At 41.2% G+C, this 120,942-nt stretch overlaps 7 protein-coding genes, 2 non-coding genes and 1 pseudogene across 14 annotated transcripts; 4 read left to right on the top strand and 6 right to left on the bottom strand.

The window, feature by feature from the left end:
• The first annotated feature begins 7,337 nt into the window (after window positions 1-7,337).
• Window positions 7,338-12,355, top strand: LOC134465193 (endothelial zinc finger protein induced by tumor necrosis factor alpha-like). Of its 4 annotated transcripts, none has more exons than XR_010038118.1 (5): window positions 7,338-7,776; window positions 8,607-8,707; window positions 9,146-9,242; window positions 9,873-10,688; window positions 11,265-11,361. XR_010038118.1 is itself a non-coding variant. In XM_063218730.1 (5 exons), exons 1-5 carry the CDS (start codon window positions 7,503-7,505, stop codon window positions 11,727-11,729), a joined length of 1,053 nt encoding a protein of 350 aa, XP_063074800.1. In that variant the 5' UTR covers window positions 7,338-7,502; the 3' UTR covers window positions 11,730-12,355. The 4 variants fall into 4 exon arrangements, 2 of the variants coding, with proteins under 2 accessions (XP_063074800.1, XP_063074799.1); XR_010038117.1 differs by having other exon boundaries at window positions 9,873-10,692; XM_063218730.1 differs by having other exon boundaries at window positions 9,873-9,988; window positions 11,265-12,355.
• A 6,113-nt stretch (window positions 12,356-18,468) lies between these two features.
• On the top strand, window positions 18,469-25,832 carry si:ch211-89o9.6 (sal-like protein 3). The gene is made up of 8 exons (XM_063218715.1): window positions 18,469-18,964; window positions 19,070-19,176; window positions 19,263-19,356; window positions 20,465-20,580; window positions 22,611-22,713; window positions 22,911-22,999; window positions 23,142-23,235; window positions 24,065-25,832. Exons 1-8 carry the CDS (start codon window positions 18,664-18,666, stop codon window positions 25,111-25,113), a joined length of 1,953 nt encoding a protein of 650 aa, XP_063074785.1. The 5' UTR covers window positions 18,469-18,663; the 3' UTR covers window positions 25,114-25,832.
• A 1,060-nt stretch (window positions 25,833-26,892) lies between these two features.
• Window positions 26,893-26,965, bottom strand: trnak-cuu (transfer RNA lysine (anticodon CUU)). Its single transcript has one exon. It is a non-coding gene; the product is annotated as a tRNA-Lys (tRNA).
• A 711-nt stretch (window positions 26,966-27,676) lies between these two features.
• On the bottom strand, window positions 27,677-27,748 carry trnae-cuc (transfer RNA glutamic acid (anticodon CUC)). Its single transcript has one exon. It is a non-coding gene; the product is annotated as a tRNA-Glu (tRNA).
• Window positions 27,749-30,152: 2,404 nt separating this feature from the next.
• On the bottom strand, window positions 30,153-31,465 carry LOC134466308 (uncharacterized). Its single transcript, XM_063220206.1, has 4 exons — window positions 31,389-31,465; window positions 30,916-31,257; window positions 30,756-30,821; window positions 30,153-30,554 (listed from the first exon to the last, which is right to left on the bottom strand). Exons 1-4 carry the CDS (start codon window positions 31,414-31,416, stop codon window positions 30,415-30,417), a joined length of 576 nt encoding a protein of 191 aa, XP_063076276.1. The 5' UTR covers window positions 31,417-31,465; the 3' UTR covers window positions 30,153-30,414.
• Window positions 31,466-37,297: 5,832 nt separating this feature from the next.
• LOC134465185 (ribosomal protein S6 kinase beta-2-like) lies at window positions 37,298-48,445 on the top strand. Of its 2 annotated transcripts, none has more exons than XM_063218713.1 (16): window positions 37,298-37,388; window positions 38,162-38,216; window positions 38,319-38,356; window positions 38,434-38,548; window positions 38,904-38,972; window positions 39,087-39,234; window positions 39,634-39,691; window positions 40,509-40,609; window positions 41,659-41,749; window positions 43,036-43,126; window positions 43,534-43,641; window positions 44,092-44,154; window positions 44,789-44,866; window positions 44,978-45,085; window positions 46,164-46,276; window positions 46,937-48,445. In XM_063218713.1, exons 2-16 carry the CDS (start codon window positions 38,163-38,165, stop codon window positions 47,088-47,090), a joined length of 1,389 nt encoding a protein of 462 aa, XP_063074783.1. In that variant the 5' UTR covers window positions 37,298-37,388; window position 38,162; the 3' UTR covers window positions 47,091-48,445. The 2 variants fall into 2 exon arrangements, with proteins under 2 accessions (XP_063074783.1, XP_063074782.1); XM_063218712.1 differs by having other exon boundaries at window positions 37,304-37,472.
• Window positions 48,446-48,509: 64 nt separating this feature from the next.
• On the bottom strand, window positions 48,510-51,991 carry LOC134465186 (uncharacterized). The gene is made up of 2 exons (XM_063218714.1): window positions 51,888-51,991; window positions 48,510-49,593 (listed from the first exon to the last, which is right to left on the bottom strand). The coding sequence occupies exon 2, from the start codon at window positions 49,586-49,588 to the stop codon at window positions 48,641-48,643; it is 948 nt and encodes a 315-aa protein (XP_063074784.1). The 5' UTR covers window positions 49,589-49,593; window positions 51,888-51,991; the 3' UTR covers window positions 48,510-48,640.
• A 2,697-nt stretch (window positions 51,992-54,688) lies between these two features.
• On the bottom strand, window positions 54,689-56,723 carry LOC134466307 (uncharacterized). 2 transcript variants are annotated; one of them, XM_063220204.1, is made up of 6 exons: window positions 56,636-56,723; window positions 56,104-56,187; window positions 55,582-55,854; window positions 55,270-55,380; window positions 55,090-55,157; window positions 54,689-54,869 (listed from the first exon to the last, which is right to left on the bottom strand). In XM_063220204.1, exons 1-6 carry the CDS (start codon window positions 56,679-56,681, stop codon window positions 54,777-54,779), a joined length of 675 nt encoding a protein of 224 aa, XP_063076274.1. In that variant the 5' UTR covers window positions 56,682-56,723; the 3' UTR covers window positions 54,689-54,776. The 2 variants fall into 2 exon arrangements, with proteins under 2 accessions (XP_063076274.1, XP_063076275.1); XM_063220205.1 differs by lacking the exons at window positions 56,104-56,187; window positions 56,636-56,723 and adding an exon at window positions 56,025-56,102.
• Window positions 56,724-63,265: 6,542 nt separating this feature from the next.
• LOC134466306 (L-amino-acid oxidase-like) lies at window positions 63,266-68,993 on the top strand (annotated as a pseudogene).
• A 10,941-nt stretch (window positions 68,994-79,934) lies between these two features.
• Window positions 79,935-113,002, bottom strand: LOC134465989 (natural killer cell receptor 2B4-like). The gene is made up of 6 exons (XM_063219888.1): window positions 112,873-113,002; window positions 95,202-95,543; window positions 81,540-81,851; window positions 81,151-81,261; window positions 80,571-80,635; window positions 79,935-80,465 (listed from the first exon to the last, which is right to left on the bottom strand). Exons 1-6 carry the CDS (start codon window positions 113,000-113,002, stop codon window positions 80,406-80,408), a joined length of 1,020 nt encoding a protein of 339 aa, XP_063075958.1. The 3' UTR covers window positions 79,935-80,405.
• Between the last annotated feature and the right edge of the window lie 7,940 nt (window positions 113,003-120,942).

The following is a 120,942-nucleotide window of genomic DNA, read 5'->3' as shown; positions in this document are numbered from 1 at the left end:
TAGAAGAAAATATAATATAAATCATGTTTTAAATTATATGACAACAAAGACCCTTTGCAGAAATCTTCCAAATATAGGCACGAACACTACTGGTGCTTGACCAGGATGTTTGGTGTATGTAAATGATACAAAAGTGGAAGTTTTTGTTTTTGTTCATTAGGATTTAGTAAGATGAATATATACATGTGTTATATTAAAACTGACTACTGTATATTTTCAAAAACAACTTATCATTAATGTCTACATCCCCATGACATGTACAGAGTGCCATATACAAACGGCAATAGCTATAGCTGCCAGTAACAGGCAGTAACAACAAAACTAACACAAATATGTCTGTACAATTAGCTCGGCAAGACCAGGACACTGATAACTTCTCATCAAGACTATCTTTGCTCACAACGTTCGTTGTCAAGTATGGTGGTCTGGCTTTGAAACTTTGGAAAAACCATGTCATTGGTTGAAATCGCATGCATAGTGACTAAGGTGCTCTCCAGCCATAGGTTTGCCATTACAGAGAGAATGGCAGCGGCCCCCTCATTAAAAACTGCCATGGCCATGCATGCCACTGCCACAACCCTGCCCCTACCCACAAACACAGTTTTTGGACAGCAGGCCCATATGACTGAATTCAAACACTTGTTTTAGTTTTCAGTGCCTCCACATTGCATTCATCGCAGGCTGTAACTGGACTTCCTGTGGCACACAGGAATTAGTTTTGCCCCACCTCCAGAGACAAGTTCATCACATGTCTCATGTTGCTCATGGTGTTACGGCCCTCTCCGATGGACCCCACCCCCAGCCATATCTTCATAAATCGGACTGTTTGTGGGGCCCCTCTATATATATGGGTCCCTGGTGACTCAGTCACACTTTACCCCCCTGAACGACAGCCCCTGGAGACACAAATGACAATGGGGGGATACTGGCTTAAAAGAAACATAACCATTTTTTGAAAACGTGCTAATTTTACACCTCCCTTCAACTTAAATGATTGAGTTTTATGTTTCTCAAGTGCTCACAGCCATTCTTTGAGTCTGGTAATATTACTTCTTACCATGTATCATGGCAAGGACAGCTGTCCTCAACTCATACCCTCTCCACAGGGATACCCCAAGGGTCAGTGCTTGGGCCCCTTCTATATGCCATATATACCAACACACTGAGCCATGTAATCTGTTCTCATGGGTTCTCATACCACTGTTAGATTGATGATACAGTTATACCTGTCATGCCATTTGAGCCAAATGACTACACGGTCTGTTCCATTTGCCTTTCCGAACTATCCACATGGATGAAGGAATGCCACCCTCAGCTGAACCTCGCTAAAACGGAATCCTGGTGATCCCAGCCAAGGATTAACGGTGCCGCAAGTGCGACACGTCCACTTAACGTGTCCGGTATCAGTCCGAAACGGTTAGAATACATGAAAACAGATCATGCCTTTCACACAGGAGCACGTGTAAGCACGGCTTATGTCCGGCCCCGCGAGTGGCAGACCGGCCCCGCGAGTGGCAGACCGGACATGTCCGCGATGCTCCTTGAAAATAGAACTCGAGTCTATTTTCCTGCATGGATGTCCGCATTCAATGAGCGGGTTCCATTATTGAAAATGAAAGGCTGCTGCCCGCAGATAGAACGTGGACGCTGACTCTGCAGTGTGAAAGGCAGCCCGCGAACCTCGTAATGCTCCCGGACACATTAAGCGAACGCAAATATCTTGGTGTGTATCCACGTGCTGCCATGACGTAAATCAATATGGGCCCTGCCACTGTCGCCCCAAAAATAAGGTCACAGGAAACTTGGGTGTCATGATTGATGACCATCTATCGTTCTCTGACCACATCACCTCAGTTGCTCGGTCATGCTGCTTCTGGCTGTTCAATAGGCCTATACAAAACATCAGACTGTAGGTCTATCTGACCCAATATGCCACTCAGCTTCTGGCTCACTTCGACTTCTCCAACTCCCCCCTGACTGGTCTTCCAGCGTTTGTCTTCATGAGGTGAATAGCATATAAGAATAAGATATTACCAGAATTAGTTGCCCATTGTTGATGCTATCATGGACACTGTTTTGAACAAATGAAATTGTCAGCTAAGTGAAATGTAATGTTTTGAAAATGACACTTTTTATGTCAGTAAGGACACCTAGATGTATCAAAAGTAAAAAAAAAAAATTAAAAAAAAAAAATGTAGAGGTTGGATGTTTTTCTTCATAGATTTGTCCAACTATGTGTGCCGACCCAATTTGCCGACCCAACTCACCCCAATGCACTGAGCATGCATGCTGTTCTCTGAAAGAAAGTCAGTGGGCTCGTTTTTGATGGAGCAGTGATGCTTTTGCTATGCAGCACGCATACACACTTTGCCAGTTTGATGCATTCTGGTTATTTATTATCTAAATTTGGCTTTTTAACATTTTTTTATGTATCTTATTAATCCATGCTACATCTTTTACTATGTGTTGGACAATGTTGTCGGAGTTGCAACATAGGCCTACACTGTGCCTAAATTATGTCTTTGTTTATCATTTAAATGTTGCTACTACTTATTTGTACTCTGTACCTACTTGAATTTCCCCCTTTCAATTCTCTTTGGTCAAAGGTGTCTGCTAAATGGCATGTAGTATAATGTAAAATGTTTAAAATTTCTAACCAGAATGAATCAAACTGGCAAAGTGCGCATGCGCGATACATAGCAAAAGCAGCAGTGCTTCATCACGAACAAGCCCACCGTTACGTCCACTGAACTGTATTCGGTGGTCACATCTGATTCGACCATTGAGAGTAAATAGAATGGAGGCCAAAATTCTATTTCATTGTTGAAGCCAAGTTGAAGCCAAGTTGGAGCCAAGGTTGGACCCAAAAAGACCAAAAAATGGCCAAATCCCATTCATTCCTATGAGAGACATAAAACCCTGTATCTCCCTTAAATGCCACTCCAGGGGGATCATTTATCGCTCAACTAGTAGGTCCCCTTGCTCTCCAACTTACCAGGGTGGTCTTTTTTTGTGGTGAAGTTTTATTTTAGAGAGATATTAAAAGTTAAATTGACCAATGAGCATCAGAAGATGGTTTGATTGACAGTTGGGATTCTTTTCAGTCAGGCGCACGCTGAGCAAGAGGGCCGTCGTCATGACTACTACTTGGCTGTGCGTGCCTGGGCTGGGACTGGGAAATCTTGTCTATCTGTGTGTTGCTCCTGATATTATACTTTCATAAACTTTGAACATCAACTCGATCGATTGATCTACTGTTGCCATTGTTTGGCCATCTCCTTGTGAAGTCGGGTGTACTTATCGGTACTCTGAGCTGGAGCGCTGATGTTTAGGTAAGTAAAATGAAACATTTTATTATTGTTTGACCAACATGACTGACAAACTTGTTTGCATAGCAAATGACATTGACTTAAATAACACTGTGGTCATAGTAATAGCCATAATATGGCGGGCAAATACATTGTGGCATGTGCCTCAAGTTTTGTTTTTTGTTTTTTAAGCGCTGTCAGCGAGACATGTTGAGTGTAATGATGCTAAGACTAGCTCTATTATTGCATCGTGTCTCCATCAAACATGCCATTAAAGTGACTTGGCATCTGTCGGTCTGTAAGTAACTTCTAACATGAATGTATGTAAGTATATAAGCAAACTGTGTTTCTTTGACGTACATTGGGTTTAGTGTAGACTTAATCAGTTCTACTGCAGAGTAGCAGGTGCAAATCTGTTTTATTTAGACATCCTTGGTTCGTGTCTATGCTAACTAATTCACCTCAGCATGCTACATGCACCTCAGACTTTACACAAAAGTTGGTGAAGGTAAATTTCAAGCTCATTTAGTAATCCAGGGCATTGGTGGTGGTGGATTGTTTGCTGACATACTATTTGTTTGTAGAAGTTGTGGTGGCATAACATAATTTCCAATCAGGACTTCGGCGTCAGGTGACTTGCCTGACTGACTGGGTTTGTTTATTTCACATCCCAAGCCTAGCTAGAAGTTAAATAGCAAAACCGTAACATTGCACAGGTGACAGGTTAGATAGTTTTGCTTGTCATCATTTCACTATAATTTCATTTCAGCGGATAGTCTGAGCACAGTTCTAGGTTTGTGGCGTACACCTGCAAAATGCATCATTCCTCAGTTATTGTTCATATTGTAGGGTGACTCAGTTAGCAGAATTTATGTTGAGACATTGCTTAATATAATTCGCGGAGGTCATTTTCATACCGCGAAATTTTGCGCGAGCAACCGGGAGATTATAGTTTAATGTTTTATCTGTCGTCTTAATATTGTGCATATTCATCCTTAGGCTGTTGACATGTGAAAGTTCAATGTTTGATACCCACATGCTGAAGTTAGATGTTACATGCCATCGTTCCTCTTAGGAGTAATGTTCTCCCTTGTGTTGTTTTCTGTCATTGCAGATGCGATGTCCCAACAAGAATCACAGCACATTTCTCCTTGGGAACTCAAGAGCCTAGGAGGTACTGTAAATTGCCTTGTGAATGTGGTCTTTAGTAATTTTTCAAATACTACCTTTACAATATGCTTCCTGACCCTAGACCTGAGATCCAATTCCTCTGTACAGCTATTATTGTTATAATTAATAAAATACAAGACTATTGTCCATATCCATGGCTGTAGCATACAGGTCGAGTGCCATTCAATGAAATATACCTCATACAGTATCTATTTACTGGATATTCATACCATGCTGACATGTTTTTTAACCCCAAAACCTGCCACTAATATACAAGTTATTAAAGTTGTTTGTATACAAAATGGATATTGTTCTCATTACCCTCCATGTGCCTTTTTTTGTTCCTGTCTGAACAGTACACCTCAGCAGGCACACCAGAGAAGGACCACTCTTGGATAAGGATTTGAGCCACTGCCACGACTGCCATCTCTACACTATATTACACACGTGAGTCATTATCACAAGCCTGGTTCTAGCAATCCATAGCCTTGCGCTATGTGGCTCTTATGAGGCGAAGATAAACAAAATGTAACCAAGTGATTTGTATGATGTCCCAAGCATAACAAACCTAACACATCAGCAAGTGAGACTGAAATTAGGCCTACACTTAGATGTTAGTTTTTAAAAAAAAGTTTTTTACATTATGCTTCCTGATTCTATACCTAAGACCTATTTCCCGAGTAAAGCGATCACCCTCATATGTTTGTGTACAGTAATAAAATATAACTGGTACTATATCCACTGCTGTGTGTTTCAGGCCAGCAGATGTGGGAGGTGGTGATCAACGTGACCCGTCAGCAGGTGGAGGACTTCCACGGCCCCGCGGACTACTGATTACTGTGTGTGGCCTAGAGCCACCTGAGGACCTCCAAGAGCTGGCAAGGACACCATCCGCGTCGCCCGTAAGTTTCATCTGTCTTTCACGGCTTTTGGTCCATAACATCATATTACAATTAGCTACAACAGGCAGAACTAAGCCTCTTATTCAGAGGCCACTGGGCCTTTGTTCAGACACCTGACTATCTGAACTGTCTAAAATAATTTGTCAACCCTTTCTCTTGCTCTTTTCAGAACATGGACAAACCAAATCTGACAGTGCCCATCATCAGCTGCTGTGACAGGCCTTCCATGGTGTTGCTGTGGTTATTGCAAGGACAAACAAAAACTGTTTTGTTTGGTTTATACAAACCAAAACAATATGTAAATAAACTACACAATTTGTACTGCTAAATCCTGAAATTGTAAGTAGTTATTAAGTAATGCCTGTGTGCGTTTGTATTAAGCACTATATAAAAATACATTACACATACGAAAAACCTGTTCTGGCCTTTTCTGTTCAGCATTATGAGAAGTCAAATGGTAAAAGCATGTTAATATACAGGTCTCAAGCACAATAAATATTGGGATGATAATAGTAACTGTTTATTTAAAAAAGAAACAAGTTAAACGTCAACACGACGCATGACGTACATGTATATAGGGGTTCTTCTTGTGTTGTTGGTCACCACATTGCTTCAGGGATTGAAAGCAGTACTATGTATTACTTAAGTCATATTGGTTGAGACATGAGGTACGTTTAATGAAATGTAAATGACTTATTAAATGGAGGATAAAGGGCTGGAGCTGGAGCTCGCTGGCAGGTTCCATCTTCATGATCGCCACACACCCATCTGAATGAACAAATATGAAGAAAATAAACCAGGAAGTTTTAATCAGGAAGCTTTGGTACCATGGTGTATGAAAATAGCTGGATAGCTGTTTTGTCTGTGGGATGTTCAAGCATATACAAACACACCACATCATTTAAAAAATGTCATACATGCTTTAACAACCGTTGCACATAAAGGTAATTCACTCCAATGTCACTTCATGTTCTACTTCAGTAATTCTAGTGACAAATATCTTTGTAATAGCTGTACATTGGCATTTTCTGACACCGATTTAGGAGTAGTGTGTGTTGACCTTTCATATCTGTTTAGCTACTATACACCACCGTCAGGATACTGTGTGTGGTGGGCTAGAAATTAAATACAGGGCACATCAAGATTTCTGGTGGCACTTCAAATTGGCCTATACAAAGCCTACACATCTGATGATGAATTACTGGAGTCTATGCTGTGGATAGCTGGTAAATGCATTAAGTACGTGGGGGTCAATTAATCTGATCTTGAACATATTTTGAAGAACATGCCCACAGACATGGCAGCACAAGAACGTAGGCTATTGCTTTCAATCAAAACACAACGTCGACGTTATGTCCTGCTTTGAGTGATCACCAGCCTACTTGTTTTACTAACTATAGTCGCAGATTGCATTGTAAGACTGTCCAACGTGTATGCAATAGTCATTTTTTCCCTGTCATAACGTATCAATTACAACGTGATGAAGTGGGTGACATGAGGATGGGACTCGCTAGCTAAGCTAATATTACTCAAGTGCTATTGTAAACTACCCTTCAAGATTTCATTACCGTTATGTATTGATATTCGCCACACTTATTGATCAGCAGGTTTTTAATGGGTTATGTTTCAGTGAAAATCAAGGTTTCTTTATTGACACTTACCAGTCGCACAGCCGAAAAGTGGGTTGGTTCAGTAGCACCCTCGCAGCGTGATATTAATTTTTCACCCTTGTGGGAGGGGCGGGACATGACTTGAACTGAGCATTCTCTGATTGGGTGTTTTGTTGTCCAATCAGCACCTGCGTTGGCGTTGCTAAGGTGGAATGTAAGGTGGAATGTTCCCAAATCTGGCTTCAAAGCGTTGAATGGCAAATAGCGTTGATTTGGCGTCCATTCTATTTACTGTCAATGGATTCGACAAAACCTCTGTAGTGTTTGCGTAGTGTCGTCACCAACGCGGAAGTTAATTGGACATCGATAATTGCTGCTAGCTCAAGTTGTCGTGAGAAGCTTGGCTTTCTGCCTGGCCGGCGTGCTTTATTGTATTTCCAGAATAGGTTACTGCGCGAAACAAGTTGTTACATTGTAATTACACTAAATCTGCAAACGAACGGTGCAAGAAGATGTCGAACCGTCTGGCGTTTCAGAGGCAGCTAGCTTCCATAATGGAGGTCATGGCTAATACAGCGGTGGCCGAGATTTGTAAGCTTGTAGACGACGATTTCGCCGTGATAAATTTGCAAATGTCTCAATATCAAAGAGAAAACAGAGTACTGAAAAGGAAGCTGCATTTGCTGGAATTGAAAAGTGCTCGCGGCCATACTGAGAATACACGCGAGGGCGAGGTGAACAATCGCCCAAATAAGAATCATGCAAGTGACGAGAAGTTCATGGGTGGTAGGTTTTTCTTTCATTCTACATGCACATTACGTTTATTTAACAATAGCAAGAAACCAGTTTAATGTTTGAAATCAAAACCATGAAAAGTCATTGCATTTATTTAGCAAGCGAATTCGACGAATTCTTCAATTCATGTCTCATGTTTCAAGTTGTAAACAAGAGAAACCTCGAACTATTCTCATCCCCGACCAGTCTCATCCCCACCCCCAAGCGTTCCCATCACACTCAAAACACTCATTCTAGCGAAATCTCGCAGGCGTGCACAAAGGCCTACCAGTATGAGTGTTGTTTGTATTGCTAAAATAAAACATTCGTTTTAGTAATCTTTAACAAACCTATTGCTAAAAAGTCCTTACTTCTATGTTTAGCTGGGTTGAGGGTGTGGGCGCGCGTAGAGTGGAATAGACTCTACTTTTATTAATCCCGAGGAAAATGGTGTGTATGCCTGTGTGTGTAAAAGAGGGTATGCGGACTGTTTCTGTCAAAAATGTGTTAAATGTGTTCTGAATTAAGCTTATGTGGTGGAATAATGTGGTGACGAGTGAATGCAGGTTCATATATTTGATTTGCATTGTATGCCTTACCATTTCTCTTTGATGGTGCACCAATTACTTTATTCAGTTAGCCTGAGTCTGTTTCTCCCTTAATATTAGTGTCAGATTCAAACCAATGCAGTTCTGGGGTGCTACCTTGCTACTAAAAAGGCACACCAAGTGTTATTGAAATCCAGGTCGGCCGGGTCCCAAAGTGTCTGATTTCACGTGAAAGCTAAATGATGGTCTTAAGAAATCATTCATCATTTCATTTTTTTATTATTATTATTACAGATCACATGTCACCTGATGGAAGTCAGATCAATATCGGCCTGTGGGGAGACGAGTTGGACCCCGAAGGAGATGACAGTGATCATCGTCTATCAGCAAATGAAGTATGACATAGACCGTCATTGGCTGTGTTGTTTAATTTGAAGAGAAATTGCGAGAAACAGGATGTTTTATTCAACGAATACTAGGGCTGTAACGATATTGTCGAACCGAGAATCGTGATACACAGAGTCATGATACTGTATGGCGATGCAAGGAGGCAGTATGTGATACGCCCTTTCAAAGTTTTGTTACCTTTGAGTCCAGAAAACAACCACATGATATGATGTGATAGTGCTTCAAATCCTCATCATTAGTATTTCTAAAAGTGTTTTATATTATTAGCAGCCTCTTGTAACCTATTCTACTTACTAACTACCATAGTGGTCATAGATTTAAAAAATCGTGGGGTGTATCGAACTGTATGTGAAAAATCGTGATATGAATCGAATCATCAGTTGAGTGTATAGTTACAGCCCTAACGAATATCCTTTCTCTTGCAGCATGTGCGCGGAGAGATGACGAAGGCAGACCTGGCACGCGTCAAACAAGAGAGATCAGAAGACGGCTCACAAGGGAGTGCACACGGCAGTGAAGGCGGTAAGAGCAAGGGTTTCCCCCAGCACTTTATTGCTATGGCGGGCCACCTTGACAAGAAACACCTACCACCTTGACTAGGTCCCCTGAAGAGATAAAGATTTCATGTTGTGAATGTAATTTCTAAAGTTGCTTAGCCAAAAAAAATATATGTTTAACGCCCCATCACCTTGACTATCAAAGATTCTGTGGGAAACACTAAAGTGGGACTTGTTGAAGTCAGTGTCACACCGAGTGCCAACCTTCCGATCAAAGTAACAAAGCCTTTTTTTTGTTCGTTATGGCTGGAGCTGGCTACGGAATCAGACATTCAGGGCCCGGAAGTTTGAAAATTCCATAGACTTTAATAGTAGCCTGGCAATTTTCACACTTCAAATAAACATACTTATAGCCTTGTTCGTCTATCAATTGTATTGATTTCCTGATGACAGAAGCTATGTGATGTCATACTTAAATCTATTGACAATACTAATTCAAACAAATGTATATATTTTCGTGATTCATCTCAGGAATTAAGCGTTAATGCAATAATACAGTTTTTTTATTTCAGAAGTTGGTGTTTAATACTGTTCATATGCAAGACTGTCGTGTGGAAAAATAAATAAGATATCTTTTGCATTGCTTCATGCACAGGCTCTATTGAGGCCAAACAGAAGAGGTCAGACTTTGAAGACAGCCGAATCCCACCACCCAGAACGTCAGAAGGGCATCCATCGAATAGTAGCAGGAACGACCAAGGAAACGTGGAGGTCAGTCGAACCGCTAGCTTTGAGTCTGAGGTCAATGAGAGAGATTCGCACAACTCCTCCAGAGGAAAGGATGAGTTTTGCACAGACACCAGGGTGGGTCCGCTGGAGGACTTCTTTCTGCCTGATGGTAAAGACATGGTAGAATCACGGCAGCCGTCATGCTCCTATGGGCACACGAGCAAAGATGCAAACAGATTTCAGATGAGCCGCGAGCTGAACACGTGGAGCAGTGATGATCCACTACCAGAACCGTATCAGAGACCGCACAGGGGCGACTCCATGGAGAAGCAGAACTCAATGTGTCCAGATAATTACAACATGCCCCCTCATGTCATGGTGACGGGGCCATCTGGTTTTAAGGACTCGAACGGATGGGAGAGAACGGGCAATACCGGTTTCATGCCACCACCAAGGTCCAGCAGAGCAGCTAAAGGTGGTCAGGAGAAGCTGTTCATCTGCACATACTGTGGAAAGGCCTTTAATCGGCCCAAGAAAGTTGAGATCCATCAGCGCATACACACTGGAGAGAAGCCTTTCCGATGTAGCACGTGTGGGAAGATGTTCTCAGAGGCCGGCAACCTAAGGAAGCATCAGCGCATTCACTCTGGAGACCAATATAGGCCTAATTATTCCAGGAGATGACCTGTCAAAGATGATTTCAGAGGCTATCAACGTAAGGAGACATCTGCGGCTCAAAACAGTAGGTAATTGTTCATAAGTAATTGTTCCACTGTAGCTGGAACGTGGAGCGTTCTACCTTCCAAAGAGGTAAAAGAAACCCCACAATCATCTTGCGGATATCTTACCTACGTTTTTTTTTCTTTTTTTTTCTCAAAAGTTGGAAAAGTTGAAAACTAGAACATTTAACATAAAGTGGTGCATGAAATAATAGTGAGTTTACAAATGTGAGTAGAACTACAAATCGTTAAATAATATTATGTCCATCCATTGGGTGCACTACTGCACATGATACTGCATAATTAAAATGGAAAAGTTTGTCCATTCTTACAAAAAAGAGAGAAAAAAATGTAGGGCTTAAAAAGTGACAGCAGTGTTCTTTACAAATTCAAAAGCAGTATAAGCAATGCATTCTTCCAAATGTGTTGATGCGGTTAATTCACGTCATGACATTCCATAGTGATGCTTTAAACATCACCAAATACCTTAAATCCTAACTTTGAATGGCTGTGTGACTTCCTAAATCGTGCTCTAAGCTCCGAATTGAATGTTTTGTTTCACTCTCTTGAGGACATATTTTGTGTGTCTATTTTCACAGTTCATAATGGATGAAGATTGGGGCGAGATGAATCCTGCAGATCCAACACCCGTCACAAGCTCCATACAGAAACCTCGTCCAAAAAAGCGTGTGAGGAAAAAACACGTCACCTGTACCGTCTGTGGTCTCCAAATGCGGTGTTCTTCAGACCTGGTGATCCACCAGCGCGTCCACACAGGAGAAAGGCCGTACTGTTGTACAGTGTGCCCTGCTCGCTTCACACAGAAAGGATACCTCAATGTGCACCTGAGAGCACACACAGGCGAGAAACCATATAAATGTACTTATTGTGGAAGAGGCTTCTCGATGTCCTCATCTCTCAATACGCACATGCGAAGGCATACAGGAGAGAAGCCATTCAGTTGTTCCTACTGCGACAAGAGCTTTGCATCATCGAAATATCTCAAAAATCATGAGCGGGCAGTTCATTCAGAAATCATACAGAACCTGCCACCTAATGTATAGTTTCATATCAAACCTCCACTCCACAGTTGTCTTTATATTGCACGTGATGGGCACATTTTGTTTTAAAGATCTTTGATGGTTATGATGGACTAAATGTTTTACATATTCTTCCAAATCTCTCTACCTTCCTCTGATTTTATGAACGAACTCATTGATGGACTTTGAAAAATAATTATTTTCTTTTCTAAGAGCAATTGTATATTTAAGTATTTAGGGCTGCTATTTTGCCCCCAAACTATGCTACATTTTTTATCTATGGGAGAACAATTTTGTCCAAGTTATTGTCTACTCTTATAATAAAATGATGGGTAGGTACATTGACGATATACTTCTTATTTGGACAGTTTCCTTTGAAGAATTATTAGTGTATATAATTTCAATGATGGCAGAATTTTTACATTTTAAACCTACAAGAAACTCTAAACCTAAACATTTCTGAAGGTCATGAGTGTGTCACAATACTGTGTCAAGTGAACCATTTTCATCTACTTTGGCCTAATGAACAGTACACCTCTTGGACAATTCCAACATGTTAGAAATATTTTATTTAGACATACAAGCCAGCAACATGACAAGTCAAGCATGTCAAGTAATTGTATACTGAGTGGTGATTAAACATACTGTACGTGAGTGATTCTACGATTCCCCTACGCTTTTGGCAAAAGCAAAAGTCAATTATCAGTATTTTTTTTCAACTAAATGACCTAGATGTTTACATAGTGTATATATTTAAGTTTCCAAACAAACAAATTGCCAAGCTTAATCTTAAATCATTTGATAAATACTGTAATGAAAGCAAACATTTGCTTAATTATTTTGTCAACAGTGTTATGGACAAATACTATGTCATTTCAAACATATATAAAAATACTACAGAGTTGAAACAATATATGTTTGAAAGTGCTTATGTCCCTTAGCAGTAATGTTGTCATTAATCTGTTCAACTGATATAGAAAATGTGATTGTTGAGCTTCATAAGTAGGATTTTATGAGTCACTGTGATACAGACTGACACATTTTTCATCATAAATCCCTGTAACGTCTGATTTGAATATAGTCACCCTCCTTACACAAGACTTCCTTCTCCAGAGATAATCCCTAGTGTATGTTCATAGGATTTTTCCAACACATAAGGGATCAATAGCGCAAAAACACTTTCAAAACAGTCAACCGTGTTACTCAACTGTGTTACGGTCAACAGTGCAGGGGAACAAGTCGGCACTTTTTTAGGAGAAAAAACAGAGCAGACAAACCCATCACCCTAGAACACAAATTATTTTGTTTCTTTGTCTGTCAATATGTATATACATTGGCAAAAACATACTCCTCCTCAACTGTCATCAGTGTTGCCAGATTGGGCTGGTTCCCGCCCAATTGGGCTGCTTAGGATGGCCGTGTGCGGGTAAAAATGGCATCTATCAGAAAAACCTGCCCACTCCCATATAAATCAATAGAATTGGGCGGGTTTTTAGGGCGGATTTTGAACATTTTTTGGGCTGGAAATCATCAGCCTCATCTGGCAACCCTGACTGTCATACTTAATTGTAACACCATTGACGGTAACACCGTTGACATTTCAGCCATTTTTATGGTGTTGTGCTAACTGAGGACCTCAGAAGTTCCACCACAACACCTTAATCAATTCATGTATCTGTATGCTTTATCTGTGTTTTTCTACATGTGATTTCTAATTCAGATTCTTATGAATATGTTGATAACACAGTTGACAGGCAATTTTCCCGCTATGAGAACATGAAAAAGAATGGATTAAATTATGGAAGGATGGAGCTCAAAATTGACCAAAAAGTCTTCCCGTATCCTGCCAAAGAGGTTATGACATCACGTGATGTTATTCGTATGGCCTAAGACCAAACCATTACTGATTTATGGAGGAGGTTTCAGACCGTGACACGGTTAACACAGTTTTCGTGGACACACACAAAATGGCAAATTTCATGTATAATGGAAAGGACAGTGGTCTTTCTGACAGTTTTGTCATATTGTGATGATTACTGTAAATCAACATTTGCAATCGTCTTGGGCAAAACAAGTTTCTTTACATGCTAATATGAAGACTGAATCTGACATTTGGAAAACAGGACGGCATGAAAACGCCCAAAACCAGTATTAAATATTAATTCTTGCTGAGGGAAATAATGCTATGTCTACACTTTCTGTATTATATGAAAGATAAATGTTCTCTAATGTCCAAAACATCATTGGATGCAGTTAATAGTTAGTGGAATTGCCAAATAAAATCCACGGACTTAAAAGTGTAGCCGAATTAGAGAATCACTCCCATACCCTATGTCTCAAATCATGCACTTGTGCACTTCGGGCACTATGTTTCAGTGCGTAGGGCGCTCACACTGGAAATTTCGGTTGAGTCAGTGCACTGAAAGCGCCAGGATGATCCCCTAACAATGTCGAAAAACGCAGTGCTTGACCGATGGACACTGCACGCACTAAGCGGTCGCCATGTTTACAATGAAACGGAAGAAAAGTGGCGTTCAATTCAGTAGAAGAGTTTGGTCAACAGTCTCCAACAATTCTGTAAGTAATGTTGCTGAGCAAACCTTTTCATGCCAAGCCAAGTATTGTATGCGTGATAGTTGCCCTTTGGGGTGAAGGAAATGTAAATACTACAAGTATGAGACGCTGTGCAATGCAAACATTAGCCAACTTTTATTTTGGCAAGCTAATCCTATGCTCACCTGTCACTTCCAGCGAGGGCACATTGCAACCATCAGTGCACTGACACAAGTGCGTGATATGACACACAGGGATATAGACTGCTAACAAAAATGGCCACACTTTTTATTATGTTCACAGTAAAGAGCATGTCCATTTTGTTACTGTATTTAGAAGTCTGGTCACTCCTTTGAAGACATTGCTGTTAAATTGGAATCTATTTAACATGAACCCTATTCTTTAAAAAAAAACCCTACTGCATCCACTTTTGTCACCTGATGGCTACGGCAGGAGATTTACTGTACAGTAGTGCACATGCACAGGGACAGCATGCATGTTTCTTCATGTATAGCAAGTATAGCCATAGTAACAGCTGAGTGTGCCATTGCCGACAAGTGGACATGTGCCTTTTTCACACACGCCTTGACTTGCCGTCGTTGTGCTTGTGTACACATTTGAGCGTCATCATCATGAACCCTGTTGTAGCCTAGGGAGTTTTAGTTTGGTAATGGCACATTACATGCATCAAAACGAAAATGCATCAATTCGGTAGAATTAGATCCAGTTGTTAGAACAGAGCTGACACTTCTCGCTTGAAATAGGTGCTCAGTTACAGCTCCAGGCCACTTTATTAGAATAGTGTGAAAAAGTTGGTTATTTCCATAATGTTAAACTGTCATGTATTATAGATTCATGGCCCAGTTTTTTTTAACTATTCCAATCATTCAATTGTTTGTTTTTACATATTTTGGCCTTCCAGCTCAAAATACTCATGAATTGGTGAATTCGCAACATTAGAATATTGTAATAAAATCACAATTTTCCTCAGCAAAATTCAGGTTACATCAAATCAGTTGAAATTTGGCACTTTCTACATAACATGCAATGTTCAATAATGGGTTAGGACTCTCTCTGCCTTAATAACTGCCATGATGCGTTTAACATTGAAGTCAATAGCAGAAACAGTGCATTGGAGTTATAGAAGCCCAGATAACCTTGATGCTTTACTGTCAGCTGTTCTTGTTTGTTGACCTGGTGACCCACTGTTCACTCTTCAATATACCCTGAATTTTGCTGAAGAAAATTGTGATTTTATCACAATATTCTAATGATACGAATTCCCCAATTCATGGTTTTTTTTTAGCTGGAAGCCCAAAATATGCAAAAATAAACAATTGAATGATTGGAATAGTTAAAAAACTGGACCATGAATCTATAATCCATGACAGTTTAACATTATTGATGGAATTATGGAAATAAATCAACTTTTTCACACTATTTTAATAAAGTGGCCTGGAGCTGTATACCGAGATTGTGCTAGGGTATATGTTAAGATCAGGCTAGTAAACTGAATCTGTTAAATAAATAAAATGCAAATAAATTGTTAACTATTTTTAACCTAACCCCATTGTCATGTCATGTCATTTGATTTATTCAGTGGTGGTATGACATCTGTACCTTAATCTTTGTTCTAAAACCACTGACTGTAGTAATTCTTAAAGAGGTTATATACTACAAATATGTACCATAATGACCCCTTATGATGTCATTAAATCCACCCAAAATCTTGCAATTATGCAAATACCATTTCAAATCAAGTAAAAAACTATTGTCACTATATAGCAGGCCTATTTTTATATTTTATACATGTGCCAGTCACTGCCACTGACAATACAGAAGACAAAAAATAATTTCAGCAAGAAATAAAAAATGCATTCATGAAACATATGTGATGTATTGTGAAGTGATAAAGTGATCTTTGACATGCTTACCCCAGTATTACTAATCCCAGGGTTGCAGGTTCAATCCCCACCCTGACCAATCCCTTCCATAAATGCTTATCACAGTGGGGCACTGACTCACAAACCTAAAGCACGAATGTGATAGCGGCTGCGGTGCACAGAAAAAAAGAGTGTGGCACGACCCACATCAAGGGTGGGCTTGGCTGCTATAGGGGTCCTAGTCATGGTGTTTGGTAACCCCTGGCCTGGGTCAGCTCTATGTTCCCACAGCCCATTGGTCACAGGGGTTAACATGGAGCGTCAGGAATAAGCTGTGGGACCATAGAGCCGACCCCCATGGGGGAAATGTCTAATTCAGAACACATTTAGCACAATTTTGACAGACAACACCATCCACATACCCTCTCTCTTACACACGCGCGCACACACACACACACACACACACACACACACACACACACACACACACACACACAGGCATACATAGTACACACACAATTTCCCTTGGGATTAATAAAAGTACTCTACTGTACACTTAAAATGTGCGCGCACTCAACCCAGCTAAACATAGAAACAACGATTTTAGCGGGGTCAGCTCTCTTAAGTTCCCACAGCCCATTGGTCCAACAGCTTATTCCTGCTACTCCATGTTCCCACATTTTCAAGAAATTAATCAATATAGGCCCTATGTTCTACAACTCTGTGTTCCCATCTCCAAGTAAACCAAGAGAATATGCCTTTGAAACATGGTGCCTAAATTGTAATAAATTCTTTGGAGTGCAGTGGGACCAATGGGCTGTGGGACCAATGGGCCTAAAAAGATAATTCTAAACATCTTAGTGATGTGGGACCAATGGGCTGTGGGAACATAGACACGCATCATCATAATACAACAAAATCAATCAGAGGCTGCATCATTGAGCCTGTTAATATGTGCATCAATAAACAGTTAATAATCTGTTTTTTTGAGTAACCAGTTTATTGAAGTGCTCATATTCTGAATAAACAGTTTAATCGGATTATTGCAATAATCGGTTTACGAGAAATCGATTCACAAAGGTAGTTTTTTTGTCTAATAAACTGGTTTCTCAAGACATGGAAACACATTTAACTGGTTAGTATTGAGTTATTGACACTTTAGAATAGTAAGTAGCCAATCACAAGCTTTGAATTTCTGGTTAGCCTCACACACTTGAGTGGAAAACATGTAGTCGACAGACTGCATGTTAACGACAATAAACAGTTTACTCCAATGACCCGTTTATTCCAATAACCTGATTATCATGGTAATGTAGACAGGCTCAGTGATGACTAATGAACACCTGTGCCAAGTTTCACGCTTATCACCTTCTGAGCGATGAGTTGACAGTTTCTGTTTATGTTGCCAGTTTGCCAATATATTGCTCTCTGATGTTCAGGCTATAGGACGGAGTATTGAATGAGCATAATGTTGCCTAGGTTAAGTAAACAAACAAATCACATTATTGTGTGCCCTCCTATAAATTTGCTTCCCCCAGTCCAAGATGATGTAAAAACAGCATCTTCCCCTGAAGATTTTAGGGCTGCCGGGGAATGCCCTCCATAACAGATTGCCAATGCCTGACATGTACCCCCCAGACCACCACTTGCACTAATAGCTGGCCTAGGTTTCTAATGAAAGTGAAAAAAGTGAAAGCCCAACTGGGAAACTCCAACTCCCATTGTCATTGTGACACAGCACTTCACAGCACACAAGTGTTCATTGCACACTGCACACAACGAAATAGCATTTATGCCTCACCCGTGCAAGGGGACAGCCCCCAATGGCGCACCAAGGGAGCAGTGCAGCGCGACGGTAGCCTACCATGCTCAGGGTACCTCAGTCATGGAGGAGGATGGAAGAGAGCACTGGTGGGTTGGGAGTCGAACGAACAACCTTTGGGCTACAAGTCTGACGCCCTAACCACTTACCCATGACTGCCCCATCTAATACCATTAAAGGAATGGTCACTTTGTGATCCCACACTTAGCACATTAAGAAAAGAAAAAAAACACATTTCGAACACCTTTTGTAAAACTGTGACATGGTGAGCAAACTAAACCAAATGAGGCCTCACTTTGAAAACATTGAGCTCAAATCAGTCAACCTAATATGAAAATACAAAATGTGACAAACTTTTGTTGTGCAACATTGGTGGGGCCAGAGAATTTTGCCTCTGTAGTTGGTGGACAAGTGTTTTGCTCCAAGGGTCCTCCTCTAAAGAAAGTCGCTCATCTGATTCGACAAAGGGTTCCAGTGTTTGCCTCGTCATAACAGACCAGCGGAAGTGGTGGGTACGGTTTCAACAACTGGTAGGAGGCTAATGTTGGCCTGAGAAGCTGCTGTCTGCCCTCTTGATGTAGTGCATTATTACATTGCCAGTGTAGGTTACTGCATGCAACCTTTCGAAAACAATTTGCTACGTTTTTATTTTGGCATTGTCCGCAAACGACCAGCACTGGTCCCATAGAGCAGCAGGACAATGTCGAACCGCCTGGCGTTTCAGACGCAGCTAGCCTCCATTATGGAGGTCTTGGCTAATGCAGCGGTGGCAGAGATTTGTAAGCTTGTAGACGACGATTTCGCCGTAATTAACTTGCAAATGTCCCAGTGCCAAAGAGAAAACAAAACTCTTAAAAGGAAGCTGCATTTACTAGAATTGAAAATGGCGCGGGGTTATGCCGAGAGGAGAATACGTGAAAGCGCGATGAACCATCGCTCGAACAAGATTCACATAAATGCAAACATAAACATCACGGATAAGTACAGAGAACCTATGGGTGGTAGGTTTGTCTTTTCATTCTTAACATGATGCACATATAACCCAGTGTAATATTGCATAAATCGAAGTAATGAAAATTAATTGCCTCGTTTGTTATTATTTACAGACCACCTTACGCCCGGTGGAAGTCATGGAAGACAGATTAATATCGGCCTGTGGGGAGATGGCTTGACCCCTGAAGGAGATGAAAGTCGCCATCGTTTATCAGCTGAAGTAAGCCATACAAAGTCATAATCCGAGTATTTTGAAACAATTGTGAATAAGAACGCTTTACTCAACGAATATCCCTCCTCTTACAGCATGTGCGTGAAGAGATGACTAAGGCAGACCTGGTACATGTCAAACAAGAGAGGTTAGAAAGCGACTCACGGAGTCTACATATCAGAGAAGACGGTAAGTGGGACTTGGCCAGAGTTGAATTCAGTCATAACATTCCAGAACATCCCAGACCAGTTCTTTCACATCACCTGTTTCAAACACTGACACAGTTACAAAGTAACCAAAGATGCATTTAAAAGGTGGTTAAATGATACATTTTGTACTCTTAGGGGTTCTTTACATCGTGTATTTTCACTTGCTCAACTTTCTTTTGTTGTCACTGTATGGTTTATTACTGCATGGCCTTCAGGGGTGTCGTTCAGGGTAGTAAAGTGTGGCTGAGTCACCGGGGCCCTGTGACTAGGGCCCCAGATATATGGTTGGAGCTGATTGTACACATGATGCATGTTGTAGTATCTACTGAAGGCACGACCACCTCAACCTTTGCCTAATCTTGTGACTCGCAATGATGGGAAAAGTTGTCAGTGGCACACGTACATATGAAACCAGCATGATCCATGCCTGGTTTTATTGTATTTGAAACAGCTTCATGCTGAAAGGTCCACAATGTGTTGGTGTTGTCATTTGCTGAGCAGTTCTGTGTAGGCATGCAGATAATAAACATAGATTTTTTTTTTCATCATGCTCAGGGAGTTCATTTGATCATGATCATCCATTTAATATTAGAAATCATAATAAAAAGCAACATTTCCATTGTTGGTGTATTGGTGTCATGCAGTACAATAAAATGCCAAAATACCCCTCTGATAGGGTGGTTAGGCATGTGTCCACATACCATTTTTTCCATTTTCATCCTTTCGGGCTAATGATTTGGTGACCTCTTCATCTCGTCATTGTCTCACCCTTGGAGGAACCATAAGGCGGCAGTGTGTCTTATCACCCAATGAAGTTCATTATTACTTGTACTTCTAGTTTGTACCTGTTGCTTGTCAGATTTGCATTACAGCAGATGAAATGAATTAAAATCAGTGTTACTTCTGTAACTGGACAGGCTGACTTCACAGAAATGATAGACTTGGAATTACACTGTGTTCTTCGTGTATATTGATTTTTCAAAGTCATTAAGAATGTTATCTTGATTTGCTGATATTTAGACTGTGTGTTGAACAGTCATTTTTAAAATCACAAAAACTTAAAATTGGAATTGTGTTTTCGTTCATAGGCTCTGTCGTGGCTGGCCGGGCGTCATCAGATTTTGAAGAAAGCCGGATTCCACCATCCAGGACCTCAGAAGGGCATCCACCGAATAGCAGCAGGAGCGAACAAGGCAACGTGGAGGTCAGTGGAACCACTGCTACCCTTAAGTCTGAGCCACAGGTTGTGGTCACGGAGGGGGGATTCGACCCCTCCAAAGCAAAGGATGAGTTTTGCACGGACACCAGTGTGGGTCCACTGGAGGATTTCTTTCTGCCCGACGGGAAAGACATGGTAGAATCGCGGCAGCCATCATGCTCTTATGCGCATGCAAGCAAAGATGCAGACAGTTATCAGATGAGCGGAGAGCGCTCGGATTCGGATGAGCAGGAGGGTGAGCTAAGCACGTGGAGCAGTGATGATCCACTACCAGAACAGTATCAGAGACCACACAGAGGTGACTCCATGGAGAAGCAGAACTCAATGTGTTTAGATAATTACAACATGCCCCCCCATGCCATGGTCACAGGACGACACATGTCTGGGCCGTCTAGTTTTAAGGACCTGAACGGATGGGAGAGAACGGGCAATACCAGTTTCATGCCACCACCAAAGTCCAGCAGAGCAGCTAAAGGTGGTCAGGAGAAGCTGTTCATCTGCACATACTGTGGAAAGGCCTTTAATCGGCCCAAGAAAGTTGAGATCCATCAGCGCATACACACTGGAGAGAAGCCTTTCCGATGTGCCACGTGTGGGAAGATGTTCTCAGAGGCGGGCAACCTGAAGAAGCATCAGCGCGTTCACACAGGAGAACAGCCCTACGGTTGCACAATGTGTGGGAAACGCTTTGCCTGGATCCGCAACCTGAAGACACACCAGCAACGAAACCACCCAGGCGTATTCACAGGAGTCGATTTTATGATTCCAGGGCCAGGGCCTACTTAATCAAAATCTTTGTGGGTTGCAATATGCTGACTCCCTCCTCGGTCTGCGCTTGTGGCCTCGCATTTCGCTGATGCCTCGCCTCCTTGGAGAAAACGATTACGTTTCCCGCTGCCTAGCCACATAATTTTTTGGGGGGACTATTCTTCATTCACCATCCAGTTTGCAAATGAGAAAATGACATTAGAATTGAGCTTTTGCGAGGTACTGAAATTTCAACGCTGTTGTTGGTGACGTCATCACGAGGCCAGGAGGAGGCAAGGGAGGACGGGAGTCCGCATATTGGAATGCACTCTTTGTGGGTTCTCTCGGGGGTAGTGATGCTGTGTTCTAATGGACATGTACATTTCTCTTGTTCACACTCTTTTACCCCTTCTTTTGAAGAGGTCTGGGTCATGTCAGTTATTGATGATGGACATGTCTGGCTGAATCATTTTGTAACTGTTTAAAAAGTGAAAAGAATTACCATTTATAAATAAAAGAAATTCAGGTTATTACAACAATGCCATTCGGTTTTGTTTTGTATGCTTTTTCTGTGTATGACTTGTTAGTTTTTTTTGGAATAATAAATATTTTGTCACGGCCGTCTGGATTGCCTTCCAGTATGAAACTGTTAATTATTAATAAAAGATATTTTATCTGCTATACCTGAACCCTGTGTTCAATATGGGATGAAAATGAAGCCTTACACACTCACTAATACATGCAGCACACAATGTGTGAGGTATACTGAAAATATCAAGCTCAGCGATGTTTTATATAGAACTGACTGAATGCTAAGAATGTAGGGGGAAAAAATGGATTGATATAGGTGTGCACATACAGATGCTCTCATCAGAGATGCCCAACTTTTTGCATTATATTCATATCTCATCTCCATTGACGGCTCATTCATCTGTTTTTTTTTTTTGATTGGCTGCATAGACCTGCTCATACATATATGTGTGCCAGTACCTATTCTTATATGACAAGTGTTTTTTTATACAAGAGTTTCACTTGCTCTGTAATTCGAGGGGAGGCTCAATCCATTCAATTGGAACACGGTATATTACCTGGCAAGGTATTGGTATAGTGCAGGTACATTCGGTACTTGCACAGGTACAGCCTGATGCCTTGAACACACATGAGTTTTGACCCCGGGCATCCTAGCACAGTGAAAGCCAATCGAAGTGATGATCAATTTTATACGTGTTCTTTTTATGATGGTTGCATGCCTGTGTTCTCTGTTTCAGGCGGAAGATTTGGAGGAAGGAGAGCCGGATGTGCTCTTTATTAAAGAAGAGAGCCCAGAAGATGACCAGGAGGGTAATAGGAGAGGGCTTAGTGTACAAGAGGGTGAGAACTAAACTCAGTCAAGCCACAACAGGCTGTCTTTTTGTATTCGATTCATAAATGTGTCCAGCAATGGTTAAATGGCTTGATGTCACTATACAAGATACAACCAACATAACCAACTACTATACCCTTGTTGTGTGAAATCCTACCTCTTCCAAGTCTAGTCATTAATGATCTGGCCCCTTATATGCCCTCAGGAGTGGTGGAGTCCAGCACTGGGGACTCGGGAGCAGAGCACGCCTCAATGGAGTCACAAGTGTCACCGGCCGAGATCAGTTCATTGGAGGTGTGGTACTTTGTACTTTGTGTGGTACAACAATTTGTTTTCAAGTATCGATTCTGAGATCCTATTGCTATACTTTCCCAACAGAGGGGAGTGATGATATAAAGATTGTGAATTAAATTGTGGCTTTCTGCATCTAATACAGTCTGGGAAGCGGGAGCTGCCCAAAGAAGAGGAAAAACTTGGGGTAGAGGCTGCTAACATTGCCCCACCAGCAGGAGCGCAAGTCAGAGCAGAAGGTAGTACTCATATTATTAGCCTCAAAGGTAGTGTGTAATTTTTTTTAGTCATTAACTTCAGGAGTTATGCTGTTATCTTTTTCACAAGTATTTACCTCCGCCATCAGTTTCTAAGAATTTATTATAGCTGAGAAAATGAAACATTTCATACATAGAAAGGTGGATCTTCTCAGTGTCTGTCATGTTGAACATCTTTACCTGCAACACTTACTAAACTACTTTGGTCAGACCAGTAAATCATTGTTTATTACCTGGTCAATATTCATGAAAAGAGCAAATCTGGCAATGGGTAGCATAGTTGCAATGCCAATTCTGGCCACAACCCTGACTTTAAACTTTAAACTACAACGGGCAACACTCTGATTCTTCCACTGATCCCTCAAAAGTGTTGGCTCCCAAAAGCCATTCAGGTCATGTACCCATCATAGATTATTAACACGCGCGATTTGATCAGCCACTTGCAATGGCTTTATTGGCATGACTATCGGTAACAGTGTTGCCAAAGCTTACAGATAAAATAAAAGTGGGTAACAGAACATTATGGTCAATTAAGAACATTAAGCATATGTGTTAAGAATATTAAACACACACATACACACACTTGCATCAAGAACGTTAAACACACACACACACACACAAACCTGAAATAATTAATTGTATACTCTCACTGTCCCTCAGGGTATGGCATGCTGCAACATATTTTGCTACTATTTTTCCGCTAAGAATATCTCTTGCAGGAGTGCTGTCTTTAAGATACTGGTGCTATCTGGTACTGCATGCAGACCTCATGAACAACTTCTACAAACGCTTTTCTTATTTTTCTTCTAAGGCTTTGAGGACTCTGTAGTGTTCAGAGAAACCGGAGGAACACAAGCGCAGCAGAAACAGCTGCCCCCAAAATGTACCACAGCGGTCTCGTCTGGCACTATCTGGGACCTGACGGGCGCCGATGACATGCCAGATGGGGACAACATTCAGAGTCATGCAGCAGCCCAGGGCTTGGAGAGAGACGGCAGCGGTGCAGAGGTGGAGTCTGACTATGCTCTGTACGACAGGCCCATGGAGCTGGACAGTCTGTTCTCCTGCTGGGCCACAGAGGACCAAGCTGAGCCGGGTCAGCCCTCTTGTTCCTACTCCTCCACCGAGCCAGACCCGGACCAAGACCAGGACCAGGACTGCCTTCTGGTTCATTCAGGGCCTCAGTCAAGAGCTGTGGCTGCTGTTGGTGGGGGCTCATCAAGGGGAACTGGCAACAATCACAATGTATCTTCCACAGGCGGTTCACAGAGGACCCTAAGGCCAGAGAAAGGGATCGCAGCAGTGGGCAACAATGCCAGACTCCCCGCATGGCACTCGCTGGCTATGGCGCGTGGAGAGCAGCTGCTGGCCCGACGTAGGCTTCACGCTGGCGCCGTGCGCCTGGAGACCGCCACAAGCACGTGCCCGCCTCCTTCCCAACTACAACAACAACGGGTCAGCTTAAATCCAGTAACACCTTTTCCTAGGTTCAGCCCCTCCGCCATAGCGGCAGCACAGGCTAGCAGCAAGTCCTTGGTTGGCCCGTCGCAGCCAGCAGCAGCACAGATTTTATTTCCACCCATGGAACGGATGAAGAGCAAAAGGTACGTGTGCCGATTCTGTGGGAAGGCGTTCGCCGGACAGTCCAACCTGGAGGCGCACCAGCGCGTGCACACTGGAGAGAAGCCATTTCGCTGTGCCACGTGTGGGAAGATGTTTTCGGAGGCCGGCAACCTGAAGAAGCATCAGCGCGTACACACAGGAGAGAAACCATACACGTGTGGCCGCTGTGGAAAACGCTTCGCATGGATCTGCAACCTGCGCACTCATCAGCAGTCCTCTGCATGTGGAGGAGTGTAGCAATATCTATTAGAGGGACACTGCCCATACGGAGAAACTAACCCCTCAAGGACAAGTTACAGTAATCAAGACTGCTTTTAGCTATGAAGCCTGCTGTGGAAGATGTGGGGAAGATGCCAAACATGGGTTCTGTTGATCCCATGAGATGGTAAAAGTTCCCATACTGATAAAAAAATTACCCAGGAGAGAGACCTTACATGTGTAAGGGCGGACTCCTTTTTCAAAGACGGAGTGTAGCAGTTCCCATCAATCCCAGGGAAAATGGGGATACTGATAAAAATAACCCCTCAAGGACCAGTTACAGTAATCAAGACTGCTATTAGCTATGAAAGCCCAACTGGGAAACTCAAACGCCCGTTGTCATTGTGACACAGCACTCCACAGCACACAAGTGCACACTGCACTCAAGAAAATTGCATTTATGCCCTCGCCCGTGCACCCGCCCCCAATGCCGCACGAATGGGAGCAGTACGGCGGGACGGTACCATGCTCGGGGTACCTCAATCATGGTGGAGGATGGGGGAGAGCACTGGTTAATTACTCCCCCCACCAACCTGGCGGGTCGGGAGTCGAACCGCCAACCGGCTTTGGGATAAATGAAATAACCCCTCAAGGACAAGGTACAGTAATCAAGACTGCTTTTAGCTATGAAGCCTGCTGTGGAAGATGTAAGGAAGATGACAAATATGGGTTCTGTTTATCACCTATAAATAAAAGCGGTCCTGAAACTAGTGTGTTAGATTTTCAGGGTATTCCGCAGCAAAACAAGGTTATGTCAAAATTGCTCTTTAGTTTGACGAGTGATCAGATACAGTTGTTAATCGCATTACTACAAATTCATGTACTACCTCAGCAATAGATAAACAACGTATCAGTTAATACAATTACCTGTCAATTGACACAGACCATTGTTACGGGTATAATTATTTTTATTATTATTATTATTATTATTATTATTATTATTATTACTAAAACATTTATTTTTCGTAGCAAAATGGTAAGAATATAACTGAACACTAATGGTAACTTGTATCATTCTATAACATACAAGTTGGACACATATTTTTTATAAACAGATGTTAAGTTATGTTTTCAAGTGCTTCTCTCTCACATTTACTGTTTTCAATTTCGGAATGGTGCTCCACCCTGTAAGAATAAACGAGTCCTATTGCTGAAACACAACTGTCCATGTTCTTATTTTATGAAATTGTGAGGGGTTTTTTTTATTATGAATCTCATCGAACAGCCATATTTTGTCAATGAAAATTGTGAAGTTTTGTTATTCTTATTCCGTTTCCCAATGTACACTTGGTTGTTCCAAAGGAATGAACCGCATACATCATTTCGCTTTGAACATCTCTTGGACTTCCTAATATATGTATTTGAAATTGAAATTGTTTAACCCAATTAATGCAGTGGAGATGGTATATTGTGTTGTACCAGAAGTGAGGAACAGTTCTGGCCAATGTGCAGTTAAACTTACTTGTGGGTAGGTATGGTTCCCTATCTTGCCAAGATTATTTCCAAACTACCTCTATTCCTTTCATACCCTGTGCTATCCTTGTCATAGAGTGTGCCAAAGGATCCTTATCACTCCCAAATCCAGTCCTTAAGGAGCTTCAATGCTATAATGAACATTGTTTTCAACTATTATGCATGCAAGTGTATGTGTACAACGTATATGTACAAAGACCTGTAGGAATCTCGTAGACCGGCTGGTTGGTATGGGACAAGCAACACTGTACTATGACTAACAACTTCGCAGAGATTAAAAGTATTCGCCCAACGTGGGGCTCGAACCCACGACCCTGAGATTAAGAGTCTCATGCTCTACCGACTGAGCTAGCCGGGCATGCGCATGAAAGAATTTCACATCAATTTGATTGTAATGGTCGTATGTACATACCATAAGACTATACATACCATGTAATTATCACCATGTAGTGCTTCACAAACAGACAAGCTGTTGAGTTTTATCAGCAGAGTGGTCCTGCTGACGATACGTAAGCAAGGAGGCTGACGACTTCTCTCATATTGAAGATTTATTACAGAGAACAAAGGAACTTGACTATCTGCCAGTTGGGTTGAGCCACAGCGGACTGTGCATGTGAAAACCTCACGCATAAAAATGTCTCAAGTGCGGCTGGTCAAAATACTATACAATTCTTGAACATACCGGTACGCATCTCATTTTGCCTTCTCTTGCGCCCTCTTGTGTTACCAAAAGAACATAGCAATTATTTACAAGTCATGTAACCCGAGGACACATTTCGTGGGCTTACATTGAACACACAAGCAAGATTTTTTATAAGAGAAACAGAAAAATGAAAACATTTTTTTAAATAGTAGTTTTAAAGATGGCCATGACGATAGACAAATTGACTACTTGGTCCCTACAGAGACGAAACTACTGGCAGAACTCAATAATTGTAAAGAATGTGTATGCTACTACTTAAAACTGACTATCTCGCTATGAGCGCGTCGATGTTTGCTTTTTCTCTCCCCGGTCATTTTGAGAAGTTCGTGAGATGAACAGCTTCTTTCTTGAACAAAAAACATTCCCTTCCCTGACCGGGAATCGAACCCGGGCCGCGGCGGTGAGAGCGCCGAATCCTAACCACTAGACCACCAGGGATTGGCTGCTAATGTCCCGGAAGTAAAAAATAATATTTTTTAAAATTCTAGAATAGGCTTAATGCATTTATCTCTAGGGCTAAATACTGCATGCTATGAAATCTGCTTTTGCACTGATTAGCTGCTAATCTGCATTGTGTATCCTTAGGACTATATGATTGCAATTAAAGGTGCACTGTGTAGAATGTGTCCAGAATGGGTAGGCCTACTGCTATTATGCTGATCATTGAAACTGGGTTGCCTATTGCCAAATTTGATCTTTTCATGAATGCTTACAAAGTAATAAACTAATAGGCCCCTATTTACTAGTATGGCCAAAGTACTGTAGTTTTAGCAGTTAAAATTTCTATTTCTGGAAATTCAAAATGGCGGACTATGGAGAAGAGACCCCTTTTCATTTATGAAAAGTGCAATTTTCCCAGTCATAGGCCTAACAAATACTTAGAATTTGCTGCTGGTGGTAAGTATATGAAAAATGTAACTTCAGTGAATGGGTAGCATGAATTCAGGAAATAAACAACCAAAATTCTTGGTAACACTTCATAACAACCTTCCGCTAATTGGTTAACTAATGTTAACTAATGGTAGGCCTAAAGTATTATTATGTCGCCCCGGAAATTGAGGTAGGGGGCAGTGGCGGAACAATTGCACACCGGGCCCCAGGGCAAGGCACTTATCGGGCCCCCTATACAGCTCTACCAAGCTCACAAGGGCCCCCGCCACCAATACGGGAGGGCCCTGGGCCCAGGGGCAAGTGCCCTGCTCGCCCTCCCTACAGCTCCGCCCCTGGTGGGGGGCATAAGCTCTGCTGCATAATCGCGATTAATAATCATGATCGTGATTTTGATCTAAATAATCGTGATTATAGTTTGTTCCATATCATGCAGCACTAGTATATTATTGGCATCAGCAAATGTTTAGTAAGTGTTAATTGATTTAATAATGATATATCGACGCTTGTAATATTATTGTAGATGCACAACAAACCATTAGCTAACCATTAGTTAACCATTTATGCGGAAGGTTATTGTGTTGTTACCAAAATCTTACACACCTTTAAGATGAATCCAATCCGTATAGGGGTCTGAAAAAGACCACAGTTCGAAATCGTATGTCTCCACTCCAGTGTACGCCTATCAGATTTTTAAAGAAAGACAGCCTCCTTCTGTGTTAGGACTGTATGGGACTTGGGTCATGGAATGTCCTATACCTTCATCCATAGCTGAAGCGTCTGTGTGGCACCCACATTGACCCACATTACTCAGGTAGGCCTACTGTAAGCCTATCCATGTAGCCTAACTGTAAGACATTTTGGATAACAGAGCACTTGGGCTACTCTAGGCAAGGCCGTAGCCAGGATTTTGAAATTAGGGAGGTCCATGATGTGCACGTTGACATTAGTTGACATTGGTTGTAGTTTTTATGTGCTTCTGAGGTATTTTAGGTTTTTATAGGCTCAGGGCAACTTTTAAAAGCTAAGACTTGAATTGGAATGTGCTTCTCCAGCTCTAAAACGTTTAATAAAAAAATCTCAAATGATCCTGAACCTGAGTGGTGCTCCAGGCACCTTGGACAATGTTGCCAGTATCCAGCATCAATGGGTTAAAAAAATATATATATTTTCCCTGAAAAATTAGGGAGGTCCGGACCTCCCTGACCTCATAGCTGGCTACGGCCATGACTGTAGGCCTATCATCATTAGATGTGTTTTGCTCAGCCATAGGCCTACATCGGAAACACAGACAGGAACAGTGCTTGTATCAAATAAGATAATTTTAAAAGTGCAATATGTTTGCAAAAATTGTTAATGAGTGAGGGGCGGACCAGTGTGCATAGATACGTACAAGTCCCAATACTTAAAAACTACAGAGAAAATGTCTGTGTGACCTACTGTCAGCTGACTCGGCATCCATTCCTTTATTGGAACACTTGTATCATCACCCTCGATGAATGTGCATGGCCAACATGACATGAGAACAACAGAGCAAAAATGCACAGCCAGAAAAGTTTCCTAGTGTAAATCTGAGTTTTTGTTGTCGTCGATTTCATTGAGTTTCTATTGATGATGTCTCTTCTTCATGCTATTCTGAAGGCATTGGCCAGGCTAGGATGGCATGGCATGGCATGGCATGTTGGAGTCCCGCCAAAACTCCAAGACAATTCATATAGGGACATAAAGTTGCAAATAAAATTTGTATCCAAATCTGAAGTCCCTTTCACCTTTATACAATTCCATCATTACACCTATTATGACATTGAATACAAGAGCCTGGATAATGCCAAATCTGAACAGAAACAAGTCTGCATAAAAAGTACACTTTTATTTGAAAGAAATAACATTACATAACAAATTACATAATTTGGGATATCAGTAAAGGAATTGTTTTTTTGTTTTTTTTTTACAAAATGTCCCATCATATAATAATTTTAACATTAACATATATCACATTTATGTCTCATGAATTAGAACATACAGTATTTTCCATTATTACAGTGATGAGACTTGAATGATGTCATACAATAAGTGAAAAAAGAATTTGGCTACTAAAACATAAAAAAGATAAATGTTACTCATAAAATATCTCAACCAATTGGAAAATCGTGTGAGTAGATTCAAATACAGTCATAGTTGCAAATTGCACAACATGATTTGTAGACATGTCCGTTTTATTGCCTTCTCTTTTTCCTGCTGAGGATGTGAACAATGGCAGTGGCGCCAGCCATGATGAGCACAGCGCATGCGTACACCGCCACATAGACTCGTCTGGCCAGGGGCAGAGAGCTGCCAGTGGAGGGCAGTGCAAGTCCTGACAGCATTAGACATTGAATTAATTTTGCTATACCGTACAAACTGAATCCAAAACCAATGTAAGCATTTACTTAACATATGTGGAACAGCAACACTAGAGGATTCATTTACATTTAACAATACATTAGTGATTACATAATTGTGAATACATAGCAATTGTTGATGTGAAAAATGTTTAAAAAGCCAGAGAGGAACCTACCTTTATCACAATCTTTAGGTGGCTCATCAACTTCATGTACATTTCGTGAATTTTCATCTCCAGACACTACAAGAGAAATGTTTGAATGGGATACGGCTATGAAGCCACTTTTAATTTTACGTCAATAAATCCTAAGCAAAGCATTTGAAATTATTCTTACCGTATAGAAGGACTCCTGTACCAAATATTAGCACTTTGTCTTTTGTTGTTGCACAGAGGTACAGACCCAGGTGATCGGCAGTAATATTTTTGACAGTCAGTGCCACAATTCTGTTCTTGACACTAACATCCCCCCAGAGATGTTGCTGGTCTGGAGAGATGATGGTTACATTTCCATTATGAAAGTTAAAACCAGTCACCAATACGTTGGGTAATTGGCCATCTGTCAACTTTAACCAAGTAATGTCACTGTAGAAGGATCTGTTGCACTCGATTTTAACTGTATCCCCCAGAGACACAAGTCTTCTCTCAAATGCCCCATGCGACATCCTCACACTGTAGCCTGCATAAAATAAAAATGGATTTGTGTTTTAGAGGCAACAATTCCTCTTTCAATAAAATATGATGAAAAAGAAGGTTTAGAAGGATCATAATAGGCAATAATTGACAACACAAGTGTAATAGTGAGCTTACCTAAAATAGTGATTAAAAACCACATCATCTTCAGGGCTGTCGTTGTTTCAGGGAAATGAAAGAAGTGTTAAGTTGTAGGTGTGCAAAGCGGAACAAATGACCACTAACCTATGGTTGTCATAAACAGGGGCGTAGCAGCAAATTGTGGGCCCTATGTACAATCAGCTCAAATGGAGCCCCCGCCCCCAACCATATATCTACATAAATCACACACTGTGTGGGCCCCCTATGTACATGGGGCCCTAGTGACTCAGTCACACTTTACCCCCCTGTACGGCACCCCTGGTCATAAACAGGAAAATACCCCTAGTGGTCTGATGTGTTCTCTGGAAAAAAATGTGTGGTTGTTTTGTTTCCTGAATGCTCAATTGCCTCAGCTCCATGCGAAGTTAACAGTATATTTAAAGATTTAAGAAGGCCAGTTGTGAAGTGAGTTTCAATTCAGCAGCTTTTGGAAAGACTTTACCGATATAGGTAGTTAGTAAAACAAGTTCACCCATTGTTTGAAAAATGGCAGAATCACAACTCAAATCAAGCAGCTGGTCTGCACTAAAGGCCAGAAGGACTGTTGTGGTCAACATCTGTAGTTACTTTATTCAGCTTTCATGGCTTGGTGAGACCTGTTTATTATACATTAAACATTGACTCAGCAACTTGTCAAAGTGCATTTATTATGGCTGTAGCCAGGATATGTTTTCATGCTTGATCGGATATGTTGGTTTCAGACCAGCTTTTTACTATTATTCCTGTGCCATGCTCATGTAATTTGAATGTCCATTGCACCTAATGTTGCAGTTATGACTTGGCTGTAAATACTCACATTCTTGTATGCACGTCATACGTCTTTGGCACTTTCTTTTTTCACCATACACCATAACTAGACCTAATACTGGGAGACTGCAAGACTGGCAGACGGGCAGACTGGCAAGCAGAACTAGCCTAGTAAACCAGCGCTACCTGCTGGACGCCATTTTTTTTTGGCTGCGAGTGGTCTGGCCTCGCATCCTTTGAGTGGTCTGCCAGGCTTGCCAAGAATCTGGTAAACCATTCACAACGCAGAGATTTGTTTTGAATCAAAGAGGGCGGGCGGGGTTTTGAGGGAGTGACGACGAAGCTCGCAACGTTGAGAAAGCGCTGGCCTATAGGCACAGGCACGGTTTGAAAGACAACGGGTTGTTCTCATCAATAATCTTCGGATGTACTATTCATCGGGGCCAGACTAAATTACAAATCCAATCTCACATTTAGGCTGGTTTATCAGGCTAAAGCAGAATGCTCTTCACTGATATCCAGTCGTCATCCACTGTGTAGCCTGACTACAATGTGAATGTGTGTGTGTGTGTCAACTTTGTGGACAATATTCCATCCACAAATGAAAGGAAGAGTAAAATGAACATGCCCTCATACTATACAGATCAAAACCTGTGGTTTCCAGAGATGTTTTCCCCCACATCATAACTAAAGTTAGTCAACCCTAAGTTGGAAATATCTCATGATATCTTTACAACAACAATAACAAAATGCTGGGATAATCCTCATTGCCCTTCAAACAATTGGGGAAGTTAAAAAATAGTAATTCTGCAACATTTTCCCACCTGGTAGTCAGGAGGATATAGGCTACCTAGCACATGGCATAGCACGTTACCATAATCCAGAATTGTGACACCCTTGTCAGTAGCCTAACCCCTTCTTTAGTCAACGTAGGTATGAGTTATAAGTTAATTTGCAATATGCCACTCTATCTGACCACGGTGATGACCTAAATCGTTGAACTGTTCTGTAAGCGTTGACTGCTGAACCCATGTTCTCAGCTTCACAAACAGTTAAATGTAGGCTACTACAATGATTCCATTAACATACGTAAGGCATTGTTTGGTTAATATCGGGATGCACATTGGAACCCAATAAGCACACTTTCTTATAGTGAAGCGGCTAACCAAAACAATGGTTTAGTTTGTGATACAAGCATGAAAATTGATACACATGTAGCCAAAGGCATTCTAAAAAGAACTGGATATGGAGCCATCGTGAATTTTCAACATGGTGGCTATAGCAGCCATTTTTCAAAATGTCCGCCAGCAACAACAGTTTTCTTACTAATAATGGATATAATATGACATTTTAGACATATTTACCATTCATACTACTTGGTAAATGTCTTATGGATACTTTAAAAGTTGTCATGAATATTCAAGATGGCCGCCATTATCAAAAAAAGGCCATTACCGTTACGGAGCTGAAAAAAGCTTGACATTTAGAATGTTACTTCCTTACGACCCATAACTGTACTGGACCGTACTATACTATACTCTACTATACTGTACTGTAATGTGAAATACCGTACTGTACTGTACTGCACTATACTGTAAGCTACTGTACTGTACTGTACTATACTCTACTAGACTGTACTGTACTGTAATGTGAAATACTGTACTGTACCGTACTTTGCTATACTGCACCGTACTGTATGCTACTGTACTGTACTACACTGTACTACTGCACCATACCAGAGACGGTTTAGATCGAGACGGGACAGATGGCGGCCATCTTGTTGAAGCCTTCGGGGTGCTATTTCGCGATTATGCAGACCAGATCTGAGAGTCAATGGGAAAAATGAACAGGGAAACTGAGTATAGGACAGGGAAGAACCCAGCAGTTGTGAAAACCATATGGTTGAAACCACCGTGAAAAACTCATCAATCTAGACTGCTTGGTTGTGTTATACGAGTCAAAACAAAGCTTTTTAAGCCACTTTTCTCATGTTTTTTTTGACAGAGCGCAGGCGCAGTAGTTCCGTAACGGCACGAGAGCAACGGCTTTTCACAACTGAGCATGCGCATCATTTCGCGTGCGCCGATGCAGCCAGATGATTGGATCACTGGCACCGCAGCTCAGCAGGCACATTGGCTCGTTACCAGAAAGGCGGGAGATGTGCGGGTAGACGCCATATTTGCATTACGAATCTTCACCGTTAATTTCTATGTACGATTACATGGCTGTCCCATCTCACCTTCCTATCAAAATCTCTGACCATACTGAATGCTACTGTACTGTACTGTACTATACTGTACTGTACTTTTCTATACTGCACCGTACTGTATACTATTGTACTATACTGTACTGCACCGTACTGTGTGCTACTGTACTGTACTCTACTGTACTTTTCTATACTGCACCGTACTGTATGCTACGGTACTGTGCTGCACTGTACTGTACTGTAGGCCTACTGTACTGTACTGTACAATTATAGAACTGAAACATGTAGAGCATTCTGAGGTCATGTACAATAGAAAGCAAAGTGTAGTGGGAATGAGTTATGTTACTGTTGCCAAACAAAATCTTGAAGGTTAACAAAAGTCATGTGGCATTTTGTTTGGGGGGGGGGTTATGGTAGACTATCTTTCCTCCCAGACTATTTGTGTGCCTTGCATATCAAGAAAATGAGTACTGGTGGTAATGATTTACTTTTATAATACCATATGAGAATTGTTGTGTTATACAGATATTTCTCCTGTGGGTAAGGGTGGCGACCTACGGTACATGTTGTCCATCAGCTGTCAGTTTTGAAGTAGCAATTGAATTACCGGTACTCAATGATTACTGAGCTAACTGTAATGCAACTCGTGACACAATTACTAGATGAGGACTTGTTTGCAAATTCAGGAAAAAACAATTGACCTCTGCCTACTTACTCAACACCTACTTAGAAAACATTTCCATTTAATTTGAACTGAAGACATACTGTAGCCTACATGTATATTGAGTAATCTGTAATGCCATTCTAAAGATGGCTGAAATGCACTCAATATGTGCACAATGCTACTTGTGAGAATGTAGAATTAGGTGATCTTATGGGTTCTTCATACATATGGAGAGGTCCTGTCGTTTACCCTCTCTCATACAAATAAAAAATATCTGTTATGGAAAATAAAGGATGGAGAACCAGCTTGGACATAATCTTGCACTGACACTTCCCCATTCAGATACTACTGAGCAAGCATTAGCAGCAGTCGTCTATTCTCACCATAGTTTTAGTGTGGGAAATGTTCAGTTGAATTCAGACCAAGAATGTTCTCAAATCGTTCACAATGGTACATTTGCTGTCAAGCATGTAAGCACAGACTTATACTTTCACACCATGTACTACAATAATATATTCGGTAATGCAATGCAATGTGGGGCATGGAAAATTCAATTCAATGCGGCAAGTTCCATAATCGATGCGGCAAATTTGTAAAGTTTCAATTACTTCCGTGGATATTTCAGGAGCAAATGAATGTTAAATTAATAAAAGCACTTCAAAGCATTGAAAACTGCAAGACTGATACAGAAAACAACCAATAAAATGTTGCTCAGTATCTGACTACTTGTATTGCCTCATCATGACTGATGAAACATTTACTTTGCTTTCAATAGAAATGTAATGCATTGCAATGCATTGTTGAATGGAATGGAATTGAATGGAATCGCTACCTCCCAAATCATAAACGACTCTTGAGGGCAGTGCCAATGCACACCACTACTATGTGCATTTTTGTACTTTTCATCAATCTGGTCAAGCAGACTACTACTGCCCTTTCATCTCTGCTGAGTTCGGGACTATATTAACATTGTCAGCTAAGTATAATGTCATGTAATAACAATGTAATGCATTACACAACATGACATATTGTGTATGACATAGTAGAAAGTTTTTTTTCCTGAGGGCTCCTAGGCTAGAATTACAGCATATACCCTAAGGAAACACCATGCAAAGTGCTTTTGTCAGTTCCGTAATGGTAAAAACCCTTGACAGATTCCACTATTGTAGACTATCTGACATGGGCTGCCATTTTTAAAGAAACAGTGATACTATACTGTATATCAAGTATAGAATGAGATAAAAGGAAGCTTCTGGTTAATTCCAAAGTCCCAAATTAGAATTCTGCATCATGAAAAATGACTGATTTGACACCGATATCATCTTTATCAGATAAATCATACAAGTGACAGCAGCCATCTTGAAAATGGCAGCCATCTTGAATATTCATGACAACTTTTCAATTATCCATATTACATTTACCAAGTGGTATGAATGGTAAACTATGTCTAAACTAGCCTATATTATATCCAAGAAAACTGTTGTTGCTGGAAAAATGGCTGCCATGGCCACCATGTTGAAAATTCACGATTGCTCCATATCCAGTTCTTTTTGGAATGCCTTTGGCTATAGGCCCTATGTGTACCAATTTTCATGCTTGTATCACAAACTGAACGATTCCTTTATATTTTGGAGCTAAGCTATTAGACTATGGTTAGTTAGTGAAGAGTACAATTTCTGCTATGTCAATGTCCTGTTTGCACATGGGAATCAAACACATGTCCATTCAGCAGAGACAAGAATTAATGATTAGGTCTATCCTCTGATGATGAAATCATGTCACTGTGTTCACCTCGTGTCCTGTTCCCTGAAAGGTAAACAGCTGGTCAGCTGGATCTCAGTAAGACAATGATGGCACTCTACTGGGAGCCCGAGGTTTTGGAAGTGCATCTGTGGGAGTAACAAAAGCAGGGAAAATGTTAGGCTATGTCCTGGAAACTACAGCCTGACAGAGACAAAACGGGACAAAACAATCACCAAAAAATAGAAAGAAAGAAAGAAAAAAGTCAGTCGAGAGACTCTCTCAGTCAGGGGAGGTGATGTTGCTCAGCGTAATCGTCCCATCAGCCCCTTATGGAAACACATGAAACAAGTAGGAGGAAGGGGGTGATTACACAATGTAACATTTCAACGCGTGCCTTTGTTACATTGTTATAACTTGTTACATTGGCCACATTGCTGTAACTGTTCTAAGGCAAAGATGCTACATTGGCTAGATGGGACGTCACTCTGGCTGAGACAGTTGACACAAGAGCGCGAGGTCAACTATTGATGACGTACTTTCAATGGGTTAGTGACAGAAGTTCCGCGGAGTCCACAGCAGACCAAAGTATGCCGGAATAGCAACACGTGCATAAAAGGTACATTATTCCGTCAATATTTATTTGATAGAGGGCATCAGGTGACAACGAATACAGGGTGGTTGTTCAAGACAGCAGATGAAGGTGAGTTGAACGTGCCATCTATCAGTTAGCGAGTTAACTTAACTAGCTAGCTAGCCAGAAAGAATGTCACAATACATTGAACCATTCAATTATTGGCTGTCATGCGCTGTGCGCAAACATTATGGTTTAATCATGTCTCACACGCCTGATTTCAAGAACTTTCAAACGCAGGCATGAATGTAAGGAGAATGCCTTGATAATGAGTGGTGTGTCAAATACAGCGTGGCTTTCAGCTGAAGCTTGGGCGTAAACGTTTGTGTTTTGTTTGCCTCATGACTAATCGGTGTCACACACTGACAAGCTAGTAGCCCATAACTGGTTGGCCTCAATCTTGTTTTACTAGTCAGTTACATGAGTGTGCAAGCGAATTTACTCAACAGTCTCGGCATTGAATGTCTTTCGACGTCTCCTTACTGAATCGCTAGGTATTAATGTATTGGCTTCACTGTTTAAGAAGACAATCCAGGCGTGTATAGAACATCACTTCAGTTTTTGCTGATCATGTTTGCGTGTCTGCTGTGGTTTAACAATAGGCTGCATAACATTGACTTCCACCGATCTGTCATAATCTTGGCCATTAATTAAACCTTTAGCTTCAGCACGTAGCATACACTGTACATACACTGTACCAGGTGTGTTTCATACTCAACAAAACTGATTGGGGGATCCATTCTCGTCACGTTTCACAGGATGGCTGGGGTGTTTGACATCGACCTGGAGTCAGAAGACGCCAGTGATGTAGAGGTAACACAGCACGTGAAGTTTGGTTAACGTTTTAGCTACATGTCTTGCTTTTTGAAACTGAAGCCATTGACTTGTGTTTCCCCCCCCTTTTGCCTGTTTTAGGAAGAAGTGTATGACTTCACCGTCACAGAAGTTGAACAGTATGTATTTTACATGCTTGGATCAAATATGGGCTGAATTGTCCGTCCATATGTTCATTTTAATCTCTCACCTTCAGGGTTCAAACGGAGGAGGTGGAGCTCACCAGTGCCAGTGTGAACAGAGATAGCGAAAGGGTGGGCCCAGACTGTTTTGAACTGCTCACTGTACTGGGTAAAGGAGGCTATGGCAAGGTGTGTATAAATGAGGGTATGTGATGAGTATGCCTATCAAACAAGTGAACAACAACAATTAAATATACAGTTTCCTCTTCTGGCCCAGGTTGTGTTTAATGTCACAACAATAGTAGTGTGAGGGATGTTCGCACATCCAGTAAAACAGGTGCCGGATCAAACAAAGACGCGTAAAAGAAGAAGGAAAAATCTGCACACTGTTGCTGTTCAGCGATTTATTAAACACAATGTTACGAAACATCGCGTTGAATAAATCGGTGAGCAGCAGCAGTGTGCGGATTTTTCCTTATTATTTTAATGTCACAACAATACCTTGCACACAAAGCATTGATTTACAGCTTTGTGTATTGGACAGGTCTTCCAAGTGAGGAAAGTTCAGGGAACGCAGACGGGCAAAATATTTGCTATGAAGGTGTTAAAAAAGGTATACATTTTGTTTTGATTGATTTTTCATTTATTTATGAAAGCTTGATATTTTCTACAGTATATAGTTCTAACTTCTGTATTATTTTCTTAATTTTGCATTTGCCCTCCTTAGGCTAAGATCCAATGCAATGCGAAAGACACCGCACACACTCGTGCAGAGCGAGAGATTCTGGAGACAGTGAGGCACCCATTTATAGTGGAACTGTGGTATGCCTTTCAGACTGGAGGGAAGCTTTACCTCATTCTGGAATGTCTCAGTGGTGAGTGCGAAAAGGATCCTTTGGTTGTGGCAAAGTTATAAGAGTTAAAAGATCGGTCTGAAGGGGAGACACATTTCTCTCATGAGCAGCTCTAGAACTGTGATGGTATTGATTTTGCTTGTTCAGTGTTGGAGTTTAATTTCAGAGAAACTGTTTGCAATTGGCTCCTGGCCCAGTTTTATGATGGTCATTTCACACAGCTAGGTGTAAGGGGCCATGGGGTCTGTATGGAATTAAACACTGGAATGTGAGGATGTTGCATTTGCCTCTTGTGAGGGTGGAGATTGTGTTATCTACAGACAGAACCAACAGCTGGTCGTCACCTGAAATTGTGTCACCACACCACCTCCCTTATCTATGTCTGAAATGTATTATTGTGTTTGCTGTTGTGGTTTTCAGGAGGGGAGCTATTCATGCAATTGGAAAAAGAGGGAATCTTCATGGAAGACACAGCTTGGTGAGGAAACCCCTCTTCATGTCATGGAAAGGATATAAGGTTTCATTGGCTGTGAAAAGGGACGCGTTTCGGCGTGTGTCTTCCTCAGTGTGCAACAGTGTAACAATGTGTAACCACACTTAAATGCCCATACACCCATTTCCACACCCCATTGTCAACAACCAATGATATTGAACATTGAATTAGGTATATAAACAATTGTAAATCTAAATAATTAAGGAGAGCATGGAGAAATAGAAATATAGCACAAATTCACATACATAAACAACGCTGAGAGGCTGCCTCTTCACCATCTATCTCTCTTTGATATGCATACACGCGGGATATTGAATGCTAATTTTAATCAAATTGTGTTGTATTCACACAGTGTAACGTAAGTTCTTTGCACTTCCGCTCATGTGCTTTTCAAAAATGCTCTTTCTCCCTTCTGTGCCCTGTTAACCCCCACAAGCATTAACTTTGAAAAGACGTGATTCATTTATACATGAGTTCGTATGGTTTGATTCTTCCCGGCTGCGCACGCAGTCAGGAATCCCAAAATGCTACGTGGCTAGGTGTTTAACATTTTAAGTTCCATTGGACCAGTATAGTGCGTCGTTAGAACCTGTTTTCTAGTCGGCACTGCCATGTATACAAAACAGCTAGAACCCATGTATACACGACACTGGAATTAAGTTGCATGAAATCAAGACTACTGTTCATTTTTTGTATAGTACATGTTGATATGATATCTCTTATATGCTTCATTGAGTCAGTCAGTCAGTCAGTTAAGTAAATGCTGGACTCATTTATTTATCATGTTTTTTTGCTTCATCAGCTTCTACCTGGGTGAAATAACACTAGCCCTTGGACATCTCCACTCCAACGGTATCATATACAGAGATCTGAAACCGGAAAACATCATGCTGAACCACCAAGGTGTGTGAAAGAGAAATAATCTCTCTTTGTGCAGAGTTCAGGTAGAGTAAAGGAAGTCTGCAACACTGCTTGTCTTCTGTCTGTGTTAAATTTGATAGGAAGAGCGCAACATTTTTTCGACCCTCAGGTCTTCATCAGGCAAAATGATTTAAACCTAAGGGTCTAAGTGTTGCGCTCTTGCTATTAAATTCAACACAGAAGACAAGCAGTGTTGCGGACTTTATTTACCTTACCTGGATATAGGCTTCTATTGTCCTGCACCTGATCCATTGGGTGGGGTGTGCACACATCTACTCCTTTTGAATGCAGAGTTCAGGACCGTATGGTGCATTCTTTGGAAACTCGGGTTGTCTGAAACCCAGACCTCCGCCTTGGGAAAGTGCAAAAGAACGGGTACTCAAGTCGGGGTTCCGAAACTCAAACTCGGAGCAGCTCGGCGTACTCAGCAGGGTTCCCACGGGTCATGGAATTTCTGGAATATCATGGAATTTCATAAACGTTTTTCCAGTCATGGAAAGTCATGGAATTTTACCATTTTGCATGCACAGTCATGGAATATCATGGGATTTTCTTAACAGTTGTGTGAAAGCAGAAACTTTTTTTTTTGGTGTATAACATTGTTTCTTACTGGTTATCCTAAAACGCTTCGACAGAGACTGTTTGGTTTCATGCTGTTATGTGCAACATTCTAGAATGCTGGAAGTCTGGCGGTGGCTCTGCGTCGGCTCTAGGGATGAAGATAATTTACGTCCTTTTTTTTTACGGAAGTGGTCACGGAAATTCTGCTTTTTGGGTCTGGAAAGTCATGGAAAATCATGGAATTTTATATCTGAGTTAGAGTGGGAACCCTGACTCAGTGTTTGTTTAACATATGTGTTTTCAGTCATTTTTATTGTCCCCAGCTGTTGCAATAGAACACATTTACAGCGGTTGTCGGGAGAACAACCTCGGGTCTACCGACAGCTGAGTTTCAAAAGAATGAACCAATAGTCTTTCTGCAGTGTGATCATTGTGTTGACCATGTGTGTTGTGTTGTACCCCATCTTCAGGACACATCAAGCTGACTGACTTTGGCCTGTGCAAGGAGTCCATTCATGATGGGACTGTGACACACACATTCTGTGGGACCATAGAATATATGTGAGTTAATCTCCACATACAGAAGAGAGAAAACACAAGCACACACACACACACACACACACACACACACACACACACACACACACACACACACACACACACACACACACACACACACACACACGTTTATGCACACTCTTAATCTTGCTATGGGAATTCTTTGGGAGATATTATATCCGAAATTACATTAATTGTTGATAACTATTGTGTGATTTCAACGTTTTTTTATCCTTGACATGACATATTTGGATTGCTTATTACAATGCTTTAAAATATATTGGAGTGTGTGCCTCCCTTCGCCCCTTGCTTGTTCATACTCAGCAATTTCCCTGATAACAGACATTGCTCAATTCAACAGAACACTTGGCTCCTTATCTATGTGGCTCTGAGCTCATTTTGCTGCTCAGCTTAAGCCAGTGAGGGTCAGTATATGAAGGGTGTGAGTGAGCTATGCAGCTGATGATTGGCTGATTGCTGCTATCGTGTTTGGCTGTCTTTGGTTGGATTCCAATATGCTACCTTGTGTCCTCCACTTGTGCTTTTGGCACCGCTGACAGTTTCCCCCGCTGTCAGCCTAGCCAAAACATTTTTTGGGAGACTATTCTTCATTCACCGTCCAGTTTGCAAATGACAAAATGACTTTACAATTGAACTTTTGCGAGATATTGAAATATAATGCCGTTGTCAGTGATGTCATGTTTGAGGCCACAAGCACAAGTGGAGGACGCAAGGTTGCATATTGGAACGCACACTCTCTGCCAAAGATGAAGCTTCATGGGGGTTTCTCAGCACTGTAGTTTTTGGAGTGAGAAGTATATACACTTAAAAAATCGTTTTCGTTGTCATTTATATGAAATAATAAGACAACAAAAAGGATTTTAAGTGTGCAGACTTCTCATGCCAAAAACTGCAGTCAGCCTTTGTCCTGCACGTTTTCCTGGGATGTGCTCAATCTTAACCTTCAACTGGTTTCTCAGAACTCCCCATCTTAATGTCAGGTTAATCTTCCATACAATTAAATATGTATACCTTGTCAGACACTTTTCATATCTGAGAATATCTGACTGCTGCACTGCACTATATACTATATAATTACAGATGCTTCCATCTGAAGTGATATCATCAGTTTGAAATGCTACTCAATTTAAATGTCCAATATCCAGGGAAGAGGTGCTGTTGGCTATGATTCATCTTTCAGAGTTGTTAGAATAGATGACCTGTCTGTTTGTTTGTCTGTCTATTCCTCAGGTCACTGACCTACCTGTCTGTCTGTCTCTATTCGTCAGGGCACCGGAGATACTCACGCGCTCGGGTCACAACAGAGCAGTGGACTGGTGGAGTCTCGGTGCGCTGATGTATGACATGATGACTGGCTCTGTGAGTGATGGAACAAATCTAACAGAAACGAGACATATTTTTACATTATCTATGACAGACTATAGTCTATCGCCTGTAGTAATTCAATGTTACCAGGGCTCTAAATAAACGTTTTTAATTACTAGCCAAAATGGCTAGTAGATGTTAACCTTACTAGTCAAACACACACTCACTAATGGGTCAAAGTGGCTATAAAGTTGGTCTTTTCTACTAGGCAAAATTAAATTTTACCAGCATTAGGCCGGTTGGCTGGTGTTAATTTAGATCCCTCAATGTTACTCCTTGCCTTGCTTAATTTGTAAGTGAAACAACTGTATTGGCTGTCCTCCATTGGTCAGTGTTATTAGATTTTGTGTCTATGTAAGTGTACTGTATGTATTGCTTTACCCTTGTTTTCTTTCTGTCAGCCTCCTTTCACTGCGGAGAATAGAAAGAAGACGATTGACAAGATTCTCAAGTGCAAGATCAACCTCCCTCCCTACCTCACACCGGACGCCCGCGACATGATCAAAAGGGTGCCATTTCTCACCTCTGAATTTGTTTTTCCTCTGTGGTTAATGTCTCTTACCTGTTTTTGTTTGTTTGTTCATGACTGTTTATTTCCTGTAGCCTGATTATCATCACTTTGAAATCTTTTCTAGACTTGGTTTAACAAAGAGCATAACAAGTAACATTTCCCAAATGGCCTCCCTTGGTTGGCAGTGAGACCATGTTGCGCAATGACCAATATGCATGAAATGCATTGTAATGCATTTGTCAGGATTTTTTAAATGTATTTTATCTAATCAAAATGTAAGCCTATAGCTAGTTATATATTTTTTTAATTGTCAATCTTCCATTTGCCTTCATATCCTCTCTAATCACTGTCTGTTTCCCTCCCAAACATTTTTCCATCTCTCTCTCTCTCTCTCTCTCTCTCTCTCTCTCCCCCCCTTCCCATCTTACTTTTTTTCTTCACTCTTCAGCTACTAAAGAAGGGTCCAAATTCGAGACTGGGCTCAAGCAAGGGTGACTGTGAAGACATTAAGGTAAGTGCTAAAGGCCACATCCACTTTTCCTCTTTTGAGAAGGCACATCAAAGTAAAGTGCATGTACACGTGTACTGTGCTCTCCAACAGCAACAGAAACTCACAAACAAATATCACACGCACACACGGCATCCAGAATCATTCACAACCTTACTGAGTTCAGCCTCAAAGCTGTCACACACCTCGCACATTCAATAACAAGAGATCTCACTCAGGCCCTCCACCGACAATTCACACTGCTTCCATCTGGCCATGGGTGCAGGACACTCAGATGGCGACAGGCATACTTCAACAAAATATTTGTTCCATCTGCTATCGCTGCACTTAACAACCTTCAACATTAAATGCATTGAACCCTCCTGGAAGTGTATATAGTGTCTGACTGTCATTAATGTTGTGCTTGTTGTCTGACCGTGTCTGAATGTGAATGTATCTATTATTCAATGGTGTTGTTGTCCACCTGTCTGCCTGGAATATGTTTTGCTTAGGTTGTCTGACAATGTTAGACATGACATGTACATGTACACGTACATGTATTTATTTTAGTATCTGAATGTTGAATGGTGTTGATGTCTGTCTGTCTGTCTATCTATCTATCTATAAACCTAACATTTAATTCCTGTTACTTTCACAGAAACATCCTTTCTTCCGGCACATCAACTGGGATGACCTGCTGAACAAGCGCATAGAACCTCCATACAGACCTACTCTGGTACAGTGTCATTTGTCATCACTACATCTGCACCCTTGTACTTCATGAACAATACTTCAACCATTTTTTTCTTCGCAAAGTCAATCATGTTCTTTCCTGCTCTTCTCCAAGCAATCAGATGAAGATGTCAGCCAGTTTGACAGCCGCTTCACCCGCCAGACGCCGGTGGACAGCCCTGATGACACCACCATGAGTGGCAGCGCAGACCATGCCTTTGCTGTGAGAGTCTAATTTTTTACTGAGGCACACAGAAACCATTCACATACTGTAGCTAGAAATATGCTCTGGAACCCCAGTTGAAGTGGAAGCTCCAACTAGTGAAGTCGCACTACTCCCACCTCAACAAATCGAAGTCGGATGATAATAGCGGCGCCCATGGATCCGTTATTTAAAATGTCAATAAATAAGTGAAACTTAATTTCTCTTGTGTGCAGCTGTTCCAAACACAGCCATTTTAACTCAACGCATTCTTCATGTTATCACATGATATTGTGTCAACATAAATGCAACATATGACAGAATAATAGCTATTATGGCTCTTTTTGCTCGTATCAAAACACCTCACTAAGGTCAGCTTGCCATGGAGGTTGCCATGATTGTAGAACTCCCATGATCTACTACTTGTTTGGATTGTGTCTGGAATGGGCCATAAGTTCACAACAGTTGTGTGGATTATGTTAAAAAATGTTGTTGTGCAGTTGTGCCGCACTGTAATCTGTTTGGGAGTTCAAGCCTCCCAACAGAAGAAATGTAGAAATTCTTTTTGCAATAATTTGTTCTGAATGTGGGCAGGGTGGCAAAGCCTCTAATCGAGTCACTGATGAAACCATTGACTCAGACATGCAGGTCCACTTCCCTCTTCCCTGGGGCCTTATTCCCATGCGTCACTTTCCAAAAATAAAACCTAAAAATATGTAGTTCTGGACATCTGTTTTGGACATGTGTCAAGAACACTACTACTACACACTTCAGCACACCTTAATTATGATTTTGCGAACACTCTAGGGCTAGAACAGAACTGAACTAACATAACTGAAAGGTATGATGGTCAAAACATGTGGAAAGTCACAGCCTTGACTTTCATCAGGATATAATTTTAATTATATATATCTAGTTTTGTTAAGGCATTACAGTAGTTGAATCATTTGTTGACAGTATACGTATATCCTTGGACAGCGTTTTACGTATGTGGATTCTTCAGTGCTGACATTCATCTGGATATAATTGTATATATCTAGTTTTGTTACGGCATTACAGTAGTTGGATCATTTGTGTGTATGTATGTTTCCTTGGACAGGGTTTTACGTATGTGGCTCCCTCAGTGCTGGAGAGTCTAAAAGAGGGCTTCTCCTTTGAGCCGCGACCCCGTCTTGTTCGTCGTCACACCAGCAGCCCTCACACGCCCATAAGGTAACGTTGACATTCTCACTAATCTGGGAGAAAACAATTCTGTCTTGATAAATTTTGCAAGGTTTTCCAAGATCTTCTAACTTCTCCAATAAAAATTGAAGGCTGAATGCTCTGCGTTGTGTTTTAACTGACTCACTTGCAAAAATAAAATAAGTCTTGACTTTGTAATTAAAAGAGTCAAATCAGGGAACAATTTATTATAGAAAAGTCAGATTTAAAAAAAAGGATTAAAGAAAAATAACGCGTGCGTGCGTGTGTGTGTGTGTGTGTGTAATTATTATTATTTTTATTTTTATGTTTTTCAAGGTTTTATGTTTATTTATGTTTTATTTTATTATTATTTTTACCTTATGTTTTATCTTAATGTTTTAAATGTTTTTTTGACTCTAATTCATTTCCTTCTTTCTTCCCTGTTTCCTTTCATTTACATTTGTTAACTTTGTGAAGCACATTGAGTTGCACCTGTGTATGAAATGCGCTATATAAATAAACTTGCCTTGCCTTGCCTTGCCTTGTGTAATGAAAAGGTACCAGCAACTCTCTCACAAGTTGCTCGTAATGCAACCGAATTGGATGAACAGTCTGCGCTTAACTTGTGCACACCAAATCTTGATCTTAGTTCTCTCTCTTGTTCTGTTTCTTTCCCTCTCTTGTTCTCAGCCCTCTTAAGTTCTCCCTCACCGAGCCCTTCAAGACCAGCATGGACGGAGAGTCGGAGTATCCCGTCCAGAGCCCTCCCCCGCCCACCGACAACAGTGCCACCCAGCCAATCAGGACGCCAGCGCGCAACAAGAAGAAGGGCCACCGGAGATGAAGGGCCTATCAGAAGGGCCACCTCAGATGAAGGGCCAATCAGCTCCAGGGACTCATTGCAGGGACCGTGGGTGGATTCCCATTTATGCAGACTCCCGTCCTCCTCAGTCTGTACTTGTGGCCTCGCGTTTCGCTGACGCACCTCATCCGTGGAGAAATCAATAAAGTTTACCCGCTGTCAACCTAGCCACAATAACTTTTGGGGGACTATTCTTCATTCACCATCCTGTTTGCAAATGACAAAATTTCATTAGAATTGAGCTTTTGCGAGGTATTGAAATAGGATTCTGTTGTTGTTGGTGACGTCATCATGAGGCCACAAGGGGGCAAGTGAGCAAGAGAGGACCGGAGTCTGCATATTGGAATGTCTCGTCTACTCTCCCTCACTGCGCTAGTGTCCTCCTTGGCAGCACATCCTCTTCTCTTCTGCTCAATCGTTCACACCGATCTCTTACTGCCAAAGCATTAAGACACTGACTCAAAAGGGACTGTCATTTCATGAATGTTCATTTAAGCTGGTTCCAATCTGTGGCCCCATAGGGGTTCTGTGTGTAGTTTTCATTCACTATTCATTGTACTAAACAGAGAAATGATCTGTCATCATGACACTGAAATATACAGTTGAAACTCTGGGTGTTTTTTTGGGACCTTTTTGTGCTGGGGAAGCACTTGCCTCTAGGCCTCTTTCTTTTCATGCATGCTGTCATGACTTGGTGAGTCATCGTGCCCCTGGATTGGTTGGAGCAGTATCTAAATCAGGGGTGAGGAACCTTTTTCATTCAAAGGGCCACTTCAGATTACTCCAAGGGCCATACTATGAACACAAACCAGGATTTTTCGCCTGCACTTTAGGCCTATAATATTGAAGGCAGCCACCTTTTAAAACAGACCCCACCTTCTCTAGGTCCCCTCAAATATAACTTGATTGTATTGCAAATGTAATTTCTAAGATTTCTTTAGAAAAGGATTTCATGTGAATATTTCATGTGAAGCTGCACATCATTAAAATTGTATCGGGGGCCGGATGAAACGGCCTCAAGGGCCCTAAATGACCCTCGGGCCATAGATTGCCCACCCCTGAACTAAATGGTCATCCTGCCATTTCACTCTGAGGTTCCGGATTGAGAGAAAGGAGTGTATTGCATTCCATTGCACATGGAATGGGTATAGGGGGGTTAAATGGTTATACTATTTAATTTAAAAGTGTTATTATTGTGAATGTATTAATGTCACTGGGGGATTCGTGGGACTGAGGGAAAATTTACTTTTGTGTCTAAAATCAGATATTTTAATCAAAGTTGCCTAAAAAGGACTTTGGAGTGTTGCATATGTTAATAAATTTATATTATGATTACATACATGCATGAAAACATGGTGTACATTTGTGAAGTAATTTAATGACATTTTAATAACAAATTGGCAAAAAACGACATTAGTTATGACAACAGTTAATATTACATGTCAGTTAAAAAAAGGCAGAATTCAAGTTGTTGAAGAAAAATATCAGACGTAAAAAGAAAAGTAGAACGCCAACTGTCATTCCTAGTCACCTCAGAGCACAGTAAGATCATTGTCCTTTATTTTATCCTCCGCTCCCTCACTAGTCTCCTCCAAGTTGACTAAGCTGAGCTCCCCCTCAGCTGCGCCCGCCTCCCCTTCAGCCTCATTCTCACTATCCCCGTCCTCCCCCTCCTCCCTCTGTTTAGCGCGCTCCCTAAGATCCACACCCTCCAAACTGGAGTAGTCATCAGAGGAGTCCCCACTTTCCTCCCCTTGGTCTTCTTTCTTCTCTTCCTCCTCTTCCTCGTCTTTCTCTTCCTCTCTCTGGTTCTCCACCTGGTCCTTCCGGGACCCTGCCCCCAACCCCATCCCCGCCTCTCCATTGTTCTCCGTCATCTCCTCCTGTTCGTCTCCAGCCTCCTCGTCCTGCCCGCGTTGCCGAGGGCACAGACTGAGGCCCAGGCATCCTTCGATCGCCGCGACGACCAGCACGAGTCGCTGTTGCAGGCCCTGGGAGCAGCTGCGAGCTCTGTCCCCCACGGGGCCGCTCTGGCGAGAAGCCCACCTGAAGCCCAGTACCAGCACCAGAACCAGCACCACTACCACCACCAGCAGAATCACTACGGTCTTCACATTTCCGGAGGTGGGATGTGAATCACCAGTAGAGGAAGGCGTGGGAGCAGCACTGGTGTGTTTTGTGGCTGGTTTGCTGGGAGGTGTAGTTGAGGTAGCAGGGGAGCTGGTGGGGGTTACTGGGCTCTGTGTAGTTGTTACAGCGCGTGTGCTTGTTGAGTGTGTGGATGATGCTTCTGTGGCATTTGTTGTTTGTGCAACTGGCAAGCTTGCGTTTGTGGGGGTAGGACGAGCTGATGTAGCCGTGGAGACAGTTTTTGAATTGGTAGAAGGTGTCTGGGAGGAGTTGCCGGATTCAGCTTCAGTTGAAGTCAGGATCATGAGGGCTAGTAGACTCAAGCAGTTGAAAAGAAGTATGGTCCTCATTGTATCTGCAAAAGGAAGAAAAATATAAATGGGCGAGGCAACCCAACTGTGATTAGAGCTCTATCCCAATTGCACCTTCTTTTGTTGAAAATAATCTTACAACATAAGTGTGTGGCACATGTCAACCAGGGCTCTGAAATCAGGGGTGGGAAACCTTTTTCATTCGAGGGGCCACTTAAAATCTCTCCAAGGGCCGTACTATGAACAGGGCCGTTCCGAGGTACTTGCGGGGGCCCCAAAGAAAAAGAGAGACCTGTAGCCCCTTTTTTCTCTCTAAACTATTGGGGAGGGGCCCCCTCAAGAGAGATTTTGATAGCATCATTGCAGTTTTCATTCTTTGAATTTAGGAAGGTTTTTTCCTCACTCTCAAGGTTGTCATTGATTACAAGTATCCATAACCAGTCATTACCAGGGCCCGGCCTTTCTGCTGAGGCCCGTAGGCAATTGCCTACTTTGCTTTCCTGGTCGTGACAGGCCTGACTATGAATAAAAACCAGGATTCCCCCTGCACTTAAGGCCTTTATTGAAAGCATCCAACTTTAAAACAGATCCCACCTTCTCTAGGTCCCCTGAATATAACTTAATTGTATTGCAAATGTAATTTCTAAGATTCCTTTACAAAATATATCAATTTCAATGTTATCCAGCTTCACATGAAATGTATGTCGGGGGCTGGATAAAGCATCTTCAAGGGCCGTAAATGGCCCTCGAGACATACAGTACGTTCCCCACCGCTGCTCTAAATGAACACCAGCCAACTAGTCAAATGCTGATGATATTTCAGTTTGGCTGGTAGAGAAGGCCAACTTGCTAGTCCCCTTGACTCATTAGTGAGTATGTGTTTGGCTGGTGAGATTTACATCTACACTAGCCTTTTTGGCTGGTGAGGAAAAAAGTTAATTTTAGGGCCCTGATGTCAAGCCAGCCATCAAGCACTTTTTCAAGTGAACACACCTACCTACATTACACAAGCCCTCATGCACAGGATGTGGCTTCTTTTGCAGTTAGATCTGCACAGCAAGACAGGAAATAAAAAGTGCACATGGCAGAGGCAGAAGCCGGGGTTTGTCTCTGCCAATCCAATGCCATTATGCCTCTCTGAAGTACATAGTGTCCTCAAAAACTATAAAATGCCACCACTTTCAAATACATATTCTGTGATGGAAGCTTTTCGTTAGTCATAGTTTTTTGAGTGTTGTGATTGTACCTTTAATATACAATATTTTCAAGAGTATTATCCCCTCAAGAGACGGCTTTATACATTTGTTGCTAACAGTATGGTAATGACCAAGTCATGTGCATTACTAAAGGGCCTGTGTTGTGCCATATTATTGTAGTGCTATGGTAGGTACGTACATTTCAATGACTATTACAGCGTGCCACTGGAGGTACGGCGCGCATTAAGGGACTACGAACTATGCAGATATATTCCTTGTTGCTGAGAGTGTTTCCCTCCTAATTGCTACTCACTCACAAGAATCATCCTATTCTTATAATATCCTATATTATATCCTTAATACCTTTACAAATGTATTTGTACGTGTACACTGATGGTCAGTCAGACAAAACCACTGATAACAAATCTCAATTCAGGGCTATAACATTTCAAAGAAGCAAGTATGATTAATTCTGATTAACATGAAATGTAAAAAGTATGCCCCCTGAAAAAAGTAGAAAGTAGTATCCAATCATTTTGGTGAAGTCCTGGGAAGCATTATATGTTGGAACATGCACTGGATATACAGTACATATGAAGAATGCAGTGTGATTTTGAAAAAATCGAATTTCTGTATGAGGGTATTGCACTGCATTTATGGACGCATGATAGCCTACATCTGAAATTTGAGGGAGAAGCATTTACCCGCCAACACCGCTTCAGCCCTGCCTCATTCACAACACATCTACTCTCGTATGAAGAAAAAAAAACATATTAGCACAGGACTGCCAATGAGAGCCTGTTACCACAGGACTGACCTCAGTTGGTCAGATCAGGCCGCGCTGTACATACATACACCAAGAATATCGCCCCAAATGTTATCAAAGAAATGGTGCTGCGAAGTATTGCACCGTTGTTGAAGCATTATGTATAAAATCTCTTATCACATCACATTAAATTGAGGTCGGTATTTGGTTGTAATGATTCACTAAATATTACAAACCTATAAAATACAGAAATATAAAAATGAGAGAAGACTAAATGTACTTTTTCTATTCTTCGAAGAGGTCAAATGAAGTGTGAAAGAACAGCAGATTGAAATTAATTAAATTGATGAAATATAAAGTCAATTCATGTACTCACCTGAAACAAGTGATTGTACTGCCGTGGACTAAAATGTTTAACTTTGTTAGAGCACGGGAAGAGCAGCAACGTAAAATCGATACAAAAAAAGGTGCAAGGATGACGGCACAGCAGGCTATAGGTGGGAGGGGTGAGAGAAAAGTGTGGGTGACAAAGAAGATTGCGTCTTTGAAGCCTCGCTCAGTGTGAAGTTTCAGTTAGTCATGGCATGCTCTTACTTCTGTCACCTACAGCTACTGCCAAGTAGGCCAACCTGAGCCACGTAGTATTAAGCAATGTAATGGTCATAGATATACTACCTTATTTACAATGCAAAAACATTACATTAATTTCATAACTTGACTGATGAAAAGAGATTTTTTTAAAGGTGCCACTGAATGCATTGATTGGTTGTAGTACATGGGTGTGAGAAAGGGTCTTTGTTTTCACCTAGAATGCAACACATCATCTCATGAGGTGTCTATGATGCTAAGCCAGGGCAAATGTATGCAGGATAACACATGTTTCGGCTATTCTAAGCAGTCTGTCATTTCATGAAACACTAAAATACTTTTATGAAATATTAATATTTCATGACAGACAGACAACATATGCAATCTTTTGAAAACACATTCTAGAAGTGTAGTGTTTAACACCCTGGTAGATAACCTCTTCCCTCAACAGTCCTCTGTGTGTATTTAGGCATCGTGAAGCACCCCCTGTGACCGTGAAGGATGTCACTGCATGGTAGTCTAAGGTGTTTGGTGTATTTTGTGCTACGTATTTACCAAAACAAATTTGTGACATGACACTAAAGGGCTTAAAGCGCTCAGGAGACTTTGCAGGGTAATATTACTCAGGTGCTCATCTGTACCGGGTGAAGTGTAGGTCCAAAAAAGGAAGGAAAAAGCAGAGGCACTCTGAGATTTGAAAAAAAATAATGTAAAAAGCCTTTAATTTAACATGGCAAATTCAGTTTAAAAGCACATTTGACATTTTGGGATTGTAGAAACTGTATTCCTGAAAATGATAATGTGCTATAAATGATATTGATTGTAAATCTACAGGTTATATAGCTGGCTTCTTCTACTACTACATGCACCACTGCGCTTGTATTTACATATCTGTTGATATTGGCCTACTTGCCACACTGTAGTTTAATTATAATAGCTGTAATAGTTTCTAAACATGTTGACCCACCCATTGACCCACTACTGCAGCAACACATCTGATACTTTATTAATTGTTGTTCATAAAATGCACTCTGATGAGATGTTTCAAAACACATGGCCTGTCTTTCGCCCACTCTCTTCTCTTCTGACTCATTATGAAAGTACAGATGCCCGTGTAGGTTGCCCATAGACTCTGGCAGACATCCATCCCACACACACACACAGTTCAGTGGAACTTCACCAGCTGTACAGCATCTGCCAAATTTCTTTGTAAGTAGCTTCACTGTGTTAATATGTGTTTGGGTGCATGTAAGTTGCAGAGGATACTACTATGTTCTTTCCAGTGGAGTTTAGACTTGTTGCCTTGTGGGTGCGTAGGTTCCAATAGCTAAACTATAAGCAAGCAAGGGGAACTCGAACACCTTAATGCTGATGCAATAGTATACTTTTATTGCATTTTAGGGAAAAAAACCCTCCTACCCAAGTGAAGTGCAAACGTTTTGGACTTCACTAGCACTTTTTAAGTAGACTATTGCATCGGGATTCGGCTATAAGGTGTGTGAGTTCCCCATGCTTGCTTCTGAGGACACAACTAACCAACACATACAGCCAAAAGTTCTTCTTTTGGCAAAAATGCCACGAGCACAAAATCTCCTCATGGGGGACATGGGGGCCATCCTTCTGAAGGGATCGCGCACCCTTGTAGCCTTTTTGTGCAGATGGGGTCACCGGCCGGCCTATTTACTTTGCTGAAAATACCCAACTACATCATAACAACATTGCCATGACATTATCGAGAGCCTGAAGTAAAAGATTAAGACATAGCCATTACAATTTTGGTGACAGTGAGGCTATAACATAGGCTCTGCGCAAAGAGTTAAGAGCTGTATTGACTAATGTGCACAATCTGAAATGTGGTCCACTGGATAATAATGAGACAGAAAACCTGAAGTGTAACACGTGTAGTCTCATGTGCACCGTACCACTATTGGGACGCTGTAATAGTAGTTGAAAAGACTTAACTACCATAGCACTTACACTAGTAGGACATTAGAGCTTTTAGTAATACATTAATTTACAACTTGGTCGTTGCCGTAACAGTATATTTATAACAGGGGCCATGTCTTAACAGATGCAAATTACTCCACTGCTTGTCTTGAAGTTCTGGTGTCTGTAGTAATTCGTCAGGAAGAGTAGATTCCAAAAATTGCAGGAAATGCCAACAGTCTTATCTTAACGTTAATCTTGAGAACAAAAAAGTTTTCAAGTAAACATTGTGTGCGTTTCAGATATACATCTGCCAAATTCAGGCAGGCGACTCTTTGATTTTAAGCCTGTTCTCGAAGCACATGGAAAAAGAGGCATAACCAACTTAGCCTAAACTAACTAAATAACGTTATACTTTGGGGAAAGGGAAGCACAGAGGAACACCTTATTCAAAATGTGTTATAGAAAGCCCTACAGACTGCAATGTAAAAAATGAATGTAAATGGCTTTGAACCTAATTCAGCTGTTCAACCAATTAACCCACATTTTAAAGGACAGCTGATTTGCAGTTAGGCATACAGTGCAAAAGACATATGTGACAGAAGAATAGACATTATTTTCTGAGTTCAGCACTCTTTACTTTATTTACATCCAAATTGTCCTTGTAAATAAACAAAGCATTTTTAAACATTGAATAAATGTAGTAGTAACTTGTAAAAACAAGAGATGATAAGAGCAGAAAAGAACAAACTTAGCATATTTTAACATCTGAGTACACAATATGGTCCTCCGAACATTGCACCAAGGTCTCGATTTCAGATGCTGATTCACTGGTGACATCTATCTGAAAAATATTTGCAAGGAATAAATAAAAGCATTAGGCCTAGTACTCTTGTTGCTATCTGCTATATCTGTAGCTGCTGCTGCTGCTACTATGGACTATGCTACTAATACTGATAATGCATGTTATTCAGTACATAAAAGTCACTATAATTGAATAATAAGCCTGGATGAAAATACACTAATAACTTTGACCTTTGACCTTTGACATTTTCTGCACTTACTAGGGGGTTGAACGAGTGTGCTTGAATGCTGACATCAGCATAGTTGATCTCCTCAACACTATGGTGTGCTGCATAAAGACAGAGAGGGTGAACACAAACTTGCTTCATTCAACTGATCAAAATAATCTCAAGTAACAAAACTCATTCACATCTATATAAAAATAAAGAGAGCATCTTCACCTTCAAATTTGATTGTCCTGAGTGTCTTGTGGGCATAATATACCGCTACCACCAGGAAGCAACATATGAAAGTCATGCATAAAGCTCCAATTATTTGCAGAACCATAGAATCTGTGGAAATGTACAAAATCAAAATGAATGCACACTTGTTTGAACAGCTGTAAAACTGGGTTGTGTCAAGATTTATGTTGTAATAGCTGTTTAAAAATGTTCTACAATTTTGTAAGGCGAAATAATATTAGAATAATATGCTCCACAAATCAAATCACCTATTGGGAGGATGCATGCGTAACTGACACACAATAACTATACCTTGAGCACAGAAATCTGATGTGTTGACTGGAGTTGTCTTATTCCGGGCTGGGTTCGAGGCCATGCAAGAGAAGATGCTACGATTTCCATTTTCTGCCACCAGAGAGACCGAAAGGTCTACAGTGATGTTTGGACTGCTGGTCTGGTTCAGCAAATCATCTCCACCATACAAGGACAAGATGACTTCTTCCCCATTCTTCACTGAACACACCAGTACACACTGGGCTGTGTTGTCAGAGTGTCCCCTTCTGATGGTGGGAGAGTTTACTTCAGCTAATGGAAATACAAGAAATGTAAAATACTATAGCTTAACTGTGCGGGAAATAACTAGCAGTGACCAGAGGCGATTCTATGGTCAGCTGGGGCTCCAAGTGAAAATTCAGAAGAATGAACATTTGAGACAAAATCCGAACTACTATAGTAAAGTGTGAGCTGTTATTCACCATCTATAGGCTTGGGGGCCCCAAGCGACTGCCTGCCTTGCCTGGTGACAAGATGCGCCTCTGGCAGTGACATACTTACTGGAATTCTCTCTCGGGATGTCTGCATGAAAAGTAACATTTCCCTCCTTTGCGGTCACAGTCTGATTCACATCAACTGCCACACCTACGGTAAGAGAGTAGGATGAGAAATGTTAGGAAATGTTATTCTCTTTACTGCCAGCACTGTGTAGCCTCTTTGCACACATGGGCCTGCCTGTGGGCCCGTTCACACATTGCTGAAAAGAATCAACTGCATCATAGTAACATTGCTACGACATTATAGAAAGCCTTAAGTACCAGATTAATACATGGTCATTACAATTTCTATGTCAGTAAGGTTATAACAGAGGCTCTGCACAAAGGGGTTAATGAATTACCAGTAAATGTAACATTTGAATATAAATCACTCATCAGTGTGCGTTATAGGCCTACCTTATGAAAGACATTTCCACCCTCGTTTTCTCGAATATCACAATATTTCAAAATATATGGCCTTGTGCAAAGCATTAAGATTTGTATCCAAACACTTCCTCTAAGAAACTTTTTTCTCATCAAAGAAAATACGTACTCACCCTTAGTAAAGAAGATGAAGAAGAGGAATACCGTTAACTCCTGCATCCTAACTGGCAATACTGGAAGGCATTCTCAAAGTGCACTTGGTGGGAGGCTAACTGCGTTTTGACGTAAGCGGTCAAGAAAAAAGAAACAGGGGCCAGTTCAATCCACTGGGAGTTCTAGATAACGAATTCACATTGGCTGAGTTTAAGACCAAGTGTTGACATCACTATCTGATGGTTTTCAATGAAGAGCTTTCCTTCGAAAACTTCCTATGTTACTTTTGGCTTTGGCTGTAAAATGTTTTATTCTCTCCAAATGGACAGATAATTTGCTGTGATCTAAGGTAGCCTAACAGCTTCAATATGAGGTATAACAGAGCAGTCTACAAACGTATATGTTATGTATATATGTATATATATATATGCATACTGTGGTAACCCTTTATTTTAGGGATACATCTATTAGCACTAATACATGCAATATTAATGCCTGTGTAAGTAACTTGTAATGTAGTATACTAAGCAAAATCAGACAGTTGTTAGACATTTAATCGCAAATGTCTTGTTCATGCACAATAAGGGATTTATTACCAATACAACCTTAGTAAGGACCTAGTAGGCCTAGATTTCTATTTATGAGTAAGCAGTAAGGGCCAGAATACAATGTGTATAAGCTCCTGGTACACTGTGTGAACAAACCCTGAACAGTGTGAAAACAGATGTGGAATAAGGGTCCCTATTCTAAAGTGAGGCATTGCTCAGCCCACATGGCTTAGGGCCCCCACACTACCTAGGGCCCCGACTCTACCCAGCCCCCCTTGGGAAGCAAAGTGTAAGAGATTGACTATCACCAACGTAGAGATGTAGTTCTCATTTATTCTGCTCAGTGTACATAAAGAATAACAGGAAGTATTATATAGCAAGGATTGGACGTAAACTTCTCAATGACGGTGGGGTGGTGAGATGTCATTTTTTCATACACCAATTAGTTTTAATTCTACAATAAATGCAGAATATAACGATGAGTAATAGTTTGGAAGCGAAATGAAGCTATCCCTTTGTGATAAATAAGTTAATGTTTGAGAAACTTAGCTCCAAGAAGTGCAGTGCATGATGGGTATGCCCTTTGTCAGAAATGCAATGCATGGCCAATGCAGCAATGATAATATTTCTGTTGTTACGTACATGGCAAATTGTTTGGATAACAACTAAATTGCACGAGAGAGCGGAGGAGCTAAGGACGTAGGTAGACTCAGAGCCGGGTAGGTTGTCTGTAGGCCTAGATTGCGTAACCATCATGCACTGCACTTCTTGGAGCTAATGTTCTCAAACATTAACTTAATTATCACAAAATAATAGTTTAGTTTCGCTTCAAAACTATTATTCTAATGTTCTGCATTTATTTTGGGGGTTTACAGTTAAAACTCTGTGGTACATGAAAAAAATTACATCACCAACCCACCGTCATTGACAAGTGTACGTTCAATCCTTGCTATATAATGGCTCCTGTTCCCCTCATGCTCTGATATGAGCAAGAGAATAATGGATATCTTCAATGATCCTAAAATACTTACTCAACTTACACTTTGCTAATCGGGGGGTGCTAGGTAGTGCGGGCCTGAGTGGTGTGGGGGCCATAGGTAATGAGGGGGACCTTGGTAGCACAGGGGCCCTAAGCAATTTGGGCTCAGCAATGCATCACTTCAGAATAGGGACCCTTAATCCACCTCTGTTTTCACACTGTTCAGGGATTGTTCACACAGTGTGTCGGGAGCTTATACACATTGTATTCTACAACTTACTACTTACTAATAAATATAAATATAGGCTTACTGGCCCTTACTAAGGTCATATAAGTAATAAATCCCTAATTGGGCATGAACAAGACATTTCCGAATACATGCTTAACAACTGTCTGATTTTGCTTAGTACATGCCTTACACGTTACTTACACAGGCATTAATATTGTATGTATTAGTGCTAATAGATGTATCCCTAAAATAAAGTGTTACCCATACTGTATATATGAGATAGACAGGCGATTTGCCAAACACAGATCTGGCATGTCATTGATTCATGCTTCTTCATATCAACTCATTCGGCCCAGTGTCCCTTTATTTGTTGATTGAGGTCACTTATCTGCCCTCCTCTATGATTAAATGGTACAAGAATGCAAGACACTAGAATGCTCTGACAGTCCTGACATTACAATGCATATAGACAGGAATTATACTGGACATATACCTGGATAGATGTATAGCATGTATTTTCTGGTTATTGACCTATGAAGTATCCCAAATCCCTGCAGATTTTATTGGACAATATGAGTCGAGCAATCAAAACCAGTGGTTTATTGCTATGACTATGTCTATACAGGTCAGTTGTCTTACGTAGTCTTGATTGGGATTTTAATTAATTGACAATGTAAAGTTTAAGTTCTACAATGGCCATTTGCTGTCAAATTCTTTGCTCACCCCGTGGTTACAGTGTGGATGTGCAAAGCGCTCTGCTGGTTAGTGTTATACACAGAGCTAGAAATCAGTGTGACTGTGAAATAGCTCCTCCATGTGGGTAGAAGTAAACATTTCATATAGACTACTTTAGTCTTGGTAGTGTACACAACTAAGGTCCAGTGTGTTTCTTCTAGGCCTATGGTATTTCTCAACGGGGGCGGTTCAGCGGAGCCCTGCGGAGCCCTCGGGGGGCGTTGAGAAGGATAAAGTTGAGAGGGGGCGGTGCTTAGTTGCCATTGAGGGCAATAGTCCATTTAATTTTGTCAAGCTTACGATGAGGCCAAGGGGGCGTTTGGAGGCTTGTGATGGGGTCAAGAAAGGATGCGAACCATTGTTTTATAGGCTTCTACATGCAGTGGACATACAGAGACATACAAGACAATTGATATACAAGATAATTGAAATTACATGTCTCACTATCACTTGTATTTGAAAACACAATTTGAAAAGCCAATAGAATATATAATAGCAGTGAAATATACTCAATGGTACCTATTAAGAAGTTAAACAGAGTAACAAAGAAGAATCAGCTAGTTTCAACATGCAGTTGTATTGTTAACGTATCCCATGACTTGTCATACCCAAAGACACAGGGGGATGTTTTATAACACATAGGCCTACATACAGTAAAACACACTCTTCTCTTTATGGACAAACACAAAAGTACAAAGCCATGCTCCAGATGCTTTTCCCCAAATTAATCCAGTACTAAGCACTTATAGTGTATTCTCAGGCTGGAGTTGCGATGTTGGTGTTGTGAAATACTCGTGTGAAAATTTAGATTCGAGACCTTACCATACTGTATCATTGTTCGAGACAAATGGGAAGAGGAATTGTGACTCAGTCACCACATCAGTGAGAACTTTCGCAAAAAAAAAAAAAATCCAGACAGAACAAAAGGACCACCTATTTTACCGACTTCTCTTTAAACTTCCAGCTAAACAGCTGACCCTTTGGGAGGTTGTAGGCCTATATTCACATTAAGCACACTGCATCACACATTATCACATGAACACATCCTCATTCAAAAACTCCAGTCTTGCTTTCAACGCGTGGTCAGTCTATGAATCACGACAGACTCTCACTTCTCTCTCTGAGTTTATGTGCCCAAGTTCTCTCCTAATACACTCGGCTTTCACACAATTTGGTTCTCTCTCTAGTTCATTTACATTTCGAGTCATAATCCCAGCAACCAGACTCTTTATCTCAAAATTTACTGAAGGAAGCACCATTTAAGCATGAGTTCCCATTTTTGACTTGGGAATACACAACTGTGTAAGTGTAACATGTGTGTGTGGTGTGTTGAGGTGTCATTGCAAGCTATGTGGAACAACAATTGTACTGAAGGAACTCCAGGGACATCAGAGTCTGAGACCTGGTGACTGTCTTCAGGGATGGAGATGGCCTCATATGGCCTCTTTCAGGATGGTTTTGGTGTGTGGTGTGGTGTGGTGTGTCCGTCACAGTGGCACTTAAAACTGCTAGGTGGTGCTTTCATTTGGTGGATGATCTGTATAGTGGTTAATATCATGTGAGTGCAAGATACCAACTATAGTTTCATTTTTTAAACCAATCACGTTTTATGTGAATGTCAACGTTTACCAATACAGCAATACCAAAGACCAAATCAAAAGGCCTCTTTGCACGGCCGTCTTAAAATTCTATGATATTTTCTGCTGGAAAAAAAATGTTTTTGTTTCAGTTAGACCCAGCAATTACAATTTACTGCCGTTCTAATACAGATCATTCCAATCATTTAAGCACATGGGCAGATGTCCTAGAACAATTCAGCCCTCTGTTTTTCATACTGGTAAGGGAATCAAACCTGCAATCCTTCAGACCAACTCCGTAACAATAGCTGCAACTGAGGGCTGAGTTTGTTGGTGAGAGTTTCAGGTTCATTGAAAGGATTTGATGTTAAATCCCTAGTATTGCACCACTTGTAGGATGGGTGGGCGCTATACAGCTTTTGCAGACACATTGTCAGTTTTGTACCTAAGCATCACTGGGTGTTTCGGCTACTATACAATACACGCTCTGCTGGCAGGCCCACCACAGGTTGATCAGGCCTGGGTGTGTGTCCCGTCCCGCTGCTAGCTGTTCAGCCCAGATAGTATCATTAATAATATAATAACACATAAACTCAGACTGTACCTGGCTCAGTACACCACATGATCAGCTGGTATAGGCCATGTTTGTCTCTTACCTTGACTACTGCAACTCTCCCCTGGCTGCTCTACCTGCTTGTGCAATATGATCCCTGGAAATGATGGAGAACTCGACAGCCTGTCTGGTGTTCAATCACTCTGACAGGGCCCATTTTACTCTTCTCTTCATCAATCACCCTTGGCTACTGGGAGGCATTTGAATTAAGTAGGCCTTGATTCCTGTCTAAAAAGCTATCTCATTCATAATCTGAAGGCCATTATGTCCTTATGTCTTGGTCCATGGGTCCACATGTCCTCCTGTATAGGATGCTGCACTCTTCCAACACCAAAACTTCCAACCTGCTCATACAAAGCGTTCCCAGCCCAAATTGTTCTCTGTACTTGTCCCTCAATGTAGAAAAGCTACCAGATGCTTCAATACTAGAGCCATCTCATTTAATTCTTCAAATTGCTTAAAGATTCTTTGAAAGACTCAAAACACCAACACAAGCATTAACCTGTGCGCCTGCATGGACAAAGGGGTCTCAACAGCTAATGTAATTACGTAAAGTGCCAGTTTCATACATTTTTGTCAGAGACCAAGGGAATTATGACAGATGAAACAAATATTTTTTTGAATAATAATTCCCCCTTCAGTTGCCGTAGGCGATATTGTGAGGTTTAAGTCCACTATGGATTAGTGGTCAAATAAAATTGAGTGGCCTATTGTGCTGTTGACAGGAAAAGGAAGAATATGTGCCAGTCAAACGTGACTGATGTCTGATGGCCTGTGGTCTCCTGGCATTTCTGGAACACATACATCCTCACATAGGCTAGTGACCTGAAATACCACGTCATGTTGTCTACCAGGAATGTCCTGTCATTGAGCTAAGGCTCCTATACTCCATGGAAAGTCCATATGACCAGATCTCACACATTCCTATATTTCACTCCATGTATTGCATCAGGAGAGGCACCATGGTTTCCCTCCCATTGCTTAAAAGAGGGGATTTTTTTGGGTTATTTTACGTAAAGCCATGTGATGATGCTTCTTTCGCTTCTTAGACATCCACATAGTGAGGGAATAGGGAATAGAAAGACGGCAGGGCATGTGAGGTGAAGTGGAAGGATATGCATATGTATTCTGGAGAGGCCGCTGACCGCTTTGCCCTCCCCACTGATGTAATGAGGACCCAATTCTACCGCTCCACATCAGCTTATACACACCAGAGGAGCAGTAGGTTGTTCACTGCCAATATACAGACTCCTCACCATCCTGAATGACAGAGATGTCTTCTCCACAGTTTAGGAGCTTGGCTGTTAAGTTGTTAAATGCACTCTCTCTTACGGAATCAAACTGTACAAAAAAAAACACATGATGATTAAAGGGATTGATTTTCACTAAATACTGATTCCCTGGCAAGGATTAAATGTTAATAAAAAATAGCCTCATAATGGCAAAGGATACATAGGCCTATAATATTTTATAGTTTTCGAAAGTGAAACTGGCAAAAAAGAATGTGTGTGCGTGCGCGCGTGCGTATGTTTTGGATTTTTTTTTCTATTTCTTTTTCACTTTGCGGTGTGTTTTGTCCTGACATAGACTGGTACTTTCGATTTCCCCTAGAGCCACGGGCTATAAATTGGGCGCTCAAGACAGTCCTCTGTCGTTATAGCCTACCTGTAGCCTACCAACCGTATCCAACCTGTCCACAATAATATCCAAAAAGGTAAGAGAAAGGTATGTTAACCATACATTCGCCTACTCAGATTAATCAAGTAGGCCTAGCCCATGTGTTAATTAAAACTGTTTACAGTGAAGTAAAAATTATGGTAGGCCTATAGGCTTATTTGATCAATTAGGCCTACATACTTTTATGCTCGGGGTCTTATGGTTACTATGGCTAAACGTTGGCAAAAAAATGGTGTGCCTGGCATTATATTTAGCCTAGGCTACTTCATTTCAGTGTCCTTGTTGCAACGGCTTTTCCCCTCCGTGTCCCAGGCTCATCTGCAGGGAAAACATAGGCAATCCCAGAAGATGCTTCAATGCAGGATGTCCCGATATGGTGAGTTGGCATATATTTCCTTCCCTGCATTTAACAGAGATGCAACATCTGCTACCGTGATGGATATCTCGTCCCACGAGAAACTTCGTCCTCGAAGTTAATTTTCAAGAGGTTGGTTGTGCGCTTTAAAATGAAAACGTTTAAATTGACATAATTTTAAGAAGGCAGCACCGGAAAAGTTAGGCTAAAACCTAGTACAAGATTGTTAAGCTCGTGGAAAAAAACAACCTTTTTTTCAACGTTTTAGCGATTAATATGGGCCATTAACTGAAAGGAATCTCAACAGCTCTGCGTTGTTGTTTTATTATTAGGCTATTTTTTTCTTTTTCTTTTTGATTTTTAATAGATTAAGACAATTATATTGTGTTACAATTATATGTACTTCATAGACTTATGATGCCCTAGTGAATCTCAGCCACAGTACCATTTGCGAGGAAACAAAACCGAAGAGGAGGAGAGGAGTTCTGGAACAGCTATTGCCCGGTTGAATCGAAAGTTAAACGCTGTATGGTGCTATTGTGCGCTTTTTTAGAAGCAGGGAGCATGATGCATGGTTTACGACCGATTCACTCACCGGCCACTTCATTAGGAACACCTCTCTAGTGCTGGGTTGGACCCCCTTTTACCCTCAGAACTGCCTGAACTGCCTACAACAACACTCCAGTAGGCTGTGGCATTCCAACAAAGACAAACTGGTACAGATTGCCCCAAATTGTGCTGAGAAAATGCCCTTATGCCATTACATCCCTAGTCTGAAACAATGATGTAAGGCAGGGTGGAATGGATCCGTGTTTTCATGTTGTTGACGCCAAATTCTGACCCACCTGAGTATTGCAGTAGATATCAAGACTCATCAGACTAGGTGACATTTTCTTGACCTTTTAGTGTTGTTTATGGTGAGCCTGTCCAAATTGTTGCCTCATTTTCCCGTTCTTAGTTGACAGGAGTGGCACCAAATGTGGTTTTCTGCAGCTGTAGCCCATTTGCCTCAAGATATGATGTACTGTGTAATCAGGGATTCTCTTATGCATACCTCGGTTGTAATGAGTGGTTATTTGACTTAATGTTGCCTTTGTATCAGCTCAAACCAGTCTGGCCATTCTCCTCTGACCTCTGCCATCAACAAGGCATTTTTGCCCACAGAATCGCTGCTCACAGGTTTTTTTCCCTTTGTAGGCCTACCATTCTTTGTAAACCCTAGAGATGGTTATGTGTGACTATCCCAGTAGATCAGTCTTTTTAAATTATTATTTTTTTAGATATTTTTATGGGCTTTTTGGGCCTTTATTCGGATAGGACAGTGAAGGTGTGACAGAAAGTGAGTGTGGAGAGAGATGGGGTAGGGTTGGGAAATGACCCCGGCCGGACTCGAACTGGGGTCCCCATGGGCACGCAAGCCCAAGTGTGGGGGGCTTAGCACGCTGCGCCACAGCGCCCTCCGCCACAGTGCCCCCCAGTAGATCAGTCACTCAAATCAAGTCCTTTCAGCACCAACAGCCATGCCATGTTCAAAGTCTTTCAAATAACCGTTCTTCCCCGTTATGCTGCTCGGTTTGAACTGAATCAGATCATCTCAACCATGTCTACATGCACAAATGCATTGAGCTGCCACCATGTGAGTGGCTGATCAGAAATTTGCCTCAATGAACAGTTGTAATATGGTGTTCCTATAGTGGCCGGTGAGTGTATGTAGGCTAAGGGTTCTTCGAGGAGCCATTCATTTTGTACCATGCAGTGTGTGTGTGTGTGTGTGTGTGTGTGTGTGTGTGTGTGTGTGTGTGTGTGTGTGTGTGTGTGTGTGTGTGTGTGTGTGTGTGTGTGTGTGTGTGTGTGTGGTCAAACAGATTGAGTGGTTAATCACCACTTAATAATTTATTGTTAAACTGATGTGTTGCAGTTGTACTGATAAGTGTTCTCGCGGCTGTTGATGCCTCGGCGGATCTCTTCGATTGTCTGCATGACCCTGACTACAATGAGCTCTTGGGGATCATACAGACGGGTTTGAAACCTACCCAGAATCCTCAGAACATTGGTGTCATTGGCGCAGGTGTGGCTGGACTAACAGCAGCCATGTTATTGCACGATGCAGGACACAAGGTTTGCCTCCTCTCTGAACATCTTACTTTGTATAATAACTCCAGCATGTTTGCACTTTAACCTATGTATTCATGACTTAATATTCATAACAGTGAGAGAGACATTAACGATAATGACTACTTATGTCTAGGTGACAATAATTGAGGCAAGTCACCGGATAGGTGGGCGAGTGGAGACGTACAGAAACAAAGAAGAGGGCTGGTATGCAGAACTAGGAGCCATGAGGATCCCACAAATGCACAAGTAGGCTTGAGTACCCAAGACTCATGGTTTCTTAAAAAAGATCCCCTACCTATATTTTCACGTGCCAGAATAATTTTCTATATTTTAGGGTAAACTATGTCACTTGGGTCTTATTTAAATCTTCTAATCATGTATTCCACAGAATCTTGCTGGCACTTGTGGATAAATGGCGACTTCCACTCAGCACCTTTATCGAGGAAGACATAAACACCTTTTACTATATCAATGGGCGGCGAGTCAGAACCTATACAGTTAACCAGAACCCAAATGTGCTCAAGTATCCTGTGGATGAGAGGGAACTTAACCAATCAGCTGAGCAACTTTTTAACATCTCTCTACGGAAGGTCAGTGTAAATTACCAGACAATGTGAAATGGCAAAAGTATTTAGCCTAGCAAACTAGCCCCACCGCCAGCGGCCAAAATGTTTTTTTGCCTGCGAGTGGGTCTAGCCTCGGACAATGCCCCAATGCCCTGAAACTGGCGGGCCAATCACAACGCCAGAGATTTGCTTTGATTTATTTTGTATCGTTGGATGCAAAGCGGACAGGGTTTTGAGGGAGTGACGACAAAGCGTCCAAAAGGCACAGACACGGTTTGAAAAACAACGGATTGTTCCCATCAACAATCTCCCGATGTCTCATTGATTGGGGCCAGAATAAATATTCACATTTAATCTCACATTTAGTCTGGTTTGCCAGGTTAAAAATGATTAAGTATTATGTTCCTTTTAATATAAAATGTTGATATTGATGATCAACACATGTGTCATACTTCTCATCACAGATCCGAGATGAAGTGATAAAAATGGGCTGCAAAGCAATGGAGAAATATGACTCGTTTTCTGTCAAGGTAATACTGCTTGGTGGTTCATACTCTAATTTTATTTGTAAAGGTACACTGTGTAGTATGGTGGTCAGAATAGGTATTGTAACTATGCTGCTCTTCAGAACTGTGCTGCCTATAGCCAAATCTGATATTTTCATGAATATTTACAAAGTAATAAAGTAATAGTTACTATGACAAAGTACAGAAAGTTTTGCAGCTAAAAATGTCTACTTCTGCAAAATCAAAATGGCCAACATAGAGAAGATCCCCGTTCCATGTATGAAAAGTGCCATTTTCCAAGTAATAATGAATACTTCGAATTTGATGGTGGTGGTAAGCATTAATGAAAAAGCTGTCATTTGTGAATGGGCACATGAATTGTGGAAATTATCTACTAAAAATATGACTGCACCTTTAAGACCTCCCCTGACCAATCAAAAAAGCCATGTTTTGTCTGTAAAAATGTACTTGCAACCTGCTGTGGAAAACACAGAATGATACGACGGGTCTATACTACATACAGTAGCTGGTTCAGGAGTAAACCAGGTTAACCAGGTTAAATCATCTAATAGAAGAGCCTGGAGTCCTCAGTCACTCCAGGCTCTTCTATTAGATTATTAACCTCTTAACTGAACCTGGTTAACCTGGTTAACTCCTGAACTAGCTTTGTAGTATAGGCCTGCTATCCTACTACACACGTTTAACTGGAGATACATTTCAGGAGTACCTGGTGAAGGAGGGTAACTTGAGCAGTGGAGCTCTGCGCATGATTGGGGACATCCTGAATGAAAACAGCTTCTTCTACACGGCACTAATAGAGGCACTGTATCTACAGGCCGACATCAAGGATAACATCAAGTGAGACTAATATTTAAAGTGTTTTAATGTGTTATTGAGGGTTTTGTGCTAATCGGACCAGTGCTACAGATTGTTTATTTCATTTTTGTTCCAGGTATAGTGAATTTGTGGGTGGATCTGACACATTCACTGATGCATTTTATGAAGTGCTCCACTGCACAATTCTTCTCAACTCAAAGGTGAAACGCATAATTCAGCCGGTGCCACTGTCCAACTCCAAGATGGCCGTTTCCCCTCAACCCTCACCAACATGACGTTCGATTACGTCCTCGTCACCTCCACCGCCAAGGCCACCCAGTTCATCGAGTTTGTTCCTCGGCTGTCCGACATCAAGATGGAGGCCTTGCGCTCGGTGCACTACTCCAGCTCCACTAAGGTGGTGCTCAGCTTCAGCCAGAGGTTCTGGGAGAGGGACGGGATCCGTGGGGGAAGGAGCATAACGGACCGGCCCTCGCGCTACATCTACTACCCCAGCCACGGGTTCTCTGGGCAGGGCGGGGCCCTGCTGGCGTCCTACACCTGCTCTGATGACGCGGCGCTCTTCAACGGGCTCAGGGATGAGGACGTCATGCAGGTGGTACTCGACGACCTGGTGAAGATCCACGGGGAGGACGTCCGCGCATACTGGACGGGAGAGGGCGTGGTCAAAAAGTGGGACCTCGATCCGTACAGCTTGGGGGCTTTTGCCATCTTCACGCCATATCAGAAAACAGACTACGCCTCTGCTTTGTTCCAGAGTGAGAACCGCATCCACTTTGCAGGCGAGCATACTGCATTTCCACACGGCTGGATTGAGACGGCAATGAAATCCGCCATCAGGGCTGCTAGAAACATCAACGATATTGCGAGTGGAAAAAGGACTTAATCCTCGCACATACTGTATATGTGTCTCTACCAGGCACTAACATTCCATATCATAATCTGGTCTGTGAGAAAGTCTATGGCTACGTTTACATGATGTTTTTAATTCCGGATTAATAATTCAGAATTAAAGTTCTGTCGAGTTTACATTGCACTTTCATTTAATTCCGAATTGGTAAGTGTTTAGGTGATGTTTTTAAAGCGGAATTAAATGAAATTAAATGCCTCATGTTAACGAGGTCATTGTGATGTCAAAGAATGTTTCTTCTCAGTTTTTATTATACGGTCAATTGACTCTACTCCATCATAACGTGGTGCTACCCAAAGACCTTGCTCTTCTTTCATGAAGAGTATTTCACATGATGATTTGGGAACCATTTTACACTGTTACTTTGATACCCACCTGTGCCTTACCTATCAGACATATGGCCAGACCCTTTCAAAGTCTATCGATGTCTAGTCATTTAAGCTTGTTAAGCTTGCAAGTGGTCAGGATTTCCAGGTGGAAAACCTTTTTGCATGCACTAGTTCAAATATAAACAATTCACAAGGCCTGTTTTAGATATGGGTCTTTCAATCAAACTTGATTTCAAAAGTTAATTATGTGTTAAAATTGCTTTTTTTTCACGTATTATAAACCTTTTTTATTGTCAAAAAGTGTATCTGATTAATCTGATTAATAGTATCTGATTAAATTACCTTTTCTAATTTCTGTGTCCTCAAATAAATGAATGACATGAAATAAAAGTCCATGAATGAGTGCATTACATGTACTAAAATAAAATATTTATACAAAAAGGTCTTATGTGCAGCGGTGAACACACAATACAATTGTGTATTAAAAACACAATTTATATTTGTGACCAATCCAAATAACCATTAAAAAATCAATTGTCTTTGACAATTCCACTTATAAAACCAACATTTTCGGCTATGTCAACATGCTGATTGCATGGGAGCTCTTTAGGGTTCAGTTTAGGGCTTATTATTGCATATTCTATATGGTTTACTAGCAATTCAGTCTACATGCTCCAAACTATGTTGACGCCTGAGTGGATATTGATTTTCACCATTTACTAACCATTGTCATAAGGGGTCTATTTACTGTACATATTTCAACAGCTAGAGAGATGGGCCAGCCTCTGTGACAGTACATCTTGGGGAAGCAATTCCCATGCTACAGTGGTAGTTAGAGAATTCACTAAGGCTGGCTTGCACAACATTGAGACAGTGTGTGCAAGTCAAACTCCCATCCTCTCTTGTGGACTCAATGAGGCTCAGTGCCATTGATGACGGAAGTTGTTTTCAATATCTAGCAAAAACACATTTCAAATGTCATTTCTCATTTGCAATGATGAGGCTGAATGGGTGGCAAAAGGCACTGAAAATTAACTCTGTGTTTGTTGACAGAGAGGAAACGTAATTGTTTTCTCCACGGAGGGGGGACAACACTGATGGAAGAGGACGAGACGAGAGAACCAGGAAAGGACAGGAGGAAGTAGTATGACTTGCATCCATTATCACCATTGTGTTTGTTGACTTGTGCACTGTCACTTCTAAATGTTTTCTTGAGCGATGCCACTAGATGGTGCAAAGTCCAAACTCTTAGATGTGTGTGCACATCCCACCCGATGGGTCAGGTGCAGGACAATCAAAGCATAAATCCAGGTAGAATAAATAAAGTCTGAAAAACTGCTCGTCTTCTGTAGTGAATTTAATAACAAGAGCGCAACGTTTCGACCCTGAGGTCTTCATCAGACAAAAGGCCTGCCAGCGCACTTGTTGTTAAATTCACCACAGAAGACAAGCAGTGTTGCAGACTTTATTTTCTCTTCTAGATGGTGCTTAACCATGCACAAGTTGTCATGACTTCAGATGATGTGGCACACTTTTCAAAAAGTTCATGATGAAGCCTACCTTAGACCCACAGGCATTTGTAAGATGAGAGGCCTTCTCTGCACAGCATGCTCTCGTTGGGTACGCACTAGTTTCATGTAGCGGTGGATTGGCCTATTTCAAATCACGCAATGTTACCATCTGACCCCGTTGTGGTTGAGTCTGCAGAGCTACCCCCTCCATTCTCACAGGTGGCAAAATGCCCTGGTTAGATTAGATGAGATTAGATTTCAACTTTATTTATCCCCCAGGGGAAATTCCTTATTATATATTATTATATATAATTTATATATATTATATTGGTTATGTGACAGCGGCAAAACATTGTTTACGTAAACTGAAGTTTCAGCATGACACAAAAACCAGTTGGTTCTCATGCATTTATATTCTGCTGCACTGAGCTATACAGGTCTCTTAGCCTTGTTGGGTACACCACTTTCACCCAGTTGAAATGTGCACGTGTCCCTATTATGGAGGTTGCAGCACCCTTGCTCACATCCTATTTGTAGGTCTCAACACAGACATACTGTAGCAGAAGATGCTTCTCGCAATCTGCAAGATTCACATTACAATAGATGGTGTCTGAGGATTTCCAAATGCATCTGTGGGTGCTACTGCTCGGGTATTAAAATGGATTGCACTTTGTTGAAGAAACAGTTGATTTTTATCAATTCAATGCAGTTAAGGCCTCTGAGAAAGTTGAGGACTTTGTTGTGTGAACCTGTTAAGCCACCATACTAGTGACATGCATATGAATATTGTCTCATCACAAATGTCGGAGAATAAAATGCCTTTAAAAGTGATCTAGGTCTTATTTATGAATAACATTTGCATCTACACCTCTCAGCATCCAATGTCCTTGAGTTCTACGTGTATATTGATTTAATATAGTACAATGTATATAACAGCTGTCTCCCCCAGACTTATTCAGTCATTTAAATGAACACACACCTACTTGGAAAAGTGTATTAAAGTTTATTTCCCCCTCCCCACAACTTCTTCTTGGACACTCAATTTTGTACATTATATTATATGACATACAGTATTCTATAAGTTGGTATGTTTGTCACATACAACATACATACAATATCCCCAGTGCATGATAAAATTTATGTCATACAGGTATCTTTTACTGATGATTCTTCATTGGTTGCCAGTTCAGATATGTGTCTGTTATTTCTCTCCTGAGAACAGAACAGGAGAGAGGAAACAAACAGAGAAGAGTTAAGTTTTATTTACTGTGTTATGTGATACTAGACAGATACATTTTCACACATGCGCTAAGTTGCCTTGAGTTGCCGTTGCATTCTGTTGTCATACTGTTTCACATGTTCCGTGGCCACCTATATGTGACAGGAAATTACATGTGGTTCACGCTCTAGACGTGGGGCCTAACTAACTGACCAAACTACTGTATTTTTAACTGACTCTGTGTGGTAACTGTTCTGTTTTTTGTTTTCATTCTTATTTTGATAACCTAATAGTCTGAAACTCTCTCTGAGCCTGGCCTTGCCATACGTAGGCTCCAGTAAAGATTGGTGCTTCCACATTATGTCTGGGCTAGCTGTTCTGGGAGGACTTTAGTCTTGTTACCAGGTAACGGCCAAGCAGTGAACGGAGAAAAGAAGAGGGAGGGGGAAAACATTTCAAACTTCAACAGCGTTCACCATTTCCATCTGTAATGGTTATTTAATATACCAACCAAATGTAGTGATTGGGGAAAACAAGACACCCATAAAACATTTCAGTGGAGTTCACCCCTCCCTCCAGTAAGCATTATTTGAGCCATTCCAGGCTAGCCTGGCGACGCCATCCTACAGTCAAAGGCGGCAATTGCCTAGGGCCCCGACCAAATCTATCCTCCATAGGGGTCCGAACTGTCACACCAGTTGCAGTAAAGATACAAAAAGAAGGCATTGCCAAGTATGCAAAGTAATCAAAGATATATGTGAGAAAAAACACTTAAATAGCACCAAAACACAGAATTGTATGTCTATATAATGACTTTTGAGGGTCCTATGCTGATATTTCACCTAGGGCCCCAAAAGGGCTAGATCCGCCCCTGCCTACAGTACAGTATGTACTCCACACAAAGATTTTGGCTCAACAGTCGGCTTTCGCCCAGGCTAGTTCCAGGCCCTCTGCAATGAAATTATCATCAAGGTACAAACCCCAACTCCGATGAAGTTGGGACGTTTGGTAAACAGTGAATAAAATCAAAATGCTATCATTTTCAAAACATTCAATCTATTCATTAGATGGAGAATAGTGAAAAGACAACATATCAAGTGTTAAAACCGAGAAAAAATATTGTTTTGGGGGACATATGTACTCATTTCTAATTTGATAAATCCAACACGTCTCAAAAGAGTTGGGACGGGGATCAGTGAAATTCAGTAAACATCCAAATAAGATAAAACAACAAAGAAGAACATTTCAAAATGAATTGTACTGATGGACAATATAGGTGTCCAGGTATAAGATCATCACAGAGAGGCTGAGTCACTCAGAATTAAAGATGCAAAGGGAATAATTACCATAGTTATTACATACATTTTTGAATTCCCTTTGATTTACCACGATTGAGTGTATATAAGACATATTTTTGTTAATAAAATCATTGTATAGGTTCATGACATCATGAAATATATATTGGCTGTAGTCTCACTCTAATTCCTGGAGTGCTAGAGCTATTGAAAATTGATCATATTAAGAATGCTTAATGCATGAAAATGACACAGGGGTTTAACATTCTCCTAAGCACCTGAGCTCACTTGAAATAGACCCAGAAGACATGGGAAACTGTCCTTTGCTTACAGAAGTCAGCAGAAGTTGTAGAAGTCCATTCTTTTTGACAATAATAGAGCATTGCACATCCTGTGCTACAGTGAAAATGGACCATCCAACTTGTGTTAGTGCTAGCTTCAAAAGTCAGCCTCCATGATGGCATGCGGATGCAGTAGTGCATTGGTTAAGATGTTCTCACTCATCTGTAGAGTTAAATACAGTGCTGAATGGTATAAATGGGTTTTAAACAGCATGAAAAGCCACTCATGCATTATATTTTGAAGGGAGATCTTCGATTACTGCCACATAGTAAGGTCAAATTGCATTCTCTACTATGTTTTAACAGTTTGGCTCCATCATAAGGACCAGCATGTGATAAAATGGTGGGTTTTTGGTCAAGACCTGTCACACTGTAAGCACTACAGAAAGGAAAACATTGCAAAACATGACAAGGAATACACCCACCATTTAAGCTGGTGAAATCATGTCCAAGATAGGAATTAACACTGTTTTTTATATAAAATCATCTCATCGGTTAATGTATTTAACTGTTAAGTGTTGTCTTTTGTTTTGTTTTTAGTCTTCCTCGACATTTGCTGCCATTTATTGTCCCCGTCCCAACTCTTTTGAGACGTGTTGGATTTCTCAAATTAGAAATGAGTACATATCTCCCCCAAAACAATATTTTTTCTCGGTTTTAACACTTAATATGTTGTCTTTTCACTATTCTCCATCTAATGAATAGATTGAGTGTTTTGAAAATGATAGCATTTTGATTTTATTCACTGTTTACCAAACGTCCCAACTTCATCGGAGTTGGGGTTAGTAGATGCCAGTTCCGTCGGTGCTTCAGGGCACTGGGGCACTCACAGAGATTATTGAGCAACCACAAACATTTGAAGGATAGAGAAACTGTAAATGCACAGACAACAACACTCTTTGGCAAAAACATCAGCATCATTGTCTAGTATTAAACTAACTTTATATTACTGTTAAAACTTGATATTACCTGTTAGATTGCAATACGTCAACAAAAAGTGCTTCAGTTAGTAATTCTTGATCTGATGAATAATGAAAGGTGGATTACTGTCAACACTTAGTACATCGGAAATACAGTTATAAAAAATATCCAACAAGCCATTTATCTGTGAGGTCATTGAAAATGGTGCTTGTTGCACATCATGAAAATATACGTATGTTATGCCTTATAACTTTTTATCCCTGACCTGTCTGGAAGAGCCAGGTAAAAAGTTAACACAATAATATTGAAATACAAGATACAAGATAAGATACAAGATACAAGATATTTTATTTGTCATGTGTATATATATGAAACATATATATACAATGAAAAGCTTCCCTGCTCTGGGAGTCACAAAAAAGGTGAAAAAGAATGTTAAAAAGGCAAAAAATCTACATACAGTTAAGCATTTGTACACACACTGTACACACTATACACATACAAACATACACGCACGCACACACCCACATACACTGCCAGTGTATAAATAAAATCAGTCATATCTGGGATGCCCACCTGTGCATGTGTTATGAATCCTTCTTTTCCTCTTCCAGTATATTGCTGTGGCCACTATTGCAGTTGCAATCATGAAAATGCTGACAGTGAGGAAAGAGTAAATATAGGACCTAGGCAGCAATGAATCTGGAAAACAAACAAACTACTTAGCCTACATGATAATGACGTAATTTTCAGTACAATGTGTGCTGTGCTCTCAATAGTATATGTGTTTGTATACCTCGTCATCCAATTGAATGAGTACACCTATCTAATCTACTACACCATCCTATACCAGTCAACAAATTACACACACCAAAATCCGTTTTGCTATGTTTTCACAGATATAAGATGACGCTGTTGTCAAACCTGGTTGCTGTCTAGAATAACACACTGCACTGATGTCCAGACTGGTTGTGCGGTTACTGACTGGGTTTGCAGCCACACAACTGTAGGTGGCATTGTCCTGGTCATCTAGTTCCAGACGAAGGGAGAGGGTGTTGTTGGCATCAGGAGTGCTTGTCCTGCTGAGTAACTCATTGTGTTTGAGCCAATGCAAGGACACATCCCTGCCATTTGTCACTGAGCACAACACCTGACAGCTGGAGCTGGGGAGAGGCTGGCCTCCTGAGAGAAATGAGGGCCTGGGCTGAAATGATCCTTTGCTGATGTCAGGAGTAGAGACAGGGACTTAGGGGGTAAACACACAATACACACAGTTAGTTATATGCAAGGATAGCGCGCACGCACACACACACACACACACACACACACACACACACACACACACACACACACACACACACACACACACACACACACACACACACACACACACACACACACACACACACACACACCTCGCTATATCCTTGTATCCTGAACAATCACATCAATGGCACTTCCTTGGCAGAGATTCATTCCTTCGCAATGTAAGCGTGTAATGCAATGTAAGCAATCAAACAAAACCAGAAAGGGACACTATTGTAGTTTCTAATGGTTATACTACACATACACAATATATATACAGTACATGCACCTACCATAGACTGTACAATTGAAGTGCCAATGTGTCACCTCCCCAGTGTCATCTGTTATTTGAAGGTGGTAGAGTCCAGACTGACTGGTGCTGATGTTTCTGATGGTGAGAGATCCTGTCTCTCTGTTCAGCTGCAGGCAGTCTTTAAATATTCCATTGTATTCTGTTACAACTTCACCCCTGAACACTAAACTGTGAACTATTTGTGATTCTGAAAGTGACTTGGCTGAAGTAAATGTCCATGTTAACCGTTCATTGCTTAGTTTGCTTGTTTGAGGATGTAAGGTAACAGGTTCTCCCTCTGGTGTCACCACTTGCATGATCTTCCCCTCAACTGCAAGACCTGTGGATAAAAAGACAGACATGCTCACTGCAGAAGTAAAAAGTGATCACAAAAGCAGGTAAGCACATTCTATGAGGGGGAAAATAGATGGGGCAACCCTGGACCACTGGACAGCCTATACAGGACTGCAGTTGACAGGAAAACAACGAACATTTTAGATGATCCCACCCATCCTCTTCACTCTGAGTTCGAACTGCTGCCCTCAGGGAGGCGCTACAGATCACTCATTGCTAAGAAACACATCTATAAACATTCTTTTATTCCAAATGTAATCTCCATAGTCAATAAGCTATTGAAAAGCTAGAGGTGTAGGGTCTTGCACTACTGCCCGACTTGCATATGATGTGTGTGCTGGGAGGGGTGGTTGGAGGGGGGTGGATGCAGCATTTGTATGTGTGTTTTGTCTATTTGTGTCTATTTGTGTTTATACCCTATATTCTGTGAAACCAAGGGCAATTTTCATGCTGGCATGACAATTAAGTCTAAGCAGTCCATCACACTGAATTTGTGGCACACCTAAACGACATTGTGTGTAAATTACTTAATTAAATCCACAGGGGGAAAAGGTGTCAAGTAGCTTGCATAAATACACATAATGCACACATGGACATTTGAAGACACAGGTAATAGTCAGGGAGAGAAAATAAAAACTACAGAATGAATAAAAAGGCAAATGTGCAAAAACCCATTCTGAAAGTTGAGGTAGACAAGAGGAATTAACATGACCAGGAATGAGTGTTGACAGATAAGCCTGCTATAGTGCTGTAATGTAGAAGTCAAAGAACTATGACAAATCGTATTCAACAAAGAACATAAATCCTGATAAGGAACATGAAGACATTCTGCAAAAAATAAAGTGATCATAAAAGAAATGCACTGAGCATGATAGGGGTGAAGATTTCTCAATCTTCATGTCACATGTACATACAAATGTCAGCCCTCTATTAACGGCAATTATGAGGAAAGCATCCGTGGACTGCTTTAGCCATCTCTGTTTACTTCCATTAAATTATACAAAGTAATTTCCTCACAGGCTGTTTTCCAGGACATTTCAGAATCTTTCAGAAGCTACTCAATGCACATATGCATTTACTTGCACTGCTTCATTCACAACTTATGTCACATAATACCTTTTACATAATATGTAAACCATTTTTTTTATAGGAAACACAGATTAAGTGATAAATGAATATACACAATGCACAATCTAATTTCAACCATCTGCTATGGTAATGACAAATATTATCATGAAAACTTAATTTTGGTACAATGATAACACTAAAAAGCAACCATACATTATATCAATTTATTTTTTAAAGCATTTTAAATGTATGGTAGCAAACTTAAAGAGGCCAGGCACAACCAAAATTAGCAGCATTCACAATATTTAGCAATATTATTTTTCATGTTTTATAATGGGTATACTTACCAAAATGAAAAATAATTACGAGCAGTTCTACAAACATTGTAGTAGAAGATCCAGTATGTGTGCGCTGAGCAGTTACCAGCATTGGTGAGATGCAAAGGTGTCTTCCTCTTACTCATTTCCTGTGCCTCTGAAACAAACGTAGTCTGCTGTGGTTGACAATACAAGACTTTCTTGCAGGATTTCAGCCTTTCAGCAGTGTACATGTCACTATGTTAAATATTAGGGGTGGTGTGGCTGTATAAATTAGCTGGACAAATCTGTGTCAGTGAGGCAGTGAAAACACTCAACCCGAAGCAAAATAATCTAAAGAAAGTGTTAGCAGGCAATGATGAAAGCATGAAGGTATTTCATTTTGTTAGATGGAGACAGTAGAGACAGTGACCGTGAATATCAGAGAGTGCTGAGTGGATATCGAGGCTCAAAATATGCTTGCTGTGTGTCTTAAAAGGTACACACACAACAACACACACTTTCCTCTTCAGATCGATCAGGAGGTATCATGGGGGAAGATATCCAACTGGGCTCTCATTAATGTTTTTCAGAGCTGGGCTGGTCATCTGGCATAGTGGGCATTTCCCAGTGGGCCTCACACCCTCCTGGGCCCCTTTTTTCAGAAATGTAAATATATATACACTATGTATATTTTTTACATTTCTGAAAATAGGGGCCCACCGCCAAAAGTGCCTGGGCCCTATTTCTCCAACCCAGTCCAGCCCTGATGCTTTCCACCATTGTCACCAATGTCTTCCAGAACCTCAACACGTAAGTTCGGAATGTCACCCCTCACAGATGTGCTAATAATTACATAACATTTGGCTAATGTTTTTCTCCAAAGCAACTTACAGATATTTACATGGTAGGCCTATTGGTTACAGTCCCTGTAACACTATGGGGTTAGGTGCCTTGCTCAAGGGTACAAATCTGTATCAGTGAGGCAGTGAAAACACTCAACTTTGTGTCAAGCCTAATGAAATTGCAGCAGTGTGACAGGATGCTACAAAATGCATTAAAAATGCTCACAAAATGCTTCAACTCAAGCCCAAGCAGTGGATATTCTGCCACTGCAACACTGACACGTCACTGCTTTTCACTGTTGCACTGATCTCTTTCTGACTGAGTAGTTATTTGCACCATTACAGGTTTTTGCTATTTTGTTGCCTTTATCAGATACGAGTGAAAACAGGAAATGAGTCGGAGAGAGAGAAGGGTTAGGGTGAGGATATGACCCAGGCCAGATTCGACCCTGGGTCACCATAGGCAACATGGACATATGGTGTGGTGTATTAGCACAGTGCCCCACATTTGATTTAATCTGTCAGTGTTACCCACTGTTGAAAATGAGAAATTAAAAGGAAGGCCAATGAGACTTTAAATAAGTTTTCAATACAGGTTAAACACAAATACTTGGGGAGCAGAAAATGGTGAAGGTGTGGGGGTTTAAGTTAAGCTGTTGTGGTCTGATGTAAAAAATGTGCATAGTAGAAACATTATGTGTGGCTGCCAATCTTCATTTTGGTACATACGTGTATGTTCAGTTGGATTTTGGGTACTGCTTGGTAAAATGCATGTCAGAATGAGTGCATAAAATGAGAATATACGTTGTTGACCAATTGCATTTGCATATACAAGGAAATCCAGAATATTCTTTATTAGTCTATTTAACATGTATGGAAAATACAAATACAAAATAATGAAATGCAATGGGCACATTGAAATAAGTGGACACATATAACACAACAGACAAGTGTGTGATGATATGAGGGGTTATTTTTAGGGCATAAGGAAGAGGGTTCATACAGGAACAGAGATATGGTTGGATTCCCAAATTGTGTCATATCCTAAATGCAGCATGAGAGGCGAGTATACATAACAGCAAGGCAACAAACACATATTGAATGAGGCGAGTGCAAAGTTATGGCCATGTGATGTACGGTATGTACAAGCAGTCAGGCAAGTGGACAAATGTTTCAGGCATTTTCAAATGTTTTGGACAGTGATGATCATTTTATCAAAAAAATGTAAATTAAATGTAAATGAAAAATGTCAAAACTATATACAAAACTATATACTAAAGCTATAAGTACAAATTGTAAAAAAAATATTTCTACCCACTAAAAGCACAAACAAATACCAACAAAATTACACATCACAATGTCTAAATATGACCACCAGAAGGTAGTCAGTAGATCCCATTGTACTTAACCTGAACAAAATTTATGAGTGCAATAATCATGAGGACAGGCATTATCAATTAACCTCTTAAATAATGTTCCATGAAGTGAAGTTTACTCACGCACATCCAAAAGGGTAAAGGCCAGTTCAGAAAAGAGTGAAGGATCAAAGACAAGACACACAATAGCACACGTCTTGAATAAAACATTAAACTTAAATGCTAAAACATGTAACTGTAAACTGTAAACTGTAAACTTAATTCCTAACTGGTGACGCTGAGCTTACAAATTATAATTTTAATAGCTCAAACATCAGTTTTGCGCCAAACTCACATTCACAAATTAAATATGACCTTAAACAATGTAATCTGATGAGCTGCATATTATCACTTGAGCAAAACAGTTAAAATGTTATAGGCCTATTTCAACTTATCTTATTGTGGAGCAGCCATGGCATAGTGGCTAAAGAAATGAACTTAAGCTCAGAGGATTGCAGATTCAAATCCCACCCTTCCCTTGAGCAAGGAACTTAACCTCACACTGCTCCAGGGGCTGTAACCAATAGCCTGTAGCCTACTTAAAAATATCTGTGAGTTGCTTTGGATGAAAGTCTTAGCTGAGAGTAATGTAATGTAATAAATCTGGCAATCTAAAATGTGTCACCTTGCAAAAATGACTGAGAAATATACTGTATATAATACGACAGTTAATTCATTACAAGCAAACAATGTAGAAGGAAAGTGGAAAAACAAGACTTAATTTGTATGTTTATACATGTCTAGTTGACACAGTAACACCTGACCTGACAGATCACCTGTCCTAACAGTTTCATTCAGATGTGCCTTTGAGCTCATTCACCAACTTTTGTTATAGAAATTCTTTGTTATTCTTTTGTTATTCTTAGAAATAGACATTTTGTCTTAACATCAGTAACCAAACTTTTTAGCAGGTAAAATACATATTCAAAATATGTATGCAATATTTTTAGTCTCACGTTACAACAGCTGAGTATATCGTGTCGGGTGTGTGTTCTGTCCTGTGTGAAGCATCCTACAAAAAAATAATTGAATTTAGGTCAGGACATTTAAGGGCTGAAAACGTTGAGGACTAGCACATTTGAGGGCTGAAACATTGTTACGATACAACAATGATTACCTTTTTTTGGTCCTTTGCATGTCGATACTCCAGATCAGCATAGCTTGGCTCTTCAAGCTCTTGAGCTGCAAAAAAAGACTTGTTGCTCAATAGTACTTCCCAATTAATTGTCTGACATTTTACTGTAGGAAGGGTGTTGTTTTCACATTGATTGTTTATCTGTTAGCAACATTATAATAAAACTACAGATCAGATTTATATTAAACATTCCGGATAACTGTAGCCTATCAAACTCGACAAAACACGGAAAATATTGTTCAAGCAACTGACCAAAAAATCCAGTTAATACAAGTAGGCATGGTGAAAAAAACTTGTTAAGTCTTTAGAGGAGAAGCTGTTGTGGGTCTTTTCTACATAAGAAAACAGAAGAATTAAGAAAGGCCAGTGTCTGAGAACAGCCAAAATAAGTTGTATGCTATCTGACCACCTGTTAAAAGTGTGGTAAAACTACATTTGAATAGACATTGGAATATCAAGGGTGAAGTAATGTATTCAGATTTGCACTCATTTCTTACTGTGAACCAAGATTTTGCAGAATAAACAATATTATTGAATGAATAATCAGCTCTGGGATGATCACCTGTGCATAGGGTATGAGTCCTTTTCCACCATATTGCTGTGACCACTATTACAGTTGCAATCATCAAAGTGCTGATGGCCAGGATATAGTAAAGATAGGGATGCAATGAATCTGGAATACAAAAAAACACAATTTGGAATACTTCAAGATACATGAGAGTAAGGTATTACTTTCAGTAAAATGACAGATGTCAACTTTTTAATAAGGTGGTTGTACTTTGTATGCATTGTCGACCACTGGTCAAAATTCTGGATGAGTCTAAAAAAACTGTAGGCCTAATTCATTCTACCCTTTCACGATCCTACTTTCCAGCTGGCATATGTATTCAACTTAACATTACAAACAATCTAACATCCACCCAAGATTAAAACACAACACTCTTGACAAACCTGGTTGCTGCCCACTCAAACACACAGCAGTGATGTCCAAACTCGATGTATAGTTACTGACTGGGTTTGCAGCTACACAACTGTAGGTGGCGCTGTCCTGGTCATCTAGGTCCAGATGAAGGGAGAGGGTGTTGTTGACATCAGGAGTGCTCGTGTTACTTAGTAACTTGTCATGTTTGTACCAGTGCAAGGACACATCCATGCCATGTCTCACTGAGCACAACACCTGACACCTCCTGGGCAGAGGCTGGCCTCCTGAGCGGGATGAATTGAGCTGAGTTCCTTTGCTGATGTTAGGCACAGAGACAGGAGCTTGGGGGCAAACACACGAAACACGGAGTTATTCATAAGTACACCACACACACATGCAAAAGACAAAAGCCCTCTAGCAGCAACAATCACCTATTCAAATTAAGCCAAGTCGGCTGTATTGTCAATTTCTTTACTTTGTACATGCATTGTTCATACAAAGAATTGAAATGACATCCCTTACTTTCCCATACAAGGACATAGACATGTCCAAATATAGATATAGATATAGATATTTGCTATGTCTCAAATGGTGCAGTCATCATAAGTGTAGTATAATTGTAGTATGGGGTGCACATAGCTGCAGCGACTCCTTACCTCTCCCGAACTTGCAGTGTTTGTTGTTAAAATGTGTTTTTCGGAATGTCTATCGTCGGGAACTGTGTTGTACTTCTTGCTCAAATTGAAAAAGGCAAGTGCTACAGCCTCCATCATGACAACATTGTAGAGGAACCATCGAGAGCATCTTGTCCAGCTGCATCACAGTGTGTTGAGTGTGTTTACACCACCCGTCTCACCCGCAAAACACTGATGATCATGAGGGACCCCACTACTACTGTATATTGCGACTGCACCTGCACTAACTCAAAACACACACACTGCACTTTCTACCTGGACTACACTCAAACACTCCAACACACACACACACACAGACACACCCACACATTGCTGCTGCTCATCATGCCTGTTATACTTGAATGACTGTATAACAATAATAAACAACTATACCAACACAATGTTAATATACACACTCTTAGCTGTCTAGCGCTTCTTAAACTGTGTTATTTATTTATATGTACCAATACCACTAAATAAGAATGTCATACTAGGACAATGAAAAAATGCCAAATACAAATAACTTACTTTAATGCATGTTTTCCCCACAATGCAATTATTCCTATGTCAGATTGTCACAATATAACTTTTGTAAACAGACAACAAATATCTCTTTTTAATATATGTTCTCTACATGTCTTCTGTTGTCCAGTCCTGTCTGTATGTGTACTGTCTATGTCTATACTTCTATACTATGTCCACACCTAAAGTATGTCTATGTCTGCATGGGAAAGTAATAGTTTTGGGTAGGGTGCGAACATCCAAAAACACTTGTTGCAGGTGCCAGACAAAAAAAGTCAGACTGTTGAAAAAGATAGGTCTGCACACTGCCGATCAGCTCCAAAAATAAACTTTATTATTTAAAAAGCAACGTTTCGATCACGCTGGATCGAAACGTTGCTTTTTAAATAATTAAGTTAATTTTTGGAGCTGATCGCCAGTGTGAAGACCTACCTTTTTCAACTGCATGGGAAAGTAAGAAACGTAATTTCAAATTCTTTGTATGCCCCGTGCATGTAAAGAAATTGACAATAAAACCGACTTGACTTGACTTGTTTAGACTTGACATTGCACTGACATTTAGTGCATAGTGGCGTCGTGGGAAAGTTTGGACACTATACACTTACTGTAAGTTTTTTATTTGACCTTTATTTGACCAGAAAGGTCCAATTGAGGTATGAAACCTCTTCTTCCAGAGAGTCCTGGCCAAGACGGCATTAAGACAAAGAACAGGGGAGACACCTGCATAAGACTTAAGGACAGAAAAAAAGCTCATGCAAGAATATTCATAAGCCATACACATGGGTGCAAGCAGATAGACACTAGAAAAAGGCTAGTAAGCAAGGCAGGCAAGCACTAAGCAGTAAACAAAAAAGTGAAAAGAAAAACAAGCACACAAAAGACAAGAATACAGGGGACCACAAAACTGAACTGACACAGACTGACATAAAAACAAACACAGTAAAACCGAGATTGAAAACACTGACATTACTAAAGCTGTTTCTAAAATATATTTTTTAAGTATCTATAGAGGGGACAGATTCCAAGTTTAATTTGTTTTGATGGTTATTCCAAGCATGTAGGGCACATGAACTAAAGTAAGTCTTGCCTAATTAAGTGCGTACAGCAGGAATATTTAAGATTATTTTATTTCCTGACCTAGTGCTATAGGATTTGGTTTGGCGTGACAACAGGCAGTTGATGTAAGATGGGGGTTTAGCAACCAATGCCTTCACAATAAAAATTAGGGAATGGCTTTTCTCCTTAGTGATAGGGTCCATGTTAGAGTGTGGCTCGGGGCGTTTTTTTCTGTCCAAGCCCGGCCCTCAGCCGACAGAAAAGTGATCGACCCCGACCCGAGCCCGAGACTAATTAAAATGTTTGTGTCCGAACCCGTCCGAAGCCCGAGACCACTGTAATAACAACCTGTGCGCAAGAAAGATTTTCTATGTGGGCTCCTCCATACTCAAAATACCACGTGATAAACAGCCAGGATAGGCAAAGACGTTAGGATGAGGCAATTTGCAGTAGCCTAATTTAGTTACGCACGCATAGCAAGTAGCCTATAAACACACACTCACACACATGTGACAGCGCACCTTATGTTTCTTTCGGTTAGACCAGAGATGTTGGGTGCGGTGATCAAATGCATGGGAGGGGCGTGAGAGGATGCAGTCAGCGCGGCTATGGAACATTTGTTACGTTACTGTTAGTGCAAATAAATCCCCGCGAGCCCCGTGAAGATGCCGCTCCTTGTCGTTAAGAAGGATGGGCTATAAGTTCACCCCGAAGAACAGTAGCCTGTTCGGCCCTCCAAGAGAATGTCATTTCCCCTGATGTCCATGCGGTCAATATAAAATCAGGAAAGGTTGCACGCGCATAGTTACAACTGTAGGCCTACAGTAAAAGTGACAAGAATTAAGAACCTACGTGAAGGACATGAAATGTCACAGCGGACAAAATAGTAACAGGAAACCTCTCCGCCCCTACCGCAACTCTACGTAGCGTGTGCGTCTTCTTTAATCCATATTATGCTCCTTGCTACCCCATGCTGGAAATGTAATCCTTGGCGAGCAATGCAGTGACAAACTTCGTCATTTAAGTTCAACATTTAAGACAGCATCGAAGGCATGCTAAAACATGGCCTACACTAGGCCTACAACAAAAGACCACGCGTTCACTGACAACTGTTGATTTGGCGCTTATTAAGAAAGCAAGTTTACTCGGCATTCCTGCTCGGCTGACTGGGAGTGAGCGTCCATGTTGCCGCTGGTAACAGGCGCGCGCATACAGCCAATAATAATCACTCACACGAGTAGCCTACCAACATTTTCATTTATGCATATTCAATTACTTATTTTTTAATCACAAAACTGCCGTTTGCATGAACTGAAACGTTTCCTCTGGTTGCTTACACTTTTCACAATGTCTGTTTGCTTCAAGCCTGAGTCCGACCCGAGTCCAACAGATATTCATTTTTTTTTGTCCGAGTCCGGCCCGGCCCGTCGGGTTCCGACCCGGCCCGTCGGGCTTCGGTCGGGTTGCCATGCTCTGGTCCATGTTACCAATTCATATAGTGTGCAGTGGTCTCATGTTTGCATTAGTAATTAAACGCAGCGCTGCATGGTGAACGACATCCAGCTTTCTTAAAAGAGAGGTGGAAGCGTGGCACTTTTTCAAGCGGAAATAAAAGCTGAGCTTTGGTCTAAGCTAAGAAGATGGTCAATATGTTTCATAGTTCACCTTTTCATCAAGCCAAAAGCCAAATCCCTAAATACTTGTATGTTTTAACAGCATTTTTTCATGATGGTGTAGATTTTGAGACAGGCATGCCACGGGCATCATGCAAACTATGTAATCCTGCATTGAGATCCTTTAATATGCATATAATATCCTAAAATAACCTTTCCTTCTGTTGCTACATTTGAAAAGAATACCTGTATATTTGCAGCATATTAAGCAGTTCTCTTATCAGTCGAATTTCGTTCGATGACTCTCTCTACGGGAGGTCCTCATTGTATGAGACATCCAACGAAGCACCTTATAATCACCACCGAAGGCATACGCTGCGAGGACCTGTAGCTGCTCTTTGAGAGGGTATAAAAGCGGGTGCACAAGTCCTCTTTCTCCTCTTCGCTTTTCATGACCACACCGGATTTCGCATCAGCTTAACTGTCCAACTATAAAACATGCCTGGCTTGTTTTTTGGGTGCTGATTTACAAAGGATTCACCTTTTCATCACTTCTCCAACTACTTCGGTGTCAGTGGATAAGTGTGGTTATCAGACCTTCTACGGTCTTATCTACCTGTCTACATTGCCTGGGGGTTGTCAAAGCTGGAGCCGTGTGTGACTGAATTAATAGTAACATTGCTAAGTCTTGATTTTGCAGCCTAATTCGCTTAACCAGATAAGCGACGCCTCTGTCACTTGGTCCGAGATATTTTGTTTCGGCGAAATTGTTAATTGTCATCTTCACGCAGGCATTCTCGCCTTTGCGTGACGAAGCTATTAGCTATCCTCGAGAGCTAAGAGCTCTGCACTATATGCAGTGTTTCGATTAGCTCTGCCCACCGTTACCCCATTGTCTGCTGTTATTCGGTTACCTACGGTCCTGTTGACTTAACACAAAATTATCGCCTCATCAGTGATTTCATTTGCTCGGTCACCTGTGGAATTACAGAGGTAATTTGTCAAGTGTTACCTTAAAAATGAAAGGCCACGCTAGCTAGTCAGCTAAGCGGCTAACCTTCCCTGAGTAACTAGCCAAGGCAGTTCAAACTGCAACTAATCTCTGGGTGTTGCCTCAAGGCTGTTGAGACTGCACTCGGCTTCCTCAACCAACATCTTCGACCGTCCAGGGTTCTCATCTCGGCCCCTAATTGTGCACATTATGCACGGTCGAAAGGCTACCTGTAAGCAACCCCCTTCGGAAGCTCGCCCCTGCCCGAGACGCTGCGGCTATGAGATACTGGCAACAGATACCCACGATGCGTGCTCTGTCTGTCTCGGCATAGGCCACACTCGCGAGGCGATAAAAGGTTGCTCATGGGAACCATGCTGTATTCTGCCTGCGAAGATACGCAAGCAAAGGCTTTCGTTTCTCGAGGATATGGCAGCGAACGTCAACCCTGAGCCCGAGTCAGATGATGATGATTGGGATGACGCTGACAAAGACCACGGCGGCTAAGTCCCCATGCCCATGCAGTTTAACATACAGCGGTCAACTACATCTGATATTCACGATGCCCTACTTGACTGCACTTCAATAGCTGCTAAGGATTCTTTTGATGATAGAGAAGGTCCGGACGACTCATTCGATACAGACTTCCCTCAGTCTCAGGCGCGTTCTGACACGGAATCTGAAGTGGAGAGCAACGCTCCCCAGGGGGACACACTCCACGCTTCTCCAAGCCTCTGGGTGAGATCTTACAGATCCTCCGCCCAAGTCACACAAGCCTTGAGCGCGTCCACCCTCTTAACGGCCTACCTACGCGCATTGGGGACTGAAATGGACATCGCCCTGGCGGAGGGCAGACCCACTGATGTAATATGGGCTGATATCAGTGCAAACGAGTGGCCGTGCCCATGCCACTGGCCGTAGTTGGACTGAGGCATACTTGGCTTATCGTCTCATCCATGAATGACAAGAATCAGATGGCAGTCATGGACCACCCCATTTCCGACTCTGGCCTCTTCGATTCCCCCGCAATCGAGGCTATCCAACAACAGGTGTTAAAAAAGCAGCAACCAGCTTTCAACGCCGTGGTACCTTCTCGTCAAGCGACATGCTCGGCCGATTTCGAACTACCAACGCCAGGCCTCACACTTGGCCCCATCGTCCCCACAACGGTCTAAGGCCTCCTCGAGTGCTGACAAAGATGCTCCCCGGGATACTCACGACTCTAGCCATGTGGAGGAAGAATGCACTAAGGCGTGGTTTAAGAAGCCTCCCCCCCTGGGGCGGGCAGAGAGACCGCCGCAGGTCCCCTGACTGTGGGAAAGGGGACCGAAAAAGCAGGTAGCCTGCCGTTGGCAAGCCCCCCCCCCAGGAAGTCAGGGTCCCCCCACGTGGCGTGCCCCACGACCACTACTTATCCGGCACGACGGGTCGAGGCCCCTTGACGTCCGCTGCTCACATCATACCGTTAGCCCACCGTTTAGACACCAGGGCAAGGTGCACGGACTCCCCTGGATTTTAAATACAGTGGAGAGGTTACCATCAACAGTTCAATCGATGCCCGCCTGCTTTTCACTCTGGTCCGTTTGATAGCACATGGTGAACAGGTAATTACACTGAGGGAAGAGATAGCGACATTACTCCGTAAAGAAACGATTCGGGTCGTTCCCCTCTCGGAGGCCAAGGACGGTTTCTATAGTAGATACGTCCTGGTGCCTAAAAAGGATGGTGGCCTATGGCCTATACTGGACCTAAGACGTCTCAATTCATACTTCAGAGTCTTACGGTTTAAGGTGATGACTCTGGCAATTGTCATGTGCTCGGTGCATCATGATGATTGGTTCACTTCAGTCGACCTGAAGGATGCCTACTTTCAGATTCACATCTACCCCCCACAATACAGACGCTTTGCCTTCGAGGGGATGTCTTACAAGTTCATGGTGCCCCCCTTCGGGTTCACACATGTTCAAACGCTGCTTGGAGACTGCACTCCTCCCACTGCGAGAGCGAAGTGTAAGAGTCTTAGCCTACTTGGATGACCTTTTAACCTCAGCGCATTCTGAGCGGCAAGCCAGATCGCACACGGCTCTTTTGGTATCTCACCTGCACAGTTTGGGTTTCACCATTAACTCCTCCCGGCCCAGAACATAGTATTCATTGGTAAGCAAGGCTCTAAATTAACTTTTTCCACCACCAGCCAATTTGGCTGGTAGATATTTTTTCTTACCAGCCAAACAGAAGTTTAACTAGCCATTTCTTTTATCTCGCCAAAATAAAGTGTGTTATGTTTTTTATTCAACTATCTCCACAACACACATACAGAATATCTACTATTATACATACTATATAAACTTAACAAAAATATGTTTTTACTTCTGTATAATCTTTTATTACTCAATCCATTTCATTAGTTTTTCTTTCATTTCCACTGAAAACAGTGAATCACATCACATATAACAGACCTTTAACATAGCACTAACCAAACACATGCAGCCATCACCACAAACCCTCACATCCCCCACACGCCCTTACTCAAGCCTCACATAACCCTACTGTAAGCCTACAGTAGAAACCTAAACCTCACACAAACAGCCGTCAACGCACAGCCAAATACCATGGAGCATGCACAGAAGAGAGGGGAGCGGAGGAGAAGAGAGGAAAGGAGAGAACATGAACACACAGGCGTGCGAGCACACACACACACGTTGTGCAATAAAGTGTATGATGTCTTATGTGTTTATGTACACAGTAGTAGCCTGCTGCTAGACACCTTAATTTCCTCCAGGAGCTCAGCTCATACCACGCGCAACAAAATCACAAGTAGCGATTACGCCATGTCACGGAAATGTTCGCCTTCTTTGTTACTTCCATAGCGTCTGTAGTTTTTTGGTAATAGAGTTCTTTTCACGTAGGCTACTCGCACGTCCATGCAAGGTCTGCCTTTTCCGATGGCGGGGGCTTTCCGAATCAGCAACTACATGCAATTGGGTCAGGACTAAGAAAATGTCAGACGACTTCTGACTTGAACTTCGGCTTTTTTCGCACACCTCAGCTGGCAGGTGCGTCGGAGATGGCACCATGGGTCACTCAGCAATAGTTTAAAGAAACTCCCGCACACTGACCATTTCGCTGTTCTTTCTTTAATAAACGACGTTTCGGTACTTGACCTTCATCGTTTATTAAAGAAAGAACAGCGAAATGGTCAGTGTGCGGGAGTTTCTTTAGACGACTTCTGACTGACAGCTACGCTCAAACTGACAGGCACAGCTCTCCACATCTGTCCTTGTCTTATTCGCTCCTCCACCACTCCATTTTAACGGCTCTGTTACTGTTATTATTAGCCTATTAGCATTCACAGACACAGAATCTTGCCGTAACCACCACAACATTCTTTATGACCCGTACAAAACCTACTAAACAGAAGTAAACCGCGCTAGTCATATTATTGAAACTGGCTTCAGCGTGAGCCGCTTTCAAAATCTGCTCTTCAAACAAGCAGTGGCTTTGGTGCGCATATTTTCACATTATGTTCGATAGGCGACAAAACTTTTGTCTTCTGAAAATCTGCCCTGTCTGTGTTCATTAAAGGGTCAATCTTTCTTTGGTGCATGAAATTTATTTTTGTACATACATCTTCATTCGGGAGGGTTGTAGCTTTCATATGAGTGACTTCTGAAGCCAAGTGATTAATTGAAAGTCAGGTCATTAACTGTTATTCCAAACAGATGGATAGGCGACAACTCTTTTGGAGACGGGTGTACTTGGAACTCTTGACAGTGTTCCTTGGCCTGAGGGACTTTCTGCCTCTCCTACGCGATTGCCACGTGCTGGTCCGGACGGACAATACAACAGTGGTGGCTAGAAACCAAGTTGGCTTATGCTCCAGGTAGTTGCACTACCTGGCGAAGCGGCTACTGCTATGGGCAGACAGGCACAGCCTCTCACTGAGGGCTTCACACGTGCCGGGCACCCTTAATGCTGGAGTAGACATGCTCTCTAGAGAGGGTCCCCGCTTGAAGAAATGGAGACTCCATCCCGAGACGGTGGGTTTGATATGGAACCACTTCGCCAGGGTCGATGTGGACCTGTTTGCTTCAGAAGAGAACACAGACCGTTGGTTGTTTTCTCTGAAGATCCCTGTGATACAGCCGTGGGCACTGATGCCCTGGCCGAGAGGAGGCTGTATGCCTTTCCCCAGGGTGCCCTCCTGATGGCGGTTCTGCACAAAGTGCGTTCGGAACACCTGTCTCTGCTCTTAGTGGCCCTGCGCTGGCGCGGTCGGCATGGTTAGCAGAAAGCACTCGCCTGCTTTCGGGCGAGCCTTGGGAGTTACCCCCCAGAAGGGACCTCCTCTCCCAGGCCTGTGGTGAACTCTTTCACCCACATCCAGAGCTGTGGGCATTATGGGTGTGCCCCGTCCAAGGCTGAGCTTGGACGTGAGCATGAGTTAGGGCAGTGTTTCCCAACCAGGGGTACGTGTACCACTAGGGGTACGTAAGCACACTGCAGGGGGTACTTGGAAAAATGTAATTTTAACAAATGTATGTGGCCTAGTTGCATTGGGATAGAAAAAGCAATACAGAACTTGACTTGGGTGGTACATGGCACAGCGAAAATGCTTAGGGGGTACACAAGACAAAAAAGGTTGGGAAACACTGAGTTAGGGAACTGACCCTGTTTATTCAGAGGCGTCCGCCAAGTCCGAAGGCCACTAGCTGTACCCTCCTGGGTTCCTCACTGGGCTTCCCTCTGCACGGCAGACCTGGCGATAAGTGACCACTGGTAGTCCGGTCTTACGATCGGGAGTGATTGTACTTCCCGTAGAGAGAGTCGTCCAGCGAAATTCGACTGATAAGAGAACCATAGGACCTGTATATGTCCCCAGTTCACTGAAGGACAATGAGAGAGACGACTCTCTTCAGTTCCCTTCTCGTTCAGAAAAGAGCATTGGTGGTGGAAAGAAGACTTGCGCATGAGTGGCCCCTGCTTTTTTTTTTCAAAGAGCGGCTATGGGTCCTCGCAGCTTATGCCTTCGACGGTGATTATAAGGTGCTTCGGTCGCTACCTCTCGTAGAGTTTTACATGCATGTAATTTGAATAGTTATTCAAGATAAATGATGACAGCAGCTATGATGTTTGTTTTATTTCATTTTAAACAACTATTGTGGAATTGCAACATTCTAAGACCTACTTTCGGACATGGGGTTTTGAATGTACTGGTGACACTGCAATGTGTAAAATAAAAAATAAAACTATGTAAATATGAAATCACATTTTATTGTACAAATCTCTTCTTCTTTCATTCCAGCTAATATTTTAACAAATATAAAATACCTTTTTTAAGCACAAATTTTAAGCACAAACATGAATTTCATCTCCCAGACATGTTCTGTCCCATCCCTCAAGAATCCCTGAGTTATGTCTTTGGCGTTATCATGTAGCATTACTTTACATGGGCTGACTTAACGTGAGGCCGACAGATGTCTGATCTATCGAAGTAGACTACAAATAGTTTCAGCGACATCATTTCTGGATACTACAATGTTGATTTCTGCCTTCAATTTTAATATGATTTTGATTTAAATTGATTTTAATATTATAGTAATAAGTAATATAGTGTAAAACTAAAGAGCATTCCAAGGGAGTTAATCAGGTGGCCACCATAATTGTCTTTTGATTCACCGGTGAGGGTGGGTAGGCGCACGGTATTCTAGGTAGTAGGTAGCAACAGCACCTGCTCAGCTCGGTTCAGCTGGATGAAACAATGAGGGCTGACTCATCAACCTCACTTACAGAAATAAGAGACTGTTGATCAAACTCTTCTACTATCGAAACCTCACATTTCTTCCATGATTACGTAAACAACATAGCACTAAAATGTAATATACTCCCTGTAATCGTCGATGCACATGAAAAATAAATATAGGCCTACTGTTGAAAAAAAAATCTCACCAACTGTCACTTTTGGCACAGGTATGATCTACAGTGGTTACAATAAGTATTCCCTTGTTGACTTTGTTGGTACCACTAATAAAGACATGATCAGTCTCTTAGGTTAAAGGATATGTGCACTATTTTGAACATTAAGCCCCTTTTCTGAGTTGTTTGCAATGTTTTAGGGTCACCCTCACTGTTTTTTTCTGTCTTCAGCTGTCTCCGTTATTTGGCTCATTTGGATTTGAGCCATTGACACTGAATAGAGCATTGTTTCCCAACCTTTTTTGGTCCGGGACCTCACAAATTTCTGTGGACCCCATGACTGTACACATCAAAAACGAGTGAGCTAACTTTTATGTAGTTATTAAACATAGAAATGTATTAATTTCAAAGATTGTATATCGATAATAAGTATAATAATAAAAAATTACAGAGTTATTATATCATATAACTTAAATATATACATTTTAAATATTAATGTTAATATCTAAATAGTATTATTTTAGTTGTCTTTTTTCACACCAAGACATTGCAGGCGACCCCATTTCAATGGGCTCCCGACCCCAGAGATGAAAAACACTGGAATAGAGGATACATCAGTGGTCTGAGCAGCTTTACAATGCCTGATATATGGGCATGTCCATATTTGTTCTTAAAATCACTTTTAACATTTGTTTTCAAAAGTATGCATCTCACCAAGTAGTTATCTGTGTTCACTGGTAATCCCGAACAACTTTGAAAGTGTAAGAATAAGTCTTGTTTTATTTGGCATTTTGTGAATGAAAGAAAAAAGGTATTTACAAAATGCTACATAAAACTTGACACAGGCCATGTTTCGCTGAAAAAAATGTCATGGAATACCATTGAATATCCCAAGTTGCACATTTTTGAACACAAATGTTTAGGGTGACTTTAAGAACAGATATGGCCATTCCAATACAGCCATTCTAAAGCTGGCTGAGACCGGATCATAGTGGCTTGTTCCTTTCAAAGAGCCGTTAAAAAAATGGGCTCTTTTGCCTCTTTTTAAAGTATTTATTCAGTGTTTAGAATGTAATATTTTGACTACACCTCTAGGTAATTTTATCCAAACAACAACTGATTATCCTCCTGCTTCTAAAGACCGTTTCTGAAACTCTATAATATAGACAATTGTGGTTTTTTCCCTAAATAAAGTACTCGTGTCAAGGTCACTGGTCACAAAGGTGCGTAAAATTAATCAAAAATGAATGACACAGCGGTAGGGTGGCTCCCCCAGCGGTGATCCAGTTCCCATTGTTCACTTCTGGGAGCCGTTCAAAAGAATCGGTCACAACACTAGTTAAGGCAAAATCCAAATCAGCCAAATAACGGAGCAAACATAAAATAAACGGTGAGGGGGACATTGCAGACAACTCACAGAAGTGCACTTGTCCTTGAATTGTAGGTGTAGTCTGACATGGAGAGAAAGAATATCAAAAAGAAAATCCATAAAGTAGCTTTAAAGAATATATTTTAATTCATTTGTGGGAACTAAGTATTTCACCTTTCCCACTAAAGAAGACTTGCTTGCAAAGAAGTGTTTGGTTGCAAAGCCCTTGTTTGCTGGCACAGAGGTCTGACTCGTCTTTTAGTCAATGACGATATTTGTGCACTTATCAGAATGGATTTTTATCCACTTTTCTTTGCAGATCATCTTTAAAGGTACACTGTGCAGGAAATGGTCAAAAACAGTACTGCAACTATGCTGCTTATTGAAACTGGGCTGCCCATTGTCAAATTTGATCTTTTCATGAAAGTTTACTGAGTAATAAACTAATATTTTCAAGTATGGCCCAAGTACAGTCATTTTTGCAGCTAAAAATGGCTATTCCTGGAAATTCTAAATGGCGGACCATGGAGAAGATCCCCCTTTTCATGTATGAAAAGTGCATTTTTTCCAGTCATAATGAATACTTAGAATTTGATGGTGGTGATAAGTATTCATGAAAAACGTAACATTAGTGAATGGGTAGCATGAATTCTGGAAATAAACAACAAAAAATCTCACACAGTGTACCTTTAAATCATGAATATGTAGTTGTAGCTTAGTAAATAGGAGCTTCAGTTCCCTCCATAGGATTTATATAGGAGATTGACACTCTGGATTTTATGGCACATGTCTCTCTCTATCCTGTTGACTCTGTGAAATTGTGTCTTGGCCAAACACCGTCACATCATAATGTCACCACTCTACTGCATGATAGTGAGGAGGATGTTCTTTATTTGTCTTCCTCCAAACACCAGTCTGATGAGCCTGCACAGGTTCCTTTTTAAGCAAGGGTACCATTACCTGTGAGGCATGGGAACGCCCCCGCGTGACGTAGCCGAACGCAGCCAGATGATGTAAATCAGGTTAAGGGTACCATGCATGCACAGCAAGATTTTAATCATCAGTGACATTAAGTGTTACCAATAGTTTTCGTAATGATTGAGGTGCCATCTGCCTTAACATCATTGGCTAGCTCCTCCCGTGCAGTTCTATGGTGATTTATAACTGTTCTCCTGATCATTGAATCCCCAAAAGTTCAAATCTTGAATGGAGAGACAGACTGATTGATGGTCAGTTTTGCTTGTGGTTTAGTTTTGTAGCCCATTTCAACCTTGTCTGAAATCTTGTCCCTGGCATCCTTGGAAAGCTCTTTGGTCTTTCCCATGTTGCTGAGTTTTGAATCGGATTGACTGACTGACACTATGGACTGATTCTACTGATAGCAAGTGTATCATATGCAAGCATATGCAGCATAGCTTTTATGCAAGTCACTATTTCAAGGTGTTTTTAATAAACGTGTCTTTTTTAGTAAGCAAAAACATCGGCAAGGAATGAAATATTTATTGCCACTACTGTACGTTCTAATGATTAATACATATGCATGTACCTACCATAGACTGTACAATTGAAGTGCCAATGTGTCACCTCCCCAGTGTCCTCTGTTATTTGAAGGTGGTAGAGTCCAGACTGACTGGTGCTGATGTTTCTGATGGTGAGAGATCCTGTCTCTCTGTTCAGCAGCAGACTGTCTTTAAATATTCCATTGTATTCAGTTACAACTTCACCCCTGAACAACTGACTGTGAATTATTTGTGATTCTGAAAGTGACTTGACTGAAGTAAATGTCCATGTTAACCGTTCATTGCTTAGTAGTTTGCGTGTTTGAGGTTGTAAGGTAACAGGTTCTCCCTCTTGTCTCACCACTCTCATGATCTTCCCCTCAACTGCAAGACCTGTGAATAAAAAGACAGACATGCTCACTGCCAAAGAATTACAACATGTTAAGACATGCCCAGCTACCAAGCTACTCAGCTACCAAGCATGTTTCTCACTAGCCTGGTCTTCGGGTGCGAGCAAACAGCAAAGTTCATGTTTAGTAAAACAAGGCGCGCCCTCGGGTGTAATTCTTGCAGTTTTAATGTACTGGGTTAGCATGACAGACAGACGTTTCGGCATGAGCCTTCTTCAGCATCTTTAAAGAATTACACCCAAGAGTGCGGCTTGTTTTACTAAACATCTCACTAGCCTGGGAAATCCCATGCTGCTTTGCACAATTGGTCCAATCTGAAAGACACGTGTGGGAAGTTTCTCACTAATGTATTAAAAAAATAATTTGAATGGAACACTTGTATTTACTTACAAGCCTATCTTTATTGTAAACCAGTATGTTAGTTGTGCAGTCTCTGCTTTGACAATTAATTACAACACAGTGAGTCTTGTAGGCCTACTTCTTTTTTTACAGTCGCTAACCAACATTTGTCCAAAAATCTCTTCCTACTTTAAAGGGACACTGTGTGAGATTTTTAGTTGTTTATTTCCAGAATTCATGCTGCCCATTCACTAATGTTACCTTTTTCATGAATACTTACCACCAGCATCAAATTCTAAGTTTTCATGATGACTGGAAAAATTGCATTTTTCATACATGAAAAGGGGGATCTTCTCCATGGTCCACCATTTTGAATTTCCAAAAATAGCTATTTTTAGCTACAAAAATGACTGCACTTGGACCATACTAGAAAATATTTGTTTAATACTTAGTAAACTTTCATGTTATGATCAAATATGGCAATAGGAAGCCCAATTTCAATAAGCAGCATAGTTGCAGTACCTTTTTTGACCATTTCCTGCACAGTGTCACTTTAAAGATAATAATTACCGGTAGGCTATATAATAATAATTTAGGATTCAGCCAGATGCTTGAGAATACATTTAGATGGGGATCAAGGTTGAACTGCTTAGAAACCTTGGACCACAGTTCTATTAGGTGAGAGAATATGGGTGTGTTTTAAGCTCTCCTGATAGTTTAATAGACAAACATTGTAGTAGTGGCACTGGAGCAACAGACTGCTCAATACAGTGCCACGGCGGTGCCCTTTCTGGAGGAAGTGACCAGTGTGCCAGATGTCCCATATGGTGGAAAAAGTGCTACGAAAGAGGCATTGTAACCTTCATGACTTGCATGCATTGTGTTGACGTTAACAGCGATTTTTTTTCACGTGCGTTTCATGGAGAAAGTGGACATTACACATGAGGACAATGTTAACTTAGTACACTGGAATAATTATTATCACTTAAAACACTTTGTAAATTACAGGGAAAATGCTTATATTGGTGTGCTGTTGTGGGTGTCAAATTTTGTTATTGATGTATAATCAGGAACCCCCAATTTTTCCTCCCAAAACTGAAAATTCATGCAGTAGAGGATTGGTTTTTTTTTTTAGGTTTCATTTTTAAGCATTGAGATTCGGGGAAAAACGCCAATTATCAATTAATCGTATGTTGATTGATAAGGTCGAAAATATAAAAAATATAATTAGAAATCATGTATTAGGGGCTAAGGTTTAACATTCTTACATTTTGTTCCAAATAGACCAGAAATTAAGAAATGGCATCAACATAGGCCTATGTCAGACAACTTTTGAAGTTATGATTTCAAGGGTGCCGAAGGAGCCAAGTAAACTGGCCAATCATGGGTTTGTATAAACATAAACTACTGGTGAAAGGTTTGGGGTCAGCACACTTTCCTAACACAAAACTAATCTGACAATGTAACTTATTCCGTTTCAATTTCAGTTGTGGTTTAAAATCACTTATTGTTCTCTGAAATGAATGAATAAAACAAGCAAGCAATTTGATACTGGAAAAATAATTGTGGAATGAATAGGCCTACATATCAATACATTCTAGCATTATTCATAGCCATGCACAGAATAGACCGAAATATAACTTATCCTTAACGTTTGACTCATCAAGGTTTAGATCTTTGACATTCATGATATCGGCAACGGCACCGAGACTGTCTTTGAGGGTATCGGAGGGAGGTTTACCAACGTTCCACGCCAACTCTGTAAGTTAGCCTTCGTTACAGATGTCTTGGCTCAAGTATTGCGCCAGATGTGTTTTGTAGAGATAGGCTGTAACGCCGCATTATGTAATAACGGTGCAATATGTAATAATGTAACAAACTATTACATAATTCGGTGACAATTGCCGCATTGTGTAATAATTTACGCATTTCGTAATACATTTCTTGAACGCATTTCGTAATAACTTTTTTCTCATCTTGTAATAAATTATTACAAAATGCTAAATTTATTACGGAATGCAGCCGCAACTTTTTTTTTTATGGAAATGTAATAACATGGTGCATTATGTAATAATCTATATGGATTTTTTCTGCACTTGGATTCAGTAGGCACAGCACACATACATAGTCTCAGTGACATGGTAGTCACTGCCCTCTCTCTCTCTCATTCTTCTCAGTTCTCAAACTGCTCCAGAGTCGCGAATGATGCGGTTAAAACCGTTAGGAAATAATTTCACAACTTGTTGCGTGCAACGAGTCCAACGAATGTCTCGCATTTTCTGCTACATTACACCAATTTACAGCGACATTAATTAGGCCAGGTCTAAACACTTCACGAGGTGGTGAAAACTTGTCTTGCACTTGCGTGGGTCTGTAGAGAGAGAGAGAGAGAGAGAGAGAGAGAGAGAGAGAGAGAGAGTGTGTGTGTGTGTGTGTGTGTGTGCGCACGGAGACAAACCTGGCCCATATTGATCTTAAAGGGACACTGTGCAGGAAGTGGTCAAAAAAGGTACTGCAACTATGCTGCTCATTGAAACTGGGCTGCCTATTGCCACATTTGATCTTTACATGAAAGTGTACTAAGTAATGAGCAAATATGTTCTAGTATGGTCGAAGTACAGTCATTTTTGCAGAAAAAAAATGGCTATTTTTGGAAATTCAAAATGGCGGACCATGGAGAAGATCCCCCTTTTCATGTATGAAAAGTGCAATTTTTCCAGTCATAATGAATGCTTAGAATTTGATGGTGGTGGTCAGTATTCATGGAAAAGGTAACATTAGTGAATGGGCAGCATGAATTCTGGAAATAAACAACTAAAAATCTCACACAGTGTCCCTTTAAGCCCCATCTTGGCTCTTTGGAAATATTCTTAACATTACAAAGGCTATTTTAATATTTTCCCCCAAACAACATGAATCAAATCCCAGGAAAAGACCAACCATTATAAGTGACTCGTGGGGAGCTGTCCAGGCTGGTGGTGCTTAATTTTTCCCGATATTTGCCCGTGGAGTAGTGAGTCTTTCATGTCTGCCTACATGCGCACCAGGGTCTGACCATGGTGCTTTTTGCCCGTGGAGTGAGGAGACTGTCTTCTTGCAAAGCAAGAAGTCATAGCACCCGAGAAAAATGCCACTCTTTGTCCTATTTTCAATTTCAGTCCACTGTTCAGTAGGCCTAGGCTGCAATCAAATTCAATAGCCTATGCTCATCCACATGCACGCGAAAAACAATAACCCAAGCGGCGGGACTAATTCGATTATATCCCTTCCAAAAATGTCCGAACGTCACAAAAATCAGTTATTTGCATTGTCCGTAATTATACCAAACAAAAAGGTATCAATAGAAGAAATCAAGTCTTCAGTTTCAATAATCCACGTTACAAATCCTCAACAACAGCAAGCCATTCCTTCTCTGCTATGAGGCAAGCAACGGAACAAGTGCAGACAGTAGGCTATATGACCACGTTGATGCTGCACGGCTTGAAAGGATTCTGTCTAAATTAAATATCTTGGATAGCCTATATAGCCTATATGTTCTGCTAGCCTATCTCGCATGCGCCTTTTTGTGCGTCCGATAGGCCTATAAAAGAACCCTTCAGCGCAAGGACAAGTTAGGCGGTATATGACAAATGTAGAATTGCAATTAATGAAATCTCTCTGTCCGTATTCTCTCGTGGTTTTAGTATCCACAAAAGATTTGGCTTGTGTAACATTTGGGCAGTGAGGGCAGTTCATACATCTATAGGTGCCAATGGGTTTACGCAGCCAGGTTTCTCTCTTTTTCACCTGTAGGTGAGAGCGCATTAATTTATCTCCTAGGCTGGGTGCACTCTTTAAAGACACCATGGGTGGTTCTGGGAACACCTCACGTAGTTGCGCATCACTTTCAATAATGGACCAATTGTTCTTAATAATTTGCCTGATCCGCGTTGCATGTGTACTATATGTCGTAACAAAAAAAGGACGGGACTGCTGGTGGCGATGATGTTTCTTTTTGGTCAAAAACGTGTTGCGTTGTAGGGAGCGCGCTTCACTGTAGGCGTTTTGGATGGCTTCAGGGTGATAGGCTCTATCACTGAATCTTTTCTCCATCAGCTCGGCCTGCTCGTGAAAATCATTTTCGAAATCACAGATACGCCTTAATCTCTGGAATTGGCCGTGTGGAATATTTCTAATGAGATGCGGGGGATGGAATGAATCCGCTCTCAGAATGGTGTTCCGAGAGGTCGCCTTTCTAAATAAGGTGGTGTGCAGCTGTCCCTCCGCGTCTTTATATATCGTCAAATCCAGAAAGTTAATATTAGTTAATGAATATTCAAAGGAAGTCATCCAAAACGCATACAGTGAAGCACGCTCCCTACAACGCAACACGTTATTGACCAAAAAGAAACATCATCGCCATCAGCAGTCCCGTCCTTTTTTTGTTACGACAGTTCATAGATGTATGAACTGCCCCCACTGTCCAAATGTTACACAAGCCAAATCTTTTGTGGATCCTAAAACCACGAGAGAATATGGACAGAGAGATTTCATTAATTGCAATTCTACATTTGTCATATACCGCCTAACTTGTCCTTGCGCTGAAGGGTTCTTTTATATCGGACGCACAAAAAGGCGCATGCGAGATAGGCTAGCAGAACATAAATATGCTATCAGAGTGGGCAATTTTGACTATCCCATGGCGAAACATTTCAATGAATACCATGGTAAAAATGATTCTCTGCTGCGCATACAGAGCGTCGAGCATATCAAACCTCTTCCGAGGGGTGGGGACAGGCTAAAATGACTTAATCAGAGGCAGACTTTTTGGATACACTAACTGGATGCCATGCGCTATCCTGGTCTAAATGAGGATATTGATTTTACTTGTTTTTTGTGATGTTTATTTGTACTTCTGGTCATTTTTTCTGTGGCATCACTTATTACCCCAGGGTATTTTTAATCTTTGTTTTCTATGGTGTGCGCAAATGTGTGTAGTGCGTAATGGGTCACATGTGGTGATGTCACTATTTAAGGGAGGCCTTTCTTTTCAATGGTGAACGTAGCCCTGATGAAGACCTGGTGAGGTCGAAACATGTCGGATTTTTAATGTAACCCCAGCCCAGTACCATTTAAGGCTTTTTAATGTAACTTCCCGTTTGGACACCTTATTTTGGAGTGCCTGGATGAACTCTTCTCTCTACATGAACTGATCCCCGATATCCAAGAGCACCCAAAAACTTAAATGAACAGACTGAAGACTGCTTGAGCTTCCAGCCACCTGTGTGCCTTTCATTGCCAAAATAATGTTCTGACTTTTATCTAAATTATTTGGTGATATCCCTCACAACAGTGCAACAGCACATAGGCCTAATGGCGAGAGTTTTTCCCTCAGCACGTAATGAAAGCTAATCGGACGTCTAATGACAGGTGGTGCTGACGGACAGCGCATGAGGGAAAGAAGTTGCAAACTTGATCGTGTTCGGTTTCGTCAGTCCATTGGAACACTTCTGGATATAGAAAATGAATCTGTATTGCAACAAATCTAGTTAGGCCTAGGTCTATATAGGCTATCCAAGATATTTAATTTAGACAGAATCCTTTCAAGCCGTGCAGCATCAACGTGGTCATATAGACTACTGTCTGCACTTGTTCCGTTGCCTGCCTCATAGCAGAAAAGGAATGGCTTGCTGTTGTTGAGGATTTGTAACGTGGATTATCGAAACTGAAGACTTGATTTCTTCTATTGATACCTTTTTGTTTGGTATAATTACGGACAATGCAAATAACTGATTTTTGTGACGTTCGGACATTTTTGGAAGGAATATAATCGAATCAGTCCCGCCGCTTGGGTTATTGTTTTTCGCGTGCATGTGGATGAGCATAGGCTATTGAATTTGATTGCAGCCTAATAGGCCTACTGAACAGTGGACTGAAATTGAAAATAGGACAAAGAGTGGCATTTTTCTCGGGTGCTATGACTTCTTGCTTTGCAAGAAGGCAGTCTCCTTATTCCACGGGCAAAAAGCACCATGGTCAGACCCCGGCGCGCAAGGTCATGTAGGCAGACATGAAAGACTCACTACTCCACGGGCAAATATCGGGAAAAATTAAGCACCACCAGCATGGACAGCTCCCCACGAGTCACTTATAATGGTTGGGCTTTTCCTGGGATTTGATTCGTGTTGTTTGGGGGAAAATGTTAAAATAGCCTTTGTAATGTTAAGAATATTTCCAAAGAGCCAAGATGGGGCTTAAGATCAATATGGGCCAGGTTTGTCTCCGTGCGTACACACACACACACACACACTCTCTCTCTCTCTCTCTCTCTCTCTCTCTCTCTCTCTCTCTCTACAGACCCACGCAAGTGCAAGACAAGTTTTCACCACCTCGTGAAGTGTTTAGACCTGGCCTAATTAATGTCGCTGTAAATTGGTGTAATGTAGCAGAAAGTGCGAGACATTCGTTGGACTCGTTGCACGCAACAAGTTGTGAAATTATTTCTTAACGGTTTTAACCGCATCATTCGCGCAGGGGCGGCGCTACAGGGGTGGCTAGGGTAGCATTTGACCCCCCTGAAATCTGATTGGCTACCCCGAGTGCTCCCCCAGAAAATGTACAGTAGCCCCGCCCACTCGCGTTACACGAAGCGCATAGATCGCCCGCAAATCGCTATGGCGAGTGAAGAAAGGATAACCATTTTCCCCACCCACACATTTTGATGCAAGTTTGTGTACACACCGCCCTCGTGAATTTGGGCATATGGAGTACCATTCGAAAGCTTAGAATGCCGTCTGTCTAGTGGTATGCATAGGAACTCTGTTGTACGGTCTGACGGCAATGTGAATGGCAGATGTGTGCTTTTCCATCCTGAAGAAGAAAAGCATTAGAGAAATAACAGCTTATTTCAGACTCATTTCGTTTTCCTTATAATGAAAAGTTAGCTGTGTGCCATTTAAGATTTTTCAGTACTATATAGTGCTCTATATCCCATGTGATAAATCAATCGATTCGTTTTTGGTGGTAAATGAAAGTAGCATCATGATTAATTCCTGTGAATTCAACTCAAACCTCATGTCTAAAGTCCAAATATTCACTGGCATATGCTAATTGCTGTCTTTGTGTTGGAATAGACTATGCTAATGAGTATTTTAAAAGAATGTCCGTACAGCACCTTTGATAGCATTGTTATATGTGTGAATTGTAGCAAGTTCTTAGCAGCATTGCAACATTACAGTGACTGGATTTTAGTATGGAAGTAACTCTTTAATGTGCAGTCTGAGTTCAATTTGAACTTTGAAATTTGAGATTACATAAAAACACAGATGGTAGAAAATATTTTGATTAACTCTCAGACACCTAAGCATTCATTTCCTTTCAACCTAATTTTACTAAGTCTCTGATGCAGAAACTTTTAAGTTCATTTCTGAGAATTCTGTAGAAACGTTGAAAATCTGCAATAGGGCTTCAGTGAAACACTTATCTTTATCATCTCAAATCACTATATGATTCTTGTATACACAAACACAGATAGCCTACAGGTGTACACACCTGTCTGTGTATTCCAATGGCTTAGCACCCAGGTATTGGGCATTTACCTTCCAAATAAGAGCAGCCCTTCATATCACTTTTCTAAAAAACTTTTGTTTCCCACATTTCTGGCACATCTACATATTAAATAATTACTTCTACAATGGTTGAAATGTATTCAGAAAAGACAGCTAGCAGTATACAAAAATGGCCATGTTTTTACTTGGAATGTGTTCTTTTCTATACTATTTTCTCTCCGGAAATGACTGTGTGGTGTTGGGATACGTAGGCCTAATTTGAGTTAAGTTCAGTCAATGTAAGGCACTATATAGTTCTTTGTAAATCTTGCCATTTACAATGCAATGGGTTTCTGAGGGTCAAATCACAAAAAAATCTTACAAAAAAGCACAAAAAATAACTGATTACTGTTTGACATAATAGGAGACCTAAAACTTAAGGGTGCAGTTATAGGGTGCACAGCGGGTGTTATGGTTGCCAAATGTGACCAATGATTACCAACACAAAAATACTAAAAAGAACGCCTTAAGAATAAAATCCAGCCAGAATTAAACAGAAGTCTTGATTTATATGAACACAAATCTACAGAATAGGCCTATGTATCTGCCCAAAGCCCTTCTTTAACCCATAGATGACCATCGGAAACCGCTCAATCTGATAACACTCACAAGTGTCATAAGAACCCAAGAAAATCATTCTCTTTATCTATTCTATAGTGTTTGACTGTTTTTTTTCTTTGTGTAAGAGCATGCCCCTGTGAAATTCATGTGGCTACCCCATTGCTCCCCCAAGAATAAATGTCTGGTTCCGCCACTGCATTCGCGACTCTCGAGCAGTTTGAGAACTGAGAAGAATGAGAGAGAGAGAGGGCAGTGACTACCATGTCACTGAGACTATGTGTGTGTGCTGCGCCTACTGAATCCAAGTGCAGAAAAAAACATATCCATATAGATTATTACATAATGCACCATGTTATTACATTTCCATCAAAAAAAAAAGTTGCGGCCGCATTCCGTAATAAATTTCGCATTTTGTAATAATTTATTACAAGATGAGAAAAAAGTTATTACGAAATGCGTTCAAGAAATGTATTACGAAATGCGTAAATTATTACACAATGCGGCAATTGTCACCACATAGGATAGGATAGGATACTTTTTTTATTCAATATCCTTTCAGGAAATATGTACAGATCATTATTTTTAACATTGATATTGAAAGGTAAAAAACCCCCAAAAAGCCGCTATTGGCTGCTTGTCGCGGGGAAACCCAAAAGACAAAAAAAACAGAGAATAAAGAAAAAGACTAAAAGAAAAACAGAGTAAAAGAAGAGAAAAGAAAGGAGAAAAAAGAAAAGAAAAGTTATGAGTTTGAACTAAAAAAACGACATTTAGATCAGCACTCCATGTGACTTGGCCTCACACAAATCCCACCTCACTCACGCAACCCCCCCACCCCCAACAGTCACAAAGTGATATAGGTGACCCCCCCCCCCCCCCCTCCCCCCACACACACCTCACACAGACAGGTTGAAGGGCTATGTGTTTCGCTTACGAGTTACAGTTCATTTTACAGGGTGGGCCTTTTCCATATCTCAAGGCAATTAGCATCTATGGGGTATATTTACACAATAGCATTTTTTTCATTTCTCTTTTAATTTTTTTTTAGTGATTCATAATGTAATTATGTAATAATTTCTTACATTATTACATATTGCACCGTTATTACATAATGCGGCGTTACATAGGCCTACAAATGAATAGGAGATGACAAGTCAGCTTGAGACGTGAAAGAACGACTGGCTCAGCTGTAGGCCAATCTGCAAACTTTCCAATAGGCTACAGTAGCCTACCTTATTAAGTTGCGGTATGATTTAATATTTTAGGCAATGTTTTACGCCCTTCACACTATCAATCAGTAAAGAAACCGTGATGCTGAGTGTTGTCTATGCCACCTAGTCTATTTGGCACGAATTGCTGCAAGGCGTCGGTTTATCGCAAGGTGACAGATAGATAGCCTCTTAACGCACAGTAGCCACCATCCGCCGTCTAGAAAAAGTAAAATCTTGCGCCTCCACAGAATTTGCAGGGTAGATGACGAAATTGAGACTCGGTGCAAATAGTGTACGAGCGGTCCATCAATAAGGGATATGATGCTGGTAATTTAAATGCATGCCTGGAGAAGGCGCGCAATTTGGCGCGCAGTGCCTGTTGGAGAAACAGGTGCGCAACCAAGAGAAACCGCCCGACTGGCCATGGTTAATGCATTTTCCTACGCGACTGCCAGGTCAAAGTGTGGACGCATACACTCCACCTCATAACTGGCTACGTGACTTCCCCTGAGGTATTTTCCCCTTCCCCTTTATTGTGTCAACTGCAACGCCACGAACAGGTGACACTTTCTCCCACCCTCCTATAGGTCTACTGGAAGAGTTTTTTTTCATGAAGCGATTCACATGCCGCACGTCTTCCGTTGTTTATCATCATGTTTATCATCATAAGATCTGTGTGATGAAGCGGTCTGTACACTGTGTATTAACTCCAAAAGTACTTTATTTCATGTTAACAAGAGGACGTTGGATCGAAACGTTGCCGTATGTTAAAATGAAATAAAGTAGGCCCTAGGCCTATTTTGGAGTTAATACACAGTGTGCGGAGTCAGACCGCTTCATCACACTATCTAGGCCTACTACCTTTTGTCTGGCACCTGGACAACTAGGCCTACTTGTGGATGTGCGCACCCTACTTCTAAACACACTAGGCTATAATATAAGATCTAACATCCCCCGTCTGCATGGTCCAGTCCAACCACGACGCAGAAATGGAAAATTGAAATATTAACTCACTTTACTTTGGTTTCAAATGCACCTATTTGCCCTTTCAAAAGCCACCGACAAATTAGGCCTAGGCCTACAATAACATGAACAAACAACATCAATTTTCTGTTTTCTGAGTTGTCTGACAAATTGAAAATTGAAGTGCTGTAGTCTAGGCCTACGCAGAACGCAGGTATAAGGAATATACCCACTTCCAAATTTCAGGGATTTCACTTCAGTAGGCCTATACCCATTTAAAATTGATTGATCCATTATTTAGAATAGCACAAATATAAACAGAATACCCACTTCAGAAAATGTTAATATGTATACCCACCACAAAAAAGTAGACTACACCACTGTTTGAACCCATTTTTCACCTTTTCCATGTGAATTCCGAAAATGGATCAAAGTAGCATATATAGGTAATTGGTGAGAGCTGTGACGTTATTGGGTTGCTATTATAAAAGCAAAATAGGCCTACATGTTGAAAAAAGTAGGTAGCCTACCATAGAAAACCTTTTGCATCACGCGTGTGGTTTGAAGATAACGAAAGTTTAACATTTCATGCAATTCATCTTTCCAAAGACCCAACAGCTTAGAACTTGAGGTATTTTAGACCAGTCTAGTCTATAGCTTTGTGTGGAAAGATAATACAGTCTTAGAAAACGTGATAATTCTGGCTACTACAATTTACCCGTTTATTGCTGTAAACTTAATCCGAACAACAGCCTGCACATAAGGCTATCGTGAACTAAACATGCGCAACAGACTAGGTAAGCTCCTTACCAGTGAGAAAAAACAGTAGTGTGACAATCATCGCATAATTATTGATGAATTTTCCGTTTCCCTTGAATTATCTTATCCACCATCCACGGTGCCTTTGTTTTCAAGTCTAACTTAACCGTCTGATGTTTCATGCCATGGCCACCCGAAGAGGCGGGATTTGGGTTGTGAATTCTCGTGCACGAGAGCTGAGGTCGGTGGCGACGTGCACGAGGGTGGTTTTAGTATTTTGTCCATATTCAACAACATTACTTTAATTCTCAATCATAAATCATCAGTTAATCAAGTAGTAGTTACGCGCGCTATGAAAATATGACACCGCAGTAGGCATTGCATCAAGTCAGACTTGAGCAATAATTAGGCTACATGTATAGCCTACTCTGTACAAATGGTTTCAAAATAATGTAGCCTATGCCTGTCTGCTCAACAGCCTACTCTCCGGACTCATCATCCTTTTCCACGGAGCGCCCATTTTATTGTAATCTGACACGACCGGATATCCATAGCGGACTAGGATAACAGAGACTACTTTCGTTTTAAGATAGCCTATTACCATGTTTGACTCTCACATGTCTGGATTTTCAGAGAATTCCAATTTATTTTCGTACTGGTATTTAAAAAGTTTATGTTCATCATGAAATAGCCCTACAGTATATGCACTGCACCTTTTTTATCCCAAGCCATGGCACTAAAACATAGGGCACTAACAGTAGGGTAGGCTAAAGTTTCTCTGTAAAATGTGGAAGTAAGAGGTTTGGAGTTTATGGGGCTTTCCATTGACTCCCATATGAATGACCCAAGAAAGAAATCCTACTGACACAAGGGTCCATTTATATGTTATGAATGATGGTTCCAAAATCTTCTAGGCCTAATTTGCCTTTAGGGTTATGCTTTGATGTGCATTATTCCATTTTGTATGTTCATTAAGCTGGTTAAGATGCAACTGGCCCCCTGAACAAGGCCTATACTTATAGTGGTAAAACGAGCAACATTCCACCAACCGCCACAGATTTACATCAGTATTGGAAACCACATCTTTTCACACCCTTTCTTGATTTTTCACACTTTGATTTACCAAATCTCTTTTAATCTTTTGTGAACACACCACATCCTGTGTGGTGTTCTGGCCATCTTCCGTCATTCAACCATGTTCTGATATGTAGGCCTAATAGAAATTCATGACAATATTGACAGACAGTGTTAGCTAATAATAATCCTTTCCATAAAACCAATTAAGGATCTAAAGCAACAGCACTAAAAACTAACTAAAAGGAACAAAATGTAGAATTTCACAATCACATGTTCTTTTGTCTCCTCATTTAGTCACAAAATGTGTGTATAATATTTGATGGAGTATAGGCCATAATTTTGGTCATAAACTGTGGAATGGAATGAGTTAGCGAAAGCTGAACTATGGCTGTCTGTGTGTGGTATTCTGACTGACCACATCCTCTGCTTCTCTTTAGGCCTACTGACAGACAAGATTAAACTCGGCTGCTCTGCATTCAGACCGTCTGTAATGAACTGTGGACTGAAAGTTATTGATTTTCTTTACACTTTTATGATGTAGGCTTAGAATACATGGTGATCACTCTGTTAAAATATGTGAACCGCATCTCAATCAAAAATGTAGGTTGTCATTTCTGCTGGGACTACCACACTCACAGCCCAATGTATGTATCTTGCAAGCACACTCCAAAACCTGCAAAATGGTTACTTTGGGAGATGCATACATACATTCACTATAGCTTGACTTAGTTTATGGATACGTGAGGACTGACATCACATCCCATATTACACTCCCTCTTTACCTAAAATATCAGATGGAACACGTCTGTGCTTTTTAAAAGTATAGGCCTGTATATTTGTGCTTGGGTAACAGAAGCAATTGTCACCCATACCTGTTTGATTCTGTTACCCTTGCATATTCAGACATACAGCATGTTCATAAGAATAGGGGGCCCATAACCACATTGTTTGTAGCCATTGCTTAGAAAGACACATTCAGTGTCTTGTTTCAGTACCCCTAGCCCCATACACCTCACCACATACAGCTACAGTAAAGCCAAAGTCACATTTTCCACATGCTGACGCACACACTATATGCTCTTGTTTCGTGAGAACAGTGTCACTGCATTAACCAGGATTAAACTCTCACACTCTGTGGTTCTTAGTTTGATATTAAGGCTGCTAATGAACACAATTTGGAATAAAAGTCATAAATGAATGATTAATAGCCTTGCCACAAATACAAAAATACATGTTGAGATAGTATTCACACTTCATAAATAATTATCAGGAAATTATGAATGTGACTTGTTCTTAAGTAGCCTACATTTTCTCATCTGATATAACTCTTGAATGCATATGGACCTTGCATGAACTAGAGAAATGTGAGGGTTAGTGTGTTAACAGAAGGAGGCCTACACTTACAGTAATGCCCCTTTTCTTAAAAAGGATTAACAGATTGCACACAGACAGTACTCATTACACACCCTAGCACCAGCAAAACAGAGATGCTCCTGCCCCCCTGTACATCAACAGAGAGAGTGGACTCATTTAAATTCCTAGGAGTATACATCTCTGCTGATCTCTCCTGGTCAATCACCACCGAAGCTCTGATAAAAAAAAGAAGCCCAGCAGCGATTGCACTTCCTGAGAGTGTTTAAAAGAGAACATCTAGACACAAGCAGTTTGCTGGTGACCTTTTACCGTTCCACCATTGGGCCTGCTGACCTACAGAGTGTCAGTGTGGCACTTAAGCTGTACTGAGGCTGACAGCAATAGTCTACAGAGGTTTACCAACACAGCACAACCCTGCCTCCCATAATCTCCATTTACAACTCTCGCTGCCTAAGCAGACCCAGGAGTATATAATTAAAGACCAGACCACACGCACCCTGGATTCCATCTGCTCTCACTGTTGCCCTCTGGCAGGCACTGTAAGTCATTGTCAGCTAGATCCAATAGAAGAACAGCTTCTTCCCCAAAGTTGTCACTATACTGAATGTACACTTACAAGACTGTGTTCATCTATGCAGGACTCTGTGCACCTCGTATGGAAGCTCAAATGTCAAACCTAGGCAATTGCAGAGGGCCCAGCCCGTACCAAATCTGTCCTCCATAGGGCCCAAAAACTGTCATACCGCAGATAACACACAAAAAATAGGCTTGATCTTAATTTGTCACTGTAAAATAATTGAAGATCTATATGAGACAAAACACGTGAATAGCACGCAAAACACAGAATTTCATGTCTAGGCTATATAATGCCTTTTGAGAGCCCCATGTTTATATTTTGCCTAGGACCCCAAAATGGATAGATCTGCCTGTACACCTGAAACTGTATAAGGACATAACACTTTTGAAAAGAAAGCATAGCCTATTGCTCCACCCTCTTATTTAGTGCTTCCAGAAGAGGTGCGGACATCATTCAGCACCGAGATGCAAAAGAGCTCTATCATGCACTATATGTGGATATGCTGGAGAGCATCTTATTTTATCGTATTGGTTTGTTGTGGGGGTAAGTCATCACAAATCCCAGACAATTATAGGCATTGCGTTTGGATAAAACTGTATCAAAATTATTATGTCAAATGGCTCATGAGAGACATATTATATTGTAATTATTCGCCCACTTTTATGTTGTTACGTATATATAATGCTTTGTACAGTTTGATCTTTTGACATTCATAGAGTTGGGCAGCCAGGGGAATCGTATTTGCGAAACAAATGAGGCTCACCTCATCTTTCACGTGGTTGGGTGCATGTAAGATACTGTTGAAGCAATTTTAGCACACCAAAGATCATGGCAACCCTAATGCTTACCATGAAGTGCATTAGCTAAGATTTACATTATTATCCTCCAGACCAGATTAGGAAATGCAGAAACCATCAGACAGCTGAAGAGCACCAGAGGCACAGCAAATATAGAAATGTATTTACGCACAAAAACAATAACTTTATTTACTATATTAATCCAGACAACTACAGGGGAATAAGTTATGTGTTGTTTATGTTGTAATCTCAGGTGAGACGGCACACATGAGGACAGATTGACAGCCAGGTGGATAACAGACAGGACTGTCTGGATGAAGTCCCCTGGATGGTCCTTGAACATTAAAAAAAAAATGTTGCTTGATTATATTATATCTAAGTGTCTGTTGTTCCTAACCCAAATTTGTACCAATTTCTTTTATTCTTATAAGCAAATTGTCACAACTTATACTGAGAGTTGTGATTAGATGCCTCAGATGCCTTCCCTTAGCAACTCTAAAATGTCTTTGATTCTAATTGTGTAATGTTTCATTTCTCCATTTCTTGTTTTTTTTGTGTGAAGCAAGTTGAACTGCGTCTGTGTATGAAATACTCTACAAATAAACTTGTCTTTTTTTGATTTGTAGAATGATGCTGGTCTGAAAACAGATTCACTCCATCATGGACACCAGTTGTTGGGCTTCAGGGAAGAGCTGTAGTGTTTGAAACAAAGATATCTGGATCTGTTGGCACTATGAAGAATGGAGAAGAAAAGACCCTTGCAATTGTTATGAAGGGTCAACTTAAAACTTTTGCAACCCACCTGGTAAATCGACTGCACTGGCACCATCAGACTGGCTACTTCTCTCTCCAGAACTTATCAATGAAAGACTCAGGCAGATACATCATAGAAAGCCTTGACTACTCCACAAAACAGCTGTATCAACTGATGGTGTATGGTAAGTTTATAATTAATTACACAGTAAGGCCGGCCGCACATTGGCTTCGACAGCACTACGGCGCATTTTCGCTTCAATTCGGAATAGCAATTAGAGACAAGTTCTATTTTGTCTGCGCCACCCATTGACTATCAATGCTATGTTCTTGTGAAATTGGGTTTGGGGGTCCGAATTCTGTCAGAAGCAAAAGTGCACCGCAGTGCTGTCGGAGCCACTGTGCGGCCGGCCTAAGGGGTTACTACTGATGTTCTACAAAGGCTAATCTCAGAGCTATGAGTGGTGGATCAATGTGTCTTAAAGGCCTATCTCAATCACTAAAACCATATTCTATTCATGTGAAAGAAAGTGCATTCAAATTGTGCTTGCAGGTGCACAGCCCACCAGCAGATAGCATTGAGTAATTATTATCTACTGTGTTTCAGCAACTTTAATTCAAGCTAGGATGATATTAATTACAGTTACACCCTTTATTGAAAGCCCAACTGGGAAACTCTAACTCCCATTGCCATTGAAACATAGCACTCCACAGCACACAAGTGCACATTGTACACAACGAAATTTCATTTATGCCTCACCCATGCAAGGGGGCCGCCCCCAATGGCGACCGAAAGGGAGCAGTGCGGCAGGACAGTATAATGCTCAGGGTACCTCAGTCATGGAGGAGGATGGGGGACAGCACTAGTTAATTACTCCCTCCTCCAACCTGGCGGGTCGAGAGTTGAACTGGCAACATTTGGGCTAAAAGTCTGACGCCCTACCTGCTTACACATGATTGCCTTTAACTTCTTAGCCTAACACTAAGTTTTGATGGAGAAGGTGGTATCCGCTAGCATTAACGTCTGAGTGTAAATTCACTTTTTTCAACACCAGCCAAAATGACTAGTAGATGTTAAACACACACTCATTAATGGGTCAAAGTGAGTACGTTTGTCTTTAACCCAACTGAAATTTCAACAGAATTTGGCTGGTTGGTGTTCATTTAGAGCCTTGATTATCACGTATTGGGCCCCCATACAAACATGTTTTGCTGTGTAATATTCTTCTCCCAGACAAGACTGTGCTGGTGTTTATGTCTAACATCAGTGTTTGAATTGAATTCTCTCCCATCTGCAGAGGTCCACAAGCCTCACCTGAAGCTGTATGACAAAGAGTTCCTGTGTCTGGATGTGCTATGAAGAAAAGAGCAGAAATGTGTCTCTGGCCTGGTTCAAAGAAGATGTTCTTCTCAACCAAACCAAGAACTACAATACCATCCTTCATGGTCTTGAACATATAAGTGAAAATTCCCCTATTTACTACTGCGTTGCCTCAAGCCCTGCCACTAATCAGACTGTCCATCTATTGCACGAAGATATAAACAACGAGTGCCTTGCAGGTACTGATGAAGGTGAGACTGCCGAGTGTCTATTCTCAAACCAGTCTCATGAGTTTGCGTGGAATACTTCTTTGATAGAAACAAATCCAACATGATGTTGTGATGAACTATGCCATTTTTAGTGAGTTCGCACATTGTGTCCATGTTTCTGTGTATTTCAAGGTGTATTACAGGTGTAGTTCCACCTCTAATAATCCAACTGGTTCTCTTTTGGTTTTGGGGTTTAATTCGTTTTCCAATTGTTTGATGATATGATGGGCGGCTTGATGGTTATGGAGTTATTGGAAGCTATTGTATGTTTCACTTATAATTCAAGAGTGTTGTCAAGTTTTAAAATATGTGTTTCTCATTCAGCAGGTCCAAACATCAACCACATAACAATCTCCATTGCTGTTCTCTGTGCAGTCTTAGTGGGTGGAATATTCTGCTGGAGGAAAATAAAAGGCATGTGGCTATTTTCTCATATTTTCCTTTGCTATAAGAATACACAGTGTACTAATTTTAACTTAAAAGCTATTGCATTGGAATTATATACCAAAGCCGAATGGAACGGACACGAGAAGGACGCTGTCTTTCTGCTTAAGCTAGATTTATGCTTCGGACGCATAGCCTCTGCGTCTGTCTGTTTTCTATCTATGCGAGTCCACGCCCCCCTCTCAGAGGCTCTGCGCCCGTCGTCGAGCGCCTCGAAAAAATTCAAACTATCCGTCGGACGGACGAGTACGCAGACAAAAAGGCGCTATGATTGGTCGTCTTGCTACTTCCTTGTTCTGTTCTTGTGGCAGCGCAATGCCAGTAGTTTGCGAGAGCAGAGCTGTATTCTGTTAAAAACTTTATTAATGCCTTGTGTGTAAATGTGTGTAAATACACGAAGCTACAAGCTAAGTAACAAACAATGCATCAGTTGAACACTCGTGGCACAATGCCTGCGGTTTTACTACCGTTCCTCCACCGAATGTAAACACACATCGGCAGAATCAACTGTCTTTACATGCTTGCATTTTCTGCTCGTGAAAACAGACTGGGTATGTCAAATAATGATACCAGTGCATTGCCTTTGCAATTTGTGTGAAAATACCTAGCTAACCGGGATAGAAAGCAACATTGCTTAATAATGACAGCAGTGCTTACAATGTAGTGAAAGTAGCCTAATCGCGCAATTTCAAATGTGGCTCGCGACGAGTTTTGACGAGCGCAGTTGCAGAAGTCTAATCTGACCTTTAGTTTCGGCCGGCGTGTTCTACTCTGCCTTTCACACTGACAGCGTCGGCGTGTGTGGTCAGTCCTGTTCAAAACCCCACAGCCAAAGCTAGCGTGCTACTTTGCCATTCATTTGAATGAGACACCGCCGGTCGCTGTCGTGAAAAATACGCTCGAGTTCTATTTTCCAAATGCAGCGCGGTGCGGAGCCGGCTCGTCACGCGTCGCTTTACCGCCCTGGTGTGTAAGGGGCAAAACATACCAAAGCCGAACGGAACGGTCGCGGGACGAACGCATTCTTTCTGCTTCATTTCGACCGGCGTATTTTTCTCTGCCTTGCACACTGACAGCGTCGGTGTGCGCGGCTAGTCCTGTTCAAAACCCCCTCACAGCCAAAGCTAGCGTGCTACTTTGGCATTCATTTGAATGAGATACCGCCGGTCGCCGGCGTGAAAAATACGCTCGAGTTCTATTTTCCAAATGCAGCGCGCCGCTGACACTCCACTACCGCCGGTTGGTGTGTAAGGACAGATATGTTTCAATGTATTTTCACAGACGCCGGTAAAAATCGTGGCCGTTCCGCGACGCTTTACCGCTCTGGTTTGTAGGGCGGTAAAGCGTCGCGGAACGGCCACGATTTTTACCAGGCCACGATTTTTACCCTAAGGGGTCTTACACACCAGGGCGGTAAAGCGTCGCGGAACGGCAGCGTTTTTTACCGGCGTCCGTGAAAATACATTGAAACCTATCTGTCCTTACACACCAACCAGCGGTAGTCGGGCGTCAGCGGCACGGGAGCCGGCTCCGTGCCGCGCTGCATTTGGAAAATAGAACTCGAGCGTATTTTTCACGCCGGCGAACGGCGGTGTCTCATTCAAATGAATGGCAAAGTAGCACACTAGCTTTAGCTGTGGGTTTTTATTTAACAGGACTGGCCGCGCACGCCGACGCTGTCAGTGTGAAAGGCAGAGAAAAACTACACCACGTTCCACATTATTATGCAACTGACATTTTTCGCTGTTTCCCCAAATAATCAATGCAAATGACAGTCGTCATAATTTTCAAGTCATCCGCCATTAGAGTACAATTAAAACGTTTTTGAATGAACCTTCCAATGATAACGGTATTTTTTAAGTAATAAAAAACTTAAAATGCTCTGTTCCACATTATTACGCAAAGTAGTTTTGTAGTGTTGTAATCCAAATTTCTTTCTTTGTTTCCCATTTACATCAATAGTCAGGGTCAATTTTCCCAAAAGATGAACCCTGAAGGCAAATTGTGTTAATTTTTGGTATACAACTGATTTAGGGGTATTCAAGGGTGCTGAATCCAAATCTGTTGTATACCGGGCGCAAAAATGTACGGAAATGCCTCAAACGTGCAAAATCCAATATGGCCGCCGACACGAGGTTAAAATCTCGCAATCCCTTTTCTTTTTGACTAAACAAGGTATGAATGTGAAAATAAGACTTATTTTTATGTTGTCATATATGGGGAACCCCATTCTGTCATCAGATTTAAGGTCAGATTTGAAGAAAATGCTTATATAATTGGCTGGCAGCTTTTTTAAAACAGGGAGCCTCATATTGTCAACGATTTTTAGCATTATGATCAAACTCTCAAGATCCACAGAAAATAATGTCTGATGTCTTTGTGAACACCAATACTACCACAAACTGCACTGAACTGTCTACTTTCACCTGAAAAAAGAAGTTTGTGTCTACCTATTTCCATTCTTTAGTTACTGGCAGTAGAACATGGGATGACGCCTCTAAAAAAGCACTGATTTCTGACCTAAAAATAGTACACTTCTGTGTCCATATTTTTTCTTTCAGGACAAAGTGCCTTTTTATAGTGTTCATGTTTGGTATACAGCATTTCCATGGGTTTTGAAATATGCTCAATTCAAATCTGTCGTATACCAGGCTCAAAAAATTCCTATAATGCCTCAAAATGAAGGAATCCAATATGGCCGCCGTCACCAGAGATATACATATCTTTGATTAAACAAGGTGAACTCTTAAAAACATTATGTAGCTATATGTTTTCTTTTCATACATGGGGAAATAATGTATGTAATCAAATTGAAAATTATAATCAAAGGTAGTCAGTGTAGTCAGGCAGTTCAGTGTAGTCTGAATTCATGTTTACAACCATTGTTTTTCATGCCAATTAACTGACAGGCTAATTTCTATTGAAATGTTTTGTCTTATTTCAATTGCTTATGCACAATGAAATGTGTTCACCTCAGCCCACCTCAGCCCACCTCTTCCATTATGACAAAACTATACACAGATAAGTCTGTATGCCTGAATGTACCTTCATCTAATATGAATATCTAGTTTTGGGAAGTTATTGTCTGCTGATTTTATTGCCTTGTTTAGATTAAACCCTTGAACGGTAGAAAGGTGAAAGGTGGAACAAAAGACAGGTTGATGTCATTGTGAAATATTTACTTTCTTGATAGTTAGGCTATCTCCAATCATTATCAAGCTCCTCCTACTCAGTGATTTGGCCACTACATGTTTAGACACTACATAACACCAGGCAATACATTGTACTTTTGCTGCAGATGTAGCGAAAGCAATGGAGTTGTTTTGCAGTGATTAGTCCTAGTCATAGAGTCTTTGCTATCTACATCAGAAGCCACACAATGGCATATTGTGCCCCCACATTATCAAGCCAATGTACTGAGGCAGGATCACATACTACTCCACCCTGTCCTCCTGTCAGTCACTGAAACGGGATGGATGAAATTGAATGGGGCATTAGTCCCACTACTCCTGTATCTGCCATTCACGAAGCATGAAAAGACACCACAACTTGTGCTCGCCCCAAGGAGTGCCTCATCCCCCTCTGGGTCTGCAAGAAGAGGCATGGAGTACATGGAGTCATTCAGTTGCTGCAAATAAGATAAATTTGTCTTGGGCATACATAGCTGTTGCATTTAAGCGAACAACTCCTTCAAAATCACTGGAGAGGAGGAGAGGTAATTGAGAATAAGTTAACCTAGGGCTCTGACTTCTACTCCAAAGGGCTTGGATCATAAGTGGGACAGTCAGAGCACACCCACAACCCTAGTGATGGTCAATATCACGCTGCCTTCCCCTTACTTGCACTTCACCCCCATGGTGTCCCTCACACAACTGTGCTTCTCTCATCCAGTGTGCTCCATCATCTAAGCTTCACCTATCACTTGGATCCCTCACATGGGATTACAACTCCATCACGTACAGTAGATAACCTATAATCCTTCGGATTCGCCCTGATCGCAAACCACAATACCGTAGAACCAATCCGGATCACTGATTTTTCAGAGATGTGACACAGTGAAAATGTATGGTGGTGAGAAGTTAAATAAGTGAAAAAAGTAGTTCTTTCAGCAACAATGACTGCTCCAATGAGTCTCTTTTCGAATCTGTGAATAGTTAAAGCGCAGCTCAGACAAATGTGACACAAAATGTGTCATAAGTGCAAGGATTTCTTTAAATAACTCCACTCTTTTGGACCTCCTATGGCGTAGCTCCAGATGGAAGTTGCTGTGGCCAGCAAAAGGTGGTAGTCTGGTATACAGAGAATAATTTCTGTATCTTTGAATGCAAAGAAAACCAAAGAGATAATTGCGGCCTTCAGGAGGCACACCTACAAGAGGAAAAAAGTTAGCCCCTCTCTAATCCCCCTGCTGCATCAACAGAGCTAAAACATTATCTAGGACAGCCTCCAACCGGGTCCTCAGCTCTTTGCCTTGCTGTCCTCTTGGTACAGGTGTGTCAAAGCAAGGACCAAACAACTCAACAAAGGGCCATAACCACATTTCACACACACATGCACAGAATGACCATTCATTGGTATCCCTCAATCCAATGATCTCTTTCCATCCATCTGGTGTTCTGCAATAGACTAATGATACAGCACAATGTAAAATAGTTGTGTTTGCAGAGTGGGCCACCGCTACTGTAATATCTACATTGAGCAAGACAATCGATGCAATAACTCTTGGATACCAATGAGTATGACATGAGTACCAATACATGAGTATGTACTCTGTGTATATATTCGTACACACACACACACACACACACACACACACACACACACACACACACACACACACACACACACACACACACACACACACACACACACACACACACACACACGCACTCCCTGCTCTGTTCATGTTTTTTTGGCACTACTAATTGTATATTCTGCTCACCAAAACTGTTTTGTGAATTAAATGTGTGCTCTGAAGTGTGTTGCTTTCAATCTCATTGAACATGTGCATAGTGACAAACACCATTCTATTCTATTCTATTCTATTCTATTCCAATATATTCTATTCTATTTTATTCTACACATCAGCTCACCACTCAATCCTCCTTTATTCATAGATTGAATGAGCACATCAATAAAATTGGCAAACAGTGATTTCCATTGTAAAGTTGTATAAAAAGAATTATTTAGGCAGACTCGTGTGTGCACTTACTTTTATGGTTGAAAAGATGGGAGCATGGGACGTGGTTTGAGATGGAAACATTTCATCATGGTATAATGCCTCAATTATTGAATTGAAATCTGCATGAGTGTATATTAAAGCGCCTGTATACGTACGTGTGTGTACGTTGGTGTTCCAATAAGAATGTCTTCTCTGCCACTCTTGTGTGTGTATGTACTCTCTCAATGTGTGGTCCGTCCGAACATTGCAATGTTATGCTTGATTGTTATTTACATTAAGAGTGGCGACAGGGTGGGGATGAGGGAGTGAATGTAGTGTATGTGGGTAGTAAGTGTTGTCTTTTCAGTGACAGTGTTCGTATTGTAATGGACTCTACCGGGGGCCTATTCGAAAACAAGATATGTTATCTAAGACCAATACATTTAATTAATGCCGGATTAAATTGAAATGGGGGAAATATTCCAATATAAATGATCAATTTATTAACAGTCTTAAACATGTGTGCAGGTCTAAATCATGTCTTTTCATCCAAATCTTAAACCCGAGCACAGCAATGAATTCCCCATGTATGAAAACCTATAGCTGGCATAATATATTTAAGAGATGACCTTGTTTAATCACAGACATGTACTGTATATCTCTGGTGATGGCGGCCATATTGGATTACTTCATTTTGAGGTACTATGGGATTTTTTGAGCCTGATATACAGCAGATTTAAGTTAAGCATCTTTCAAAACTCATGGAAATGCTGTAAACCAAACATGAACACTAAAAAGACACTTTATCCTGCAAGCAAAAATATGGACACAGAAGTGTAGCATTTTTGGGTCAAAAAACAGTGCTTTTTTGGTGGTGTCATCCCATGTTCTACTGCCAGTAACTAAAGAATGGAAATAGGTAGACACAAACTTCTTTTTTCAGGTGATAGTAGACAGTTCAGTGCAGTTTTTGGCAGTATTGGTGTTCACAAAGACATCAGACATTATTTTCTGTGGATCTTGAAAGTTTGATCATAATGCTAAAAATCGTTGACAATATAAGACTCCCTGTTTTAAAAAAAGCTGCCAGTCAATTATATAAGCATTTTCTTCAAATCTGACCTTAAATCTGATGACAGAATGGGGTTCCCCATATATGGAAACTTAAAAATAAGTCTTATTTTCATATTCATACCTTGTTTAGTCAAAAAGAAAAGGGATTGCAAGATTTTAACCTGGCGTCGGCGACCATATTGGATTTTGCCCGTTTGAGGCGTTTCCGTACATTTTTGCGCCCGGTATACAGCAGATTTGGATTCAGCACCTTTGAATACCCCTAAATCAGTTGTATACCAAAAATTAACATGATTTGCCTTCAGGTCCTTAAATAAGCACATTTTCTGAAATTCTGCCTAGACTACAACACAGTTGGATTTTTGTACCTTCTAAATTACATTTCAATGTTCAATACTTGCTGATAACCTCTTTGTCTTAGTAACTGGAATGCTGCCTTTAACATTGAAGTCAATGGCAGGGCATTGCATGGGAGTTATGGAAGCCCAGATATCCTTGATGCTTTGCTCTCAACTGTTTTTGTTTGTTTGGTCTGGTGACCCACACTTCACTCTTCAATATACCCATAGATTTCCATGCCACGTTTAGGTGCTTTGGTGGTATCGACATTTTAACTCACCAGACATAAAACCCCATTGAAAATGAATGGGATGTTATGTCTGGTGAGTTAGAATGTCATCATCTCCAAAGCACATAAACGTGGCATGGAAATCTACGGGTATATTGAAGAGTGAAGTGTGGGTCACCCGACCAAACAAACAAAAACAGCTGAGATCAAAGCAGCAAGGATATCTGGGCTTCCATAACTACCATGCAATTCCATCACTTCAATATTAAATGCAGCATTCCAGTTACAGCTTATAGCAAAGTTTTGAACATTGAAATGTATTGAAGGTACCAAATGCCAACTGTTTTGATGTAAATGGGAAAAAAGAAAGAAATTTGGATTACAACACTACAAAACTGTTTTGCGTAATTAATTGGAACAGAGCATTTTGGGCATTTTAAGTTTTTTATTATTTTAAAAAATACCGATGTCATTGGAAGGTTCATTCAAAAACGTTTAAAATTGTACTCTAATGGCTGATGACTTGAAAAATATGACGACTGTCATTT

This window comes from Engraulis encrasicolus, chromosome 16 (assembly GCF_034702125.1).
Source record: "Engraulis encrasicolus isolate BLACKSEA-1 chromosome 16, IST_EnEncr_1.0, whole genome shotgun sequence".
In the NCBI taxonomy this organism is placed as follows: domain Eukaryota; kingdom Metazoa; phylum Chordata; class Actinopteri; order Clupeiformes; family Engraulidae; genus Engraulis; species Engraulis encrasicolus.
Note: the sequence above shows the minus strand (reverse complement) of the source record. Positions and strands in the feature narration are given on the sequence as shown.

What these genes read in the sequence shown, in the direction of transcription:
- LOC134465193 (XM_063218729.1), top strand. Translation starts at nt 7,503, where the DNA reads ATGTCGAACCGTCTGGCGTTTCAGAGGCAGCTAGCTTCCATAATGGAG. An exon ending in ATCGTCTATCAGCAAATGAA is followed by an intron (nt 8,708 to 9,145) that starts GTATGACATAGA and finishes TTTCTCTTGCAG; the next exon opens with CATGTGCGCGGAGAGATGAC. An exon ending in TGCACACGGCAGTGAAGGCG is followed by an intron (nt 9,243 to 9,872) that starts GTAAGAGCAAGG and finishes CTTCATGCACAG; the next exon opens with GCTCTATTGAGGCCAAACAG.
- si:ch211-89o9.6 (XM_063218715.1), top strand. Translation starts at nt 18,664, where the DNA reads ATGTCGAACCGCCTGGCGTTTCAGACGCAGCTAGCCTCCATTATGGAG. An exon ending in GCGAACAAGGCAACGTGGAG is followed by an intron (nt 20,581 to 22,610) that starts GTCAGTGGAACC and finishes TCTCTGTTTCAG; the next exon opens with GCGGAAGATTTGGAGGAAGG. An exon ending in AGGGCTTAGTGTACAAGAGG is followed by an intron (nt 22,714 to 22,910) that starts GTGAGAACTAAA and finishes ATATGCCCTCAG; the next exon opens with GAGTGGTGGAGTCCAGCACT.
- LOC134466308 (XM_063220206.1), bottom strand. Translation starts at nt 31,416, where the DNA reads ATGATGTGGTTTTTAATCACTATTTTAG. An exon ending in TACAGGAGTCCTTCTATACG is followed by an intron (nt 30,822 to 30,915) that starts GTAAGAATAATT and finishes TTTCTCTTGTAG; the next exon opens with TGTCTGGAGATGAAAATTCA. An exon ending in ACCTAAAGATTGTGATAAAG is followed by an intron (nt 30,555 to 30,755) that starts GTAGGTTCCTCT and finishes TAATGCTGTCAG; the next exon opens with GACTTGCACTGCCCTCCACT.
- LOC134465185 (XM_063218713.1), top strand. Translation starts at nt 38,163, where the DNA reads ATGGCTGGGGTGTTTGACATCGACCTGGAGTCAGAAGACGCCAGTGAT. An exon ending in CATCATGCTGAACCACCAAG is followed by an intron (nt 40,610 to 41,658) that starts GTGTGTGAAAGA and finishes CCCCATCTTCAG; the next exon opens with GACACATCAAGCTGACTGAC. An exon ending in CTCCATACAGACCTACTCTG is followed by an intron (nt 44,867 to 44,977) that starts GTACAGTGTCAT and finishes CTCTTCTCCAAG; the next exon opens with CAATCAGATGAAGATGTCAG.
- LOC134465186 (XM_063218714.1), bottom strand. Translation starts at nt 49,588, where the DNA reads ATGAGGACCATACTTCTTTTCAACTGCTTGAGTCTACTAGCCCTCATG.
- LOC134466307 (XM_063220204.1), bottom strand. Translation starts at nt 56,681, where the DNA reads ATGCAGGAGTTAACGGTATTCCTCTTCTTCATCTTCTTTACTAAGG. An exon ending in ATCAGATTTCTGTGCTCAAG is followed by an intron (nt 55,381 to 55,581) that starts GTATAGTTATTG and finishes ACATTTCCACAG; the next exon opens with ATTCTATGGTTCTGCAAATA. An exon ending in CAGGACAATCAAATTTGAAG is followed by an intron (nt 55,158 to 55,269) that starts GTGAAGATGCTC and finishes GTCTTTATGCAG; the next exon opens with CACACCATAGTGTTGAGGAG.
- LOC134465989 (XM_063219888.1), bottom strand. Translation starts at nt 113,002, where the DNA reads ATGAAGGATGGTATTGTAGTTCTTGGTTTGGTTGAGAAGAACATCTTC. An exon ending in CTTCAATTGTACAGTCTATG is followed by an intron (nt 81,852 to 95,201) that starts GTAGGTACATGC and finishes TTTGCCCCCAAG; the next exon opens with CTCCTGTCTCTGTGCCTAAC. An exon ending in GACTCATACCCTATGCACAG is followed by an intron (nt 80,636 to 81,150) that starts GTGATCATCCCA and finishes CTTTTTTTGCAG; the next exon opens with CTCAAGAGCTTGAAGAGCCA.